This window comes from Haliotis asinina, chromosome 4 (assembly GCF_037392515.1).
Source record: "Haliotis asinina isolate JCU_RB_2024 chromosome 4, JCU_Hal_asi_v2, whole genome shotgun sequence".
NCBI classification, from domain to species: Eukaryota; Metazoa; Mollusca; class Gastropoda; order Lepetellida; family Haliotidae; genus Haliotis; species Haliotis asinina.
The window spans coordinates 20,168,351-20,312,529 of NC_090283.1; the positions used below are offsets into that span (position 1 = coordinate 20,168,351).

At 39.5% G+C, this 144,179-nt stretch overlaps 3 protein-coding genes across 4 annotated transcripts; 2 read left to right on the plus strand and 1 right to left on the minus strand.

The window, feature by feature from the left end:
- Positions 1 to 8,284: 8,284 nt before the first annotated feature.
- On the plus strand, positions 8,285 to 72,480 carry LOC137282328 (nucleolar protein dao-5-like). Of its 2 annotated transcripts, none has more exons than XM_067814072.1 (3): positions 8,285 to 8,404; positions 66,297 to 66,420; positions 69,270 to 72,480. In XM_067814072.1, exon 3 carries the CDS (start codon positions 69,380 to 69,382, stop codon positions 71,291 to 71,293), a length of 1,914 nt encoding a protein of 637 aa, XP_067670173.1. In that variant the 5' UTR covers positions 8,285 to 8,404; positions 66,297 to 66,420; positions 69,270 to 69,379; the 3' UTR covers positions 71,294 to 72,480. The 2 variants fall into 2 exon arrangements, with proteins under 2 accessions (XP_067670173.1, XP_067670172.1); XM_067814071.1 differs by having other exon boundaries at positions 8,291 to 8,404; positions 66,297 to 66,416.
- A 3,613-nt stretch (positions 72,481 to 76,093) lies between these two features.
- On the plus strand, positions 76,094 to 91,547 carry LOC137280829 (uncharacterized). The gene is made up of 3 exons (XM_067812029.1): positions 76,094 to 76,234; positions 89,719 to 89,796; positions 90,645 to 91,547. Exons 1-3 carry the CDS (start codon positions 76,094 to 76,096, stop codon positions 91,545 to 91,547), a joined length of 1,122 nt encoding a protein of 373 aa, XP_067668130.1.
- Positions 91,548 to 99,266: 7,719 nt separating this feature from the next.
- LOC137280830 (uncharacterized) lies at positions 99,267 to 109,513 on the minus strand. The gene is made up of 4 exons (XM_067812030.1): positions 109,450 to 109,513; positions 100,548 to 100,748; positions 100,079 to 100,321; positions 99,267 to 99,559 (listed from the first exon to the last, which is right to left on the minus strand). The coding sequence occupies exons 1-4, from the start codon at positions 109,511 to 109,513 to the stop codon at positions 99,267 to 99,269; spliced, it is 801 nt and encodes a 266-aa protein (XP_067668131.1).
- Positions 109,514 to 144,179: the final 34,666 nt, after the last annotated feature.

The following is a 144,179-nucleotide window of genomic DNA, read 5'->3' on the forward strand; positions in this document are numbered from 1 at the left end:
GAGTTCCTTCTGCATAACTAATATAATTGTGCTTCATGTTGTTACGGTTAATAAATGGCCGTGACAAAATGTTTAATAAACCCGTTTGAACCAACAAAATATAACACTATCAAGGCTGAAATATTCAATAATATATTGAACAAACAATGAGCAAGTTACAATGTATCCCAATACAGATTTCTAGTGGAATGCAGTTGCGTTACAAGTCTATGGTAGTGGGTCACAAATATAAAATATCAACTCACCAGAATCTTGGCATTTTACAGTGAAATCAGACATCGTAGCTGAAAGTAGTTTCCACGGTGAGCAGTCACTGTGTGTCAGTCTTGAATATGATGTTGTTGACCAACAGACGTTGATAGGCAGAGGCACGCAATCACACTCATTCGGAGTGCACGTTCGTGTGTAGGCTTTATATACAGTATATATATTGATACAGTGTCGTGAGCATTCGAGCAAAGCGTGGTTGTTTCGCCATTTCGTCAGAACGTTCTCGAACATGAAGGAAAAAAAGATTGCCAAGCACAGGTAACTGGAGCGCTACCGAAAAAGCCTGCCACTAAAACCACTTTTGCCATTGAACATATATATGATACTAAAAGTGACCCACAAGCCACACTCAAAACTCTAAACATTGTGACCTAGTGATAACTATAACTTAATCAATGATAATACAAATTACAGAAAACTCGGGTAACAATGTATCACGACCTCTGTTGTCATTCACTCCTGTTGTCGAAAACAGGTTCATCTTTACATATATAGATCATTCAGGTCACCTCTGCATCTTAAGATAAACGTAAAGGGAACTTCAGCAGCTATTTAAGGTCCAGTGCAATCACCAGGTTCTGTTACAGCTGAGCCACGTGCACAATACTAGCTCCAGTGAGAATTCCCCCAACTACCAACAAATGACCTGTTGGACTGAAACGAGCCAAGTGATCCCAGCGGACCTGGTTCCAGCAGTGATCGATCTCTTTTATCGCCCAGTTGGCGGAAGGGGGAGATATAAACCGTTACTTCCTGGGCTCTGTGGGTCGAGATCTACTTTATCACCGTCTCGTCCTCTCTTTAAATCTATGTCTACGAGACCCAGGCCCCTTTCTGACAAGTGTAAAGCAACCTGGTCTTTGGCTTTAAATAGAGCATTTTTAATACTATGTGTTACGGTAAACAGAATAAATTCTTCCTGGTCTATTAGTTCTTAAATACAACAATTTTGTATAATGAATTATTTTTTATTTTACACTGACAATTCAGTGACCACACCAGCACGCACTCTCTCTCGCACGGATGACATACGTCATCGTATCTCATGTTCATAAATCGACATTCATGTTGTCAGTCACTGGATTGTCTGGTCCAGACTCGACTGTTTATAGTATATCTGAAACCGTGAATGAGTAAATGAGTGAGTTAGTTTTACGTTGTGTTCAGCAATACTACAGCTATATGGCGGCGGTCTTAAGTAATCGAGTTCGGACCACACTATCCAGTGATACACAGCATGAGCATTGAACTACCCAACTGGGATACGATGAGTCTACCAAATCAGTGAACCTGACCATGCGATCCCAGTAGGCGCCTCGTACGACAAACATGGGCTACTGAAGATGAGTTCTAAACCGGATCTTCACGAGCATCAATCAATATAAAACCGATACTCGGTGGTGGGATTGGACAATATTTTATACTCGGTGGTGGGATTGGACAATATTTTATACTCGGTGGTGGGATTGGACAATATTTTATACTCGGTGGTGGGATTGGACAATATTTTATACTCGGTGGTGGGATTGGACAATATTTTATACTCGGTGGTGGCATTGGACAATATTTTGTACTCCGTGGTGGCATTGGACAATATTTTATACTCGGTAGTGGAATTGGACAATATTTTATACTCGGTGGTGGGATTGGACAATATTTTATACTCCGTGGCGGGATTGGACAATATCTTATACTCGGTGGTGGGATTGGACAATACTTTATACTCGGTGGTGGGATTGGGCAATATTTTATACTCGGTGGTGGGATTGGACAATATTTTAAAGCAAATCAACAAACCCTTATTGTCCCGGGCCCAGATCCCCATTAACAGGTTTTAGTGCAAATTTACCCCATCCCCTGCATGCATGGTATGAAACTGATTGTTCAGTCGTCTTGATTTTACAAAAGCTCTCGTATCGCTACGACTGTCGTAAGTCAATGTTACAGTATAGAAAGTACGAATGCTACGAGAAAACGTAAGAGATCTTAGGCTTATGAAAGTTTGTGAAACGGGGCCCTGTGGTTTCAAAATTAACGTGGTTCACCGAAGGTTAACTAGGAACTCGTATCTACCCTACATCACTGAGTTGTGAAGAGATAACAATTCTCACTTTGTGAAAAACGTTTACAGAAAATTCCCGCATTACCAAGTGCCATTGATTTTCTGTGTATTTGCAACTTACGCTGTAGAGGGAGATAACTCTCTTCACACTCTTGACCTTATTAACGCCACAAAGGCATGGTGATATTATTTGTTTTCCTGTTTTTCACAAGAGAGTAACATTTTTCAGTGGTCAGATATATCAGAGAATATGTTTGCTGCTGAAAATTCTTGAAATGCGTGAAAACTATGTTACTTGACAGATTGTGTTTGCTATTAATACCGATAATTTATGCCACGTATAATTCACTATAAACTGCAAATGGAAACCATTTTGGCATTGTAACTTTGAATACCCGAAACTCGAAACCTGTATGAAACTATTAGTATGCAAATATCAGATTAGTTGCAAACAGTGAACACTGCTGTCGGGTCCTTAAAACGGTGCAGATCCTCTCTTCAAGCCGCCCAGGATTACAGTTATGGATTAAATTTGAAAAACAAATCCCTTCAATTTCAGAAAAAAAATGTTTTCCAGAAATGACTTTTCCCCAAAGTCATTTACACCGTTTACGTACAGAATCAGATATGATTTCAAATAACAAAGAATGTATAGATACTCAAGACGAACAAGTCTTTCTTTTTGGCACAATACCCCTCTTCCCAAACATGTACAGTACACCGACAAACAAAAGTACAAAAACTGTACAGATCAAATAAGTTCCAGATGAATTGCAGTTCCGTATGATGTCCATTTCATGAGAGCGAGATTGCCGTGTTCGAATCCATTGAAATACCGGGCCATAAGGACATTCCTGTTCAGGTACTGTACATTAACTCCGAGTTCACAATATCTAGTTTTATTCCCTTAATCCCGAGAGAACACATGAAAACTGAGTTAGAATTTATTTTCGGCTATCTCGCTTGTCGTGAGAGGCAAAAAACGGGGTCGGGTGATCAGGTTCGCTTATTTGGTTAACATATGTCATCGTATCCAAAGTGTGTTGATCGATGCTCACTCTTTTCATCACTGGATTGTCCATTTCAGAATCGATTAATTACAAACTGAGCTGGGATATCTTCAAATATTTTCTAACAATGTTTTCCGAGGCTCAGACCACCGACCTTCGCTTTCCGAACTGATGTATCCCCGTTTGAAATTCGGGAAAACGACCTACGATGTGCAAGGAATTTTATGTTATGTGTTTAATTATTCTTAATAATGTCAATAACTAATGTCATGGACATAGAATGACCCCATCTTCAGATATTTGCGACACATTGCTGAATTGCTGGCACATCAATCAACAAGGAAACGACAGGTTTAACCGACCTAAATGTTTCTGCAGCAATTATGCTTCCAAATAAGGTTGTCTGAAAACAATTCCCCTTATCGCCTTAAACGCAGCGCAATGTTCGTGAACCGCCGTTATGTCTGCATTCAAGAGTACACGCCACATTGTCATAAAATCATTGAATCCTATAAACCACGACCATTGGAAGTGTGAGCTATGACGGGTTATAAATCACACCGCCTCATATCATATGCATGACAAATTTCGTCTGCGCCGAAAGGTCACGCAACCTAATTACCTATCGCTTATTGCAGTTGTAATAGTTTAAATACGGCCGAGTGAATAGTTCACATTACTGCGCATGCGTCAATAGAGCTCGGCATGAGCTGAAAGCATTGTGCGTTTAAGAGTGTTCCGTAGCTACTGAAACGGCATTCATTCCGTGCCATAAACTGTGAACTAATTTGTATCTATTAAAAGGTGTTTCAAAATGTCGAGTGTATTGTAGAAACAGTCCATAGCTATAATTACGGGAGATGATCTGTCAGTGGGTGCCATAAGAATGTATAGTGCTGCAGTTTTATGTTGTTTTAGAATCGTTTTTATTACAGTTAGAACGACTGATGTTTGTACATTGCCGAAGGGATTTGTTTAATTCAATAATTTAATTCAATATAATTATTCACTCATGACTGGAGCAGTCAGAGGTTCGACAGATGGAAACCTTCTTGACTACTCCAAACATAAGTGTTTTGTTTGTTTGCTTGTTTGTTTAAAGCATAACTCAGCAACTTTTGATTTCTGTGACATCAGTCAGTAGATAATCGAGTCAAGACCAGACAATCACTTTATTGTCATGGGGATCTGGTGATCAGGCACACAGCCGGGGTTGATGCATGCTATCGCTATCCAGTTTCATAGACCGGTGCTGAAGGTGTCAGCCACCCTGGCTGCATTCTCTAAATGAATCACACACACACGCGCACGCACGCACGCACACACACGCATACACACACACACACACATATACACACACGGTATGATTGTGGGGATCAACAGCTGACCGTACGTCACAAACTAAAGTTAAATCATCTCTCATGACACAAATAAATAACTAGGCACACCAAAGAATACGTCCTTTTACATAAGATATAATTATCACTATCATTTGCATCAAAATCTGTGATAACCTAATGGTATTACAGCCGTTTACAACAAGATGTTATGCTCTAATATATTTCATGATTAATGCATGCCATGTTCTTGTCCCTATATGAGGCACACATAGTCAATGTGGCGCTAAATATTCTCACATATCATGTGAGGAGGCGTGATTTTCTGTACTGGAGAGAACTGAACGCCTTTCTGGTTCTCAAAAAATGTGTGTTATATATGTATAACAATGAGCCTCCTCCGTCATCACTCCAACAGGAACTGAAACTGAAACAGGGGGAGGGGAGGGGGAGGGGGAGGGGGCTGTATCTCAGGGTAATGTCAACTTTATAGCGGCGGTCTGTAAATAATCCACTACAACAGAATATCCAGCAAGGCGAGTGTAAGGTAGTCACGCCGAAGACCAGAGTTTGATTCCCGAAGTGTGTACAATGTGTGAAGTCCATTTTTGGACTAAACGGAGTACAACCATACATAAAAACCTAAACAAGCAAAACATAATCAGCACATTTTCTCTAGAAAACGCGCAGACTTGTTTCATAGGCGTCCATTGAAGAATGTTTACACCTACATCCAGGATGGAACTTTAATTCTGATGAAACCACGAAACTGCCCTACTTTCCAATGACGGCCTACTATTTCAGCGTTTGATGGATAAGCTGTAAGCTGACTGGTATGGAAGGTTGTGCTTATAATATGAAATACATGTATTATCAATTATACGTCGCATTGTGATGTTTATTACTGTTTACATCGTAAATCAATGTCAGTTTGCTTCACTGAGTTCAATTTCTCTTATATCTAATAGGCAAATAATATTACTTTATTTTCAATACATAAATAAATATGTTTGAATCCTGTGGTATTTGGCAATTGAATCACGGCACTGTACTAAGGCTCACTTCCTCTTTTTTAGAACTAATTCAAACTCAGAGCGCTACTTTCTTATAACTGGGATCAGGATAACATAAAACAAAATTCGTATCTTGTGAATATCTGTGTCATATATTTGTTTGTTTTCTAACAAAACATCAACAGTATTCCCGAGTTGCTTTGACTGTCTGTACATAATCGAGTCTAGACGAGACAATCCAGTGGTTAACATCGTGAGCATCTATCTACGTAATTAGGATACAAAGACAATTGTCAACCAGATCAACTATTCTGATACTCGCCTCTTACAACAAGCATGTAAAAACCAGGGGTGGTGGGGTAGCCTCGTGATTAAAGTTTTCGCTCGTCACGTTGACGGCAGAGCAGAGCCACCTTTAGTCTGTGAAGACGACCCTCTGCCAGTCGCGTCTCTGCCAAGTATGTTCAGTCTGTGCACACCGAAGTCTTTAACTGTTCTGATAGCCTTAATCCTGTTTGACGACTAAAACTGATATACTCTGCAGCAGAGACAATGAAATACATGGAAGTTAAAAAGGAAAATGGTTGCAGCTAAGGACCGGTCCATACGTGTTCTTCGCTTAAGTGACTGATTCACCACGGCAAACTCTACAGCTACAACAGTACCAGGGTTGCACATGATCTCAGTCTGGACCGGAATGGTCTATGCGCCACAGGTACTCACCGGGAACGACCAGTTCTAAGGGTCGTTCTGACTGCGATGTCCGTGGTAGCAAGGATACAATGTATCCCCACAAGCCAAAAGAGTCATGTTTAGTTCAGTGGCGATCGGCCGTTTACTTCTCTGTACAGACGGCATCACTTTACAAACACCTTCGAGAACAGATGACCTTCGATCTGAAGCCTGAACCTTTTGGCTATGCCATGACGAACCTCGGTCAGTGGCAATGGCAGGTGTTAGATATGATCAGAACAATTTCGTATGATCTGTTGATTGTTCAGATAATGCATGTCGTATACATTTGCATTGAAATAGTTTATAGTTTTAACATTTCTACCAATATATTTTTAGTGTGGCTGATTTGGGGCAGAGTGTGTCAATTGAGAAAACACTGTACAGTTGAGATTTTTTCTCTTCATGACAAAACAATGGAGTTATTTATGTAAATGGGTTACTTTTCAGATATAGTTGTTTATGTCCTGGTTTCTTGTTGAGTAACTCCGCCTTCAGCAATAGCCCAGCAATATGGCAGCGGTGTGTCAATGATCGGCGTCACGAGCCTCGGTCTGCGCAACTGGGATACTATAACGTGTCATCCAAGTCAGCCAGCCTGACCACCCCTCACCATACAGTTATGACAAGAGTAGGTTGCTACATACCAGCCATAACCCGGACCTTCACGAGTATGAATGACATGTAGTGAAGAAACTAGAAAACAATGATGTTTTGGAGCAAGATAGTAGAAAAATCAGAACGGGAGCAATAATGGTTCAGCGTCCTTAAAAATACAACAGCTGGCATCACTTTGGATATGCCCACTGCATCAAGTTGTCATACATCGAAGCGGCATAAAATCGAACACACTCACGCGTTGAGACAGAATTCATCCATGTCTTTTGCAGAACAGAAATCATCCTTCTTCTTTGACGTATTAAAATGAACATATTTATCAACACTATTCGGGTGCGGGTTCGGATGGACTCAACCAAAGACGTACTAGAGTTTGTTCTTTTCTAAGAAAGTGAAATCCCAAATATGACACATGTTGTATTCAGGTGCACCTGGTGGCGAACCACTGATGGTTCTTCATATGTGGACTGGTGAAGCAGGTTTGCTGTGAGCTCAAAGTGGGTAAGTTAGCAAACGCTTATCACTTTTCATCTCTCACTTGTACGAAGTGTTCCATAAATAACTCATCATCATTACACGTGTCTGTATTTATGAATAAATAAATGCATATACAGACATACACGTATGCACGCATGCATGCACGCGCATACAGACTGACAGGTATAATCTTTTTCTTTCTATGTGTGCGCATACCTCAGCCAAACTGACATAAATGTTTTTGGTCTGAAAAAAGAAGACTTATACCAGAAGAACTTATAATATCTAAGTGTATAGTGTTACGGTTGATAATTTGCCGTCATGATACCTTCCTGTCGCCTATGCATGGATATATTCAAACAGATGATGGTTGCGGAAAGAAAGATTCAGCTCGACGTTTAGCAGCTAGATACAAATATCCTTCCCAGTGTTGATCGTCCCTTGGAGACCCTCGGATAATAAAACTTCCCGAATGTTTAAACTAGCCAGTGACATATATGCCATGTTAAAACCCCGCAGTCCTTCATCGTAGCATCTCCGGTTGCCGAGCAGCTGCATCGACAGGGAGTTCAATGACGTTGCCAGCGAGTGGCCAGAACCTCGCTGGCGCTTCCATCGGGAGAGATACATCACTGCGTGTATCTCTGGCGAATTTTCATTGAGCTCCTTGCTTCGTCTTCGTCAGGCTTTACATGTAGGTATGATGCTTAAGTTTTAGCTTGACTCACATGTCGACCAATCAACTGGTAGCATGATGTCACGTGGTGTAACAAGAGGAATGTAGTGCTTGGTTCGCTGCTGACAGCTCATTACTGAATTCTCTACGATGGAATAGACTGGATTATATGTACTTTTACCAAGACGTGGAGCCAGTTACGTTGAGATGTGAGTATGCTGTTTTCCTTTCTCTGTTTACCGAAGATTTCAGCTTGTTTGATTAATATTTAGGAATATTAGATAACGGGATCACCAACATCACCAACGCAAAACATGGCTTCCTCTCGTCTCTGCTCTCTATTGCATACATGCTTATATGGTTTCTTTCGCTTCAAGACAAATTAATTAATCTTTAAAAATGTAATCATACAAAGGACGATGCTTATTGCATGTAAATTTCAATAACAAATAGAAACGTACGTACATTTCTCTATAAACATGTGACACAGGTAGTGTTGAAATCGTGTCGAATCCAGGTGAGGTAAAAATATATACATCTCATCTCAGTTGCAAACTCTGATATATCACTTTGACATAACGCCTATGGTAAGTAACGAGTGTATTTCGTACATAAGCAGCAATTATCGCCCTGCAGTGAGCTCAGCTGGTGTTCCGGATAGCTGTGTAAATGAAAAATATTGACTTTGTTGTACGGCTGTGGAGTCAAGTGCATATAGTATACCTAATCCATTCGACAAACGGAAAGTGCGCGAGTACTCTGCATGAACTGACTGGCATTTAAGTTAAATCTGCAAACAACCCCATTTCTTGCTGATGCGCTTCTAAGATGACAGAGGTCAACTTTATTACAAAGAGAATGCCTACAGGGAATTCTGAAAACAATCTTTATGTTTATAGATAGCATCAACAAAGGTTAATGGTCCCTTGTGAAACTCTGAACTAGTTTGTATAGGAGGTCACCTAGTAAATCAATGAGTAAATCAATCAATTTACTTTATGATTTCCAAGATTTAGTGGTTGTTTGTTTTTAATCGTTCCTGTCGTGCGGTGCAGAGGATATGTCAATAATGCTGTGCACGGCCTCCTCTGAATGACCCACCGAGGACATTTATATATTATTTGTGGACATTATTTATGGACTTTATTTACGGACATTATTTATGGACAATAGTTAGGGACCTTATTCATGGACAATAAATACGGACATTTTTATGAACAATAGTTACGGACATTATTTCTGGACAATATTTACGGACATTTTTATGGACAATATTTACAGAAATTGTGTATGGACATTATTTATGGACAATATTTACGAACAATACATATGATTTTGCTTCGACTGATCGTAAAACATATTAGTAATGTCCTTATCAATTCAGGCATAGTGTTAATTGCAAGCTAATACAAACTAATTATGTTTGCTGTTTGTAAATTATCACACAGCTCGTAGGGATTAAGCGGCAGTCTATTGACTGTGTTGTCATGTAGTTCACAGACTGTACTGAAATATATACTTAGTCTAGTACAAGCTGCCAGGGAGAAATGCACTTCAGATGTGCATTATGTTTGTGAATCCGTACATGTATGCAGAGACCATATATCGGTATATGGTCTCCGATGTATGTGCATATATAGCTTATATATCTCACATGGATCATGTATAATCCTGCTGTATGACTCACTATGATTAACTGTGGAAAGCATGTAACCATGTAAATGATTATGTTACCTTCGTATTCGCCGAGCTACAATTTCTGTGATCAATAAGACGCATGTAGAAATGCGCTTCACAAATGTTCTCTCCATCACAGGAGAGGTACGTATACAAATGGTTCGGAAACATCCAAGACACGGTCCTCTGCTGTACCAGTTAGACATCACAAATATGACAGACACGCTGGGCAAGTGCCACAACTGGGACAGATACACTGGCTAAGTTCGCTACCTCGAGACCGCGAATATAACAGACACGCCGGCCAAGTGCATCACAAGTATCACAGACACACTTGGAAAGTGCATCACACACACACACACACACACACACACACACACACACACACACACACACACACACACACACACACACACACACACACACACACACACACACACACACACACACACACACACACGTTCAGGTATGAATGCACCCTTACGGCGCTCTAATGCACCACCCACAAACAAGACTCCATTCATACGCTACACTGCTCTAATACACCTCACACAAACAAGGCTCTACTCATTAGCCATACTGCTCTAATACACCACACACAAACAAGGCTCTATTCATAAGCGATGCTGCTGTAATACACTACAAACAAACAAGGCTCTATTCATAAGCCACACTGCTGTAATACACCACACACATGACTCTATTCATAAGCCACACTGCTCTAATTTACCAAGCAGACTGCTTTGCAATGAAACACGCTGCTGTAACTCAACACCATATGTACGCTATATACGTGATACACACCATAACACATAATTAGAACACATCTTCTACCTCTTCTCCAATACATCTACGTTGGTAAAAGTACTCAACTCCACAGCGTTAAGAAACACGTCTCAGTTACATCTAAACCACTCCCAAAACGCACCCAAGTCCAACTGCAAACAACAACCTACCACATAATACTACTCATACCACTGAAATACACCCAGTACTGACATCAGTACACTACACAGTACCAGTACACATTTCTGACTAATCTAGCCCTGCCATGCTCACTATCTTAATACGGCCCTAACGGAGAGAAGCTGGTAAGATGTGGCTTAATATGACAAGAGCGTAGGTCGACTCACATCACTCTTGTTTTGGGTATATTTGGCCAAACTAAAAGCATCCAAGCCACGGGCGCTCAGTATATTCAATTCCATAATGAACAACGGTTATGAGTAACGCGTTAACGGTATATGAGCCTCAACGAGCCTTGTTATGTATGTACAACAATATGCACTTAGCTCAGCGTTGCTGCAGACTGACGGTGCTGGTTTAGGCGTCCCCGGGGAAGATCTTCAGTCAGGGAAGCAAAGAACCCACAACAAACGCATCGACTTTAAATTATATTTTTTTCTTCCTTTTCAATTTGCGATATTGAAGCCGAAGGCAGCAAAATGAAACTTTTGAGATAATCTGGGTTCTGAGAAAGGCGGACAGTGGATCAACACTGGAATATTTCAACTCGCTGATTGATCTCGCCAGAACGAAAGTCTTCGCTCCTGATTCGGTTTCCGTCTTTTTTTTTTCATTATAGGTGGGACAATTGAAACGAGATAATCGTCGTGTTGACAATTACGGGTACGTGTGTCCATGTATGTTTCTAGTAGTCAGGGGGTTGGATTTGTTGCCCAATGATATCCCATACTGCGAATTGACGTGGATAAACAAACTGACACAATATCCGATGAGTCCGATTCAGTAAGACTTCGACTGCCCAGTCCTGCTTTATCACATACTTGCAGAGTCTCAGTTCTGGGTAAAACAACAGGCATCGTGGACTCCAAACATGTGTACCCCTAATCGTCCACTACCAAACATACACCGTCCAGCCATTTATAAAACACCTGGTATACTTGTCACATATACTTCAACACTCATTATACTGGACACACCATGCATCGCACTATCTACACACAACAGACCACACTGAACACCTCCCTATCAAAGAACAACCACACACCGCGCTCCGTATGTGAAACGCCATGTTCTACAACTACTGAACAATTCACACTATTCTCCACATATCATATACCACACATCACATTACACACGCAACGCACCCCGAACCACACACCACACAGCTCGCGTCACATGTCAGTTTATAAACATATCACACGCCGAGTTCCTAACTCCAGACACAATACGTTATAGACGACACGATCAACGCTCCACACACAGAGCATATAACAAACTGCACACACCACACATATCACACAAGACATTTCAGACACTACGCACCACGCAGCAGACTCATAGCATATCACATACAACAGAGCACACGCAACACACACCACTTATCACAACACATTACACACAACACACACCACTTATCACAACACATTACACACAACATACACCAGCCCAGTCACACCAAAGAGCACACCATCCGCACCAAGTACCAGATACCACACTTTACAGCATCATCGACCAACGACTCTGTATTTTCATGTACGTGAACCTCCTCATTGTTCCTTACAATAACACAATGTTAACATATTCATTATTCATCTACCTCGATACACCCTCAATCTGTCATACACAACCTTCCAAGCATATCTAATATTTTGTGTACAACAGCCGGCGTACAGTTCTCGTTTCTACTCCTGTAGCTCACAATTATGTGAATAAACGCACTCAAAAATATTTGGAACACGTGTACCGGTGATATCGATGCATCAGTAAAATCTTGCATCACACATACATAATAGGTTCAAATTTACGAAAACTTGTGTTCATGAAACCCAACTATGCCCTGGTTTTCAAGCTCTGGAGGATCAATCATAACGTGATTAAACAGTGTCGTCTTGTAACACTACCTACATATTTCATCAAGTTACACCTGATAACTCAGGTGACAAAACGCGTCAGTCAATATGAAATTGATTAAAGTCCTTTTCGTCCGACGTGGTCCGCCTATCACAGCTGGTGTTTACTGAATAGATAATATACCACAACGTTCTTGTATTAATTACTTAATTATTTTTATAGCTAGAAACACGTTGTAAATGCTACGCATCCAGTCTTATAAGATGACAAAGTTTACATAATTATGTGGGTTACCACTGAAAACAATAACACTGTCCAACAACAAAAACCAACTCATAAACACAAAACAGACATTATATAGTGTGAAACTGCAATTAAATTTTATCACTAGTACGTATTAGGTGGTAGATTCATGGATCACAATCTGGGCATATTCAGAACAACCACGAAACCCCCTGGAAGCATTATGAGAAAAAGGAGGGGTGGGGTAGTCTTGTCCTTAAAGCGCTTACTCTTCACTCGTCACACCAAAGACCCGGGTTCGATTAGGCACATGAGTACAATATGTGTGAACATTACTAAAATGACATGAAGTTAGATTCACTCCCTCGAATGAAATTTTGATAACAGTATTTCCGTAAGTAATTAAGAGTGAAAGTACCGTGCAACTCCAGCAAGTCAGATATAACTGACGTTTGCACTTTTGTAAGAGATGAAATGGTCTTTGTTCGGGATGGGATTTTGTAACCTACACAGTAAAATCTCCATTAGTAAATGACCTATATCATCATAGGTTAGCAACTTAACCAAAACTATTGTCAGATGTACCATAGAGTATATTTGACGCGCTCCAATCGGACATTAAAATTCCCACCTTAGCAAGTGTCATGGCATGACTCCAAAATGCCTGTGCCAACCTAATGAGCTCCTTGCACAGGAATGAAGATACAATCATGTGCACCCACGATAACATTTTGTGTTGTGCTAATTATATTTAAGTACATCTGCCTGTCTACACTATATGTTATTCATTAGGAACATTTGCATCAATCAATCCCGCGATTCGGCACAGCAAACTATTTTATTTATTGATTTTAGATAAAGGCATGCTTGGAATCAAAATATCAAGTTCCTTGAATGCCGTTTTCCAGAATAACAAATTCCTCCCCAAAATAATGCAAACGAGTCAACGCTTTCTGTATCTGGGTTTGTCCTTAATAGTTTTCCGAAGGTTGTGACCGCAACAACGCCCGACATGAATAGTGTTTAATGGCGTGTGGTAGTCATCTTCGGAGATTCACATGGCATAATGAAGAAAGTCCAGCGTTGGACCGAGAAAGGGAAACCCATAAGTTACCCCGCTGTCTATAATGAGAACCATTTTCTCGTAACAGGGACTTAATCTTGTTACCTTCGCCTATTGCTCATGTACTATGCTTACCATTGAGCATAAATGCACATCCATCAAGTACTAAGTTACACCTTTAACTGAGCCGAAGTATGATGAAGTGTACTATCAGACTAGATTGCCACTAAATCGTCATCCTGGCGCTTGGTAAGTGCTTCAGATTCTAGTGGATTATGATTGTGTCTTTGCAATATTCAGGCAGTAATGCTAGTAGAGACGGCTCTATATTTGGTACAAGGAGATTTCTGCTCGGGTTCGATTTCAAGATTTACTGACGTTCATTTGTCTTTATTAGAAGATACATGAAATCTGGGTCGCCAGTGGTATTAACCTGCCCAATTCTTTAGTGACTGCACAGACTACATGTACACAGTCTGAGTCTCACTCAGCTGCTAAGTGAAATACAACCGTCTTGGAAACCCTTTAGATGAAAAAATATACGCGACGTAACTAACGGATATTGATGTCCATGCATGCATTGGCGACTGTGTACTGGAGCAGCAGGGCTTTCGTTTACCCAATAAAATACTAGCATTCTGTCCTGATGCGATTTTTTGTCTCTTTCTTTTGGAAACATTCTTATCTGGGTGCAATTGTTTGTATTTATTTTTTTCTCTACTTTTTTTGTATCTTGAACTACGATTAGCATGATCAACCTGTATGTATCGGAAAATCGTGAGAAAAGCATCATCTTTCATTAACTGACGAAAGTGACGACGTACAACTGCTGATATCACTGCTTCTGATATCACTGCTTCTGATATCCTGTTTCTGATATCACTGCTGGTGATATCCTGCAGATGATGTCACTGATGATGATATCCTGCTGATGATATCAAACACGGGTTTGTCTAGACCATTACACAAGGTCGTCATCAACGAACTGATGTGATTAGTACAACAGAGTTACGGAATAAACAATCAAATTCAAATTACATTCCCGCTGTGTAATTGCATTTGAATTAGGGACTAGAAAACTGTTGCAAAAGTTATACTTCAGATAATTTGCAGAGTGATTTCTTAATAGTCGCGACATTGAGATGACAATGGTAGGTCTCGGTTATAAATAGTACATTACTGGAATGGAACTTGTCCCATACGGTATTTTTCTAATGATCTCTCAATGAATCCCCTGTTGACTGACCGAGCAGGCACCGCGCGCTATAATGGCGCTTCGGAGTTGCGTGGAAACTCTTATGACATCATGTACTGACGAGGTATTCACACTTCTTATCAACGGTTCCTACTAGATGTTTTGCCTGATGTTCAGGACAATTCAGAATGTAACATTTTCTGATGATTTTTTCCCAAAGACGACTATTGAATGTTGCCATTGGTAACGCGATGCCTATCTGGATGCTTCGGGCGTTCCCAGTTTCATCTCAGTGTCCCCTGAGACATATAAAACATTAGGAAATCGTCGATTCGGTTGATTGTTCAGATACGCAAGTCATGACGTTGGTATTGTTATTGTAATGCCCCGAAAATATGTCTCTGTACACAACAGACAATCATCTCTTTATGAATGAGATACTACATAGGGAAATATGACAGATCAGGAATTCAACATACAAGGACTCGAAACCATAACTTGCTGAGGTTTTCCGGGAAACATGATCATGAAATGTTCTCCCTTTTCGCGCTGGTGACAAAAAATGTCCGCTGAGTTTCTAAACGAAATCATTCCTTTTTCGTCTAAGTGAACGACTGTCTTGTCTTTGATTGTGTTCGTGAATGGTACCTGCATCATTCACTTATTATCTTGCAAACTCGTGAAGTTTTAGCTAAATTATCTACAGATAAATCAACTTACAAATTCAAATTTTAAAGCATCCTTAAAAGAGAGTTTGAATGATCGTCCAAATACAGAAGTTGCTCATCCATAAAGTTTTTAGTAATATTTAGGTTTCGTGTGACTGAGTGACTATGATATAAGGCAAGTGGGATTAACTGGATATGGGAACGAGCAATATGTATTTTTCAGCAAGTGTGAGAACGTGGTTTAACATATTTGAATTTTCATTAAAACCAGTGTGCTTTATAAAACACACAGCCTGGTAGAATAGAACCAAACAGTAATGACATCAACTGGGGTTCTCTTTTCGTTTCAAACGAAAGATTGTAGAAACCGCGGCGGCGCCCTGTTTTCAGCCCAAGCTGAGGTCCCCAAGGCTTATACTTGTTTCAGTTAAAGTAATTTTCATTATCGTGAACACTTTGTGCATAGCTGTCCCAGATAATATAGGGTCACCTGGGCAATATTCCCTCAGGTGCACGACAGGATCATCAGAAATTGGCTTCATACACAACTGGTAGAAACGAACCCTGAGTTTTGGGGTGAGCAGCGGCTGTCCCTCCACCTCCTGGTCCACCGTTATCATGCTGAATTATGTAAGCCAATTTCCGTCTACCGATGCGAGCGTTGTACCTTGAAATGTTGAACCGTGTTAGCTTATGTCTGCCAACTACTGCTGGCGTTTTGCCCTGAACTGCTGAGCTGGGTTAATACATCTCTACCAACTATAGCGGGCGTTGTCATTGTTGAACCTGTTTGCCTTTGCCCGGTTTCTATTGCCAGCTTCGTTCCAGCGTTGTTGTCGAATCATGTTATCCTATGTCTACCAACTTCTGCGAGCTTTGAGCTCAGCATTGTTGAGCAATGTTAACTCGTGTTAACTATATCTGATATACTCTGCTTTGCTGGACCATGTTAACCTATGCGAGCTTTGTGTTGTTCATTGTTGGACAAAGTTAGGCTATGTCTGTTAACTATTGTAAGCATTTGTCCATGTATTGCTGAACCATGTTGGCTTATGTCTATCAACTACTGCGAGCACGGTATCTATGCCCAGCAGGGCTGAACCATGTTAGCCTATGTCCACCTACTATTTCCAGTAACGTTGAAGCATTCAAAGCACCCTCTTCCAACATCTGATAGATGTTATGTTTCCATGTCAAAGAACAGAATTAATCCAGACACATCTAGCAAAGAACCCACTTATTATCAGCTCCAGAAACACAACTCCTCTTGGATATATATCATCACAGTAGATGTATTACCAATTATCTCGAAGCTAGATCACTTACACATACTTAAGGCTCGACAGATGCAGGACGGTCTGAACTTGAAAAATATGATTTGTAGGGCTCACACCATAATGTCCTGTAAATAAAACATTTCTTACGCGCCTTTCAATTGAACAAGAGGAAGAGTGGTTGCTAGGAGTATAGTTTACATTTATGTAAGTAATTGTGAAAATATTTGAATTTGTATTCTTTTGTGCTTTTTTTCTGTTTTGTTTTCTAAATGGAATTGTGATTTGATAATTTGTTCCTCCCATTTGACACATATCAAAATATCTGCATTCACACAAAAGTCCTGATATTTCTTTAGTGATGTTAATTCATCTGAATGCTTATTAGCCTCATGGGCGTGTTCTTTCTTTCCACCAGCATGAAACTGGAAAATTACGAAAAGTTGAAAGAAGTGTTTGGCGCAACATGATGTGATTACGAGTGCCCAGGTGTTTAAAAAGCTTGCCATATTAACCAAATATTCCCGTCTAAAATAACAAACCACCGCGAATAAGTGAACAGCTTCAAAGGCTTTTATAGCCGTGTTCCTCTCTACAATCCATACACATTAACACCACAATAAAACTCAGTAAAACCATGAAAGGTTTCAAACGTGTTATAATGACCCGCTAATGCATCACGCAGTGTTTCCCCAACCAGAGCTAACCAGGTTTCCAATTTCAAGTGTAAATACCCTGTATATTCAGCCATACTACCAGACTCAGGTGCAGATCCAACGCTTGCTCCCAAACATTAATCGATCCACGTGTTATCAAGACCACGGTGTATTCGTACAGTAAATCATCCTCTCGCAGTTAGCTATTCAGACAGAGCAGCGGAGTCTCGGGAGATGTAAAGAGAACCCTGTATAACCTTTCATTGAGCATACTGAGTTTACATTGTTAATGTTTTAATGTGACAATATGTGATTGAACAAACTGCCATCCGTGTTCCGTCAGCATCAGATTCTCCGCTGAGTAAGAAATAGAAAGAAAAACTTCATATTTTTTGTTCTTTTTCCCATTTTTGTTATTTTTTCTTTTTCTTTTCTTTTTTCTTTGAGGGGTAGGGGGGAGAGTCTTTTGGTTTCTGTTGTATTATTTTATGTGTTTTGAACTTTAACTCTACTAGTGATAATGCACTTATGCAAATCCGTCTTGTAAGTGCTAACACGCGTCATAGTATCCCCATTGCAATGACTAATGATCATGATGTTGATCATTATATAATCTGACTCGATTAAATACAGACGGCAGCCATAGAGCTGAGTATGGCGTAGGACAACAGACCAAATGTAAGCAACAATGGACCAGCCACTCAAGACTTAGTAATAAATTGTCAGCAATAACTCATTGGGGAACGAGCAGGTTGAATGAACCATGTTACACAGCCTGTCCACCAAACACTTAAGTGACTGACATCATGGTCATTGATGACGCCGGACTGCAAACATCCGACTCTGGACCAAACACTTCAGTAACTGACATCATGGTCATTGATGACGCCGGACTGCAAACATCCGACTCTGGACCAAACACTTCAGTGACTGACATCATGGTCATTGATGACGCCGGACTATAAACATCCGACTCTGGACCAAACACTTCAGTAACTGACATCATGGTCATTGATGACGCCGGACTATAAACATCAAACTCCGGACCAAACACTTCAGTGACTGACATCATGGTCATTGATGACGCCGGACTATAAACATCAAACTCCGGACCAAACACTTCAGTGACTGACGTCATGGTCATTGATGACGCCGGACTATAAACATCAAACTCCGGACCAAACACTTCAGTGACTGACATCATGGTCATTGATGACGCCGGACTATAAACATCAAACTCCGGACCAAACACTTCAGTGACTGACATCATGGTCATTGATGACGCCGGACTATAAACATCAAACTCCGGACCAAACACTTCAGTAACTGGCATCATGGTCATTGATGACGCCGGACTGTAAACATCCGACGCCGGACCAAACACTTCAGCAACTGATATCATGGTCATTGATGACGCCGGACTGAAAACATCCGACTCTGGACCAAACAGACCTCAAGAACGCTGAGTGAGTACTAAGTTGAATGAGCTTATTTTGCAGTTACTAGACATTGTTGTTTTCAGCCTTAAGCAGTCCGTTGCTGTAATACCTTCTTTGTTTGCGAATTATGTCGATTGCGGATTCTAATCTGACCGGAAAGAACGTCGTAAAATGTACACCGTATATATCGTAACAGTACCTCCGACATATACTCTTAAAAAAGTAGGGGAACCTGAACTTTCAATTTGGATAGTGTAAACGTTAACAAACGTTTCATGGACAGACATGAACGCACCACCATTTCCCTCTATCATCACCCCACAACGCATGACATGCACGTGCACAACGAGATACGTAGTCCCATACACGTGCATGGGGTCCCATTCTAGATTTTGACGTTTTTTTCAAGAAGGTTGAGAAATCACTTAGAACATAAATTTTGATACTCATCTTGCATCACACATTTGTGTTTGTTTCTAGTCGTTTGTTTTAAAATGAAAATCGTACACAAGCAAATTACATGCCATACACCCATCATCTTTCAAGAGCGACTACATTCCAAATAACTATGGTTGTAAGGAAGTGCAAATGGTGATGCACTCTCAAAACACTCAACAATATCATATCAACATTGATTGACTCCCATAAATCTCCTAACTGTTTAAGTCGTAAGTGAAAAAAGATGAAGATCCCCTACTTTTTTAAGAGTATATATGCGAAGTGGCTTATGCCGCGCTTTCTGGTCGCAGTGAGGATAGATTCCACGTGGTCCTTTTCGTTACGCACACTGATGTACAGAATAATAGGGATTATCGTTCGGAAAGTTAATGAGTGAGTGAGTTAAGTTTTAACCAGCTTTTAGCAATGTCCAACAATATCACGATGGAAACCAAAATGGGATTCACACATTAAACCAACGTGAGGAATGGTACCCTGGGGCCCGTTTCACAAAGCTCTCATGCCGGTCCGACCTCGTAAAGCAGATCGTAGACCACCTCTTACTTTTTAACCCCGTTTCACAAAGACCTCGTTCATTTCCACTGTGTCGTAAACAGCCCCAAATTTAGGACCCCCGATTGACCTGTCGTAAATGCTTTAGGAGGTCGTAAACACTACTAGTACAAAGATGGTACTGCGAGTGATCAAAACACGCTAACTGATATGGCTTGAGAAATTTTGAGACAGGTCGAACGAGCTCGACCATATTAGACCATTTCTTGGAGGTAGGTCGGATGGACAAGAGTAAACAAAAACGTTTCCGATAACACTTTCAGTACTATGTAATATATATATGTATTTTGCGTATGGTCCAGATATGTTTTCATGAAACCAGTATCTACCTTTAGCCTTGTTCAATATCACATCATACGGATATAGGGTATACTGTTTTATTCTTTGAACATTTTTAATTGATTGAATAAAAGTTACGAAAGTAGTTGACACATTTAATATAACGGACCATGGTTAAACCTTTACACAAGACTAGTGTTAGTAGATCAAACGTAGACATAACCGTAGCATGGTTAATGGACAGCGGTTACTTCAAACCTTATACTTGAACTGCTAATTTTAATGGAACTGATTTATACATTTTATCTTGTAATGTTCAGTAGAATTTAGAGAGAGGATAAAATTATTACGATAAGATAATATGTGCTATCAATTAAAAACATGACATTTGCATTGGTATTGAAATTGTGTTTCTATTTTGAAATACTCCGGGAATAACAGGATACGCAGGTGCCTGTTTGGTCTCGCTGTATGCGTTGCTATGCAACAAAGTACCTCTTAAACGATGTACGACACGTATATAGGACCCCGTGGTATGACACGGATGCGACGTCTTTGTGAAACGGTCGTAAAGGAGGTCGGAAGAGGGTCGTAAAGGAGGTCGGAAGAGGGTCGTAAAGGAGGTCGGAAGAGGGTCGTAAAGGAGGTCGGAAGAGGGTCGTAAACAAGGTCATATGGGCTACGACCTCCTGAATTTAGGAGGCTTTTGTGAAACGCAGCCCAGGTCTTCAGCGAGAAGAACGAACGCTTGGGGCACAAAAGGAAAGACACAACAGGTGAAAATAAATATATGGAACAAGCAGACCTACGGTTGGTGCTTTACTATTATTTAATGTTTTGATTTATTTTTTATTTTGTTTGTTTTAAGTATTCATCTTCAATGATTGCTACATCAGCATTGTGTAATATTGCATCTGTGTGGGAGAATCGAACTCGCAACGTCAGCGTGACGACTGAAGACTTGCGATGGTGAACTTGTTCATAAACTACTGTTTAAACAAACTGCAAAAGCGTTCCAATATGTGTTTCAAACAACCGACACTCGGATGTTAATTGCAGTGAGGAGGAGATTATTTTCTGTGAAGGAGTTCTCTTAATGGACTAGCCTTCTGGCTGTTATACGACAACCATGGGGAGACATTTTAGTTAACCAGCTTACCATCTTACTTAAGGACCGTTGCAGTGACTGAGTTAAAATTTTACGTCACATCGGCAACGTTTCTGCCATATGGTGACGAATCGGTTACATTGAATACATCTAGTTCATTACGATGTCAAATCAAAGTGAAGGCCCCCTTTTCACTTTTAATGCGACAGATATATATTTCCTAGCGGTGTACGTCTCATTCTCATTTAAGGAATTATTAATACACTCGGTCTGATAGCTGAAGCAACGTGATATTATAGTCATAACGGTGCTGACTTAAAATACCTCTCTAAAGATAACTTAATTATATTTCCTAACGAGACCAAACTGTACATAACCCGTGTGACAAGATCAGGAACATTCTATTGATTTTATGTCGTTATTGAAAATGTTGAAAATGTATTGAAATTAATTTCTCCTTCACAACTTTCGTTTTAATATTCTGCAATTTTGTGCGCAAGATAAAAGCCAAGTTTTCAACCTTCCTAAAAGAGACAATGCAAATCAGAAACCTGTTTATCTGGGGTTTTTAAAAGTCAAATAGTCATTTTTGCAGACATTGATCTTTTGGGTTTGATTTTGTTTCTTGTACAAAACTTAATTTTGAACAACATTTTTGTCGATATTCAGAAAGTAACACCATCAGGTGACTGAGAGTCCACGATATTGAGTGAGAATCAAGTGACATAGCGGAAGCGTCTAATAGAAACAGCTTTACTCTCCTCTTCTTGTTCAATGGGACGCTATTTGCTCACAACTGATTAGATTGGTGGGTTTTTGTTTCGCTATTTGTCCGACTATTTATAGGATGTAATGAGCTGTCAAATCTCTGAAAGAACCTAATCTACCGATCCCTGGGAATAATCATAGAAAAAATGTCCGGGCGCCTTAACGTCAGAATGACGTCAACCTACACACTCTGGAAATACAGCGAGTGAAGTATCATTTTTGCCTCAGGATTACCATATAGATTCACCATAGTCTAATTCTTGCATTGGCGTCTCAGATACTACGGTGTGGGGTAAACAAGAGAGTGCACTATTCGTTCGGTCGAGTCTAAACATGTTACACTTGACAAATATGTGTTGGAACGTGGAAACACAATATACTCTATCACAGAATACATTCCTTCACGGCCTATGCAGTGTTAATAAACAGTATATCGCATTGTTAGTACAATATACTATATAAACCTCATAAAGTGTCAGTAGAGTCCTTACATCGTATTAACTTCAAGCAGCGTTAATACAGTATAATACATTGCATTATTCTCATACAGTGTTAGTACAATATAGTACATCTTACTAACCTCATGCAGCGTTAGTACAGTATGATACATCGCATTTATCTCATATGGTGTTTAAACCGTGTAATACTCCCTATTAACCTCATACAGTGCTAGCACAATTTAATAATTCTTATTAAACTCATATAGTGTTAGTACAACATAATACATCCTATTAGCCTCAGACATTGTCAGTGAAGTAAATACATCCTACTGACCCGTGGAGGTCCCGGTGTAGAATAGGCCTTCAGCAACCCATGGCTGAATCTCACTATGTGGAGAAAACATGAATGCAATATTCGTTCCATCGAGTCTAAATATGTTACACTTGACACGAATGTGTTGGTGCTGTTTTGGACACACAATATCTTCTGTCATAGAATACATGTCTTCACAGTATGTGCAATGTTCATACACCGAACATTGCATTGTTAGTACAATATATCTTATAATCCTAATACAGTGTCAGTAGATTATTTACATCCTATTACCCTCATGCAGAATTAACATATGTATGCTTCAATAACAGATCAACCTCACACAGTGTTAGTACAGTATATACATCCAATTAACCTCATGCAGTGTTCGTACGGTACAGCAGTGACCGTCTGCAATGTTGGTACATACATAATATGTCCCATTGAACTCTTGCAGTGCTAACACCATATATTCCGAAACGGCTGATGTAGTGCCAGTGCAATATATTTCCCATTATGTTCCATGCAGTGAACACAGTTAATTAACATCACTTTTGCATTTGTGGTTTACCTATACAGCTGATCACGAAACCCTTTCATGCTTCAGCTATATCAGCAACGCCCATGAAAATTAATAAAATTCATATGAGTCCTGATGCATTGATCATTTGCAGTGCTCACAAACGTCCCTACAGTATAGAAGCTGACGGTTCTTCACTGATATTGACGTGAAATAAGACCAGCTGCTGAAGTGATATCTGTCAAATAATATTTGTGGTTCATCGATCTCTCATTCTCTGTTTAATTTTTGCTTAGTCTATTTCCGTTTGGTGACATCTCATCCCGCTATGGCTTATTCCTTGTCGTCAGAAACATGGTTTTTGAAAACTTAACTGTGTCAAACCAGTCTTGAACTCGGAAATCGTAATGTAAGTAAAACACATTACTGAAACGATGCCACGTTTTATATTCTATAATTCATTTCCCCGATTTCTATAACAGATATGTCTCGTACCAAGTTATGCCTCGTTATACAATGCCTGCTTTCTGATCATGATGATCACCTCTGTGAAATATAAACAGAATCTGTGTCTTCACATATGATATCCAGTACTTGAATATGTGTTAAACATGTAAACTCGGCATCTTATACGCGTTATAACGGAATTTATTGTTGCAAGTGGTAACGGCAGCGAATGTTATTTGTAAAGTCTTCACATTCAATAGCAGTTTAAACGTAACATCCGCTTGCGCAGGAAAACCACATTCAATCGGAACAATGTCCTTTTCCCCAGGTTAAATCATTTTATGCGTTTCCAAAAGTAGCATATACGTTCAAGTTACATGTTTGTGAAAAGGTTAAACTATTATCTAGTATAGTCCGCCAGTTTGACGCTATACAGTTCTTGCCATTTTGTCAAAGTCACAGTTAAGGTGTCATTAGAGCCGTATGTAAATGTTGTTATCTGATTTGATATTTAAACACATTTACTGGTTATAAAAAATACAATACATAAACAGAGAAATTGTAAGTCTTAGTAAAATATCGACAAAGTTTTTATTGCATTGGAACGTTATATTTTGTAGAACGAGACTTTGTATAGGGGTTTGTGCATGTGGAGATTTGTTAATATTCATATCTGGACATTATGATAATAATAATGTGTCCATTTATATCATGTCAGAATACGCACCAGGTATGCTTATAGCGCTAACAATAGTAAGGCATTATTGAAGTCCATCCAAGTAGAATATTTTTAGGAGAAACGTTGCTTGACGTTTTCTACGAAGGAAGATAGCTTAAGTTCATCATAGAGGAAATTCCATTTGGCAGATGCCATGTTCTGGTAGGACTTGTAGCCAAATGATTTAAAGTTCCACTTTAGAACACAGAAAAGATTAGCCGAGGATGAACTGAGTGTTCTTGGTGGCATGGAGGGAGAGAGAAGTTTCACAAGATACACAGTTACAATACCATGAATGGACTGATAAGTAAATGTAAGGATCTTATAGTCAATGCCAGCTTCAACAGGCAACCGGTGAAGAGACATCAGGACGGGAATGATGTGGTAATGATTTGTTTGGAGAGAAACTATGCGTGCAGCAGTGTTCTGGATTCGTTGCAGCTTTTGGATGGACTCGTGTGATGCTGCAACCAATACGATGTTGCAACAGTCAAGTCGTGAGAGAATCAGTGTTCTCACCAAGGCAGCAGTAGCATCATGTGTCAAGAGATGTCTAATCTGTCCTATGTTACTGAGATGGAAGTAACATTTTGTGCATAGATCCAAACTGTGATTCTTCATGGAGAGGTCAGATTGGAGTAGAACACCAATATTTCTGATGTATGGAGGAGGCTGAATCATGATGTTTCCAACGTTCAGCTCATCATGCTATGATTTTGCTAACATGCTACTTGTGCCAACAAGCATGACCTCTGTCTTGTGTTCATTTAGCTTTGGTTCGTTGTTGAGCAACAACAAACCACCAATTTGGTCAATGGCATCTTCCATTCTGGTTAATTCAGAAAATTTTAATGTAGTCACAGACCCTGGTAATACCATTAAACAGTTACTTTAGTTTGTTGTTGAGCAACAACGAACCAGTTTGGACAATCGCATCTTCAGTTCTAGTTAAGTCAGAAATGTAGTCACAGCCCCTGGTAATACCATCAAACAGTTACTTTAGTTTGTTGTTGAGCAACAACGAACCAGTTTGGTCAATGGCATCTTCAATTCTAGCTAAGTCAGAAATGTAGTCACAGCCCCTGGTAATACCATCAAACAGTTACTTTAGTTTGTTGTTGAGCAACAACGAACCAGTTTGGTCAATGGCATCTTCAGTTCTAGTTAAGTCAGAAATGTAGTCACAGCCCCTGGTAATACCATCAAACAGTTACTTTAGTTTGTTGTTGAGCAACAATGAACCAGTTTGGACAATCGCATCTTCAATTCTAGTTACGCCAGAAATGTAGTCACAGCCCCTGGTAATACCATCAAACAGTTACTTTAGTTTGTTGTTGAGCAACAACGAACCAGTTTGGTCAATGGCATCTTCAGTTCTAGTTAAGTCAGAAATGTAGTCACAGCCCCTGGTAATACCATCAAACAGTTACTTTAGTTTGTTGTTGAGCAACAACGAACCAGTTTGGTCAATCGCATCTTCAATTCTAATTAAGCCAGAAATGTAGTCACAGCCCCTGGTAATACCATCAAACAGTTACTTTAGTTTGTTGTTGAGCAACAACGAACCAGTTTGGACAATCGCATCTTCAATTCTAGTTAAGTCAGAAATGTAGTCACAGCCCCTGGTAATACCATCAAACAGTTACTTTAGTTTGTTGTTGAGCAACAACGAACCAGTTTGGACAATCGCATCTTCAATTCTAGTTAAGTCAGAAATGTAGTCACAGACCCTGGTAATACCATCAAACAGTTACTTTAGTTTGTTGTTGAGCAACAACGAACCAGTTTGGACAATGGCATCTTCAGTTCTAGTTAAGTCAGAAATGTAGTCACAGCCCCTGGTAATACCATCAAACAGTTACTTTAGTTTGTTGTTGAGCAACAACGAACCAGTTTGGTCAATCGCATCTTCAATTCTACTTAAGTCAGAAATGTAGTCACAGCCCCTGGTAATACCATCAAACAGTTACTTTAGTTTGTTGTTGAGCAACAACGAACCAGTTTGGACAATGGCATCTTCAGTTCTAGTTAAGTCAGAAATGTAGTCACAGCCCCTGGTAATACCATCAAACAGTTACTTTAGTTTGTTGTTGAGCAACAACGAACCAGTTTGGTCAATCGCATCTTCAATTTTAGTTAAGTCAGAAATGTAGTCACAGCCCCTGGTAATACCATCAAACAGTTACTTTAGTTTGTTGTTGAGCAACAACGAACCAGTTTGGTCAATCGCATCTTCAATTCTAATTAAGCCAGAAATGTAGTCACAGCCCCTGGTAATACCATCAAACAGTTACTTTAGTTTGTTGTTGAGCAACAACGAACCAGTTTGGACAATCGCATCTTCAATTCTAGTTAAGTCAGAAATGTAGTCACAGCCCCTGGTAATACCATCAAACAGTTACTTTAGTTTGTTGTTGAGCAACAACGAACCAGTTTGGACAATCGCATCTTCAATTCTAGTTAAGTCAGAAATGTAGTCACAGACCCTGGTAATACCATCAAACAGTTACTTTAGTTTGTTGTTGAGCAACAACGAACCAGTTTGGACAATGGCATCTTCAGTTCTAGTTAAGTCAGAAATGTAGTCACAGCCCCTGGTAATACCATCAAACAGTTACTTTAGTTTGTTGTTGAGCAACAACGAACCAGTTTGGTCAATCGCATCTTCAATTCTACTTAAGTCAGAAATGTAGTCACAGCCCCTGGTAATACCATCAAACAGTTACTTTAGTTTGTTGTTGAGCAACAACGAACCAGTTTGGACAATGGCATCTTCAGTTCTAGTTAAGTCAGAAATGTAGTCACAGCCCCTGGTAATACCATCAAACAGTTACTTTAGTTTGTTGTTGAGCAACAACGAACCAGTTTGGTCAATCGCATCTTCAATTTTAGTTAAGTCAGAAATGTAATCACAGCCCCTGGTAATACCATCAAACAGTTACTTTAGTTTGTTGTTGAGCAACAACGAACCAGTTTGGACAATCGCATCTTCAATTCTAGCTAAGTCAGAAATGTAGTCACAGCCCCTGGTAATACCATCAAACAGTTACTTTAGTTTGTTGTTGAGCAACAACGAACCAGTTTGGTCAATGGCATCTTCAATTCTAGTTAAGTCAGAAATGTAGTCACAGCCCCTGGTAATACCATCAAACAGTTACTTTGGTTTGTTGTTGAGCAACAACGAACCAGTTTGGACAATCGCATCTTCAATTCTAGTTAAGTCAGAAATGTAGTCACAGCCCCTGGTAATACCATCAAACAGTTACTTTAGTTTTTTGTTGAGCAACAACGAACCAGTTTGGTCAATGTCATCTTCAGTTCTAGTTAAGTCAGAAATGTAGTCACAGCCCCTGGTAATACCATCAAACAGTTACTTTAGTTTGTTGTTGAGCAACAACGAACCAGTTTGGTCAATGGCATCTTCAGTTCTAGCTAAGTCAGAAATGTAGTCACAGCCCCTGGTAAAACCATCAAACAGTTACTTTAGTTTGTTGTTGAGCAACAACGAACCAGTTTGGACAATCGCATCTTCAGTTCTAGTTAAGTCAGAAATGTAGTCACAGCCCCTGGTAATACCATCAAACAGTTACTTTAGTTTGTTGTTGAGCAACAACGAACCAGTTTGGTCAATGGCATCTTCAGTTCTAGCTAAGTCAGAAATGGAGTCACAGCCCCTGGTAATACCATCAAACAGTTACTTTAGTTTGTTGTTGAGCAACACCGAACCGGTTTGGACAATCGCATCTTCAATTCTAGTTAAGTCAGAAATGTAGTCACAGCCCCTGGTAATACCATCAAACAGTTACTTTAGTTTGTTGTTAAGCAACAACGAACCAGTTTGGTCAATGGCATCTTCAATTCTAGTTAAGTCAGAAATGTAGTCACAGCCCCTGGTAATACCATCAAACAGTTACTTTAGTTTGTTGTTGAGCAACAACGAACCAGTTTGGACAATGGCATCTTCAGTTCTAGTTAAGTCAGAAATGTAGTCACAGCCCCTGGTAATACCATCAAACAGTTACTTTAGTTTGTTGTTGAGCAACAACGAACCAGTTTGGACAATCGCATCTTCAATTCTAGCTAAGTCAGAAATGTAGTCACAGCCCCTGGTAATACCATCAAACAGTTACTTTAGTTTGTTGTTGAGCAACAACGAACCAGTTTGGTCAATGGCATCTTCAGTTCTAGCTAAGTCAGAAATGTAGTCACAGCCCCTGGTAATACCATCAAACAGTTACTTTAGTTTTTTGTTGAGCAACAACGAACCAGTTTGGACAATCGCATCTTCAATTCTAGTTAAGTCAGAAATGTAGTCACAGCCCCTGGTAATACCATCAAACAGTTACTTTAGTTTGTTGTTGAGCAACAACGAACCAGTTTGGTCAATGGCATCTTCAGTTCTAGCTAAGTCAGAAATGTAGTCACAGCCCCTGGTAATACCATCAAACAGTTACTTTAGTTTGTTGTTGAGCAACAACGAACCAGTTTGGACAATGGCATCTTCAGTTCTAGTTAAGTCAGAAATGTAGTCACAGCCCCTGGTAATACCATCAAACAGTTACTTTAGTTTGTTGTTGAGCAACAACGAACCAGTTTGGACAATCGCATCTTCAATTCTAGCTAAGTCAGAAATGTAGTCACAGCCCCTGGTAATACCATCAAACAGTTACTTTAGTTTGTTGTTGAGCAACAACGAACCAGTTTGGTCAATGGCATCTTCAGTTCTAGCTAAGTCAGAAATGTAGTCACAGCCCCTGGTAATACCATCAAACAGTTACTTTAGTTTGTTGTTGAGCAACAACGAACCAGTTCGGACAATCGCATCTTCAATTCTAGTTAAGTCAGAAATGTAGTCACAGCCCCTGGTAATACCATCAAACAGTTACTTTAGTTTGTTGTTGAGCAACAACGAACCAGTTTGGTCAATGGCATCTTCAGTTCTAGCTAAGTCAGAAATGTAGTCACAGCCCCTGGTAATACCATCAAACAGTTACTTTAGTTTGTTGTTGAGCAACAACGAACCAGTTTGGACAATCGCATCTTCAATTCTAGTTAAGTCAGAAATGTAGTCACAGCCCCTGGTAATACCATCAAACAGTTACTTTAGTTTGTTGTTGAGCAACAACGAACCAGTTTGGTCAATGGCATCTTCAGTTCTAGTTAAGTCAGAAATGTAGTCACAGCCCCTGGTAATACCATCAAACAGTTACTTTAGTTTGTTGTTGAGCAACAACGAACCAGTTTGGACAATCGCATCTTCAATTCTAGTTAAGTCAGAAATGTAGTCACAGCCCCTGGTAATACCATCAAACAGTTACTTTAGTTTGTTGTTGAGCAACAACGAACCAGTTTGGTCAATGGCATCTTCAGTTCTAGCTAAGTCAGAAATGTAGTCACAGCCCCTGGTAATATCATCAAATAGCTGAGTATCGTCGTCAAGACGGTGATGGTTAGCAGCTTTGTCACCCAGTTCATTCAATGACATCACGGTCTACGCACTTAGGACACGATGACATGGCATGGTCACGTTTGATGCATCGCTAGCAAGAGGAACACTTAAGCATCCTTAACGTCGGCTGGGTTTAAGGACTAATTCGTCGCTTCAAATCCCAAATAGAGATTCTAGATTCGTCTGCGCCAAGCCCATCAGGTCCATAGGTTTCATAAAAGTAGCGTAGATAACACAAAAACGTAGTTTCGAAATTCCGTAAATTAATATCCAAGGCAGCGTTACAGCATGCAAAACACGCATCTGTTTTGTGCTACGGGAATCCATGATGAATCAGTTTGAACATGACACCGCCATCCTGTTGTGAATAGCATCCACAGAACCAAAACCATTCCTCAAGAGAAAACCAATTTAGTAAGTTGTCTCCAATGTCCTGACCTCAGGAAACTGACGCAAAATCATCTGATAAGGAAACTATTAATATTTTCACAATTCATTTTTATAATGTAATAGTTGATAAGAACTGTCAGAATTTAATCAAAAGCCCGTTCTACTGAATACCATTACCATCTTTCTCTTCAACAGTCTGCCCCTTCACGTCCAATTTCCTTTGAAGCTAATATTGCGATGTTAGCGGTTTGTGGTACAATGTGCACAAAACAAAACAGAACAACGTTTGACCGAACATGTTGGACGGGATCAGAAATTTATCATTTGTCGCCCACCAAAATAGGTCCATTTTCTAACATTCGTTAGAGAGATTGTCAACACTCTCTTGCAGTTCCATGTAAATTTGTCTCAACTGCAGATCACCGGAGCCTGTTCAAGATCCACATCAGATGTCTCAGGTCCGGATGGAGTCTTCCTTCCAGGACAACAGAATTAGGCAAAAATAATGAAACGTCCATACGCTGGTGGGCTGCTTGTAAGTTGTTCGGAAAGCTGGCAAAGGCATATTGGTTCCTTTACACTCAAAGGCGGTATCTGTGTTAATATGAAGAATATTGCATGATATTTGTGAGATGATGTTATCCCAATTGGCCACGGCAACAGCACGAGATGTCTGCTCAAGCAAACTCATGCAAAACAAGTCAGCTACTATCATTTTCTTAGTTGTTATCTGCGAATGTTGTCATGGAACCGTCGGTGTTAATTGTTCTGTCACTAAAGGATCCATTAAAAAGAATCCGTATTTTTGTAAATAATCTTGCTATATCTTTAACGTTTTTGATAAACACTTGTTACTCCTGATCCTACGGATCAGTTATCATTGTGCTGCTAATGACAGATGAACCGAATATCCGAGGCTTCCAGCTAGTTCATCCTGGTAAATGAAGTAATTCAAATGGTTGTGAGCTATACTGTTTTCCAACCAGATTCCGTGGTCAAACTGGTCAGTCATCGTATCCCAGCTGGGTCTTGATGTCCATCACTGAACTCAATCACTGTCCGGACTTGATAGTTCACAAACTATACTATACATCATATACAGAATTCCTGTGTGCAGTTTAAGAAACCTATATTACCGATCAGTAGATCGATATTAAAGGCGTGCATCACTGGAATGTCTGGTCAGGTCTTGATTATTTACAGTCCACCTTTTCAGTTCTATAACTGAAATATTACTAAGAACGTAAGACTGTCCCAGTGCATCAATCTCCTCAATGATTTCAGCTGCCAGAGATATTTAGTAACTCGGGACCAATCCGCACTCACAATATTTACTATTATGGGTATAATACCTGTGTATAGTTCATTAAAAAAACGCCTTCCTATCGAGTATAGTTGTATTTCAATACAATAGATATTAAAGAACTTTAAACGGTACATTGGCTCCATGCATCGTCTCGTCAGTGAACGAAGCCACAAGAGATGGTTAGTTACCTTCTACGACAAGTTTGGATTACTGAGGACCAGTTCCCGTAAGTCATATCTACTGTTACGTGCATTTTACATGTACATTATGAACGTGTATATACTTCATGAGAGAAAAAAAACAGAGCTGCATTTCAATGCAACAACTATCAAACAGCCTTAATTATACTAGAAATTGATATGTTTATGTCACATCATTGTGTGGAACTTGAAGAGACTTTCGTATATAGCTTGATGTGTCGGGTTTAACACAGCAATAGAAGTCTGAGTTTAGAATAGGCAGGGACCACGTTTTTACTTCAATACAACCGGAAGTTCGACACAACGATCTTTGTAATTAGAAATACTGGCACCCAGGATATCCGAGGTTTGAGCTGCCTGTATAGTGTAATTTGTTTATGATGTTTTTCCCTGTTACGACAACACTGGGACCACATTTTGTTTAAGCAACTTGCCATCTTTCTTTATGGACTGATGCACTGTATATTTGATTTCAAAATCTAAACAAATGGAGGTAGAAATGTACTTATGTATGTAACACAGAAATATATCAAATCGATGTGAGTGTTATTCTGATATAATGAAACAGCAATACATTTAGACTGACAGCCGAAGCATCGTGATATTATAGCCATGACGGTGCTGCCTGAAAATAGCTCTCTAAAGATAACTTAATTATATTTTCACACAAGAGCAATCTGTACATCACCATAGAGACAGGCACAGTAACATTCTATTGATTTTATGCCGTTTTTGAAAATGGTTAAAATTTATTGAAATTTTTATTTCACAGCTTTAGTTTTAATATCTCGGTCCAGATAAAACCAAGTTTTCAATTTACTTGAAAACAGAACTTGAAAATCAGAGGCCGGAAGCGACATTGATTTCCCGATTTTCAGCCTACTCATTTTTGCAGATATTGATCTTTAGCTTTATTTTGAGGAATAAACATAAAACACAATTTTGAACAACATTTCTGTCGATATTCAGAAAGAAACACCATCATGTGTCAAACAAAAACATGACTGAGATTACACGACCTTGAGTGGGAATCACGTGACGGACCGGAAGGGTGTAATATGAACAGCATTACTCCCCTCTCCTTGGTCAGTGGGACGCTATTTGCTCACAACTGATTAGATTGGTGGATTTTTGTTTCGCTATTTGTCCGACTGGTTGTAGGATGTAATGAGCTGTCAGCTCTCTGAAAGAACCTAATCTACCAATGCTTGGGAATAATCGAGTATAAAAAATGGCCTGGCCCCTTAACGTCAGAATGACGTCAACCTACTCACTCTGAGAATATCGCAGGTGAAATCTCATTTTTGTCTCAGAATTACCATATTGTTTTACCATTCATAGCGGAAAAAACCCTATAGTCTTAATCTTGCATCGGCGTCTCAAATACTACGATGTGGAGTAAACATGAGTGCACTATTCGTTCGGTCGAGTCTAAACATGTTACACTTGACATAAATGTGTTGGTACGTTACTGGCAACAAAATATACCCTATCACAGAATACATGCCGTCACAACCCATGTAGTGTTCATACACAGTACATCGCATTGTTAGGACAATATACGATATAAACCTCATAAAGTGCCAGTAGAGGACTTACATCGTATTAACTTCATGCAGCGTTAACACAGTATAATACATTGCATTATCCTCATGCAGCGTTAGTACAATATAGTACGTCCTATAACCTCATGCAGCGTTAGTACATTATGATACATCGCATTCATTTCATAGCGTGTTAGTTCATTATAGTACATCCTATAAACCTCATGCAGCGTTAGTTCAATATAGTACATCCTATTAACCTCATGCAGCGTTAGTTCATTATAGTACATCCTATTAACCTCGTGCAGCGCTAGTACAGTATGATACATCGCATTTATTTCATAGCGTGTTAGTTCAATATAGTACATCCTATTAACCTCGTGCAGCGTTAGTACATTATGATACATCGCATTTATTTCATAGCGTGTTAGTTCATTATAGTACATCCTATTAACCTCATGCAGCGTGAGTACAATATAGTACATCCTATTAACCTCATGCAGCGTTAGTACATTATGATACATCGCATTCATTTCATAGCGTGTTAGTTCATTATAGTACATCCTGTTAACCTCGTGCAGCGTTAGTTCAATATAGTACATCCTAGTAACCTCATGCAGCGTTAGTTCATTATAGTACATCCTATTAACCTCGTGCAGCGTTAGTACAGTATGATACATCCCATTCATTTCATAGCGTGTTAGTTCATTATAGTACATCCTATTAACCTCATGCAGCGTTAGTACAATATAGTACATCCTATTAACCTCATGCAGCGTTAGTACAATATAGTAGATCCTATTAACCTCATGCAGCGTTAGTACAGTATGATACATCGCATTCATTTCATAGCGTGTTAGGTCACTATAGTACATCCTATTAACCTCGTGCAGCGTTAGTTCAATATAGTACATCCTATTAACCTCATGCAGCGTTAGTTCATTATAGTACATCCTATTAACCTCGTGCAGCGCTAGTACAGTATGATACATCGCATTTATTTCATAGCGTGTTAGTTCAATATAGTACATCCTATTAACCTCGTGCAGCGTTAGTACAGTGTGATACATCGCATTCATTTCATAGCATGTTAGTTCATTATAGTACATCCTATTAACCTCATGCAGCGTTAGTGCAATATAGTACATCCTATTAACCTCATGCAGCGTTAGTACAATATAGTACATCCTATTAACCTCATGCAGCGTTAGTACATTATGATACATCGCATTCATTTCATAGCGTGTTAGTTCATTATAGTACATCCTATAACCTCATGCAGCGTTAGTACAATATAGTACATCCTATTAACCTCATGCAGCGTTAGTACAGTATGATACATCGCATTCATTTCATAGCGTGTTAGTTCATTATAGTACATCCTATTAACCTCGTGCAGCGTTAGTACAGTATGATACATCGCATTTATTTCATAGCGTGTTAGTTCAATATAGTACATCCTATTAACCTCATGCAGCGTTAGTACAGTATGATGTATCGCATTTATTTCATAGCGTGTTAGTTCAATATAGTAGATCCTATTAACCTCATGCAGCGTTAGTACATTATGATACATCGCATTCATTTCATAGCGTGTTAGTTCATTATAGTACATCCTATTAACCTCGTGCAGCGTTAGTACAGTATGATGCATCACATTTATCTCATATGGTGTTTAAACCGTGTAATACACCCTATTAACCTCATACAGTGTTAGTACAATGTAATACATCCTTTTAACCGCAAGCAGTGTTAGTACAATATAATACATCCTGATAACCTCATGCATTGTTGCTACAGTATTATACAGTGTATTAATATCACACAGTGTTAGTACATTATATACATGCTATTAACCTCTTGTGACGTCAGTAAAGTATAAACATCCTATTAACTTCATGCAGTGTTAGTACAGCATAGGCATCCCATTAAAGCGACACAGGGTTAGCACAGTTTATATCTCAGTAACCGTCTGCAATGTTAGTACGTAATGTGCCCCATTGAACTCTTGCAGTGCTGACACCATATATTCCAAAACGCTTTACGTAGTGTCAGTGCAATATATTTCCAATTATATTCCATACAGTGAACCCAGCTGATTAACATCTGTGTTGTATTTGCGGTTTACGGTTGACTACGAAACACTTTCATGCTTCAGTTATTTCAGCATATGAGTCCTCTTGAAGTATTGATCAAGTGCAATGCTCACAAATGTCCCTACAATATGGAAGCTAAAGGTTTTTCACTTATATTGACGTGAAGTAAAACCAGCTGCTGAATTCAAATCGGTCAAATAATGTTTGCAATTCATCGCCCTCTCATTCTATGTTTAATTTTTGCTCCGTCTATTTCCGTTTGGAGACATTTCATCCCGCACTGTCTTGTTCCTTGTCGTCAGGAAGACGGGTTTTTTTCGGGAAAACTTATCAGTATCAAAACCAGTCTCGAACTCAGAAATCGCCATGTAAGAAAACACATAACTGAAACGATACCACGTTTTTATTCTATAATTCATTTTAATTCCTATTCAAAAATATGTCTCGTATCATGTTATGCCTCATTATACCACCACTGTTCTATGACGACTGTTTTCTGACCATGATGATTACCTCTGTGCATTATAAATGGAATGTCTGTCTTTGGGCAGTTTGATAATTCCCTATGACATCCAATACTTTGATATGTGTCAAGTATGCAAACACGGCTTCTGATATGCGTTATAACGGAAATTTGTTGTTGCTAATGGTAACGCCAGCGAAGGAGATTTGTAAAGTCTATTCAGTAAATAGTTTTTCAAACATAACATCCACTTGCGCAGGGAAACCACATCCAGTCGGTATAATTTCCTTGTTTCCTGGATTAAATCGTTTCGTGTGTTTTCAGAATATATCTTATATGTTCATGTGGCAGGTTTGTAAAAAGATTAAACAATAATCTGTTAAAGTCCTCCGATTGGATCTGACGCAATACAATCTTGGACATTTTCTAAAAGTCAATGTTAAGGTGTCATTAGGACCGTATGGAAATGTCATTTTCAGGTGTGACATTTGAACACACTAAATGGTTATAAAAAGTACAATACAACAACAGAGAAAAAGCATGTCTTAGTAAAATAACCACAATGTCTTTATTGAATTGTATGAATGAGTACGTAGGACTTATTGTTAAAGAATGAGACCATGCGTGAATGAACATGTGACAGTTGAATCGGGCCTTTTCCATCCAGACTTAAATACGTAGGTACTCTTGTGACACCACTGACTAGCAGACCACATGGACATCCTCCAACTGTTTTAAATGACCAGTTCGTGGCATCTAGTCCCACACTAAGTTTATCGGTTCGTAAGCGCCATGCTCATCTTCAATGACGTGGCGTTGATAGTAGAACAGCGTAGTTTCGAAATGTAGCTCAACTTGAAGCTCTAACAAACTTCATTGCGGCCTTACAACGTGTTAACACACTACATCTGTATTGTGCTACGGGAATCCATGATGAATCAGTTTGAACATGACACCGCCATCCTGTTGTGAATAGCATCGACAAAACCAAAACCATTCCTCAAGAGAAAACCAATTTAGTAAGTTGTCTCCAATGTCCTGACCTCAGGAAATTGACGCAAAATAAACTGATAAGGAAACTATTAATATTTTCATAATTCATTTTCATAATGTAATGATTGATAAAAACTGTCAGAATTTAATCAAAAGCCCGTTCTACAGAATAACATTACCAACTTACTCTTAAACAGTCTGCCCCTTCCTGTCCAATTTCCTTTGAAGCTAATATTGCGATGTTATTCGGTTTGATGCCTTGAGGTACAATGTGCAAAAAAACCAGAACAACGTTTGACAGAACATGTTGGACGGGATCAGAAATTTATCATTTGTCGCCTGCCAAAATAGGCCAATTTTCTAACGTTCGTTAGAGAGATTGACAAGAATCTCTTGCAGTTCCATGTAAATTTGTCTCATCTGCAAATCGCTGGATCTTGTTCGGGATCCAGATTAGATGTCTCGGGTTCAGTTAGATTCTTGCTTCCAGGACAACAGAATTAGGCATGATAATGAAAATTCCATAAGCTGGTGGGCTGCTTGTATCGATGGGAGTTGTTCGTGAAGTTGGCAAGGGCAAATTGGTTCCTTTACACTCAAAGACCACAGTAGCCTTCTACTTAGCACGTCTCCTTTGATGTTGTCAGTACATTATGCAGGGTGCTCTTATAATGGCATGTGTTGGTGTGGTGTTGTCTGTGTTAATATGAAGAATATTGCATGATGTTTGTGAGGTGGCATTACTCCAGATGATCGCGGCAACAGCACGAGATGTCTACTCAGACAAAATCATGTAAAGCAGGTACTACCGCGATGTTCTACGCCGTTATCTACGAATATTGTCACGAAACAGTCCATGTTAATCCTTCACTGTCCCTGGAAGAATCGGTATAATGCTAAATACGTTTGCATTTCCTAGTTGACGGATATTCAAGGAACCAGTCACAGCACTGTCTAGTCCAGACTTGATAATTTATCCTCCACTGTTCTATAACTGGAATCTGTTTTTGACAACATGCATCTAACAAGTCAGCGAGCTTAGTCTCGGGATCCTTCCCAAAACATGCCTTAGAGGTACATTTCCTAAAGTGTGGATAGGTTGCTGTAGATCTTTCCGATGTGTTTGAATATTTACTGTTAGGTGTTTCATGTTTAACTCTTCATGTATTCAACACACACGCAACACATCAACCACCTGGATTTTCCTCCTATCAAGTGTATCGGCATTTCATTGGAACCAAGGCGTACACACCCCATACTATAGCAGATACTACAGAGTGATTGTACAATGACCACGCTTTATTTCGGGACAACCGTAGGTTCGACACAACGGTTTTGAATAATTATAAATACTGTCTCCCGAGATATAGTCCGGTGTTTGAGCTGTCTGTATAGTTGCGGCCATCTACGGGAAACACTTGCGTTATATCGATCTGTCTCAGACACAGACTGCCTCAAGTCAGTGTGATATATGTTGAATGGAATTAACTGTGTATATTAGGAAGCTTGTGATACGGCTTAACATGCCAGATACAAGATGGAGCGCTGCAATGATTGTGAGTTGTGCCGTCTGGATTACAGCTATTGTTGTAATGTATCATATAGGATGACTTGTTACAACTGTTTGGTTGCTGTAACAATTGTAATTTAGCAGATAAGATGAAGTGGTACCAGAATTTCCCTAATTCAGCGCTGAGCTGTGATACGTTATGCAGGGTCAGTCCCGAAACTAGTGATGATGGTTTCGAGTGAATGAGTGAGTTTAGTTTTACGCCGCACTCAGCAATTTGACGGCGGTCTGTAAATAATCGAGTCTGGGCCAGAGAATCTACTGATGAACATGTTTATTTAAAACATACACTTGTGATTAATTGAACACAAACCTCCTCCATTTCAGGGCGATAGTTAAATCAGATCTTCGTTAGCTCGTTGTGTGCATGCTGAAAGGATCGATGAGAACAAACAGTGACTTGATATATTTTTAATGAGTGAATGAGTGAGTGAGTGTAGGTATACGCCACACTCAGTAGTCTTCTAGGTTTTGGATGGCGGTCTGTAAATAGGCGAGTCTGGACCAGATAATCCAGTAATTAACAGCTTGAGCATCAATCTGCACAACTGGGAACCGATGCCATGTGTCAACCAAGTCATTGAGCCTGATCACCCGATCCCGTTAATCGCAAGGATACATCATGGGTTCGAACCTCGGACCGACACAATCTTTCATTATTAGCCTACAAGCACCAGGTCCCTAATCGCATGGTTTTGTGATAGTAAACATCTAGCAACAGGGCTCTAGCCTATAGATAGTAAACATCTAGCAACAGGGCTCTAGTCTATAGATAGTAAACATCTAGCAAAAGGGCTCTAGTCTATAGATAGTAAACATCTAGCAACAGGGCTCTAGCCTATAGATAGTAAACATCTAGAAACAGGGCTCTAGCCTATAGATAGTAAACATCTAGCAACGGGGCTCTAGCCTATAGATAGTAAACATCTAGCAATAGGGCTCTAGCCTATAGATAGTAAACATCTAGCAATAGGGCCTAAGTCGAGTTGGCTCTTACTTTGTATAAAGCAGTCTCGCCTTGACATAACTGGAGTACACAGCGGTATTAAAACTAAACTCACACACACACACACGATCCCATGTACGTTGAATAATGGGCAATACTAACAATCATGGCTGCTCTAAAAAAATTAGAAGTTTTTACCAATATATATGCGAAACATTATTTACTGCTTCTGGATAAGTGCATGTGCGTGTGCGTGTGCATGTGCGTTTTGCACCCCTTTAGCAATTCCAGCATTATCATGGCGGGTGACACCTGTATTGGACTTCACAGATTGAACCAATGTGTGAATCGAACTTGGTCTTCAGCGTAACGAGTGAACGCTTCAATCATTAGGCTACCTCTCCGCTCCTACAGCTTTCTGAAGCTGACGGAGAAACTAATTCTTTATTGGAGTGTCAGTACTCACAGCGTGGTCACACTTCAACGCGACACAGCCTACAATTTGACACAGAAATGATTAGAGGTGAAGTTGAGACTGGCATCCGGTTAAAACCGGGTCCATTCTGCAGCTTTAATTAGTCATTAAGGAAGCAATACGAGACGGCTATGTGTTACACTGAAATCGATTCCAACTTTCTGTCAGTGTGAAATTGATAGGTTAGGTATCCACCTACACGACATTGACACCACGACACGTGGAATGGCAGAATCGTTAACCCTTCACCAGCTGACTGTGGGATTCTTTGAAATATCATCTTATCGCCACATCCATGTGTTGAAGAGGCTGAAGTTTCAAAATCAATGGAAAGGTTTTGTGAAAGAGTCAGTAAAACCCTATTACAATTGATTACCACAGCGAAAAACTTTGAACGTAGGAATCGTTTGTAAGATGTAGCTTTCAAAATCGTTGCAATTTCTTCTGCGCTCCCCAGACAGTTGGCCATGTGGATGCAAGGTTAACACTCTCCATATGCGTTCAATGACAGTTAGATTCGTACGAGCCCTCATTTGAAGTTGCCGACGAGCTGCATTTCTTATCATTTAGCATGCCTAAATTCTTCAAATTTCAAGTCCCTTATTTTCTGGAATCTGTTCCTCCTGCACATCGGCATAACAAACAGTTCTATTCTCTAGGAAACATGTCGCCTGCATGTTATATGTCCGACTGAAGATAAAAATGTCACACCAGCAACCTACACAGATAAGATGGACATGATGATGTACTCGAAATGTGTTCATTACCCTTGGTAAGAAATCGGCACAACAAAGAACAAGCATGAGGAGTGTGTCGTACTTTATTTTTTGACTTATTTGGACTTTGAAGGGAGATGGATTCAATAAACACAAAAAAGACAAAAAAAAAAGAAAAAGAAAAAAAAAGAAAAGAAAAACGACATGAGGGATCCATGCAGAGCCGTTGAGTGAGCCCGCATCACCGTGGGCACTGAATTGACTGATAGCCAAATGTTCATCAAACTTAATCAGGGTGATATATATTTTTTCAGACACTCTCATATAGTTCTGAGTAGTTTGTTTACAACATAGGTGTACCGCAGTTGTGCAGTATGAGGAGAATGAAGTGCTTAGCACTATCTGAAGTTTATGACGGTATGTGTCCATACTTAAACTTCCATGTGAAAATAATTATTTTGATGTGAGATCTCGCGTCATCATATCATTTATCCAGACTTGTTATCGGGCAGTGTGACTGCAAGAATAATCATCTAATAATCACTATAGGGCACTCTTCTGCTGGAGCGGAGAGGTAGGCCGGTGGTTACAGCTTTCGCTAGGCACGCAGTAAACCCGGGTTCGATTCCTCACGTGGGTGCAATGAATGTAACGCATTTCTGCGTTCCCCCACGTGACATTGCAGGAATATTGCTAAAAGCGGCATAAAACACTACCCACTCACCGAATAATTGAGTTAATGTTGCTTGATGCCGCACGTGTGTCAGATGAGACACCGAACCCACATCATCCCCTCTTAGCTCGACTGCTGAATGGGGAAGCTCACACGAAAATACATCAGAGCTATCGCGGATAACTGCAATGATGTAATCATGATTGTGCATATGGTGCTCTCGGCAATTTTTAGTGAGTGTGTGTTTGGTTTTACGTCGCTTTTAGCAATATTCTGGCAATATCACGGCGAGTGACGCCAGATATGGAATTCACACATATGGGGAATCGAACAAACGAGCAAACGCCCCGGCAATATTTTCGACTCCCAGCAAGGTGATAACGTTAATTGACGATGGACAGTATTGCAAGACCATGACTTACGCAGATACTCAAATGAACATAGATTAATAAGAAGGCAGCAAAGGCAACGACGACGACGATGACGATGATGATGATGATGACGATGATGATGATGATGATGATGATGATGATGATGATGATGATGATGATGATTGTCACCTGCCTGAAGATATCACTGGCGACAACGATATCCGTGTTTGTCCTCACTCGCCATTGCAAACTTCATCATGAAAGAGACAAACTGGGTTTTTATATGCCGTGCTAAACGTTCTATCTTTTCCCCAGCACGGAACATTTGCACCCATCGAATACCGAATTCCGCCGCATTTCACATTGCCTATCACACCATAGCGAACTCATTTCCTCGTTGGAGGATAAGGCTCTCTGAGACAACTGTCAATCCAATGTATTTTCGTCTTTGATACCACACAATGATAACATCACAACCTATCTCCAGTCATACATGATATAATGCTATGTTTTTCTATTCACACACCATCGGTTTTGGTAATTTGATAAATTTCACCACTCAAACCCAATCGCACTTTCTGTAAAGAAAGGTTACAACAGCCATTAGATTCTTACAACACGAGCGGAATGAGTTAACCCAACCGCAGTAAGACAGTTGAGCCATGAAAAGGTCATACACAGATTCAGGGAACGATGCTACCACAAAAGGGCCCTTACTATGTGTAAACTTTTTTCATGCCACATCCTTGGTATTTTTCCACTATGTTGCTGAAAGGTTAGAAATCCCTTTTTCATGCAGATAATTTCATTTTTTGGTCATAACTTGAAAATAATAGAAAATATTGGATTTTCCAGGATTTTATGTTTTGCGGTAAAGACGTTCCTAAAAGCTTTAAATGCTTGTTTCCATAGAAACCTGGGTTTTTTCGTGTGATAGAGTGGATTTAGACATCAGGTTATTGCAGACATGGGTCATGTGGCTGTGCTGTGTCATTACTTCCTGATTGTTTCTGTTGGATATTATGTCGAAAAGTGCATTTGCGAATTAAATAAACTTATACGTACACGTGTTCATGACTTGACAGCGCGGATGGTCCACTAGACCGACAAAAGTCAGAAAAATAGAGACTTACTGCAGGAATTCACTGTATTACTTCTTATCTACTGGTTGAGTTGGTGTTCACTACATTATTGAGGTATTCCAGTTGTAGTCTGCTCAATAGGGGAGAAAATCCCGTTGGTATGCTGGTGCCATACGATGCAAACTTACGAACACGGGGATAATATTGGCAGACATGAAACTGGATTCGAATGAACACTTGCAGGTCTCTGAGGCGACCAAGGGACACATATTTCCACATGTAATTCTATCGCCCTAGGCGACTGGGCTACGAGTTTCCCCTTTTAATAATCAGGCCTTCACTGAAACACTGCGTCGGCATTTGGTTTACAGGCATGTGTCGAATTTCGCGAGCCCCCCTCTTGGTCATCGCCAATGACAAGATAAACGTACGTTGTTTCTTGTGGGGTTTCACCTCTTTCCGCATACTGACGAAATGATGATGAGCATTTCTAACGAAAGATTGTCCGTGGATGTAAGTATGGTGCTCGTGTGTATATATGTTGTCTCGGACACCACGATCATAATATTATCGAAAAATGATTATGCAAACATGTGTTGTTAATGCAGCCTGTCTACTCACAGCCAAACGGGTAATGTGTGCTTCACGGTAAAACCTGAGCATATCATTCAAGGGAAACCCCATTCACATGAGAAAAAAAATTCAACTTTAAAATGATATTTACAGACATTAAAATTGAAAAGGATAAACCCAAAAAAGACTTATAGAGAGAAAATGTTTAGCACATATTTTCAAAAAATATTTTACAGCAAACATGATCCTTCATCAATTCAGAACTGGTGAAGTGTTTACATGCAAGAGAGTGTAAATTCCTCATTGTAAGATGCAAAACAGTAATGAAGAGGGTGTGTCTTTCGAAAGTGCTCGGACTCAAAGAATTTCCGAAATAAATGTGATGTTGTAAAAACTGTGAAAAGCTGTCTACATACATGTCCCGGATTGACCATAAAAATCATTTGATGAATATGAAAAAAATTTGACACGAAATTGGATTTACATATTTTGACACGTCGACAAAATAAACCTTCTGCGTACAACTGTACCGATTCATTCTGCTTACTTGTAAAGAAATACATATTGGCAGTAATTCATTTGAAATTCACTCAACGATATTAATTATTAATTATTCCTTGGTATGCCGAGCCAATGATGAAACTTGACTTCAGCACAGTTACTGGGGAAAAAAAGAAAATAAAATACAAAAAATCAGTGAAAGAAACAAGGAAATCCCAAGCAATCCAAAGAAAGTTTCAAAACCTTAATATGATCAAGTCCTATCGATCAACCACGCCAGCACGATTTAACCCAAATACGTTGTATCACAGAAAAGATCGAACACCATTAGACGCGAATCAACGGGATTGAAAGAAATCAAACAAGACCTTGATGAACCGATGCAGCCTAAGCCTTGCCTTGTGATCCAGGTCTTGCAGATTTCAACTGAAAAGAAACAGTTCTCACGGTTATCAAAAACAGGGGGCAGGCTAGTCAATCACCAAAGTCACAGCAATTAGCCGTACAGACTTACCTCCCTTAGCCACGATTGAACTCTGGGAATGTGGTTGCGAAACCCGGTTTGCCTCGAATGTTTCCATACCTGTAGGCTTTGCTGGATGCGATAAACGCCCATGATGTCCCTCACTTGTGTAATACGTTGGTATTACTAAAATTATATTTGTCAAAACTTTATGGATGATTAACCTTGTTATTGTTTCCTTTGGTTATTATATATTATTATATTTGGTTATAACGTCTTATGCCGTTTCCAAGTGATGGGTCAGGAAGGGGTGCAAAACGTCACTATTATATAAACAAAGAAGTTGATCATCCATAAAGTTTTGACATCGCTGTGTCGTCTAGAAAGCCATTCAAAAACATTCAATTGTTCTGTGTATTCCAGGTTAAAAAGTCCGATTTACATACTCAAACAAGTCTGGTAGAAAGAAAACCCACTGAGGAACGTTACAATGACATTCATCTTGTGTATGCAGCATCATTTCACGTTATCACCACATGCAAACACAATGCATGGGAAGCACGTGCAAAACGTGGGAGCCTCCTACACGTGCATGGGATGTCAGTATGAATCTTGACATTTTTCACCCATTTCGATAAATCACTGTAGACCATTCTTTTCCGATAATTTTGTTGCATCTGTGCATGGTCAGGGTTTACAGGGTCAAATCACACACTTTTGACTGAAAATTGTAACCTGAAATTTCCGCGTCATACTCCAGTCACCTAACAAGGGGGATAACTGAACGAACAGCTCTTTTGAATGAAATCCACGTGGTGATGCATTCTCGAAACATCCATTAATATTGTATCAACATTGATTCAGTCTCATACATCTCCCAATTTCGACAATCGTACATTGAAAGTACAGTTCCACTTCTTGTTTTGAAGAGTATATCATATCAGTGCGTGCGTCCGGAAGCAGAATAAAAAGTACAGATTCCCAGCCACATGTCATCACTGAAATTCCACAGCGTCGAGACATTACTTTGAGATAACAAAACATGATTTAACTGTTCGAATCGGAGTGAAACTAAACTCACTAACAGTTTCACAGACAGGTGAAAGAGCTCTATACCCACGAAGGGGGAAAATGTGTAAAGCCAAGCAACCCCCCTCCCCCTGTTTCACCAACAATGATACTGTTGTAGTGTTGGCATACATGTCAGTGACGAGCAATCCTCCCAAAGAACGCAGAACTACAGTTTGCAGGATATAATTGAATTTCAAAGCGTCGTTAAATTCTTACCTAAACAACACACTACAAAGCTAAAGCATAAACAAAACTAGCCGTCGATGTTCGAACATGTTAAACCGTCCCCAAAAGGAAAGTAACACTGACGAAATTATGCAGTAGTTAACTTAGAACATCCCCATTCCTTTTGGGATTTATTAGTTATCTGACAAATTGGATTTTAAGGACTATACCTCGGGTTGTCATGGAAACGAGGAACAGGAGACACTTCATATTGCTTTCTCCAATGGAACAACTTTGGTTGGATGTGGACAAGCCTTGAGGAATCCATTGGGCAGAATATAGAGTGGCTATGATACTACTCAATGACATTCAGTGTCGAGCTTGAGAAATTTCCTCAGGTCGGAGAGACGTTAATAAAACTTCTCTGAATAAGTTCCGTTCATTGCCCCGTGCCCTGGAGGTCAGTTTTATGGTCATTTGAAGTCAGTGTGACACAGTTATCACGTTAACGTGAGACTTAAATCCTGTCGATGAATTACGAGTTACAGGATGGTCCGAATGAGGGAAGTCCCGATCCATTTGTCAAATATTCCCTCCTGATGTCCAGGGCGAGCTTACGTTTAAGAAATCTTGAATTAAATGCTAGGGAACAACCTTCATCATTTATCAAACATCCCCTCCGGTGAAGTTTCCTATAAAGATGTCCGAAATACCACCATATTTTACAAACTTTACTCTTGAGTAATTTCACTTCAATTCAGAGTGATTATGTGGTTTTCCTTACCACGATGATGGCCAGCATTCAGTTCAGCATTATATGACTAAATATAGACATAAATAAGATGAGTATATATCAGCATTCAAAGGCAGATTATAACCAGTCTCGATTTTCTCTTACACAGGTCAAGGGAAGCAAAATTAAATGTTGTGATGAAAATGATAAAAGGAAATACTCAGAATCAGTGATGATACGAGTTGGCGACAGGTTCTTCCAGTTGTGTCAAATTTGATCTTCAGCAAACTATGCTTGCCAAAAGAGGCAGCTAACAGGGTTGTTTTATCAGGCTTTCTGACTTCTGGACACACATTATTGTATCGGAAATACGTAGATCGATGCTCATGAAGGTGATCACCGGATTATCCGATCCAGAATTACAGAAGGTCGCCACAAAGCTGCAATAATGCAAACAAAATAAATAAAATTAAAAAATACAAAAAATATAATAAAAGAAATAAAAGCAGAACATTGCCAGTTGGGGTGACTTGAAAAGGATATGTCGTTACTTCTGAAGCAGGCTGAAGTTAAGACAGGAATAATTTCAAATGTGCTTTTCAAGTGTGGTGACGTAACGTGATTTGCAAACACAATCGACGGACATGAAATCGCGAATGAGACGGGAAAAAATGCTCCTTAGGGTTTAGTCGAAGATATCGACCAAGGTAGACGCCATTTTGAGGTATGTTTGTCTGAAGGTTTAAAAGATCAGAAGATTATGTTTACAGAGACGAGAATAGTTAGCCTGGACAAGAATACACAGTGCCGACCGAGGTGTAAAGCTGCAAGGCTCGGGATAATGATACGAACGCACTGGGAGAAATTATCCACCTTTGTCTGTTTCCGGCTATGATGTCAGCTCCTATTTAAGTTACATGTTGGACTTCTGAAGTTCCTCTTCAACGCAGCTCCTCGTCTACACAATCATCTATCCCGCATCGGATAGTTAAGTTGTTCCTCTTAAGAAAGAACATGTGTTCCGTCTCAAAACAGACCATGCCTTCAATAGATATTGTGTGCCTAGTCAAGGCAAACAATATTTTCCTCATCAGTACATTGCTTCTCAACACAGATCACGTGTTCCTCGTCAGCACTGTTCATGTGCTCCCTGAGAACGTAGAACATGTATTCCTTGTCACATCACAGATCATATGTTCTTTGTCAACATGGATCACGTATTCCATGGATCACGTATTCCTTGTCAACACTGATAGGAAGTTCCTTGTCAACACAGATTATGTCTTACTCGTCAACAGAGATCATATATTACTTATCAACGAAAATCGTGTGCTCCTTTTCAATACAGGTTATATATTTCTGATCAGTGCTGTTCATATATGAATTTAGTTATCAAAACATAGCGTTTATTCCTTGGCAACATGTATGTATTCATCTTTATGGACGATGTACTCCTCTTCAACAGATATATTCAATGTCAACATCACATTATTCACTGTTCATATATGAATTTAGTTATCAAAACATAGCGTTTATTCCTTGGCAACATATATGTATTCATCTTTATGGACGATGTACTCCTCTTCAACAGATATATTCAATGTCAACATCACATTATTCACTGTTCATATATGAATTTAGTTATCAAAACATAGCGTTTATTCCTTGGCAACATGTATGTATTCATCTTTATGGACGATGTACTCCTCTTCAACAGATATATTCAATGTCAACATCACATTATTCACTGTTCATATATGAATTTAGTTATCAAAACATAGCGTTTATTCCTTGGCAACATGTATGTATTCATCTTTATGGACGATGTACTCCTCTTCAACAGATATATTCAATGTCAACATCACATTATTCACTGTTCATATATGAATTTAGTTATCAAAACATAGCGTTTATTCCTTGGCAACATATATGTATTCATCTTTATAGACGATGTACTCCTCTTCAACAGATATATTCAATGTCAACATCACATTATTCACTGTTCATATATGAATTTAGTTATCAAAACATAGCGTTTATTCCTTGGCAACATGTATGTGTTCATCTTTATGGACGATGTACTCCTCTTCAACAGATATATTCAATGTCAACATCACATTATTCACTGTTCATATATGAATTTAGTTATCAAAACATAGCGTTTATTCCTTGGCAACATGTATGTGTTCATCTTTATAGACGATGTACTCCTCTTCAACAGATATATTCAATGTCAACATCACATTATTCACTGTTCATATATGAATTTAGTTATCAAAACATAGCGTTTATTCCTTGGCAACATATATGTATTCATCTTTATGGACGATGTACTCCTCTTCAACAGATATATTCAATGTCAACATCACATTATTCACTGTTCATATATGAATTTAGTTATCAAAACATAGCGTTTATTCCTTGGCAACATATATGTATTCATCTTTATGGACGATGTACTCCTCTTCAACAGATATATTCAATGTCAACATCACATTATTCACTGTTCATATATGAATTTAGTTATCAAAACATAGCGTTTATTCCTTGGCAACATATATGTATTCATCTTTATGGACGATGTACTCCTCTTCAACAGATATATTCAATGTCAACATCACATTATTCACTGTTCATATATGAATTTAGTTATCAAAACATAGCGTTTATTCCTTGGCAACATGTATGTATTCATCTTTATGGACGATGTACTCCTCTTCAACAGATATATTCAATGTCAACATCACATTATTCACTGTTCATATATGAATTTAGTTATCAAAACATAGCGTTTATTCCTTGGCAACATGTATGTATTCATCTTTATGGACGATGTACTCCTCTTCAACAGATATATTCAATGTCAACATCACATTATTCACTGTTTGCTAAGGTCATATAGTTCTTGTTGTCAACATAGATCATATAGTCTTTGCCTACACAAGTCAGATCAGATATTCCTTTTCTCCACAGGTCATGTATTCATTGTCAAAGTAGATTATGCATTTCTTCTCAACACAGTTTATTTATTTCTCATCAGTACCATAGTTTATTCCTTAATATATTGCCTTCAGCATAGATAATGTATTCCCTACACTACAAATGATATATTCCTGTGAAATAGGAACTGACATCATAGTCGGAAACAGACAATATTGCTGAGAGCGGCGTAAAACTAAACTCACTCACTCACTCACTCACTCACTCAAAAGGTGAGTATCCGTAGCTCTACGAGCGTCTTAAGCCCATTCACAACACAATGGCAATGACAAAGGTAAAGAATTCTTTGGGCTACGAACGTTTCGAGAATAAGGGCTCAGACCATCACAGATCATTTGTTTCAGTCGACATGTCACGATCATTTTCGTTCCCCCTATTGCGCACTTACTGTCTTCACAAATGGATCATGTTGGTAGACGGGGTTGCTGATGCTCTGCATACCTCGAAATCTCTCATTACCTAACTCAATCAATATTTGTCCTAATGAACACAAACAACAAGTAGGTGGTGAAGACATTATGAGTATCAAGTGTTTTCAAACAGGTAAAGTCGTCAGGTTATACTGGGTTTTTTTCCACATCAAGTTGACATATATATTTCCATATTATGCTTATCACTTCTAAATGCCATTAAGTGTTTGACACATGTAATTTCGGTTTCTGTAGGCAGATTCTGAAATCACTCAAAATTCTGAAACTTGCTCTTTACGCGGTAATAAGTCTAGTAATACATGAAGGGTTAAGCTTCATATGGTACTGTTCTCTTGACATACTCTTCAGACCTCTTCAAACAGCTACAGCACTTAAGTGAAGTCAATCTGCGGCCATTGTTCCCGGACAAGTAACTTCATCAAAAGGTCATTCTGATCACATATCATCTCTCGTCTCACGTCATAGGCTTACTGTGACTGGTAATATAATTGACGAGGACTCTAGCAATTTACGGAGGCGGATTATATCGTATTATTGGATTTTGGTCCTGATTAGAGTTCAGAACAAACATAATGGACACCAAATGACCACTGGGGTCAGTTATTAGCAGCCATGTCGACCCTCTGACGTATATGCGAGGCTATAATGGGACGTATAGGGTGATTGTTGGAGGGTATAGTTATATTTTATACTGGTCACGAGCCTAAAAGAAGTCTAGGGTATCCATGGTCTGCACCACCATAACACGCAGCTCTCTTCTGAGCAAAGGCTTGTCTTGTTCCTAAATGTATTTACTCGAGGGTAATATCCTTTCAAAACGCAAACAATTGCCATTCTTGTTTCTCTTCACCACCACAAAGTTCAGCAAGAGTCTGAATGCAGATGTTAACCTGTTTGAGAGAAGATAAAAAAGAAAACCCGGCATAATAATTTGTGTCATCGTGTATCAGTCATAATCAAGTCATTGCATTCACGAATTTCACGGTGTGTTTGCCCGACCTATTCAGGCCACGGTCCCATTCTAGGAAGAACAAGAAGTAAAGAAGTTCTGAAGGAATAAACTGATAATTGCGACATATTCTACCACTACTACTGGCCGTAGATCCGTCCCTTTAAAGGGAAGTGAAAAGCACTTTAATTTATTTGATTGGGGAGTTCCGTTAAGAAACGCCATACGTTAATCCCCATCCCGGAACACAGAGACAGTGGGGTGAGAGAGTCAGGATGTGCTGCAGGCAATAAGCGTCGACGGTCAGATGACTCCCCGACGAGACCTCGAGATGGAGCCATTGTTCTCATTTCCCATAGAGCTTTATACGTTTGAGGCAATATTGACGTTTCTAGTGTGAAATGATTGAGACGTTTTAAGTTTGTTTTGATTGGGAAATACGATAAGTACATGTTCCACTTCTGTTTTGATGGAATATCCTTTGAAAAAACATATGACAGTCGTACAAATAAGTAAAATAATTTTGGTTTTGCATAGAACTGTGGCCCCGTCACGTCGTGTTATTGTTAGGCGTTACTTAAATAAAGCTTTTGGATGACTTCGTACAAGAAGTGTTGTAAATCAATAGAATGTTCTCCCTTGGGTAGAGTTCCATTACATTATTATTGGAACTGAATTTGTAGCAGTCCCGTGACAATAGTGATTTCACAGGATACATGTTCGTGTATATTCATGAAAATGGTCCACATGCTCGGGCACCAGGTAAGATGACAGCGCTTAGGGGCAATACGGCCTGGAACCTCGAGGAAGGGAAAACCTTTGGGAAACAGTCGTAAATGATACCATTTATCATTTTGACTTTGACTTTTGACTTCCCTGTCATAGACTATAAGCTGAAACGGTACATCAGCAGCAAAATGCTCGTGATAATAAAAGATACAAAATCGTTGCCATCGTTACATGGAACCTCTTCTAATAGCATGCACATAAGGCTGAAATCCCACAAGAAATATATTTGGAGGATGCTTGGGAATCCCCTGTTTAGTACACTATGATAACGATGGGCTTCTTCTTCGCTGCCTTAGATTGGTGATACCAGGTGTTCGTGGAAGGGTACACTTGTACTGACTGTTTGGTTTCTTATTGTTGGCTACTTGTATATTGTCAAAATGCCTCATGAAGCTCCAAAACGTACCTTAATGTTTTTTCTGGGTTTTTCAAGCTTGCATTTGTAAGACTGGAAAATTCAACACATATACTTTAATAATTTCCTTGACCTTAAAATTTCAAATGGACCTTTATTTTATGTCAAAGGATTGCATGAAAATTAATGTAAATATGAACAGAAAAATATGTTTTCGTTCATACATGAACCATTCAATCAGCTTATTATGTGTGAAATACGTCAGGGACACACATCCAGGATTGTATACTGAATCGAGAACACTCGAGAGACCAGGTTAGCTTTAATGTTAAATCCCCTTTTATATGTCTTGAATCGCAATTTTTTAAATGCAGAATCCATGTTGTAAGACGGAAACATATCCGCAACATTAATTTCCAAGCACAACTCCACCAAATCTCTTTTAAACCCGCTGACAGATCTTCTGCTAACGACATTACACACTCTAAACACGTTAAATACTGTACGACATGGTGGTATTCGCTTGTCTTTGAGGCAAGGAACGCAGCGTTAAGATATTAAGGTTTGGCTGGATCTCTATGGAGATTAATGTTTGAGAAGGATGCCAATATCAGTCTTGTTCAGCGACTGCGCCTTGCCGCGATGCCGAGTGTAATCCGCGGTCCATCACTCACAGCAACGCTGTAGCCACGAATTATCGACAAATGCATCGTTCGGGACCAAAAGTATATTTGCAGCCAAAAACCCAGCCCTCAAACGGCGCGTCAAATTAGTCTTTTGGGAGATGGCAGCCAAATCGATAGCCATGACGGACTTTCTTTAAGTAGACCAAAGGAGAAAGTTTCGGAGGTGACCTTTGAATATTTTTTTATGGCCCAATTTGATTAATTCACAACTTTCAGAAATTTAATAGGCTTGTAATTGGATTGCGATATCGTAACGTTGTTAAGTTTAGATGAAACGGTCTCGCGAGACTTAATCACTTGTGCCATACGTTCTATGGATGGTGGATGGCATGGGGATTCTTCAAAAGAAATGTTACTTGGTAATTCCAGGATATAGCCTTCACTGACACTAGATATCACCATCGGGTCTTAAATACGTCAGTAGAACAAAAGATCGAAAGGCCAACTTAAGGCAGATGTTAGCGTATCTGTACGTAGAATATTGAGTGAGTGAGATTAGTTTTACGCCACACTCAGCAGTATTCCAGCTAAATAGCGGCGGCATGTAAATAATCGTGTCTGAACCAGACACTCATGTGACCAACAACATGAGCATCGATATTGGGAACCGATGGCATGTGTCAACCAAATCAGCGAGCCTGACCACCTGATCCCGTTAGTCGCCTCTCCCGACATGCATTGTCGCCTTTTATGGCAAGCATGGGTTGCTGGAGGCCTATTCTACCCCGGGACCTTCACGGGTACGTAGAATATTAATAAACGCAGATGATCAACTGAACGGCAAATATGCTGCAACGCATGACAACACTGAATGTTCATGGCATCACCAGATTAATTTAAACATTGCCAGTTAAATAAAACCATATCAACATTTCATATTCTTTGACTATCAGGGAACAGTGTTATTGATTTTTACATTTTTCACCGGTGGCAGTGAGTGGGGCTCTAGATAATGGCATCTCCATGCCAAATGTTGATACATTAGCCACGCGTCGCGGCCCCACATAGCCACGGGGTTGCAGTCTGTCGAAAATAACCATCTTCTTGCCAAAGGTGAGGAACTGTCGATTGGAGTGAATATTTCGTAATGACCGGGCCATTCAAATGTGTTATTGATACCCTCCATTAATATGTTGACGAGTCTGACAGTAGCGCCGCGAGAAATATTGTTGGTGATCACCCACTGCCTAAGGAGACATGTGAGCGTTATAACGTGACATCACTTTGTTGTTGTTGGCAGAGAAACCGGAAGTGTGACATTACCTTAGGGAATATTGTGTTTGGTTAAAAAGGAATGCTTAACCATATCTCAAGGAATATTTCAAGCACACGCGTTATTTGTGTAACGCCGCACTCGTCAACCTTCATGCTGCATATATGTGGACTTCCTGCTGTCGACCCAACCACAACTAGTGACGGATATCATGAGCAACAAGGAACGATGTCCTTGTTCGATGACATGCATCAGTACTGTTAGTTTGTTTGTTGTTTAACTCCGCACACCGCACTAGGAAACAGTGCCATGTGTCAGTGAAGTTACAGTGAGATGTGTCAATCAAGTCACCGAGCCTAACCACGTCTTAGTCGCCTCTTACGACAAGCATGGGTTGCTTAAGACCAATTCTAACCTAGATCTTCACTGTTCGACATGCATCGAGTTAAGAAGCCTGACCATTGATGCTAGCATCCACTTGCGGCGATGCTAACATCTAATTCCTAAGGGACTTACACACTTCCCACCCATTTCCAAATGTGATGTGTTTAATGCACTAAGTACATTAATAGCTTATGTATTTAAGTTTTCCATTTTGTGTGCGTGTGTATATCAGCGGTTTGAACGCAAGATCAATGGCGTCCACACAAATGGAAGACAACAGATTGTGTCGTAAGTTGCCGTTTGAACTAGCTAGACATAGTAGTTGTCACAGCAGACAGCAAATTGTCTAGGAATTACCTCATTCACTCCACAGACGAAGGTAGAGTCACATGTTCTCTTCCATTTGATCTTACAATACCATTTTAATTCCCGAGATGCCACAAATGAGGCCAAGACATGTAACACTCCTTAAACGTAACATACTTTGTCTTGACGGCTATTCCATGACGTTTCTATACTATTGATTGAGATTATTATTTCGAAGCAAAAGTAACCATCACATTTCTCGGAGAAAACCTTTGACAATTTTTAAAGCTATGTATGGAAAACATGAAACCATTCTCAGAGGAGAAACTGAAAAAATGATATATTTTAGAAGCAGCAGAATTATGTGTGGATGAATCTGGTACCTTTTGCTATAAATCGATGACTTTAATTTCCTCACTTGGCAGAATCTCGCGTGTTCGCGATACAATTCCTGGTATTGGTTCCTTTGTTAATGGAAATATGCTTACAAATTGTGAACAATTATACATGTAATTCTGTTCAGTTCTGTAAGACCTGTGCTCGCCGTCGCAACTGAATACTGCCAGGCCGTCAGGCGTTTCCTTTTTCTAGGAATAATAAACTCGTCCCTGTTAATACCTTATGAATAAATGTAGACGAATATAGAAAAATCACATAGAGACGACTAACGGGATCAGTGGCGGCGCTTCTTAACGTGGTTGATGCATGTCGTCATAAGCAAATATCGCTCTTCATTGCACCAGTCATTGGACTGTCTACTGATGGCTTGGTAGTATACATATTTCTGTCAGGTAGGTGGTATGTTTGGAGCGTTGAAAGCAAACAGCGTTCTTCATTGCATCAGTCATTGGACTGTCTACTGATGGCTTGGTAGTATACATATTTCTGTCAGGTAGGTGGTATGTTTGGAGCATTAAAAGCAAACAGCGTTCTCTGTTTGTTACAATGCTGCAGAATAGGGAATGATGAAATTGAGAGAAGGAGCTTCTTGATCATGCGACCATTGAATATGCAGTCCCATTCAAACGGTACTCATTTATGCTCAGGTTACTGAAGAAGAGGACATATACTCATTAAAGTTGTTCAGGATTTTCTTCCAGTTTTCGTCTATGAGGAGAGAACGTTTTTGAAAGGTGTCTGAATGCTTTTTTATCAGTTCTTATAGTCGAAGCTGCACAATCGCAGGATTTCTCATTAGCCAGCGTTCAGAATAGGGAAACAAGGGCATATTGTTTAAGCATAAATAAATACCCCATGAAATAGGATCTGCCACCATAATTAGAATAATATATTTATAGTTTCTTTTAGTGTAGAGATTGCGTTTCTCGCGCCTGTATTCTCGATGATTTTAGCAGATATGTTGCAGTCTGACATCCGATTGAGAAGTGATTAATAGCTACTTTAATATCGCGAAAAATGTTACGCCCATCCACGTTGGCATCTTAACAGTTTGTAATGTTATAAAGTGGTAGAGCACCTAATATTATTTTACGTATGTATATAAATAATCATAACTGTTTCACTTATTAAGTGGTGAATCTCGATCTGCAGGTGTCTGTTGATAACTGATGATAAAACGATTGCCAGGGGATTCATTTGGTGCACTTTTAAACGTCAGATGTCCCAGTCACTGAAAAACGTATATGAGTTAAAGGGCATGATCGTTAACCATTAGGAATAGTCCTGATAAAAGCATGCCAGCTCAACCTTTAAGAACTTACTCCGCCATCATATTGCCAGCTAGACCGATAAGCCAACCACTTCACATGTAGCCGCAATCCCGTAGGGTGGACACTATACGTTCCAAACACACATCCACATAGACCAATAAATGTTCTCTCTCCCATGGGTACCCGAAGCAATTGACAGTTCAATTGGTGAAGGACGCAGGGAAAGAAATCGCCAAGAAACTGAAGGTACGACGACGAGCTTCAGCAAAACCGTCGGCTTTAAGGCTGGACAAGTACGTTCTAAACACACACTCCACAAAGACCAATAAATGTTCTCTCTCACATGGGTCATCGAGGCAGTTGGCAATACAATTGGTAAAAGGTACAGCTATAGGAATCGCAATGAAGAATCAAGAAAAACAGTACCTTAAGCACTTAGTTCCAATATTCTAGAGCGTCTAAGATCCAGAGTCATATGTGTCTCATTTGTTGGATTGGATGTGTGCAGGAGGAGATACGGGAGCTGAAGTGTTCTGCTGAAGACATAATTTCCTTTGGGACACTGCCTGAAAAACATATCTTTATTCATGTCAAGAGAACATAATATTATCAACCCTATTCTCCGGAAATATGTAGAAAGATTATGTTTTTTGTTAGCCTGTCTGTCACACGAAAGTAAGTGGATATGTTTATCCTACCCTATTCCTGTGAGAGGAATACCACCTCTTCGAGTCCCTGCCACTTCCAATGTATGAGGACGGTGGAGGAACCTTCGGTCAACACGCTGAGGACCAGGATTCGATTCCCCACATGCATCCATTGTGTGGAGCCCACTGCATGCCCTGTTGGGAGACCCATGAAGGTCCGGGGTAGAAAAGGCCGTCAGCAACAAAAGGCTTGCCACAAAAGGCGACTATGCTTGTCGTAAGAGGAGACTAACGAGACCAGGTGGTCAGGCTCACTGACATGATTGGCACGTGTCATCGATTCCTAATTGCGCAGATCGATGCACATGCTCTTGATCACTGGATTGTCTGGGCCAGACTCGATCATGTACAGACCGCCGCCATTTAGCGGGATTATTGCTGAGTGCGGAGCAAAATTAACCTCACTCCCCGTAGGGGTGATGTTAGAATTATACTCAAAGCGTCGTACAAACATACTCACTCACTAATCTGTGGAAAGGGCGTCCTGCGGGGTATTGCGAACGACAAGCAAAGCCATTTTCTACAGCAGATATTAGTCCAAACTGTAGAATTAAGAAAACCTAAATATCAGTTATAAATACTGAACCATCAGCAAATCCTCAACAATCTTGTTAGTGTTTGCTTTAATGTTCAGGCTACGCTGCTCGATAATGAGACGGAGCAGCTGCTAAACAAGCTGCATAAACCATTACCCGCTGGGACTGTTCCATTCCTGGGTAAACACAATGTAATTATGGTGTTCTAATCCTGACATGAACCAGCGGTGATTATCACAGCGACCTGGCACACTGAACACAGGATGCTGAAAGGAACGACTTAACTCTGCTCATGCACGCCGTAATTAAAATAACCCACATAAAGGAACTCTAGCCAGTAGATGTATGAACATTTTATCTCTAAACACCATCATGGTTAAACTGGAAATTGGCCAAATTCCGTCGACCTCTGTAGCCAGCAATGCCAACATATTTTATGATCAGTTTCAGCTGAGATTTTATCTCATGTCTCAGTATGCAGGGCCAGTGTAGTTCGTCTGTTGAGCGACATTTTATGAAGAATACAGGCAGTGATACTTGTGAAGCCACTTTCATATCTGAAGCCAAACGGAAGCGATGGTTGTTTTTCCTTTCCAAACGTTGGTAGATTCTACTGCCAGCCCAAAACTAGGAAAGGTATGAAGTTGTGGATGCGGCGGAACAAGAAAAGCACTTAAAAGATGCTACTTGGATGAAATGCCGATACCCAGGACTAACATGGCGAGGATGCTAATATTGGCATTTTTCCCGAATGTCGGAGAACACTCGTCCTCTTCTCAATCTGGCGAACTTAACAGGGAAGAGGAAACAGAGAGAATTGACATTTCAATTTGTTGGCCGGCGGACTTCTGAGATGTGAGGCTGTGTCCCTTCAAATCCCATCAGACCTAGGATGAAAGAACTCGCAGTCGGACTGGAATCACGTTGGAACCTCGTGAGCCTTATGTCAGGAACTATAGTCCATTATGAGGAACCCAGGCATCGCCATTTCTTCATATACACGCAATTATATTAAGTAAAACCTTGAAATTCGCATGGAAAAAAATAAAAGCAGAGAAAAAGTTATACATATGTATATACCAATTTCTTTCAAACAGATGATAATGAGATGCCCACAGACACTCGCTAACAGATCGTTCAGGTGTTCTGCTTTCATGTGCTGTGCAGAACCACATAGAACGCAATGAGCAATATTAGATTACAGATTTACATCTTCTTATTGTTCATATATACGCTTTATCTGAAAAAACAAAACTTTGAAAATAGTAACTTTTGCATATCATGGGATATACATACTACAACCTCTATTGCTCTGTTGGGACAACGATTTTCTGTAGAATACTTCCAAAAGGAAAAAACAGCATCTGTGCAAGTTTCACAGCCAAATGCATTCTATATTTTGGTGTTATTCCTGGCTTTGAAACTATCAAGGAAAGTATTGCTATGGTATTGGAGGTGTTTGTGAACCATGGTATGGTCTGCCGTAAATGCTGGCATCTGATAGACGTCGGTGTCCAGTGGCCGATAGTTTCCACGTTTCACAGACTGCACCTGAATATAGAAAAAAAAGCCTAAAGCACCAGTGTGGTCGATCGACCTTTTGATGGCGTCAGGACAGCAACCAAGTGATATCCAGGATCGACTGATCCGAAACTAGGCTGCATGAACTCGAGCACTGCTGTCGAATCTGACTGCTGCAAGCGTTCATCAACTTACTGATGTACGATACGAAAAGAAATAGGCGTCAGCTGTAACATTGAACACAGAAGCTCTGGTCATCGTCCGTGGTCACATGTCATGACTTGAGATGACCTCCGATTCATTTTGTTCTTGTTTGATTGGCGAGGTCGTGTCCGGCGACGCTGAAATGAACTTCCAAGCCAATGTCATCCTGACCTCATCTCTGAACTAACGCGTCGCCTGTCGATGGGTTATGGTGAGAATTTAGCATCACTATGGCGATCCAATTAAGATCTATGTTGTGATAAATCTTCAGCAACCCATGGTTATCGCATGAGGCGACCAACAAGATCGGATGGTCACTTGGTACACTTCGTTCCCCATGAGATCGATGCTCATAATGTTGGTCACTGGACTGTCTGATTCAGACTCGATAATTTCCAGACCTCTACCATATAGGTGGACTATTGCTAGGTGTTAACAAGACAACCAATTATCGATAACAACAGCGTTAGCGTTCATGAATAACTGCGCCTCTCGAACCAAACATCGAGACGTTTCTTATACCCTTGCTCACCAATGTGGCCACACCTGTCTCAACAGTCAGGGCGTGAGTGTGGTTTTATGGGATTTTTGGCAACATTCCAGCATTATCGTGGTCAAATGGATTCACGCATTATATTAACATGTGGTGAATTAAACCAGAGTCTTTTGGAGGAGGAACGAACATTTTAACCTCTAATCTACCCCACAGCCCATTTCAGAACATACCTGGTTTCTTTCAACTCGTTTGGTCTTGTGGGCCCATAGTGATTAACCTTTATCATTTCAATTTTCTTCAGGATAAGAGTGATAGATTCTGTTCTGTCACCTGTCAGTAACCTCAAGTGAAACTCGTCAGAATTGCGACCATAAGTGATAAAAGGCAATGTCAGCGGTTATAGGCGTATCCTTCATTTCATCCCCTACCTTCCATGAATATCTATTGACTTATACCAGATAGCAGTCGGTACCCACTAAGTCATGGAACGTGTTACGTCCATTGTTCAGTACTTGGTTTTGCAGACTTCATCTATGTTTACCTTTGTTGAGATAGTTACGGGCCGAACAGAGAGGAGGCCATTTTCCAAACACTCTTGTCTGTTGTGCAGTTCCTTTGCCCTACGTTTAATTGTGACGTGTTATTGGACAGAAACCTCATCCGCAGCATGAAGTCGTTCATCAATATACTTTGTTGAACTTCTCTTTACTCCAGTTCATGATACGTGGAATACCCGAGAGTGTGAAGCACGCCAAATTGGGAAGGATGCTTCAACTAATAAAGACACATTCCAAACTATCCAAAGCTTTCTGAATAATATTCAAGTATTCCGTTATGTGATCACACTTTGAAAACATCCAATTTCGCATGTACCGCCATTTTGACTCTCAGAACCACGAGACTAAGCGTACAAGAACCAAATTGATTTAACGGTGTAGAAGAGGATACATTAAATGCAAATTTGTCTTCTTTGATCTTATTGAACATGTTTAAACTGCTGTGTAAAACATCACCAGATCAATTAATTCGACAAACAGTTTTAATTAGCACATACACAAGAACCTTTCTTGTAGATATCGCTTGAGTTAACTCTTGACAAAATTTAATCTAAAGGCCAACGTCAGTGTTTCCGTTGTGATATCAATAACGTAATTTATCTGATTTAATCTCACATCCTGGTGCCAGGAAGATAAGACGTCATCTTGTGAAATAACTGAGTCCGGAAACAGCGGTTGATTGTATTAGCAGGATTTTTTTTTATTCTCAGGGTACGCTATGTAGAATCTAACAGGTGATACCTCACCGACTAAGATGGAGTGAGTTAAAATGTGACGTCACGTTGTGACCTGAATGGACTACCTCGAACGTATGCACCGTCTTGCATTTTCCACGTGTAGATCCGTGTCAGAACTGATCCTCAGTAACCCACCCGTGTCTAAAGAGGCGACTAACCTGATCGGATAATCTGAGTCGCTGACGTGGTTGACACGTGTCTTTTTATCCAGACTGAATATCGATGCTTATTATGTCATTTAAACTCACTCATTCACTTTTTGATGTCTTTAGACGACTTAGACACTGAATGATAAATACATTTCACTGTTTTTCAGTATTAATGAAAGGCGAACTTACTTTTCTTCATCCACGCCTTCGCAAGGCTACGTCTTTAAGTCTGTTACAGATAATACACGAATACGGCCATGTATAAGCTTGCTTATATGAAACATGAATGATGTATATAAGTACATCCCATCCACTGTATAAGGTTTATGTCAAAGTTGTGTTTCAAAGTTATTCGATTCTTGTTAACGCCAGCCTGAGTGCCATTCCATGACGTCGGCTGTTAATAATTACGCATCAGGCAGTCCAGTCAATGACACCATGGACAACAATTTATGCAGATGGGTTACAATGACATGTGACAACCCGATCGCATTAGCCGCCTTTTACGAGAAAATACAATGGTAACCAAAACCCTGGTCCCTGGCCTTCAGAACTCTTTAGTCGCTGCTTTCAATGTAAGCTCGAATCCATATTCAGTTATTTTTTAAAAGAATCGTTATATCATAAAATTTACGTTAATCGCCCTTCACCAAAAAACTTAAGACAACTGTCTATACAACATAGTTGCCCTCGTCCGTCCACCTGTCAAGAATATACCCTAAACGATTTACAAAATGTAATCAACATGGGAGGAAAGGTCCTGTGAAGGAATTATGGAGAAACCCTGTCTAGTCAAGTGAATATCATATAGTTCGAGCTGGTTTTAAAAGAGCAATGTATTAAGTCAAATTGCGGCCACGTGTTATCGGGAAGGGAGGTAATCAAATTATCGTTAAAGCGAGGCCATGTTATGAGAGAGGCGTTTAATCAATATTACTTCGGCAATGACTGGAATTACGGCTTTACTTGGACAGTGTTACTGCAGCATGTATTATTACAGAGCGCTCTCTAATATGCGCGAATATGCGAGGTGGGGTCGTTGGTCATAATGCTGGCGTTTTTCCCATGCATCACATCATATCACAATAATGAGTGAGGAAAGCATTGTTTCCTAAGCCCCTACCCGGTCTATGGCTGACATACATGATAAGATTATGAAAGGCAAGACGTATATCCACTGACTCATAAGAATAGCGGCATGGTTTTTAATGCTCTGAATCTTGAATTGTAACAAATTACCAGCAGCACGGGAAAAAAACCCCGCAAAACCGAAAAACGATTCGCCAGTGACTCTTGAGGATCTGTGTTAGAACTGATCTTCAGTAACCCAAGCTTGTGGTAAAAGGCGACTAATGTGAGCACGTGGTCACATCCGCTGACTTCGCTGACACACGTCATCATACCCCAATTGCTTAGACCGCCTCTATTATTTACAGACCGCCCATGTACCTGGAATATTGCTTGACGTGGCCTTAAATGACAAACAAACAACACTATGGTTTGTTATGTTTGATTTTCGATTGTAACCAGCCATCATCAACTCAGAAAACGAACACAAAACTGAAAAATGATTCACCAGTAGCAGGTACAACACGTTCAAGTAACCTTATGCTGTTGATTCTGCCACCGGCTTGTATTTTTAATGAAACTAAAACAATTCCACGATGAATTAGTGGACATTTTTTGTCTGGTCGCGCGTCCAAATGTCCTGTTTTGTATTCAGGTTGTTGGAAAGCCATCAGTAGAAGGAAATATTGCAGACTCTCCACTATCATTTGGAGCGCTAATTGATTGGAAGCATATATTTTACACAAGGCGGCGCTGGGTTAAACAAGATTATGCTATTGATTTTGGTGTTAAAACCAACCAGAATGGCCTCATCTACCAGCGTTTGATAGAAACCTTGCCTAGTATTGCGAAAATGGTTTAAAATGTCTAGAGGGTGTTTCTGAAGAGTTCCTATCGATCAAATGATGGCAGATTCCTTGTAACTAGAACTTTCCACTTTTTAGCCGTTTAAATTTGCAAAGAATTAAAGATTTCTGATGGTCTGAGTTCCTAATGTGCGTTCGGCCCAAAGGTCTTAGGTTCAAAGACAGTTTTCTTAAACATTCTGATGGCATGTTTAGAATTCACTATGTTCTTAGTGCGATGGAAATCTAATTTACGGAGGAAGAACTCCCACTGAGTATTGAATAAACTTCAAACAGAAGGCCCCTTTCGCTTCTCATTAGATGGTGGATTTCTAGTAAACACCATTTTATCAGCAATAAAAAGCACAGTTAACTTTGCCAGATTAAATGCAGGTATTGCAAATCGTTCGGGCTGATCAAGCAGGTCAGGTTTTTAAATTTCTTAACTGAAATCTGTAAAGTTACCATGGGCAACAAAGAGTGTTCAAGTCGCAAAACAAATATCACTGGTGCCACAGAAACAGAAACTCCAAGACACGATAGAGCCAAGAAAGTTCATCTCGATAATGAATGGATTTATAGGAATGCATTTCTGTCGAATTTCATTATCTGGAATGTGTGGGTACCGGTAGTTGGCATTTGAACACATTTATTTACATTACCCGCTGCCAGTATTAAGAATCCATCTTGATGCCCTGCAATGGAATGTTGATCTACAACTGGATTTGGGCTTATGGGCTAACTGGTTATTTCGTTCCAATGACACCATTACAACAATATTGTCGTGATCACCTTTGAGGGACATTTGACAACGCCATAACTTTGTCGTCATTTTGACAATTCACACAAGACTTTGCCCGAGATCCCAGATGCAGAGAAGGCAAAAGGCGGCCGTTCGTCGAATGGACACAGTATGCTTGAACGTACACTCACAAATACAAATACGGATGGAGTGCCGCACAGTCGGCAGGTGTCAAGTTAGTGACAGAAACAATCTACGTTTCTTCATTGCAAGAAAAATATACTTCCCTAAACTTTCAGTGATACGTGCATTTGCTGACGTTAAAAGTATATAATGCTTATATTCTGATGGATGTTTCCAATGATATCTTGGTAGCAATGATTGCCTTAATTCGTCATCAAATGGAACGAAATGTAATTCTGTTTCTACAGCTGGAACATAGGCGTTCCTCTTTCTCCTAGTGTCCGTCTCATTTCTATCATTTAAAAAGGTCCAAATAATGTGACTACTATAACTGACATTGCCATGACTACTAGTAATAAATTATCTTGCATTGTGAATCCTTTATGACAGGACTTGATGTTGATATACATGTAAAAATAGATATGCTTGACGACGATTGTGTGCTGTCGCTGTTTCTCTGCGCAGATCTATACGACTTTACTGACCCAAGTGACCACGATACATCAGATTACATGATGCTAACATTTAGTCACTTCGTTTGAAATCTATATAAAAATCGTAATGTGTAAATCAAATATACACAATCGCATTACTGTTTACTCGTTGGGCAATCATTCATTAAAGAGTAGTACAGCATGTAACATGTTTTCATGTTGTGTTACAGTGTAAAAATGCATTATTACATATTATTGATGTGAATGAGGTATTTGCTGTTGTATGATGTCAGGACAAAGCTCTAGGGGAAACAGATTCATTCATTCAGTCAGTCAGTCAGTCAGTCATCAGATTGGGTGTCTGATTCGACAATTGCACACGTTGTTTTCTAAATTCGTGCCTCCTAAGATTCAAAAGGAGACTCTTTGAAATGATGGTGCAGCATTGAGATCGACAGTTTGAATCCGAGGTAGCTGCAGAGCACTGGAGAGACAATTCCAAATCCATGGCAATTTGTCCTATCTCCCCAGCTCAGCTAGTCACTGCATAACCACATTTGCACTTCGTCTCCATACCAGCACTGATCCGTGAGTAATTCCTTGAGGTTCATTGGGGTATTATAATCTCACAAAAGTTTGTCTTTCGCTTTTCATATCTCAATAAACTGAACAAATAATGAAATTGAATAACTTACCAAATATGATATCTGCAGTGGTTTCATAAAAAGGTGCATTTATTTACATTAAATCAGATTGAAATTACGAGACTGATGTGCACTAGGGACAAGGGAGTACATTATGGGTCGTGATGTGTATATTATCATGTTCTGGTTTTCATATACTTGTATATTGTCTTGGTGCTATATTGTGTCCAACAAGTGCAGTAAAGTACAGCTTAGTGCACATAAACCCAACTGAAAGGGATACTTTGCCACATGACATATTTGAAGCAGCATGGACCAAAGAAACAGTATGTCTGACATTTTCTTAGATGCATGTATGGTAGAAACGTTGTCTACTGTTTTGGGTCACACACAAATATACAAGCTCATACCATTTCTTTAAAACCGTAGTTCGATATACTTATATATAATGAATGTGGTCGGAACCAATAGCGACAGTTCGTTATATATCGTGGTTCGTTATACAGCTATCGCCATTAACGCCTTTTAGTGGAAATGATCAACGTAGAAATTTGAGGTATAGATTTTGAAGATGGTAGCGCTACAGCATTAGTTGGCTGTATCATATCATATCTTCAAATTTTACCTGTTTAACAACATGGCAGACCTCTCCTGGGCATCAGCGATAATGGGTATGAGATGAATAAGATGGCCTATGGAGTGTCAAGTCACACATGCTATCGCTAATTGGTTTCCCTAGTGAATTAATTTGTTTTGAGGTACCATAAAGGACCACACTGTTTTCTGTTGTCACGGTAATGAGATTTATCGTATGGGAAGATAATTTCTCTCGGGAACGTACCACTGTAAAATTTGAAAACTGTCAATAATTTGAAAATAGAATGAATCTCTAAATGTGTCAGTTGTAATATTGTAATACAACCGAATCCTTGTAACTTAATAACAAATTAATTAGTTTTCCAAATGTTTTTTTTTTTTTTTGTTCGGGCGACAAAACACGAATTTGACAATATTGACTCTCGAGAGGTGTTTGCCAGCTAAGAGAGGTTCATATTTGAATGTTTTTCGTTTTGTTTCAGATGCCTGTCCACTGGTAGCAGAGATGGACGCTTTATAAGAAGGTTGTCCCTGGCTTCAGTACACTCACCGACTCAACTTGCTTCAAAGTGCATTGACAACGCTCACATATTATACTGGTTGTAAGTGAGTGATTGAGTTTATCTTTACACTGTCTTTCAAAATATTCCAGCAATATCAGGGGAGTGGGACACCGGAAACGGACTCACACGTTGTACCTTACAAGATTACCATACCGTCCCTACTTCTCTTATATTCCTCTGTCAGTGCACCATGCCGTTGTGTTAGCATCTATGTAAACTTAACGGTGGATCTTGGGTTACCAAGGGTGTAACATGTCAGTCAACTGTGATGTGTCGAAATGACGGTTATGATGAAGTAGAAGTTTGGTTTCTGTGTATTCCATGTGCAACCACATTATGCAGCTGAGGCGAACCTGGTATCACTCGAAGTATATACATATATCCATCAGACTTCAACGGAACTTATTTTGACAGTTTAGTTCTCATAGGCCTTTGACTGGCATTTAGAGAATTTTGTATGGATATCAACGTCTCTATTATGAGGTACACAACGTTTCGCAGTATATCTTTACTCTGTCATCGAGTGAGTGGTATAAGGCAGAGAGCATATATACACGTGTAAGAACAACAAAAGTGAGACAACAAATATGCAGGCTAATCAATGCAGGTTAACCGACATTGATGTTGGCAGTTTTTCAGAAAATGCTGTGGCTGTAACCTTGCCAGAGGCTCCTCCAGACATACCTGCACAAGATAATGGAATAGTCCAATAAAAACACAAGGAATAAGCCCGAAGCTGTACTATTTACATTGAACGACGGCAGAAAAGACTTTAATTTGAATTTTGATTGCTCCAATATAAAAAGAGTTTTCATAAACATTTTGGTTTAACCTTCTCGTCCAACAGGGGTTGGCGGCCTTATATCGAAAACATTATCAACAAGACATCTAAACTGAGTGTAGTATTTCAGAATTTAAAGTTACTACCAAATAGGCCAGCACCAGTTTTTACTTTAGGCTTTACCCCTACCCGTAACAGGCAACGTGAGTTTAGAAACTCCAATACATTACGCCAGCTATGCATGTACAATAATGAGGACCTCAACGTCCAAATTCCATCAGTAGTTACAATGTGGAATAATATTCCCCGAGCTGTTAGAAACTGCGACTCTCTTACATCATTAACATTTCATATCAACGTTAAAGAAAATGTGCACCCAAATAGTATTCACATGGAATAAGGAATATGACAACGAATGGTATGAATTTACAGCTTATTTAATATTTACACGATGTTTCTGGGCAACTTCTTGCCCTTGGTGAATGAAGAAGGAAAAGCGGTAGCCTTGAAACGTCCTGTTGTAACTATTAAAGAAGTTGTAAATCCATAGCATTCGCTGTCATATTACCTACCAACTTCTAAATGCCAATCACGCATCAGGAACAAGTAAGTTAACTGCTTTGCACACACGATTAACAAATATGATGGGTACACTTAATTATGATTTATTTGGAATAAATATAAAATATTGTCGCATCATGTCTCATGGATGTGAGAATGCTTTAAATTGCTTTATTGAATGTCCATTGTATACTATTCGAAGACATAAACTGTTTAAATCTTTAAAGGGTGTTGACAAAACTAGAACACTGATTACTATTCATCTTACCTTACATGTCAATGCAGGGCTTTCAATTACTGAAAATCCGACTTTTTCAAATATATACATTTCTATAGCGCTGAAACAAAACGTTTTCTCAGTCACCTTCTGTTGTACATATCCTATTATAAAAGAGTGGACTTTCTTAAGCTGGATAACTTAAGCATTTTCTTGAATTAATAAAATATGTTTCAATCAATGAACATAATCAAACCACTCAGCAACAAACCTGTTCTTATGTCCGACAATAATTGATAGTACAAACAATTTTTAGAAGAGAAGAAAAAATACCATTTGATCATACCAAAGTTCTATTTACACCTACAAAACGTCTTAGTAACGAACAACTTTCTGGCTCGCCCAACTTTACTCACTAACCAGTGAGCTGTCCTACCATACCCGTCCGTGTTACACTGATTAACCTAGTAGTCCCGTGTCTGCCGATTGACTGTCTGTCCAACGGGTTATAACCTGTGAGGCCGGTGGGGTAGCTTAGCAGTTAAAGCTGTTCGTTCGGCTTACCAAAGCCCAGGGTTCGATTCTCTACCTTGGCACAATGTACGATGCAGTAATATTGCTGGAATACTTCTAAAGGCGACGTAAAATTGAACTTAATCACGCATCGATTCTGTTTGTTGGAACCAGACGATATCAGTCAAACTAATAGCTACGGTATTTGCTGTTAGAAGCGTCTGATTCCAGATATGTCCTTATAAAATGTATCTGCATCTTGAATTTCATCAATGAGAAAAGCCTCATTTTCGCTTCTATCTTCCCCTAAACCAATACCTTCTGTGCAACTGAAATACAAATGAAAGCCGCCTCGAGTCAATTATCGATTTTGTTTCTTGTATTCTATGGCAAATTGGTTTCGTGATTTGACTTATTTCCAAAATAAATGGTTACTCGTCACATGCAAGAAACGATAATGCATGTGACATGTCACTGCTGACGTACTGATTCAGGGTAATTTCAGCAAATCCGAGGTTAACAGGCCGTCGTCATGCTTTAATTTAAACTAAAATAATTCCACTTTAGCGTTGGCTTGGGGCCCCAAAAGATATCATTAATATATCCACATAAAAGTAGGGACCGAAATGACAGAGACATCAATTTCTGTCGAAATTTGCAGATGGTTCTAAATTGCCCTGAAGCAAGAATCCAATGTGAAATACATTTTTCTTCTTGTGTGATTAAGGTAAATCCATAATAAGTAATAAATGTACCTGCTCAAATAGATTCCGGATCACCGTAAGTCATATACTTGAACATATTTACGTTATCATTTCAGAGACCTGTCCACGAGAAAGCTTTGGATATCCTGTTTCCCGAAGACATCGCCATCCAACGGCGATTGATCTATGCAAAGGGAGGAAACCCAGATATTATAAGATAGCCTAGATGAGAATAGCCATGATTTGCTCGTGTGGTAAGCGGTCTTTAGAAACGCCTCCAATACTGGATGTGGAGAGAATACTACAAGATTATGCTTGGAAAGATTTTAAAGAAAAAAGTGGACCAGTTGAAAAGATATTCTTGCGCAGACGAGACTTTGATGTTGATGTTCCTATGAACTACTTCCACTTTGAAGATTCTGATACGATTCTGAAAACAAAAGATTCCAAAGCAAAACCGAAAGCAGCTGCCGGTCAGTCTATTCCAGAAACATCTGTCCTGCAGACACAGTTCAGAAACAACACAAATAAAAGTCAGACATACAAGTTCAGAATAGAAAGGACAAGGAAAGCCACGATCAGTGTCACGTTTCAGAGAGGTTTTTCAATTGGTGGGAAGGCCCAGTTCAAACTGGGACTCCCGAAGATGATGTGTCAAGGAGGCGAAGTTGACATGAGGTTGCAAATATCCAAAACAACTGGGGAAACCTTTGACGAAACACTGACATTTGAGGCCAATAGTGATATCAATGTGGAGGAAAACTGCAACTACACCGCTAATGTGGCCTTCACTGAGAAGGAAATATCAGCTGAGTTCATGGTGCAGACGTTGATGAGGATGCCGACTGGAACAGCGCCTGTGTACATCAGAAGAAAACGAGACCACGAACTTTATGCAACAGTTTTTATAAACGACCTCAAAGACGTTTTCGCCGATTATAAAGCTTCCGCAGAAATCATTGACGAGTCTGCTAAGGACGCGAAGGTTGCTCGGTATGCAATCAAGTTCACTACAACTGGAATTGTTGAGGGAATGCGACTCTCTGGTCAGAAAATATATCTTGACTCAAAGAAGTTAGACAAGGGAGATACATCTGGCATGGAGGTGCCAGTTGCGAGTCAAAGTGCAGGGGCAATGATTGCTGGAGTTGGTGCCGCTCATCATTCTGGACTATTTCGAGCTAATTTCCCATCGGATAGTGATGATGCTAAGGAAGACTCTACAGATGGCGCCTCCATGTCTACCTACAGAAGCATCAACAATGGACAGTCGGAGACACGGATTTTAAAGGCACCTCAGATCCCTACCATTATAACCACAGCTCCAAGCTCCCAGGAAACATCTCCTCCATCTGATGCTGGCACTAACACAAGTATGGAGACACAATCGCTTCCTGAGGACAAAAACGAAGACGTCTTTGACAAGACGACACCATCTTCTTCTGCAACACCTTCTCCAAAACCAAGTCCCGGAAAACTACCCTCTAAGGACACGCATAAGGAAACGGGCAAAGTGCCACTAAAAGAAACAAAGTCTTCGTCAAGAGGATCTAAGGATGAAACTAAAGTCCCCGCCCATGAGGTGAAGTCGCCAACGCAGGCACCAAAACCAAAGGTAGTGAAGGAAGACAGCTTTGGCAAGCACAAAATGGTGAAAGAGGACAGCCTTACCAAAGCTGATGCCACCAAACTTAAAGCAGAACCTCAAAGAGTTAAGCAAGAGTCACAAAAAGTAAAAGAGGCCCCGAAGGTAAAACCAGATCCCACAAAGGTCCAGAATATTAAAATCCTTACAAAACAGACTTCCAACCCTAAAGAGTCCCCAGATGCACCAGAGAAGCAAAGGGATGAGAAGTCAAAGGAAGAGAAGTCAAAGGATGATAAGCCAAAAGAAGACAAGACAAAAGATGACAAGTCAAAGGATGAAAAACCAAAGGAAGAGAAGGTAGTGCTTCGTCGCAGCTTCAAACATGAGACTTTGGAGAGAATGGAAAGGGTGTCATCGCTTTCTGAAAAGCCCAGAATTCTGCCCAAATCAGGGAGTTTACCCAGAGCGAGTGTTCATTCGATTGAACCGCAGAGTTCAGAGGAAGATAGCACAAGCAGTTTAAGCAAACTCTCTAAGTGCACTAGTGTCTGATGAGTAGGCAGTAAAATGACAACCTCATACATTTCACAGTGGTCACATGTACGTAGCTTATGACAGTATCTCTGAATAAGGAAGCAGTCGGAATTATAAATACGTCTGCTGGTGTGTGATATATCTAAATACCACTTTTTAACAGATTTGTTCAATTTTGCCGAGATTTGTGGATACTATATTGATTTCATAGTAAGATGTTCAGGAAGCCTAACCTACTTATGAGGACTACTTATCAGGAAAACTCCGATTTCTCATTCTTCCAGCATTGTGGATTCAAACGTCAACCATTGTATCATGACGTCTTACAGCCATAATGACGTAGGAGAAAGTGTTGCGGCACTTTTTGACAATAGTAGCATCTTGCAGTGAAGTTAAACGTTATGGCATATAACGTTTCAGCTATAAATAGGCATCGAGTGATCCATAATTCTATAAATCTGAAAAATGCTGTATCTTTACCAACTCCTAACAGTGATGCCAGTAATGCCACTGATGTTAGCGGAATTGAATTGTGTGAAGTGTTTTTGTATTTATTATATTTGATTCATAGTGCGTTGACATATGTGACTGCTTCTAGCGTGTAAGCGTTCCACAGTTTTGAGGGTTTTTTTTTCTTTTTTTATGTTTTTTTTGTTTTTTTGTTTTCTTGTTTTCTTTTCATTTGCTATCTTTCACTGAGGACTGATACACGAATATGGACGACAGGGCAAGATGAAAATCATTTTATGCCCAATACATCAAGCCTTTAATTGTTGCCTGGTCTTGTAAGTTGGCGCTTGGAGACGGGGATACTTTCATTTTCAAGTTGTTTGGTGGACTTTACCTGAGCCCAAAACACGTTGGTGAACTCAGCTGTATAAGATATATTTTTGCGCATAAGAACACGGACACTAATTGTGATAAAGCACAAGTGATATTCTTATTCTTGGGACATTGTACATAGAGCATTTCGAAGGTTTTATACTTAGTATGTTATCTGCGAGAAACAGCTGACGTGATGCATTGATTTACACAGGAAGTGTGTGAATCGTACAATATTAATAGTCATGAAAGTAATTTGTTTCTTTGACATGTTTACTTGCATTTGCTATGAAAAGATGTATCGAACTGACATACTAGATACGTGTGTGTTGATTAGATTAAAGCTTTCATACGAAAAGTGAATAAAAACGTAAAAAAAGCAACGATTCATGTATTGTTGTATCCCTTTAACCTGATTCGGAATTCTTTAATCTGGATGCCATTCAATCCGTGAATATGTACATTTGCAGACATGGCATAGAGCCGTCAACACACAGAACATCAAGTAACAAAATACAGTGAAACCAGCATCAGCACTTGTCTAATCCGACACGCTGCCAAAACCCGGTATACAAATTGGGTCATGCCGTTTTACAACGATATTATTGTCATTAAAACATTGTTTATTCCGGCACCAGTCTATTTCGTATTCCGACAGGACTCTCTGGTCCATTCAAACAATTCTAACTGTAATTAACATTGTCTAAACCGGCATGGGGTCCGTAGTCCAAGACACGAATAACAGTGTAACCTTCAGTGTAATCAGCAAGCATTGACTGCACTCAAACGCTCAAAGTCAGCATGCGTATGAGCAAGCCAATCGGTAAAATTACCGTTGTTATGCCTTATAAACGTTGGTGGATTGTATCCCTTTAAGGTGATTCGATATTCTTAAATCTAGATTCCATTCCAAAAGATTACCTTTGTTATGCTTTATAAACGTTGGTGGATTGTATCCCTTTAAGGTGATTCGGGATTCTTTAATCTGGATTCCATTCCAAAAGATTACCGTTGTTATGCTTTATAAACGTTGGTGTATTGAACTAACTGTTTTCAAGTGAGTGACATTGTCATCAATGTCAGAAAATAATTACATTGTAATTATTTTAATTTGAAGAAATATTATCTGATTGTTGGCGATTACCCTCGAGTTATGCACATTACTGCGTATGTTCAGAGAGAGGCGGTGTCCACTAACCTATCAAAGCATTGTGTCGAACCTTGTCCTGTCAGGAAATGTTTCAATTATCTGTCGTGGCACGATGTCATGAAGAACACGAGCTGTGTGCCTTTTAGATGAAACCGTGATGTCAAAAATTTCGAATGGTGTACTAAGCTCATTACCATTAGAGGCAATCTGTTCGATCAAATAACGATAGGATTGGAGATTTTAAGCCTGGCAGACAAACGAAATTATATATTAACACAGTATGGTACTTATTATTGCCGCTTTTAATTCTACAGTAATTGCGGCAAACAGACTCCTCGGTATCAAGTAACATGGCAATAACAAGGCGTCGTCGAAAATAGCATCTCAGTCACATCAATAAGCCTTCAGTCGATTGACATAAATTCCTTTTAAAATAACAATGACTTTTGTACTCTTGGGATTATTTTAAACCGCATTGAGCAGATCTGTAACATATGTGAAGCACTTACAGGGTAAATTCGACACTACGTGGGGCAATAGCAGCTATGACGATTTCGGAATCGAATGTTGTATTGTGATAGGGTTAACTTGATATTGCGAGATTCTTGACAGAATATGAATATGACAGTTGAGAAATTCATGTTTACTTTCATCAGTAATTAGTGAAAGTTATTTTCGGGGAAACCTTTCAGCCTTCAGTGATATTCTTCTTTGACTTTGGAAACCGTTTTGACATTCAGTGGTATTCACCTTCAAAGCTTTTCGTTCATGCTGTGACTGTCGGATGTACTGGAAAACTTCACCCAGTTCGAGTCCTGACAGGGGTGCTTTGTGGAACCCATTTCTGGTGTCCTGGTCATGACGAGGGGTAACGCCAGACTCATTCTTTCACTGACATGAAACGCACATATCATTTCATTTGTTATGCTATGGCATTGTATAGATTGGGCTGTAATCTTTTGAATCACTGCTTTATCGATATGAAAGGTGTTTCGAAAATATTGCACGAGTGCTTCATTCACATTTTTACATTTCTTATTATTTCGTGTCTTTTAATTATGAGAAACAAATATAAATGAATACAGCTTCATGCCATACAACTGAAAGCAAAGCTGTATTACACAAACGGACTGCTAACCTACTGCTACTGGTGCTGCCACTACTACTACCACTACCACCACCACCACCACTACCACTACCACTACCACTACCACTACCACTGCCACCACTACCACTACCACTACCACTGCCACCACTACCACTGCTACCACTACCACTGCCACCACTACCACTACCACTGCCACCACTACCACTGCCACCACTACCACTACCACTACCACCACCACTACCACTACCACTACCACTGCCACTACCACTACCACTACCACTACCACTACCACTACCACCACTACCACTAACACTGCCACCACTACCACTACCACTACCACTACCACTATCACTACCACTACCACTACCACTACCACTACCCCCTACCACTACCACTACCACTACCACTACCACTACCACTTCCACTACCACTACCACTACCACTACCACTACCACCACACCACCACTACCACTACCACTACCACTACCACTACCACTACCACTATCACTACTACTGCTGCTGCTACTACTACTGCTACTGCTACTGCTACTACTGCCACTATTACTACTGCCACCACTACTTCGACTACTACCTCTACTGTTGCTATTACTGCTACTACTGTTACTATTAGTACTACCGTAGCTACTATTACTACTACTACTACTACCACTACCAGTTCTACTAATAGTTCTACTAGACAGTTGTTCCTGAAATATAAACCACATGAAGGTCTGAGTTATATTTTGTTTCTTGAGCAACCCGTGTTTTTCGTAACAGGCGACTACAGGAATCGTTGTTAAGAACTTTGCCTGGCCATATAATGACATGGAGCAAACATTATATGCAGTGGACAGGTTTGTGATGAACCACAGAATGTAAATGGTTATCGTACAGGGTAAGTACAGTTGTAGTAAAGGATGATATTGGTATGTTCTCAAACAGAATATCTGTCCCGCGAAAGACATTAGATGGAGATATACAACTAAACGTAGACAACAAGGAAGGGAATCATAAATGCTTGCCCCAAATACTTAATATGCCATCATCAAGATACCCGCGAAGTTCCTACATGATACTCAAAACTGAATAGAGATTATTGCCCAGATTTAGTTTTATAACTTTTACGTTTCATTGTCATTCATTCACATCACCCACTGACCCCGCCAATTTCAACAGAAATTATTTCAAGATCTAAGCTGCTGGACTTTCAGAGAAGAATCAGAAAAGGCATGATCGTAAGTCTGTGTAAATTGTAGGGGTTGTTTACGACACAAGGCAAAACTAGCTCTGTTCTGGTGAAGACAATCACTGACTTTTAAAAAACATGAGCTTACGGTTGAAGAGGATTGTAACATTACAACAGGCTATTCGAGATAACGCTGTAGGTCTATAAGGTAGATAACGGCTATAATATGCCAATGCTTTATACAATACTCATGCTTAAAACTAACTTATGTGAATGTTAGTCGCGAAATTGTATATGTTCATGTTCACTGCACAAAAGCAATTAGTTAAACAAACTAAGGGAAAGGTTCCCGTAGTTTGTAACTAAAGTCTACTCTCCCATAGTCATGTGCACGCTCTAGCTCATAGTACGTCGAGCTGTCTCTGATCACAAATAACAATACATTTTCATTTAAAATTTAAGAGACAGTGTCACACCATCTTCAAAACTAGTTGAAGATCACGCGGAGAAGTTCCATCTTGGCCTACAGTGGCATGTTCATTGGCAGGCTCAATGGTGGCTGGAGCGGCAGAGACTGAGAACGTGGGCGACGATGTCGTGGATGTGACTGTAGCTGCTGCTGTGGCAGATCGTCGTTTCCTCTGTATCATCTTATCAACCCGGGCCTCCATCTCCGATGATGTTCTGTGCGTTGTGAAAACGTTAACATTATTCACAACAGCATATTATCCTGATCTAGTATTAAGGACCTTCTGGTAACATTATTCACAGCAGCATATTATCCTGATCTAGTATTAAGGACCTTCTGGTAACATTATTCACAGCAGCATATTATCCTGATCTAGTATTAAGGACCTTCTGGTAACATTATTCACAGCAGCATATTATCCTGATCTAGTATTAAGGACCTTCTGGTAAATGTAACATAGACTAAGTCTGCTATGTGAAATTTAGGGGACAGGTCAAACAACATAATCTTAGCCAGACGAATAGCAGTTTACAAATTAATATCCACATGGAAAGAAAGTGAGTGTTGGAATGTTGCACTGTGCACCTTTCCAGCTATATGGCTACTGTCTGTAAATATTCGAATCTGTACCAGGAGAGCCAGTGATCAATAGCATGAACATATACCTTTGCGAGAGGGATAAGACGACAACCACATGAGCGAACCTGACCACCCGGATTGTCGTTCTGTTGAACGCATAGGTTCTAATGAAAGTATAGGTTATGCGTGGCGTGGCGTGGCGTGGCGTGGCGTGGCGTGGCGTGGCGTGGCGTGGCGTGGCGTGGCGTGGCGTGGCGTGGCGTGGTGTGGCGTGGTGTCAACGACGAGAAGCAGTATGTTCATTTCCCCATTAAAAGTGGGGTGGACGAATGGGCAGTAGGCAGTAGGCAGTGGGCAGTTGGCAGTAGGCAGTAGGCAGTAGGCAGTAGGCAGTGGGCAGTAGGCAGTAGTTTTCACAGGGTTGAATGCGATATTCGAGGCTTGGGGGTCCGATCGTCAAAACCCTGGCCATTTTGTCATGATAATTTGTACTAATTTCCTATCTTGTTTTACTACCTGTACCGAAGACTATACTCAGGAATGAGACCGTCAGGTGGCAATATCAACAGGCTTTTCTTAGTGAATTCATGTATGATTGTGTGGCCGTATCCGTCGTTCAGATATCCGGGTGACGGTACAAAAACAGTGTATGTTTTTGTGGGTACCAGACCCAGGCAGCAATGCGTTCAACACTATACTGACTGAGTGAAGGCTTGAGAGGCTGTGCCAGTGCGTGTATCATTGACAACACTATAAAGACACCGTAACACGCACAGCCAGTCAGCCTTCCACAGCAGTTGATTAATCAATTGGTCCAGACCACCACCATATTTATAACGTTACGGTGTGCGGAAGGTGCAATGGAAATTATTCCTTTGCCACGCCTCATTCTCGGCCTAAGACCTGAAGCAGAATCCAACTTGGTCCCGGAAACGGCACTTTTTCCGATATTTGCCTGGCGCTTCGATCAGCCACTTTAACCACATGATTGAGTTTCAAGATGCCAGCTTGCGACCAGCGTAGATTTCCAGGGTGTCACCGTGGCCTTGAGGCTCAATAGCGCATTGAAGTTGAGTGGCAGTAGCTATAAAGCGTTTCGCTTGTTGGACAGCAGTCGTGACACATTTCAAAGTGCCGGTGTGAAAGAACTACTGGCGTGGTACCCGTTACTAGGGGTATTGCTGTTTTCTTCCAAACACATACGTGCCGGGTAGATGTTTGATCTATTCCCTACATCGAAGGGAAGCTGCCTTAACGATTACTTGACAGTGCCATCCCAGTGGAGGTGCTGACATACTGTTGAGTGTGAGTGAACAACAACAACAACAACAACAACAACAACTACTACTGCTACTACTACTACTACTACTACTGCTACTACTACTGCTACTGCTACTGCTACTGCTACTACTACTGCTACTACTACTACTACTGGGGGTAGGTAAGTTAGGTGGTAAAGGTTGAGATTCAGTTACGATGAGGTTTTGGGGTTAGGATTAAGCTCGGGTTCAGGTTTAGGTTTAGGTTTAGGGTGAGGTAAGCATATCACGTTGGTCTGTCTGCGCCTGTATTTATTTTTTGTGTTATCTATATCGTATCCAAATTCAAATTCCACCCGTCTCCAAAACAGGTTGTTCATTTGTTCTTGAACACGAAGAGTCTGTGTTAAAAAATAGGAACACTGAAGTGGGTGTAAGCGAACGGGGCCCTGTTTGACGTTGATATACTATATAACTTTGGTCTGAGCAACGGTTTTGCAGGCACCCTACTTCATCCTCAAATCCACACCTGTCCCTACCAGCAAAGAGAGAGGTGCCCTCGTGTGTTCAGAAAAAGAACACATTTAAATCAAAACATTCAATCCGTCTGCATAACGCTCGCACTATATACAACGCACACGCTCGTCCCTTACTAACCATAGTGGATAACATCGTTATCAGCAAGTTCCGCTTTTCGGTTTCAATGCGCGTGTGAGCCCTGATATCAAGTACTGTCGTGTTTACCACCAATTCCATCGTGTGACTGCGCTTTCCTGTATCATCTTAGAATCCGGAAATTCCACAGCCCGATGTCGTGGTCAAAATTTGTGGTCTAAGCACCAAATCGGCATCCCCGACTGGAACCATTGACATAGGTGCCACAGGATATTGACTTCTGTAGCGGTTTCGGTTTTCTTGAAGGCAAATATTTGGTCTGCAGTGGAATACTCTGGGCGAAACCCCGCTTGAAATTCAGCAATTAGTCCATTAATATCTAACCAAATTCTTACACGTTTTTCTATGATTGATGTAAAAACCTTCCACAGCAGTTCAAGAGAGATATGCCTCTGTAGTTGTTTGGGTTATTTCTTGGCCCTGATTTAAATAGCTGGAATACTGGTATGATAATCCCGTTATCTGGAAATAAGCCACTATCCAAGACTTTATTGAACAATAAGAGTAGAAAAGGTAACAAATATGAAGTACTCAGCTTTAAAAGTCCAGGTGGTATACCATCATCACCAGGGGCTTTCCCTGGTTTTAAATCCCGAATACTGTTGTGTAACTCCTTTTCTGTGATTACACCATTCAGTATGTCATTTGGAAGATCTATTGGGTAATTATCACAGGATTCACAAAGTTCACAAGTGTGGTTATCAGCAAAACTATACACTGCATCATCGAACCAGTTATTTTTGGTATTTGTTTGGATTCAGTAGATCAGAAAAGTAGGAGAACCATGCGTCTGGTGTGATGTTACTCGTTCCTTTATCTGATAACAATCGACGTTTCACTGTTCTCCAGAAGAGTCTACAATCACTTCGAGAGGCGGCATTTGAGATCTCGCCTGCAAGCATTTTATCGTACTGGGCTTTCCTCAACTTGCAGTAACGTTTAAAGTTTGCTTTAGCTTGCAAATAATTTGTTACGTTATTTTTGCAATGAAACTTTCTAAGTTTAGTGAGATATTTATATTTCTCTGATTTCAGAAAGTTGCTCTCATTGTCAAACCATGGTTGTTGGTTACTACTTTTTTCGTTAAATGTGTTTGCATTATAGCCCACATTGGGGCAGAGTAGTTGGAAAATATATGTGTTAATTTGGAAACAGCGACAATAACATCAATAAGGATGAAACAAATTTCCCCATGCATGTATCTATTATATCTAAAGCGAGGTACTCGTACCATTGGTATGTCATTATGGGCGTTTTTACATCGCTGTGTAGGGAAAATATTAGTAAAGGTACATACAAGTGGCAGGTGATCTGATTCTGCTGACTTGTGAGGACTGACATATCCTCCATATTAGGAAATAAGCAAGTACTGATGACAAAATAGTCTACTATACTGGTTCCAGTGCTAGAAATAAATGTCCAGTTAGCAGGGGTATCGCTGGTGGTACGTCCATTGACGATATGCATGTTCATTGTTTTACAAAGAGTGAGCATCTCAAGACCATGCGTATTCACAACTGTGTCACGGGAAAGTCTCGGTTTTACGTAGGGGTCTTCAGTATACAAGTCATTGTCTACAGGTATGTAATTAGCATTATCGTCAAAAATGAAATCATCGTCAGCTGCTGTTCTCGCATTAAAGTCTCCACATATAATGAAAGTTGAATTCACACCAAATTCTGTTTTCAGTTGGTGAAGCTTGTTCTCCAGCAAGTTGATCCCACTGTCGTCTAGACCATGATACTTCGTCGCCCCAACCGAGTGTACGTATATACATATATAGAAGACGGGATAAGGGAAATCAACATTAACTAATTGAAAGATACAGTTGTCCCATGTATCTTTAATTTTGGAAAAATACATCTTTATCCGATCTCTAACACATACAGCGACACCTCCGGAGTATCTGCCACGGTTGTCGCTTACAAAGCAGAAATAATTATGCAATATAGTGTTAAGTAGAGCTTGTGTATCATTACACATAGTTTCTGTAAAACCTATTACGTCAAACAGGTTAATAAGGGATACACAATCTTGAAAGATTAAAGCTGATCGCAACCCATTTGCGTTCCAAGTACAGAAGGAAACAGTTTCATCAGGTGAGTCAAGGGACGGGTCACTACAAGTACGAGTATCACTGGGGCCATGGCCATGCTCCTATGCAGTATCCGGTCCCCCTGGACTGGACGTCACTGACTTCACGCTGTAGGAGTTATCGCCCGTCGGATTGTCGGCCTTGTCCTTACGTTGTGTAGATGAGGGTCTCTGAATCCAGTTACGGGTGCCAGAAACTTGAGAAACTGGCCAGATTTATATGAACAATCAAATACAATCGATTTGGAAGCTGGATTGTCTACACGAGAAGTATCTTCACAAGTTTGTTCACAATCAGTACACACATTCCACACAATCATTGAGTTAATTTCAGGATACGGGCTACTCGGGTACATTTACAAGTTATTGTATATGGTGTGCGCAATTCAGGATACATTTGATGGGAATGAAAAAGATAAAAGAACCCACTTTCACGCACCAGTTATCGTCACAGACAGATAAACAGGCAGTTTTGGTACAGTTTTATCAAAAGAATCTAAAAAACATTGATTTTTCTTTTGTAGCTGCAGAGTAGTATCTGCTATCATTGGCTCGTCATCGGCGAATAGAAGTGCATGTATTTTTAGAATTTGAATTGATATGAAAGTGGCATAACCACATTTACTTACAGCAAATGATTGATAAACATAGTAAATGATTTTGGACACATTTTGGATTTTTGGATTTTTGTAAACATCCTTGAAATATTTTGATAGACCTGTTCAAGTTTTCACAAAAGCTGATAATTTACAATACTTGTCATACAGTATCAGCTTCTTCAGGATTTCAGTTTATACCCATAGATTTCAGACATCATGATGAACGCCGTCAAAGGCCTTTCGCAAATCGATGAATAAACAATAAAAAATATCCATTCTTGTTAGATATATACTTTTGAATTATTTTTTTAAGTGATGTACGTGTATTATATAGCTACAAAGAGGTAGTTAAATGGATCTGATACTTGTCTAAAGCTCAAAACACAATTCACGACAAAGCTATGTCATTTGGAGCAACAGTAAATATTGTCGCCCGTGAGCGAAACACTTTGGCCAATAGGCGAGATATTTTAGTAGCGTCTTATTCAGGTATTCTGGAATATCATCCGGGTAGTCGCAGGTTAAACGATGACAAAGTAACAACCAGTCATGGGGAATGTATGTAGTTCCATATTCGTCTCCTTTTAAGGAAACTTTCCTTCTTTCTTGTTTCCGTCCCAATATCTAAACCTGGACGTGACCGTATTGATCCTCCAAGTTATCGACCAATTTCATGCACACGCTGTTGAACGTATGACCAATAATCGATCATTTTCAATCGTAGGAACCACCATTCTACGTACTGATATACAATGTGGTTTCCCTAACAAAATTTTGATCAGATTGATTCTGCCATCAGTAATAAACACTATGCAGCGTCTAATACTGTCAATTTAAATCACAAGGTTAAAAAGATTTAAGCCAAAACCAATTGTATTTAGTTTTACAGAAAAAAACACACACAAAGACCCAGAATTAATAATGGTTGACAGGAAGCCAATTTCCTGGGTGTTATTTTTTATCACTTCTTGACACATAAGATATTTAAAGTATAAATGATCGAAGACACTGGAAATACCAACTCCAAATGCGGAGACGATCAAAAGTCAATCCCTAGCTTTATATATTATACCCTTATCCGCTCCAAACTCGACTACGGCTTCATGAAAAGAAAATAAAACTATGTGAAAGTAACTGATATATCAAAGGCACTATACCACACCACACTTAAATAGTACTGTCAGGGAAGATACGATACAAATTATTCCAAACAAAATTACTAATTTAGATCGCGATATTAAACTGACAAATCCGTATCAATTAATGCAACGTTTGAATTATACCGACCCTCGCGTCCTCTACCGGAAAAACATTATTTCAAGCGAAGCCGTTGTGATAATGCTTGAAATTTGCTAAACGTGTTGTAAAACTTCCTGCACTGACTCATTCCCTTCAAACAAACGTCATGGAGTTATGTTCATTGGATCGTTCTTTAAGAATACTCCAGCACAACTTGTGTTTCAAACCGGTTCGGCAAACACCGACAACACCGCATGCGACTGTTTCCGATGTACGTAGCAACTGTGTATATTGTATATATGTCAAGTGTTCTCTGTTTGGAATCTGTTCGCATCGAAGTTTCAATTTGGTCTAAGGACGTCTTTTATTGGACGGAAAGGAAGCTGAAGAGAGTACTGTCCCAACATATATTATATAGGGCAGAGTATTGTCGGAAATATTTGTCATCGTGCCTTTAAGGATATTAGATTCTATTCTTCACCCGAGACACAGATTTTATGTGGAGGCTGATAAACCTTCCCCAGAACTACGCTGTCTTGAATTATATTTTCCTGATATTTCTAAATTACGGTCGATGAAATATAATCCAAACACTAGCAAAATTTAAGTACTCCTTAACAAACCCATTTATGGACCATCAACAAATGCTTACTAGTATACTTACACGTCTATGTTCATGGATTGATTTAAATCCACTGTTGTTGGATCATGAACAATATTTTCAAGATGACAGCTCCTTTTTTCCAACAGAGGATAATATAAGGATAACGCTATTTCTCAGGGGACTATCATTTCCAGCAACCTGAGGTTTTTCATTAACTGCCCGACGAAGGAGGTTTTAGTTTCAAGGTAGGTTGATGATAATACATTGGGTTTATATTCATAAAATATTTTATTAGAAATTGAAAACTCATGAGAACACATTAATCGTCTTCGTTTACAGGCCCCATGGCAGTTATACCACAAATTATAAATGACAAGTTGCAATATTGAATTTGAACGTCATGCTCAACATCATAATGAAATATATCCATGAGCATGGATCGTGCAATAACCCATGTTTTAAAGATGAGTACGAAAACATATGGTAACTGTGACATACTGTACTCGTATTTCAACACAAGAAGAACTGAAACTGAAACATGGTAACTAATTACTGCAATCTGAGAAGAACAAACAAAAATGTCGACATCAACAATGCAGGACAGTAAGATCACCGTGACTACCCCACTAATCTGATTGATGTACAGTTTTTAAATAATGGTTGTTCTGGTTGTATGAACCACCACAGGTACCAGATATCGCCAAACCTTCACCATTACCAGACAAGCAGCCATCCCTCGAATTTATAACATTTGCCTGTCTCTTTCTCATGTAGCCAAAGAAGCATCGAAGAACAACACTCCCCGTTACAGTACTTCCTCATAGACATGATACTGATGTTTTATACGAATTTATATCCATTCACCGTGGCCATTGGTGTGTGCCAGAAGCTGAACGACACTTTAGTCCATGCCCGGTCACGTGGTTTCTCGTTGGCCGCAAGATTCACCTTAAGAGGACTAATAGCCATGTGGTCAGTGTACAAGTTAGCACCAGTGTTGTGACAGGACATCACTGCATTATGCTTGCCATCATGCAAGTCAATAGCTTGCCATCAAGCATTTTCTGAATATCTGGGTTTTGCCTTGTGTAAATAGTTATATTTTAGCATCGCCGTCTTTTAAATCATTTCAAGAGCGCACTTACTGCAATTTTGAAATTCGTAGTTGCACGAAAGGAACGACAGTTTAGTTAATGCCTGGCCACATGGTTTCTCGTTGGCCGTAAGATTCACCTTAAGACGACTAATAGCCATGTGGTCCTACTGCAATTTTGAACTTTGCAGTTGCACTTTGTGCTAGGCCATCTGACCATGTGAGTTTATAATCTGTACGAAAAGAACAGTTTGGGACCTTTACAAATGAAGGTTTGTCGATAGATCAAAGCCGAGGAATTCTATTTGAGTTTCACGTATGGTGTATTCTAACTTTGATTGATTAATAAAGGGCATGATAAAGAGCGTTGAACATCAAAGAGTGACGTGGAACTCATCACAGTGTAAAGAAGGCGTCAGTCCCGTGGGGAAATTTCGCACTGGTTTAAAACATGACCTTATGGCACATATAGAAAAGAGCCAACTGTTACCTGTTAAATTATTGACGGAGCTGTTGTAATCTATGCCAGTCATCATGAATGCGACATTCATACCCCATGCTGTAAAACATGACCATGAATAAATAATGCTACAAACTGTAGCTGCAGATGTTGCACGTTTTAAGTAGCAGGGAATCCCACCAAAACATACACCTTTTATAAAACATACCAGACAAGACATATACAGAGGTAGTCACTTCTTCCACACCTTTAACTCTTTACAGCGAGGTAAGTAAATTCCCTAATGGACGACATTTCACCAGGCTTGTTTGTTTCATGAGTGTGTTTGAGGCGGAGGACGATTCGGGTTAGACGGTCAGGAACGGACAGACTCGCTGATTTGGTTGACATATGTAATCCTATCCCAGCCGCATAGATCAATGCTCATATTGTCGATCACTTGATTTGACTGCTTCAGCATCAACATGAGAAACATATATAACCCAAAGTACTACTTCACATGTCAGTAGGGGAAACAAGGAAACCCAATAGTACTGCTTCACATATCAGTAGGGGAAACAAGGAAACCCAATAGTACTGCTTCACATATCAGTAGGGGAAACAAGTAAACCCAATAGTACTGCTTCACACGTCAATTTGTGAAACGGGTATGCCCAATGGCACTGAATCACATGCCGATATAAGAAACAAGCACACCCAATGGCACTGCTTGACATGTTAATATGGGAAACAAGTACACCTAATGGTACTGCTTCACACGCCAGCTCTAGATACAGTGGCAGAAAAGTGGCAGATATGATCCCTAATGGACGACAACATGGGAAACAAGTACACCCAATGGTACTGCTTCACATGGCCATATGACAAATAAATACAAACAATGGTACTGATTCACATGGGAAACAACCAATAATACTGCCTTACATGTTAATATGAGAACCATATATACCCAGTGGTACCGCTTCAAATATCAATATGAGAAACATATATACCCCATGGTACTGCTCCTAATGTCAATATGGGAAACAACTATTGTAATTTTCTAATCTTCTTTCTTTTCATCACCGTATATTTCTTGGATACCCTTAGACACCGCAAAAGGGTTTAACTTTAAAGGTTTATTATCTATGGTCTCGATGACAATAAAACGTGGCCAGCAGTCAATGCGTTTAGACGGTCTGAGGTCATCAACAGGGTCACTTTCAAGAGGAGGTTTGCTCTTTTTAGTCGGGGTTTCATAAGTCATGGTGAGTTATTTAGGTTTCATCATCCGAGCTCCCCACCCACCACGGAGTATCACAAGGACAATGCTAAAGCAAGCGGGCCTCCAGCTTGCAACACCAAAGGTACCCGGATGATATACTCCAGCAGAACAAATATAATTAATCCACCAGATTGGCCCATGGGCCACCGCCTTCTGGACATAAGACTCCAGGCAAAGTTCAGAACTTCTAAAATACATTCCAAAACCAGAAAAATCGATGAATAATTCAGCCAAGACCGAAATTAAAAGTCCAAATAAAATTTGTGTAACGACATATATATGTAATCCATGCACAGGGCGTGACATGACCAGCCGATTCAACCACCCGTCTAAGTGAAGTAAGGGCTGAAGTGGTGTGTTAGGCAAACAGAACATGGTTAAAGGTCCAGTTGCACCCAACCACCAGGATCCCTTCCTCCACCGACACGGGACGCAACCCACGGTAAACAGGTTGCCCAATTCGTCCGCTCCTTGCGACCAGCAATTTGGTGCTATGGACCTTGCTGACCCGGGTCCACACGGCGGTTGGCGAGCACTCACAGCGAGGAGGTGGCTCCCCACGAGTGGCTAAGAAACGTGTATACCACATTGCTTCACATGTCAGCATGAGAAATCACGGTTCACTTAAAAAATCAAAACATACTTCTTTGCTACATACATTGTTTGTTATACTTTATCTTTACATATTCGTTCCTTTGTATTTCTTGTTCCCAGCAACATCACCTCAGCAGCCCAAATAGCAAACACTGACAACACTCGTCATGACCCATATTCCCTGCATTTCTGCTGATGATGACACTCGTCATGCCAATGTTTACATCACTTCTGCTGATGATAACACTCGTCATGCCAATGTTTACAGCACTTCTGCTGATGATGACACTTGTCGTATTGCCCATATTCCCTGCCCCTCTGCAGATGGCGACTTATAATGGTCATAATCTGAAGTATTCTTATCCATACCAGTGTTTTAAAACGCAGTAATGTGATTTTGATTTTTGTTATACGTACCAGTTATCGCTAGTGACTGATAGGGTGGTGTAAATCCAAAGTAGGGTCCATTCAGGCAGCAGTCTGTAAGTCCCTAGAGAACCTCGTATGGTGATCTACCTTCAGTGACTGGTGTTTCTGTTGCACATTGCTATATTTTTCTCTGTAGTGATACCTTTGTATGATTACATGCTAGTTTTAAATGTTTGTCTGTGGTAGTATATTAGCTATTTGCTGTCTTTCGTTAACAGGTTGATCAGCTAAGTTTACTTTAATATGGATCTCTCATAGTCACTATATGGCTGAATTACAGCCGATGTGACTTTGAATATACTCACTCACTCACTCACTCACTCTCTCAATCACTCACACCCATGTGAAGATCCGAATGAGAAAGTACGAGTAATTCATGCTTATTAATTTCAGGATCGGGTTATCTGGTTGGTTTCATTGGTGAATGCTTGTATTCGTATCCAAATTACACAGACTGTTGTGTGATTACCCTTGAGTCAATGCATCTCCAATTGAAAAGCTTCTAGGCAACGCTTCAACCACTAGTTTCCCTGAAACCTTGGCCCTGGAGATACGTATTCTACAGGTCAAGTATCTACTTATTATTTGTATTTTTCACAATTCTACAGCCATGGCCAATGGAAAATACATTGCGGTGTTTCTAACTCTGATTTCGTTCAGCGGATTCATTACCTTCTGTAAGTATTCACTAAGTGTGATAACAACACCTTACTATGATATTACCAATATTTCAAATGTCTTTAATCAATAACTCAATTTAGTCAAACTGACGGTTATTCCAGTTCACATCTTTCGTGGGGATTGGGAAAGGTATCACATTTATTCATAATATAATTATCCTATTTCTTTATTCAGGCATGCCAGCTCCTGAGAGAGTATCGTAAGTCCATGCCAGTTAAAGAGCATTGCATCAACCACCGTTGTCGAATATTTGTTAACCTATGAAGATCCGGGTTACAACGGGTCTTCACCAACCCGTGTCTGTCGTAAGAGGCGGTTGAGGTGATCTGGTGGTCAGATTCAATGACTTGGTTGAGGCAAGTTAATCCATGGTCATGCCACTTGTGACCGGGTGTAAAAAACTTGGAGTCAACCTTGGTTTGCTTTTGCAGGTGTTTGTGAAGGTCTTTTCCCAAAAGCTGGTGTGGTGTTGTTACAATGGATCAAGCAATAAAAGTCAATGCATTTGATTGGTGTACAATAGTGTGGAATGGCCCACAAACGTCGTGAAAACAACAAAGAAACAATTGATATCCATGACATTTTGTCGTACATTAGAATACCGACTTCTAAATGCCTCTCAAGAACCTTTATATGGATCGTTTTGGTACTTTTATTTTCCAAGAAATAAACACAAATCTCTTTCTTCAGCATCATATTTCAAGTGGACAATCAGGCTGGAGGTGCTGCAAACACCAAAGGTACATCTTTAGTTTCATAATACTCTAAATTGTCAAACACCATTGAAAAGCCTTTTAGTATGAGATTTCTTGTGGCTTGAGAGTGCAGATATAAAATAATGACCACTTTAAGTGGCAATGCATTTTATTCATTTCACAAAACAACGCACATTACTTTATGGATATTAGTGTGTGCTTGAGTTAGTTTTACGCAGCACTCAGCAGTATTTCACCTTTATGGCTCCGGTTTGTGAAATAATCGAATCTGAAAGTGACAATCCACTGATCAACAGCATAAGCGTCGATTTACGTACTTGGGAGACAATCACACGTGTCAACCAAGGGGGCATGGTGGGAGAGCTGGCTAAGGCACCAGGCTAGTGATCCAGCGAGGTTGAGGTGTCGGGATCGAGCCCTCCTGTGACCGGATGTAAAAGCCTTGGAGTCAGCTTTGTGTGCAGACTCTTTCGGTGTTGTCACAACCTCTAGTGTACAGTACACAACCCTGTGCACTTAAAAGAACCCACGAATCCGTTGGTATATGACCAGGTGGTGGCCACATGAACACGTGCATACTCCTAGTTGCGGGTACAGCAGTAAACTTGGACAAAGACTATATGTTCCAGTCCACTGTCAATTGGGTACCTCGTTAGGATGAGAGAGCCATAATAAACTCGGTGCGCCTAGTGGCAGCAAGAGTTGTATACTCCACAGGGAGTTGAGATTGAAATACGATGTGTTTTTGAGATTGACATCCAGTGATCGAGGGAAAAATACAAGCGCCCTGAGCATGCACTAGTACTTGGATATGTGCGCTATATAAATATCCAATCTATCTATCTAAGCGAAATAAACCAGTTCAGTGAAGATTGGTTCTACCCTGGACCTTCATGGGTCTTCATGGATAAGGATTCCCTGCTTCTTGTCTGATGCTGAAGATCAACTAGGACCCGGAGCTTTCATGGCATTGTGATTGTACTTAATGGCCACTTATAGTAAATCTAGCTGGCTGTGTTGACGAACCATTACTCCAAGGTTTCTCATATTGTTATTGTTGAAGTTGGGGAACATTCAGGAAGTACAAGCTTTCACAAACTTTCCAAAGACATACATCATATGGACGCACCATCATTTCTCTATATCACCATCCGTGAACACAACTCATGGGTTGCACATGTACAAAAGTACAACACAGTGGACCGTTGTACACAGTAGCGTGGGGTTTTATTTTCAATTTAAACGCTTTTCAAGGAAGTCGATAATCATTGTATATACGTACACCATTAACTTTGACAACCAACTTGCATCATCACACAGTTGTCAGTATTTGTTTCTACCCGGGTGTTTGTTTGTTTGTTTGTTTGTGTTCGTTGCATGTCTGGCAAAGGATAATTGTTCATGTTTTATTTTATGTTTCAGTCTTGGCAAGGTGCCGACTCAGGGGTGAAGTGGCATTCCATACAAGTGACATATAACATAGACAAGCGTACAAATAAAGTGAGTGAGTGAGTGACAAATGAAATACGTGATGCATGTGATTAAAAACCAACTGCACCGCAACTACACTGTTCCTAAGCTCCTCTCAACTTTCTGCCTACTCTATACGCATTTACCTTGAGGACGCCCAGCGATGTTGCGCGTTTTCAATACGTGCGCAAAATTTAGCAATGATGAATATGATTTGGAGATTTTACGTGCGCTTTTCGGTATAAATATATAGTATGCACATACCCATACAACAGTTTAAAGCGGGCAGCAGTTTATGAAAGTCATATTTTCAATATATTGTGCATTTTGCTCTCAGTTTATGGGACTAAATGTAACATAAATAAGACCATCTAGTAAATTACATCATTAGACACGAATGGAGTCTATTAAGTCAATCTTCCTTCACATACCGCTTAGGCTATCATTTTTATTAGTTCCTTAGCTTGTGAAGCGGGGATGCACAGTGCCCCATGAAAAATAGAGTATGGAAGCCGAATCGTTTGTCGGGTACTTTTTAAGTACAAGTTATACTTTGATACCCACAAAATCAAGGAAAATACACGATGAAATATGGAGTATAATATCGAACATTTGGAATTACGGAAACTGTTCTGGAACTTGCACTTGGCCACATTCACACGAACTATATTTGTTCAGTAAGACCTCTTATGGATTAATGTTCTTTAATCTTTTTCACAAAACGTTTTGGGTTCATTCCAGATCCCCGCATCAGGTGAGGACTATTTTCTTCCGTTCACCTGATGAAAGGATCTGGGAAGACCCCGAAAGTAAGTATTCCTGGTTTAAGTACTGAGGATGTTTTCTCCCTGAATTATAAGAATTATCATTTTTTGCAGATTCTTTCTCAAAGCATTGACGATCCTTCTTTGGTCAAACCAGAAATCACAGTGGTTACAGCCTATTTCAACATCGGCTCCTTCGCCAAAGGAAGTGGGGCTAACATGTTTACGCCAAACAAATATATACACTGGATGAATGTTTTTGGCAACATTAAAAACAACCTTGTCGCATTTACCGATTCGCAGGATGTGTACGACCTCTTCATAAACCTGAAACGCATGTTTCCCAGCAATATGACGAAAGTGTTCCTGATAGACAGATACAACCTTTGGTCCTTCTCTTTGGCCGAAGAAATCCGGAGTATCTACAAGCAGCCCAACTATCCAAGGCATCAACCGAACACAGTCAACGAGAACTACTCATGTGCAATGCATGCTAAGTTTGAATTGGTCAATAAAGTTTTAGCGGAGGAGCTGTTTCCAACAAAATATTTCTGCTGGCTAGATACTGGACTCTTCCGGAGTATCGCTGATGACAAGAAAACCTTCAAGCTCCAGATTCCCAAAGAATGGGATCAACGGAAAGTGGCCTACAGTGCAGTATCCCCCTTCAACAAACAGGAGACAATCGCAAAGGTTATTAAAAACAATATGGTATGGGTTGGAGGCGCCATGTATTTAGGAACACCTGAAGTGCTTCACAACTACACACAAGACTACATGAATACAGTCAAGATGCTGATAAAGCAACGCTTGATGAATACGGATCAGCAAGTTATATATTCCATGTACCTGCCATCCTCACTGGTTAAACCCCGAGTCCAGATACAAACATTCTCCCGGCAGCATAATCCTTTTGACTATTGGTTCTATCTTGGATACCTGTGCAGGGAGACATGGTTAAAAACCCAAACTCCTGTGAATAAAACAGTCTACAAAAGTTGCAGCCTTTTGCCATAGCTCTCTCAGTTGGTCCCCTAAACACTTATTAATTACAGAAATCTATAGTTTAGACGTAATTTGGGGTTTTTATTGTTTTTTGTTGTTTTTATTGTTTTTTTGTTTTTGTCGTTTTTGTCTTTGTTTTATTTTATTATCTTATTTTTTTATTTATTTTTTTGCATGAGTTTCGTAGGCAGGTTTTTATCCTTCAAATCCTTTTCCCGAGTTTCCATGCAACGTTACTCGGTTACCGATTTTGATAATTTTAAATTTATTCACAGGGGAATTTGTCTGGCTTTATTTCAGTAAGAATCGCGGCTATATATTCCACAATTTCCAGAATTCGACCATAAACGAGAGTGGGGTGTTTGTGCGTGTTACATCCCTTTCTTTCTTTATATGTATACGCTGTGATGTAGAGGAAGGACAATAGTGTTGTAGTCTGAGTCAGCTGAAGGAGTTCATTATCACAGGAATGTTACCACTCTCCGGGAATTTCATTATATTGGAGTGAATCGTACAAAGGGAGATAATCACGTCTATGTTGTAAACACGTATCCACCGGTGAGTGAAGAGTTGGCTACCTAGTACAACTCAAAGCATCCACACTTTGTTCACATCATTCACCAAACGTAAAAGAGAAAACTACTTCCACTTCCACTACTTGTCCCTGATACGAGGGAAATGCGACGAAAACAGAAGTTCATGTGCTGATTAAGATGGAGAGCCACTTCACTGCTCAACACCTGGAACCTGCCGATTACCTGATTGAGAGTACTAAGTGCTATTCACGCCTGATATCCCTAGCAGGTCTCGGGGATTACAGGATTCAGGATTTTTTATTTTCATAAATCCTACAAAATGATATGGAAAACATACATGCTTTCGATGAATACAATGTGCATCAATGGCTGTTATGCATGTGAATATAATATAGATGTACAACTAAAACAGGGATAATACAATTTGCGTTAAATAAGACAATTTTTGAAGAAAGGATAATAGTCAGATTTCATCAGGAAAACAAATCTATCAATATTGGGATTATTGCAAAACTACCTAGGGAGAATACGTTTTCTTACATCATCTAGAGCTCTGCATGATAGGAAAATATGAAATTCGTCACATATAACGTTGTGGTTACAGACTGTACATGGTTTATTTTCTGTGTCAATATTTCACCATCTGCCGGTTTCAGTCGGTAATCTGTGATTACATGTTCTTAATTTTGTTAACCAAACACGTTTCAATGGGAGGCTGGTTAAATAAGGTTCTAGATGGGGGGTATTCTTTATAAGGAGTAATGCTTACTTTTTGATGAGTTTTGAAGGTCGGCATTCCATGACTGCTTAAACTGATCTATAAGTGTGTATTTAACAGAGTGTTTCAGCCAGACCGCGGAAGGGAAACTTTGGGACCGTCATATGTATGATAATCCAACATTTTGAAGTATATTTTTACAATATTTAAAAGATCACGTTGAATGTCCACACAAGTGGACACATTAGCCATTACATTATATACTGTATGAGATAACTTATGTGATTATGTAATGACTTTACACCGGTAGTTTATAATTCTGGTGGCCGGTGGGGTAGCGTAGTGGTTAAGGCGTTCGCTCGTCACGCCGAAGACCCGGGTTCGATTCCCCACATGGGCACAATGTGTGAAGCCGATTTTCTGGTGTCCGCCGCCGTGATATTGCTGGAATATTGCTAAAAGCGGCGTAAAACTTAACTCGCTCACTCACTATAATTCTAGTTTTAATCATTACTTCCCCATAAACCATAAAATTTGGAGTAGATTGTCGTATTTTAAGTATATATTTACATACTTTCAAGTGCGGTCTTTTTGTAGAATAGTTGCATTTTCATACTCGCAATCCTCTCACCCATATAATAAAATTGGGGAAATGCATTGAGTTTCAGCTGACAGTTGGGATTTCAAGATGCCTGGGATGGTGGGGTAGCCTAGTGATCAAAGTGTTCGTTCTCTACATAGCTTTTGGAAAAGATTACAATTTTGGTTTTATCTAAGTTAACCTTAAATTTCCACAATATACAATATGTTGTGAAATTGTCTAAGCTTAATTGTAATTCTTCAGCACTTTCAGATAGCAAGACAGTGTCATCTGCATACAATAGTGCAAATAATTTTATATGCAAGCCAAGCTGTTCTTTAATGAAACAATTTACAATACTAAGTCCCGTTACATAAAAAGGGACTGTTCACATAAAAACGTTTCAAGATCGTTAAGGTAAAGAACAAATAAGAACAGAGATAATTTTTCACCCTGTCTAACGCCAGTATGACAGTGACAGAGTGGCGAAGAAGAATTACCTTGTTTTGCACACGATTTAATTTGTTGATACATAGTACGAATTATCTTAAAACATTTGCTGCTTATATTACTTTTGATCATTTTAGTTCATAAGCCCTGTCTCCAAACAGTGTCAGAGGCCTGGCTAATGTCTATGAAAGCACAATAGAGTTCTTTATTAAGACCCTTGTATATATACAAGTAAACACCATCTGCAAGTAGAATATGCTTCACGGAAACCGGCTTGTGCTGTACTTATAAGTTCAATGGAATGTGAAAGTTTTGTAACCTCTCCGATAGTATGGAAGTAAAATCTCTGCCCAAGCAGCTTACACTTGTTATATGTAATTATTAGGATTGTACGAGCACCCTTTATTCTTACAGAGTGGTCTGATGTAACCGACTGACCAAGATTCAGGTACATATACATAGTTAAACACACCGTTAAACAATCTAACATATACAAGCATGAGAACATCAAGCGTTGGTTTTATATATTCATTGTGTATACCGTCAATACCTCAAGTCATGTTGTTGAGCGCTTTCACTGCACAAGTTATATCCATTCCAGTAATTGGATTATGTAACATATCACATTCAGTCATGTCGATGTTTACCCCATCGCTTTCGTCAGTCTCATTCATACTTTTATATTGGTAAAAAGTGCTTCATTAACTGAATAGTGACATTATTATCACGCTTTTTGTGAAAGATTTTAAAATATTCCAAAACGTTTTGGGATTAGATTTTTGTGTCGATCGTAATTTTTCTGCAGTTTGCCTTTTGGAGGTTTGATGTGCCTGTTTTAGGATTCTATTATAGTATTTGCAGGCCGTGATAAACATTTTGAAGTGTGTATCGGATTTATTTTTGCTAAAGATGCGCTTAGTTTTATGGTACTGGTTTGGTAGGATTCCAAAACTGGCAGTCTCCGGGTGACGCAATTGGGGATGTGTTATAATCCACTGTCAAAAATGGGACTTACGGAAATCGCAGTGCCTGCATTAGGACAACTACCATCATTGATTAATTACGACTAATTGTTTTAAACATAGAAAAAGTTTGGGTACAAGTTATACAACTTAGAACACCTTCTTCGTAGTATTTACATAACATTGGTAACACTGAGTAAATTCGCTATTACGGTAGATCTCTGTTGAGTATATAGCTGACAGTCAAATAGGTAATGATACGAATTTTCACAAACATACCCACAAGAACATTTGGGGTTATCTATTATACCAGCACGGAAAAGATCGTAATTCAGTTGACTACACGTGTAACGTAGTTTTGTAAGGGTGATATTAGTGATTTTCGGTCCAAAGTCAAAATATTGGGAGCCTGTGTGTTACAACAATACGATACAACTAATTGGTCTGTGTGAAAATGAAAGTGGGTTAATTAATCCTGTGTGAACATGAAAGTGGGTTAATTAATCCTGTGTGAACATGAAATAGGGTTAATTAATCATGTGCGCAGGTGAAACTGGGTTTATTAATCCATTTGCTGCTTAACTGACACCATTTATCAATTACCCCCCGCACCTAATGATTAAGAACACAGTTTTTTTGTTTGTTTGTTTTATTTTGGATTGGATAGGGTGTATTTCTACTTCAACTAGAAGCTTGTCACAAGCTTTCCAAACGCCCCCATTTTTAGGAAAACGACCGCACCCTTTACAACCTTGCCGGGAGTATGTGACCTGTGAGAGAGACTTTTCATCGTATATGTCAGCGTGTGGTGCAGTACTTGCAGGTTCTTTTAAGGTTTTAACTCTGTGCACAACCCTCCAAGTGAATCAATGCTTATTCTGTTATCGCTGTGATATGTGATATGCCCTTTGACCTCAACTCTAAATATCATAAATTTTGTTATGCTTTTATATGTATAATAAATTCATATGACTTGCAATCCATGTTTCTTTTACTTGCATGTATCTCTAGTGGTAAGGTGCTATAGATCGATTAAGTTAATCCGTACTCAAATCCAATTAGTAATTTAGTAGTAGTTAGTACCTATCAGTTAAGAGCTGTGAACAACATACTGCCAGAAAAAGGGATTCACGGAAATCGCACCACCAGAAATGGGACAACTCACTGGCCTACTTAAGAGAAATGATAATCTCACTGCCAGATATGGGACAACTCACTGGCCTACTTAAGAGAAATGATAATCTCACTGCCAGATATGGGACAACTCACTGGACTACTTAAGAGAAATGATAATCTCACTGCCAAATATGGGACTCCCATAAATGGGACTAAATCGCACATGCGCGCGCGTCTCTCGGCCTCAATGAGTTATGTGCATTTTATATACTCACTGATTATTTTACCCATTGATTCAGCAAACTGAAAATGCACAATATTTCACACGTGAATGAAACGTTTGTTTACCGAAATCATCATCTGTTCGTGTGCACACAAAATGTGACGTCACCTTGTTTCGCAGATAACGTAGTCGGTTATAATATATACAAATGTCGAGTCATACACACACACACACACGCACGCACGCACGCAGGCACGCACGTGCGCGGTATGTGAGAAAGTAAATCATTTACTCGAAATTTTTAAAAATAGAAATTGGTATTGGTGGCATCAAATGTTCTTGGGCAGTTTATCTCAATGCTGGACAATTAGATTTAGCGTGTTTACATGTAATGCAGAGATTTGAAACATTTTTGTCAGCGACGCCTGGCACTGTGTGGCCTCATACGAGACTTCATTTACGACATAGCATGATATATATGGCGGCGGTCTGTACATTATCGAGTCTGGACCAGACAATCCAATGATCAACAACATGAGCATCGATCTGCGCAATTGGGAACCGATGAGATGTGTCAAGCAAGTCAGCGAGTCTGACCACCCGATCCCGTTAGTCGCCTCTTACGACACGCATAGTCGCCTTTTATGGCAAGCATGGGTTGCTGAAGGCCTATTCTACCACGGAACTTCACACGGCCAACAAAATGTTACACAGAGGACAGTTGAAGATTTCATATCGATTATACATCATTATACATATCACTTCTCGTCATATGGATCACTCTTGTTACAAACGCCATTACATATTACATGTGTACATCAGTATTTTTTATCAATCTGAAGGTCGCCAATTCAATTTGGTGTCCGCACACCTTCCAACCTTCCTCCCAACACACCTGTTAAGCAAATATTGTCAAATCTTTCTTTAGTTATCGCGCTAAAATTTTTATGTCGTCATATATTTTTGCTGTGACCTTGCACATTATCTCAAAGTCACTACGTAGGGGATAATGAAACTGTAATGGCCCTCCTATGCTTTCCGTACCTTACAATGACCCACTGTGTCCTTCATCAACCGCTCCGCAATTCTTCTGGAGGATGCGTGTTTTATTTACTCTTGTTTTCACATCGTTAAAAACTGTGATGGAAACAATTGGCAGATCTAGCTACTTATATCTGAAATCGACAAAATATGGCCAACTTGGCTAAGATAGGATCGTCACTGTTTTATAGATTTCCCAAAGCATTTTGTGAGCAGGATTTACAATGGAATCTGCCTTGAGTGAGTGAGTGAGTTTGGTTTTACGCCGTTTTTAGCAATATTCCAGCAATATCACGGCGGGGGACACCAGAAAATGGGCCTCACACATTGTACCCATGTGGGGATTCGAACCCGGGTCTTCGGCGTGACGAGCGAACGCTTTAACCACTAGGCTACCCCACCGCCCCGGAATCTGCCTTGAGACTTCACACCACTTAACCGGTAATAATAATTTGCAGACACAGTTTGTCCGTAGCAACTTCATTTTGGTGTTATTTCTTAAATGCAAACAAGAAATGGATGTCAACTTCTTCATTGTGAATAACACAGCGTTTCGGAGTGTAACCTTGCTCCTTCATCCTCTCACCAGAGATACTGCACTTCTGAACTTCTTGTGCTTTTCACATCTAAATGCCTTCCAAAGATTTTATATTACAGATGTTTCGGTATGAAGCTTGCTTCACAACATGATAAGTGAATGCCCATCCTTTAGTCACTGTTCTGACCCGTGGAGATCAGGCATAGAATAGGTCTTCATCAACCCATGCTTGTCACAAAAGGCAACAATGCTTGTCGGAGGAGGTGACTAACGGGATGGGATCGGGTGGTCAGGCCAGCTGACTTGGTTGGCACATGTCATTGGCTCCCAATTGCTCAGGTCGATGCTCATGCTGTTGATCACTATACTATCTGGTCTAGACTCGACTATTTATAGACCCCCGACACATAGCTGGAATATTGCTGAGCGCGGTGTAAAGGTAAACTCACCCATTCACTACAGTACGACGCTGTCTATTGCAGATCCGATGTTAAGATATAGTTAATCGACTTTTCATATGAAATGAAAACATCATGGACACGCTAAACATGATTTACACATTGCTACGATTTCGTCAACAGCAACAAAACTCCTTTCCCCGATCACACAATTAGGACTCAAACAATGAACAGAATGGTGCAATGTCAACACAGTTTCACCTGTACTTAAACTACAGCGGGTTTCACTTAGTGCTCTGTGTCCATATATCAAGAGAAGTGACGTCAAAGCAACTAGAATAAAGCAACTAGAATATCACAATTTGAACTAAAACTAGCAAGGAAAGTTAAACCTATCATCACCATTTAGACAAACAACAGAAGGTAGCTCGCCATACTAGCGACCATGGGGACTTACAGTACCTTTGATAAGTACTCCAGTTGGATTTACACCATCCCTTCAGCTGCTGGCAGTTGTTGGAAAAGTTAGCCAAAATTTAAACAACAAGAATACTATGTTTAAAAAAGACTGGTAAGTTTACATAGACTTGAAAGTTTTTGGACTTACGTACCCTCTCAGGAATTTCAACAATAATTTCCTCGAAATTCAACAATAAAATCAATTTCCTTTAAAAACAATAATTAAATGAGCACTGACTGTTAAAAAGATCCTTAACTGTTTTCACAGTAAAATACTTATCCCGTATGATGGCTGCTGGCTGCTTATGTCATACTGCTGCACGCAATCTTTTAAGACTTCATCTAAACCTAATCATGGGTTATTGGTTTATCGGTCACCACCCATAACACCTACCAGTTCTTCATTATTATTTCTACACGTCGATTGAAAGTCACTCGTGGCCATCCGGTACGGAGACGATCAGCACCAACCTCGGTTTTACTGATGACGTTGAGCAAGTCCTGTAAATGTGGTATGAAGAGAGCCTATTTGTGTAGCCTCAGCGGTTGCAGAGCTACCTCGGTGAAACTTTCTAATGGCCAACACCCTCTGCGTAGTACTACAGTTAGTGATAACAACACAAACTTGATATACTCTTAAAACATGTAGGGGAACCTGGAATTTGAAGTCTGGTAGAAAGAAAACCCATTGAGGAACGTTACAATGGCATTCATTTTGTGTATGCAGCATTATTGCACGATATCACCACACTCAAACACAATACTACATGGGAGGCTCCTACACGTGCATGGGGCGTCATGATGAATCTTGACTTTTTCCAAGCCGGTCGATAAATCACTGTTGACCATTTGTCCGATAAATTTTCTTGCAATAAATTACACATCAAGTCGATGCATGAATGATGCTGGTTACAAACGATGCCACAGTCGCCGACTGTCACTGCTGAGGTGGCCAGGAACGGCTCGGACACCTTCACGTTCGGCGACGAGGTGTAATGTGAACCTATGGACGATACATTATTTTTATAGTATGGACGGGATTTCATCACCCATACTCAAGGATTGCTCAGGCATCTTATTACTCTTAGGCGAGGCGGTTTGTAGTATGCCACAAAAGATGCTTTTAATCCATTTGTGAATGGATGTTCTTCAACGTGCCAGTCAGCTGACTGACGGTCCTGGTCATAGGGACACAGTGACACGACACAACAAGATCATCTTTCTAGACAGAGCTAACATGGGTCCATACAGCCCTAGAAACATAGTAAGTTCTAGTAATTAAACGTTAAACTCCAATGTTATAGCACGTAAATAATCAAGATCGGGTGGCACGATAGCCATGTACCATTTGATTATAACATCAAAGTCGCCGTCACTGACGAACAGATCCATTCAATGGTCTCTTAGGATCAGAGGTGTTTGTGTCATCCTTGCACAAAGCTAAGACATATCAGCTCTTACTAAGGTCGTATATATATATAAGATGTTATGATTCAGAGGTTTCAGTCAATGGTTTACTCACAACATGGCTTCACGGTCCTTTTCCCTTGCACGTCAACATGTCCGATTGTAAGGAATACGTCACGTGTGGATCGCCTTGAGACTCGGATAAAGCGGACGGGGAAGGTGGCGTTGCAAGTGAAGGTGAACTTCTCCCCAGCAGAAACGACGCTTGGCACATTTCCACACAACACCACCTGGACATCAGAGCAGAGACTGACGTCTTTGTCCATCACCTCCACGGTTGCATTTGTCAAATTGGAATCTGAAAACATAGAGTTCAGGGTAGGTGTTACACATAATCTATGTTTCTTAGGTGGTACAAACTGGTTTCTTTAAATGGTATTGCGTTGTGTCATTTTAACAAACTATCTTAAGTGTTTTCAAATAAAAAAGTGACTATTCTCCGAAATGTATCATTACAACTACAATACAGATGGTGAATAGGATATGGACTGACACTGACTATATATATATATATATGTATGTACTTGCTGCGCTTTGGTTTCTTGCTGTGACGGTGATGTAGCTGATAGTGAAGTAACCCCTTAGGTCCACCTCCCACCATGACGGGTTGCCGTTGAATGTCATTGCTCCGTCTCTTAAATACGATATATTGAGAGCATGGCCAGCATAATTACTTTCCCAGGTACTGCTTTGTTTTGCCTCTTTCCCATTTGAAATATTTTCACCTGCAAGGGAAATGTGAAGAGACCAGGAGAAAGGTGGAGGCTCACACAGACACAATACACAGACACAGTCATACACACAGACACAATACACAAACACAGTCATACACACAGACATTCGCAGACACATTGACATACACATTCACATTGCTTCTTAAATCATTGTTCGAGTTGGAGTAAAAGAACTCATTCATTCCTGTAGCTACGTTAATATCAAATCCTGTCTTAGTAGAAGGAAATCATTTGTGGATACAAAGAGTACCACACACACTCGTATCACCAGCCACTAATAACAAGACAACACGCGTGTCTGATAAGGGTGATGTGGCAGGATGGTGGGGCAGCTAGGCAGTTAAAACTTTCTAAAGTTAAAAAAGACTCGTGTTGGATTGCCCACATGTAAACATGTGCTGAACCCATCTCTAAATTCCCCCACTCTGATATGGCGGAGTATTGATAAATCGGACTAAAACTAAGTTATTGCATTTCAGATGTTTCATACCGTCGACTACGACATATTCCTCAGGATGGACGTGTCCTGGTTTGAGTTATACAACCAGGACAGCATCCCGGGCAGATGTCACAAAACAATTTTGCCCCTAACACCTATCATGAGCATTTGTGTGTTCCTACATAATATTTTGTATCACTATTTTTTATTTGAAAGGTACAGGTACTACATGACTATAGACACAATCAAGTGAATAATTTGAGATATATGTACATATAATATATTATTGTATACAATATATTTCCACATTAAGAACACTGAATGGGTAACATGCATAGTGTGATTTTTTCACTGTTAAGACATTTTCATATGACAGCAAGGGATGGAAGAGTAGTTTTACAGTTATGACATGAAGGCCAAAAGGTCCCCAAACTCGTGTATTGTGTATTACGTATGCTGCACATGCATTAACTGGTATATGATATTTAGATGTCGCTTTAGTCCGTGTATGGTAGGGATAGATTTTAAACGTCTCTTTGCAAAGATGAATTGTTTTGCAGACATTATAATTAGGTTTAAGAGCCCAATTCTCCTTTCTTTACATCCCCAAAATAAATATGAATTATAATACCAATGCATATTGGTTTGAACCTTAAATATAAAGTAATAACTGAGAAAAAAGAAAGTGTTATTAAGAAATGATTTGTATGAGTATGATCGCATCATCATGGGAAATCACCTAGCCCCGACGTCCGCCAAATCAGGAATGTGGATTCTTACGCTAAGACATTTGTTTTGACCTGTTCTGTTGAGCTGTGATCATATGTTTTGTGTAAGTCTCCTTCAGAATGTTTTCGTGGTAGTACAGCATCTGTAACTTCCATCACACAAGACACCCATTCTACATTCATGGGTAGAATGTGTGGAATCGAACCTCGGTCTTCAACGTGACGAACACACATTTCAACCAATAGGCTACTCCACTGCCCCTAGTTGTAAAACAGAAAGCCGGACAAAGGCATCGATATTCTCATCAACCCCGTTAACACTTGTCTTGTAAACGTCAGCTATATATGTTTTGGTGAAGAAATATTAAACGGTTTTCATATATTGATCCAGAACTTAACACAACCAAAGACATGGATGAATCTGATGTCGCCCATGCCGGGCAATTTTATCAATAGATAATAATAAATAATAAATAGATAATGTGTCATGATACTGATAGACATACTTTAATTTATTATCAAAGCAAAAAGACATGAGTTTTAAAATAGGTAAAGATTTCTCACTGATTTCATAAGATTTCTTTAATGACGTATTGTTCCAATTAAGGGATCAATACCTATCTCTTTGCAAAAGTTATTCTAAAAGGTATCCACATGACTTCCAGTTTCATTTGATTTTCCACTATAAAATGTATATGTGGATCTAACGTTTTGATCAACCTAATAATCATTCAAATCCATCCATCCATTCAAATCCATCCATCCATTCAAATCCATCCATCCATTCAAATCCATCCATCCATTCAAATCCATTTCATATCCATGGGATCATACGGAATATTGCGACCAAAGTCCTCACCAGCTTCACTAACCTTCAAATACCTTAACTCACACATCTTTTACAAATGTTGACATAACAAATAATGTCAAATAGAATTGATTCTACAAAAGCAAGATTTAGGGATGTCAACTACATTATTGTGAATAACTCTTCCTTTCCTTAACGCAAACCAAGTTTAAATGCCCTTCAACGTTGAACATTGACGTAATATAATATCATAATTGATTATGTAACAACGTCTCAGTAATTATAAACGTTTAACAAATTTATGCTACATCCGTCATGATATACTCACCCCGTGTGTCGTGCAGGTTGGAGATGCCAAGATATAGCACTACAATGGCGAGCACATTGCCAGACGTCTTGTTGACAGGAGCCATCGTGAAAATGAATGTTCAAGCAGAGAGACGTGCCGTCAGAACATGCAAAACATCAAACACGATGCGGTTGACTAAACTGAGCCCATGACAACAAAGTCGGAATAAGATCTCTCTGAAAATGTTTGCAGCAGCATGTGCATTATTTATCATACTACAATAGAAATCTGCTATTTTCTTTTTGACATCACGTCAAGTACTCAAGAAGCAGTGAGTCAACTGAAACGCCGATCGGTTCTCTGTGACATAACAAGCATGTTATACCTATAGAGCATTTTTAGAAACGTTAACCTTTCATGCGAGCCAAAAGCTGTTGTTGTAACCACTTATATGTATACGAAGCAGACACCACTTGGGTTTTGGGAGATTTTTGCTGTTGTTAACGCGTAAATAATTGACACCAGAACACTATACCGTACAATGTTTCAGAGAGAAAACCAAACCTGGAAAATATTGCATGTAAGGTTAACATGCTCCACTGCATACTTTCTAGGATCTGAACATGTGAATACTGAAAATCAACATCATAATTATGATTCAACAGTGAGCTCTGTGTATCCGTCATAACTGACATGCAATGTTAGAGTTTAGGATGTTCATGAGAATGTGAGCACACCAAGCTAAATGGTACACGCCAATCATGGCCAAAGCAGAAATATAAGTACAAATGTTGGCTGATTGGACCAAGCTAAATGGTACCCGCCAATCATGGCCAAAGCAGAAATATAAGTACAAATGTTGGCTGATTGGACCAAGCTGAATGGTACACGCCAATCATGGCCAAAGCAGAAATATAAGTACAAATGTTGGCTGATTAGAGCAACTGAAGGCAACATATGAATGTTTTGGCATATTCGTTTGGTGTTGGAGTTATTGCTCTGTCCAACATCGGTACATATTCCACAGCCATGTTCATGCATTCTGAGGAATCCCACACAGTTAGATTCATGATTGGTTCGAAGTTTTCAGACAGCTGTGTCGTTATCGGGACAATGTTGCCTTTTGGTGAATGTTTTCTGCTTGGGTTTAAACCTGTTGTTTCTTTTGTTTCTACAAATTAGATTTAACTGTACGGTAGTTTAATTACATCTGGTCCATCAAATTGGCCAAGATCTTAGGGCTCACACAACGTTTGATTTGCCAAGGCTAAGCACTAGCCTCGCTTCAGTTCATGTCAAACTCTTGAGTCGGGATCAGATTACCCTTCTTTATTTGTTCAGATAACTCTTAGAAGCTAGGATACAGTTCCATTAGATATGGTGAAGCCTTCTAAAATCGCTTGCAAAAACTGAATCTAAGTCACCAGAAAAGCTTGACACACTGTCCCCAGCAGGAGTGCAAGTGGAGGAAGGGTAGCCTTCTATAAAAACAACGTCCCATCAAACAAATATACACAAATATTACTACAGTAAAACCAAACCCATGTACTCCAGGAATTATTCAAAAATATTGTTCCTTCTTATCAGTATTTAAATGTAAACTAAAGCTGGTTCTACCTGAGGGGAACTTCATGTCACAGGAGCAGATGTTGATCTTGACTCCGTTGCATCACACCTCTTAAAGACCATACCTCATTGGCAAAGAGGCAAGCCAGAGGCAGACACAGAAGATACCAGTTGAAAACATTATGCTTCAAGCAAGCTATTTATCAGCAACGGTATGCATAACTGGGACTTAAATATGTTCATTTTAATCATTGAAATATTTCCCCAAAGTACATTCAATCCGGGCAGTGTTGTCTGTGATTCCTTATTAAATCTCCAGGCTCATAAAAGGTTTCATTGAATTATCGCCCGATTCTCGATATCGGTCTTACATCTGACCAGTGCTAATTTGATCACTGTTGGTTACCCAGCCACGTTTCTATTGCAGGTAAAACAACACCTGATGCCTTTCACTTCCCTGCGTTAAATATAAATAACATTCATGAAGGACTTCTCAGTTGAGTGAAAAAATGACGAGAAACCCAAACGGGTCTAATAAATTTAATGGAAGTTAAGCAAGTTATAATCCGCCTGCTTGGCTGACATTGCAGACACGATGAAGTCATTCTCTAACGATGCAGCATTGGTCATACATGTTGTGCAAGTAAGTATATGGTGAGGGGAGAGTATCCTTGGTTTTGTAAGTGAGAGTCAGGGGCGGAAGGGAAGCATTTGTTCAAGGCGTTCGCTCGTCACGCCGAAGACCTAGGTTCGATTCTACATTGATACCGAACTGACTGTTTTACGATCCTTCATGATGCAGTGTGTTCTGTACTTATGCATTGATACCGAACTGACTGTTTTACGATCCTTCATGATGCAGTGTGTTCTGTACTTATACATTGATACCGAACTGACTGTTTTACGATCCTTCATGATGCAGTGTGTTCTGTACTTATACATTGATACCGAACTGACTGTTTTACGATCCTTCATGATGCAGTGTGTTCTGTACTTATACATTGATACCGAACTGACTGTTTTACGATCCTTCATGATGCAGTGTGTTCTGTACTTATGCATTGATACCGAACTGACTGTTTTACGATCCTTCATGATGCAGTGTGTTCTGTACTTATACATTGACACCGAACTGACTGTTTTACGATCCTTCGTGATGCAGTGTGTTCTGTACTTATACATTGATACCTACCTGACTGTTTTACGATCCTTCATGATGCAGTGTGTTCTGTACTTATGCATTGATACCGAACTGACTGTTTTACGATCCTTCGTGATGCAGTGTGTTCTGTACTTATGCATTGATACCGAACTGACTGTTTTACAATCCTTCGTGATGCAGTGTGTTCTGTACTTATGCATTGATACCGAACTGACTGTTTTACGATCCTTCGTGATGCAGTGTGTTCTGTACTTATACATTGATACCGAACTGACTGTTTTACGATCCTTCATGATGCAGTGTGTTCTGTACTTATGCATTGATACCGAACTGACTGTTTTACGATCCTTCATGATGCAGTGTGTTCTGTACTTATACATTGATACCTACCTGACTGTTTTACGATCCTTCATGATGCAGTGTGTTCTGTACTTATACATTGATACCTACCTGACTGTTTTACGATCCTTCATGATGCAGTGTGTTCTGTACTTATGCATTGATACCGAACTGACTGTTTTACGATCCTTCGTGATGAAGAGTATCATAATCATAATCAGATTTACAGCTGAGCACTAATGCATTACACTTGGCCATCATACGCCACAGTAGGTACTCTCATATATTTCCCTCATATCAAACTATTACTAAGATGATAGTTAAAAATGTAAAACCTTCAATATTGGACACTACGAAACAGTGAGTGAGTTTAGTTTTACGCCACACTCAACCTTAGTTCAGCTTTATATGGCGGTCTGAAAATTGGCGAGTGTAGACCAGACTATCCGGTGATGCACGAACATCATCTGCGCAGTTGTGTAAAGTAACTGCCAGGACATGGTAACAACACTACCTGACCCACCACTAAATATTCTAAAATAAAAAAATTAAAAACAACAAACTCAAGTATGCGAAAGGCTCAAAGCACCAAGAATCAAAAGGAGCAAATCAATGCCAAGATGCAAATTATGAACTGAAACATCAACGCCTTCCTATGTCATAGGAGTTGTGCAATGAAGAGGAAACTTCATACACATTTAACTGTTGGTTGTTTGTGCATGGTACTGAAGTGCCAGTTCCATTCAACCTATCATTATACTGTGTATGGATGGCTGTCAAGATGGTTTCTGTTGGAGTCTGTTAGTTTAGTTTTGTGGGGCTTTTAGCGATATCCCAGCAATATTACGTCGGGAGACACCAGAAATGGGCTTTACACATATTCCAGTGTGTGGAATCGAACCCGGTCGGAGTTGGGATATCACTGCATGTGCCAGTAAGTCAGCGAGCGTGTCTACCGATGCTGTTGGTCACCTCTACGACACGAGACAACCTACTGATCGAGAAGAGAGGCGCGTGTCATAGACGAACAGCCAGATACACTCTTCAAAAAGGGAAACCCAAAATGAAATTTAGATATCTCACAATTTCATCTACGATCTTTGCAAGTACTGTACACGAAAATGTGACGTTTCATAGCTGCCGATCGAAATCAGGCAATTGGACAATTGCAAGCTGGCGAATCAAACAAAGACTGAGGTGGCAAGGATCTTCAACGTTCATCCCAGCACAGTAACTCGATTGTAGAATCGATTTCGCCAAACAAATTCGACGAATGAGCGTCCAATATCAGGAAGACCTAGAGTCACCACACCTGCCCAAGATTGGTACATCCGGGTAACCCACCTACGTGACCGTCATCGTATCGCCCGGGACACAGCTCAAGAACAGTTTGGAGTCCGATCAGACAATCAGGAACCGTCTCCGAGAAGTAGGAATACGTGCCAAACGTCTAAACGTTGCCCCCTTCTTGACACGACTCCATCGACGTCGACGAGTGAGATGGTGCCATGGAACCTGGCAAAGTTTGGTTTTGGTTTGGTTTCGCGATGAATCCTGTTATCTCCTCAGGCGACGTAATGGTAGAGACCATGTCTACATACGACGTCACATACATTTTGCTCCTAAATGCATCAGACAGATGGACAGATTCGGTGGGGGTACTGTTATGGTGTGTGTGTGTGTGTGTGTGTGTGTGTGTGTGTGTGTGTGTGTGTGTGTGTGTATGGAAGGGGGTGGGGGGTGGGGGGTGGGTGGGCACGAGCGATCTCATACACCCGCAGATCGCAACTTGTGCTTGTCCAAGGCAATCTGACGTACAGTTGATACATCGACCAGATTCTCCGTCCGCACGTCCTTCACCTTGTTGACCATCATCGGCCGCTCTCCCAACTGGGCAACGCCAGACCGCACACAGCATGTGCCACCGTGGAGTACCTGGCCAATAACAACATCAATACCCTCCCCTGGTCCTCCAGATCCCCGGATCTCAACCCAATCGAACACCGTTGGGATCAGATCGATAGACGGGTACTTTGAAGTCGTAATCCACAAGAGAATCTTCGACAGTTATTCCACTTGCTGCAGGCGGAATGGAGAAGGATTCCACACCAAAACATCCAATGACTGATTCAATCTGTACCCTGGAGGTGTCAGGCATACGAGGTACTGGCTTCAACACCACCTGGTGGACAGCAGTAATGACCATTTTTGACCTTCTGGTACAAGCAAGAAAGCACCTTCATTGTGTACAGCTATACGTTCCTGCTGGTTAATAATTCAGTTATGACATTTCGGATATACCCCAGAGAATACATCCCAAAGAATGGACAGTTATCTTCCCTGCACATGAGGAGAAAAGTATCAATGACAATGCTAATCAGTTGCTTTTTTCTCCCAAAGCAATCTTAACCAAGGTTAACCTTAACTCCCATTCTTTAACATTGTACGAAAGTTAACTTAGACTTAGGCCTATGACGTCATTATAGTTTGCTTAAAGATAGTTCGTAAGGTTCTAAGGTGTAGCGTAAATAGATGCACTGAAGATATTAAAAGTTGGTTCTCAGAAATAAAAATAACTAAGAGTGTCACCATACTGTTGAGTGCCGTGAAAAATGTCACACATCGTGACATTCAGACAGTCAGTCATTTTAAGTCGCATCGGCAATATCGTGACTAAAGCTAGTCCTAAAGTCATAATAAATACATTTCATTCATGAAACCCTGTCAACGAAGGGCAGAAAAATTACTAGATTATCACAGACTTGTTGTAACTAAAGCACACCAAATTAAAATCATATGCTAACAATTTACCATAAGAGATAAAATTTAGTAAAACTTAGCTATACAAGGGATACAGACAGAAAGTTCAAACAGCACTAACAAACATGAGTTGCATAGACAAAGCCTCCAAAATGAATATGACAAACATGAAACATTCGGTCAGCCAATATCTTGTGTACTTTTTCGAGTGTCCAAGACACGGGTGGCTCTTGTTCCCATGCTCCTCATCAAGCCGATAAAGGAAGTGTGTGTAATCGCAATCCATCCCTGTATCAGAGATCTGCAGAATCCTGGGTCACGTGTAATTCTACCAAGTTTTAAGTAGATGATCTGAATTACACTTGGCAAATTTTCAAATTCTCATTTCAGTTTTCAAAGTCCCCAAAATGAAAAAGACAAACCTGAAGCACCCCATCATTCATTATCTTGTGTACCGCACACCTTCCTCACATGCCCTTTTCAAGCTAATGAAGAAAACATGCGTAAACGCATTCCATTCCTCTACTAGAGCTCTGCGGAGTCCTGGGTGACCGAGTTCACCCCAGACACCCCAGCAAATTTTAATAATTTACACTTCCACAATAGATATATTGTGAGTAAATAGAAAGACAATGTAATAGATATACTAAAATGTGCACAGCCATGTAACACAAAGAATGTGTGCTTACCATGAGGGTCAAACACAGCCATAAACACAATGAAACAGTCGAAAAACAGGTTCTTATTCCATCCACGAAAAACACAAGCAATACAGTCATTCTATCATCCAGAAGAGATACATACATTCTTGTGTTTCAACGTTATCAATAATATTCTAACTATTATATGAATGACAATAATAAACCTAACCACTATCTGCACAGAAACAAAGTTCCTTTGAATGAAGTTGTATTTGAATATCTAGTCAGAAGGATTAATCATTTATACCACTTCAACCGAAGGACAGAGTCATTAACAATTCATAGTTTTGAATGAACACTTCAAACATGAAAAAGTATTAGTAAGTAAAGATGTACAAAGTGTCCGTGATGCCAGTTTCAGCAATGATGTCACCGTGTTCATTTTGAAATGGAATAGAGAGTATCAGCTGGTAAAATATGGTCTTTGGATAGGGAAGCAATACACGCAAAGACACGAACTTGTGGATAGCAACTCCTTTACTTCGTTAACAACATTTTGGAGTATAATCTTTCATCAGGTATATGCAATAAAATAAAAACATATATAAATATATCCAGCAATACAATGAACGTGGAAACAGATAGCTATATAATGAGTCGAGGAAACAGCTACATACTGACACAAATTTGGTAAAAAATAGCTGTATATAAATAACCTACGAAACAGATAGCTTTATAATGAAAAGGCGAGGAAACAGCCATATAATGACCCAAAATTGGTAACAAATAGCTGTATGTAACAAAAACCCATAAAAAGAGATAGCTATATAATGAAAAGGCTTGGAAACAGCTATATAATGACACAAGATTTGTAACAAATGGCTGTATGTATATAACCTATAGCAGATTGCCATAGAATGAAATAACAAGTAGCTGCATAGTGAAAAACTCTACCAAACACATAGATATATACAGTGAGTGAGTGTGTTAAAATTTAAAGTTACATCGGTAATATTTCAGCCATATTGCGACTAAAAGAGTTAACATATTAACAATGTATAATATAGTATAAACTATAAATTAGGTATGTCGACAAGGGTTTGTAAAACATCTAGAATATCAAAGTGTGAGGCATTACAACTACCCACTACCATTTATATCAAAATGTGAGGCATTACAACTACCCACTACCATTTATATCCTGGCGAGATGCCTCATACAGCAAGCATGGCTTGCTGATGATCAAATCTAACCTGGTTCAAAGATCAAATCAATCTGCGTAATACAAATTATCAACTGAGACACATTAACGCGGGCTGGGCAGTGATTGCTTGTATTACTTTGCCATACTGTCTGCATAGCATCGCTTCTACATAAGACAGATATCTCCTACGGTAGAAAATCTACAGTGGAACATATTGTCATTCCCTGTATTTCATTTTAGACCCCTGTAGTAAACTACTTAACCGAAGAATTTACCTATGAAATGACACCGGTTGATTCTGTTTACCTTCTTGGGGAAGTGAAGAAATTGAAATGTGAGCGCCTGAATTACATGTACTTTTATTCCGACGGTCCCATGTATTTCACACGGTGCTTGCACTATCATTCTTACATAAACAAATTTGTAATCTAGGTATACATAATTATGCACAAAGAAAAATAAACAATATAACGATAAATGTTTAAGAATTATATGTTATACCTATCTGCCAGTCAGGTTATACCTCTTGAAGAACGCTATTGAATAAGAAACCATTTCGACCAAGACATTTCTCTGAAGATAAGTAAATGTACTGAGTACTAGACGGATACAACTGATCAAAATACATCTTAAGAGCTACAGTTCAAACGTTGTTTGACTAAGGTTTCAATAGTCTAGGCCTAGGTAAAGATATCACAAAATCTATCGTAAAGTTTGTGGTGCACAGTTACTGGATATTTCCAAATTTACGCATCAGTGACATTCATTCCCTCTTTTCTTGTACGATATGTTCCCGTGCTCTTATATATTTACAACTGGCTGGCGTGGGCATGTGTTTATGACAAATGTCAATTATAGGATAGGACAGGATACGAATGTGTTTTCATTATACAGGTATATACATTCTTGTGGAAAATACAAAATATATGGAAAAGGTAAGGGTGCTTATATCGACTGAGCTGTATTGATGTCTATGTGGTTGGATACAGTTCAAATGTATGTATAATGATTAATCATGGTTTCGAGTGTGAAAAGCCATTGAAAATGTTTCAGTATGTATTAGTTCTTATTACCCAAACAAAAGTATCAATATAAGAAGTTTAATCTTTCAGTTTCCCAATGTTAATGACAACTACAACATAGGTTCAAAATAATTCCACTTGACCACTCCAGTCGTGTGACTGGTCAAAAAGTAACTTGTATCAGTGGGAAGCATCTGGAATTCAAGATGTAATGTAATTATCTCTGTTCCTTTTATCTTATCAAGCAGCACGGGAAGTTGCATTAGGTAAAATTATTCAGTCTTAACGAGTTAAATAGTGTACATGGACACCAAACAAAAGTCATGATGTTGACCCAATCTACATCGGTTAGGGGGACATTGTAGTGACTCTTGCATTAGATGGTTGAGCCAAATGACAAAGCCTAAAGTGACCATTGCAGCGGGAGTCATGTCAGGTGGATGAGTCAAATAACCTAGATTACGTGGAAATTGCAGCAGTGCTCCCTAGATGATTGTGCCAAATGACAAAGGGTACGACCACCATTCCAACGGAATCTCCGTTAGCTGGTTGAGCCAATTTATATAGGTTTAACAATATTCAAACTTTGTCAAGATAAACCAAAGAATCCGTGTTAAATGATACCCAATAAAATCCGTCGTGTTGATGCAGGTTACATTGGTCACTGGGACATTTCGGCGATTCTCCAGTCTTTTGACTGAGCCAAATAGCATAGGTTACGGGCATCATTCCAACGGGAACCCCAGTAGGTGACCTAGACAGTTAACAAATATTAAAGGGAGATTCAAGCGGTACTACCATTAGATATCCGAGCCAAATTTTATAACCATCAATTGCCCTCCACTGATTTTGCCTCACCTGACCTTGAAAACTAATGATACAACTGAGACCGCGTCAGGCTATTTCGTATTTAGACCTAAGCATAAAGATTCAATGTGACCATAATAACTACACGACTTTCCAACAATCTTAGGTACAATCGAGAGAGCTTTTTTCAAGATTTTAAAGAGAGTCATTGATCAGAAGTTGTTTGATGAAAGTGACAACATTCAAGGTCTCAGTGAAGTTTTCTGCTAGACATTTCAAAATTTGATGCACCAATGACAAAATATGTATATCCGATACAATTCCGTGTTTTGTCTTAAACAATATTTTCCCGAATTAGTTCAGGTGAACAAATGACTATACTTAACACATGTTTATGACGGGTGTCCCCGGTGGGGCAGGATCATCACTATTTCATAGTGATTCATAAATTTATGCCCTGTTATGGTAACAGCCACTGGATTGTCTGCTTCAGACCCTATGTGTTTACCAAGGCCATCATAGAGCTCTAACACTGCTAACAATCTTCCATCCATGAGTTGTGTTGAGCTGGGCTTTACGTCACATCGTCATTATTCCATGTAGTGTCGAGATCAAGTTTGCATTTATTAGATCAAAAAGAGGTTTTGTTTCAAAAACAGATTTTCGTTTCACTACCATTTTAAAAACAGAAAATGTCACAGCATCAAATACAAAAGCAAGTAATTCGTTATTCTCTTTACAAAACTACCATTTATGATAGGCCTTGATGGTGGATAGAATCTAAGTCTTCTAGGTTGCTTTTAAGAGTTAAGAGCGAATCAATGATCTGCACAGGTAAAGGATAGAAATCTGATTCCCACCCTACGCTGTATTGGAAACGACTTTTATTAAGTCGAGGGTCGTCAAACACTTTGTTTTCAAATATTTGATGTGAGGCAAGGATGTCAAGTGACGATCAAAAACGATTCTCAGGAATTTATCGTCTTCTGCAACCTTGATAGGCGTACAATCTAAAGATTGGTCTGGATTCTTGTGTGGTTTGTGTTTACAGCAAAAGTGAATGCAATTTGCTTTTGATTTTGAAAACTTAAAACCGTTTTCATTGGGCCATCTTTGGAGTTTGTTAAGGCACATTTGTAGCTGCCTGTCTATTGCGTATTCTTACCACGGCATAAAATATTAAAATCATCTACGAAATGGGACCCATGAACTCAACAAATTAAATGTTCCGTGAGGCTGTAAATTTTGATGCTGAAAAGGATGACAGACAGGATGGTGCCTTGAAGGACGCATCTAGTCATGGTGGAAATAGACAATGTGTAACCCACCCGCACTTTTCTGTTGTTTAAAATCTGGGATATGAACTAAGGAAATCTGCCCACCAGTTCAAATTCATGTAAATCTTTTAAGACAACATGTTTCCACATTGTATCATATGATTTCTCTAAGTCGAAGATGGTAGACACAGCACGTTGTTTGTTGGCAATGGACTTTTTTATAAACATGATTCAAGACGTACTAGATGGTCAGATGTACTTCGGTTCCTTCAGAGACCACGTTGGAGGACACTAAAAAGGTTATTGGTCTCCAAGTACCAAGTTAATAGAATGTTGATTCCATGCATTCAATGGTTTGATAACACAGCTAGTTAGCGATACAGGACGGTAGTTTGAGGGATCAGTGTGATCCCAGCCAGGCTTTGGTATAACGATGATAATGGCATTGTGCCACGAGAGAGAAAAGTTTCCGTTTGTCCAAATGTCATCAAATATATTCTGTAGAGGTTCCAAATTTGTATCAGGGAGGTGTTTCAAAAGCCGATAATAAATATCATCAACTCCTGTCGCAGGTACTTGAGCCTGCCCCAGGGCAACACACAATTCGTGAAGAGGAAAGCTTCATTGTAATCCTGGCAATTATCATGACGAGGAGTGGTTTGCTAAAGCTTCTGCAAGTTTGTTTACAATTTCAGTTGGATTTGTTAAAAGAGAGTCACCATCTTTGAGATGGCGAATACCAGATTTGGATCTTTCCCTTGTTGTTTGTATCAGTACTCCCCAATAATTGTTCTGACCGTTAATGTCGGCCATAATTATGCATGTCTTTGGGGGTTGATTATGCAAGTTTTGATCGTGCAGGTATGATAGGCGGACAGTTGAGGATAGAGTAAGACAGAGCGAACATAGTGTAAACTCTGTGTGTTCAGAGTCACACAGCTTATAGGTTGGTATTTGGTGGAACAGGACTCTGGAGGATGCCCTGTCTCACCAGGACAGAAGTGGTAGATGTTTAGGATTACATTAAAATTAACTGCTGTTGGTGAATGATGGTGTTAATACATCAGTATCGACAGTCGGTCAACTGTAAAATGTGAACAGGTAACCCCCAAAAATTGTAAATAGAAAAAAAATAACCATTAAAGAGCATTTCCTTCGGCTAGACTATTTGCATCAGTGGTTTGCTCTCCAAGCATGCTGATACTCAGATGATCGGGCATGATGACCCATGAAGTCTGGATCATGCTATTTCTGATAGCATGAACAGAAATCCATGGAGAGAAGGGCACCAGCAGTCACCCCGTCAGTGTTGATATATTGTACCTGTACGAGCAGCCATGCCATCATGCAGTTCATGAAACCCGTTATGTAGTACCTACGCCTTGCAGTTTGTGTCATATAGAAGATTTAGTCGGGTATAGTATTTTTCATGCATTGATCGTGTTGACATAATATAACATTCGAGTATGTATGGCTGCTGATACCATGTTCAACATTGTGCAACGTTATCCAGAACAAAGCTGCCATAGTGCCTTCCTACCCGTGCGATATGAATATTCTTCTACCCCTCCATCAATACAATGTAGAAAGAATGTTGCTACACCCTCACAAGCATATCAACAAGCTCCTGCTTGCTGGACATCAGTTAATTCCAATGTTTGCCTCTAGTAAATGGTTCAGGCGAACGACTGGCCACTTTTCAGTAATTTGTATGCATTACTCTATTTGTGTGCATTAGATAAAAGGGGCTGTCTGGTAGCCTAGTGGTTAAGGTGTTCGCTCGTCACGCCGAAGACCCGTGGTCGATTCCCCACATGAGTACAATGTGTGAAGCTCAATTTCTGGTGTCCCCCGCCGTGATATTGCTGGAATATTGCTAAAAGCGGCGTAAAACGTAACTCACTCACTCATTTGATAAAAGCCCGTTATGGATGAATGGTTTGGTGTAGTTCTGACACAGCAATGTTCATGCTTTATGCGGCGTTCTGTAAATGATCCAGACAATCCGGTGATCAACAGCATGAACATCAATGTACGTAATTGGGATACGATGACATGTGTCAACCATGAGAGAGAGAGCATGACCAGTCGACAGACAGACAGATACACGCACGCATGCACAGAGAACAAATACATACATACCTTATAAATTCCAATCATGTTGATATAATAAAGCATGTGTGGTTGTTTTGCCAGTGACGCAATGTCCGACGTTGTCCAACATGTTGCAACGTCAGTCGGAGTCAAGCGACCATTCTGCCTTACCGCCCGAGAGATACGAGCTTTATTCACCACCTCCGTTACCAGTACGTAGAAAGAATTTCAACAGCGTTTTGTAATGGTTTAACCTTGAAATGAGAGGAGTCATTGTCGAATAGCTAACAAGTCTTTAACTGTATGCCTACGGACTGTTCATACGTTGTGACTAAGTGTGCTTGTGTATGTACGTGCGTGTGCGTGTGCGTGTGCGTGTGCGTGTGTCGGCGCGTGCGTTCATGTGTCTGGGAAAGGGGGTGTAGGAGTCGGGGATGGGAGTCAGTCAGTCAGTCAGTCAGTCAGTCAGTTACTCTCATGCACGCGGTCCTCCCTCCAAAACATTCCCATGCATGCAAACAAAGAAACAAAGAAACAAAACAAATAAATAACAGCCTCTAATCACATCCTCTTATAATAATGTTAATCATCTCCCAATGCAATATCGGGCACACAATATATTGATTGTTGATTCTGTAGCTATGATACTATGTTTCTCAGGTCCAACACTGTACAACAATACCAGCCAGTCAGCCTTCCAAGCCTATATCATATGAGTTTTATTCCCCTACCATTTATTTCTACAATATATGAAAGGAGGTGTTTCAGTGTTGCATTCATGGCTGCGGAAATTGTCTGTATAAATCGTGGGTGGTACCAAGGCCATACTCGCATGCTACTGTATGAGGCGACATACATTTCGTGACTTCACCTGGGCCAAATGTAGCGATGCTGTGAAAAACAAGCAATATGAACCACCCGGTGGCTTTACCCCCCCTCACTGCATGTCTTGACCATGTACACCACCATTACTTGACAACATCCTTCACTTGATCGGTGTAGGGTGGAGTGAGTGAGTGAGTGAGTGAGTGAGTGAGATTGGAAGGGGGATTGAGGGAAAACAATTATTTCGTGCGCTTGGTCATCACAGCTCATTGACGCGTGTTTGCAGAAAGTGCGGTTGTGTTTTGAGTAAGAATGGTATTTTCCGTTTATCAATCGAGTTGATATAATAAAGCATAGATACCTATGTGCTCGTTGTGGCTATGATATCATATCCGACGTTATCCAACATTCTGCTACATAATACCGAGCCAAGATATCATGCGGTGCGGATATCCTGTGTTACACTGTACAACATTCTTCAGAGGCAAACGGTCCGTCCGTCCGTCCGTCCGTCAGTCTTCAAAACCTATATGATATGAGTTGCAAGTGCGTTGGATGTAGGGTGTGGGGTGTGGGATGTGGAGTGTGTGGGTGAAGGGGGGGGGGGGGGGGGTTAGGGGGTTTGCCTGGTAGCATAGCATAGCATAGCATAGCATAGCAAAGCATAGCATAGCATAGCGTCTGCTCTTCGCTGTTTGCCATGAACTAATCTCGCTCTTTCGCTCCCCTAAACTACATTTGCTGGTATTTCGGCTTCATGTTTCCAAAATATTTATGGCAATGAAGTGGACCTCTCTTCTCAGTATTACGGACAAATTAGCTGAATGAAAGTAAAATAAAAGTCTGTTTGCAGAAAACCGTATCGATGAATCTTACTTAAAACAAACAATCCTCAACAATCCTCATAATTTTACCTGGCCAAAGGAAAATTTAAGTCACAGAATCTTACTCAACTTAGAATAAATGGTTTTAACAAACGATCAGATAGATTCAATTTGTAAATAAGTTTTAACTTATGAAAGATGTCCCGAAAAACTATACCTTCTTTAATCACGTGTGCGCATGCGTACTTAAATATAATGAAATGAACTACACCACATACGGAATTGCCCACACACTAGGGTTTATTTTAAGGTTAACAGTGCACGCTTCTGTTTGCTAATATTGTCACCAATTTTCAATTTTGGAACCATTTTTCTTCAATGGCGAATTTCTCTTGTGTCAGTCCGATTGTAAGTGTTATGGGTGGTCATCCAGAGACCGAGTGCTTAGACAAGACACACACACACACCATTATCTCTCCCCGAGATGAAAACAGTCTCTCGGCTGAAGGTCTGCCGCCAGAACTGTTGTGTTCGCGGCGTGACGTCATATCTGGCTATGATGACGTCATGACACTGTCCCCGGTCTCGGCACCCAGCTGCTGCTCACACAAGGAAAGTGTCTTGTTTTCAAACATCGGCTGGGAACAGCTGGATGTCTGCCAGACCTGCTACCTTGGCGTCGTGACGTCATACCTGGCGATACGGACGTCATAACTGTGTCCCGACCTTGGGCTGTGTACTTGCACACACTTTTTCAGTAACTCGTTTACAAATCGAGTGACTTCTTTACAAACTTCAGCGGCGAACGACTTTTGACTGAAACAGTTTTGTAACCCTTTGACATTCCCAAATTAATCTTCAAAGTATTGTTCTAAAAAAAAGTGTAATTGTTGATATATTCAGGACATTATTTCAGTGATAAAATCATTCATGTTATATTTTGGCTAAAAAGTGCTGAATTCTAACACAGAAACCGAGATCTTTTACACACTGAGTTGAAATTAGGTTAGATATATACTAATCAGCAACCAGTGTCGTCTTTTTCCGACGTCACAAAATGCACAAAACATGCCGTGAAGTCAACTAAAATGTAGCATTATTTTCAGTTATTTCATTACATTTGAAAATGTGGCTGTTACTCCGTTAATAATGATGCAAAATTAATCAAAATACATGTACACAAACAGGAGAATTATGGGATTCTTAGAAATAAATTATGCATTGGATAGGGACATCCAATTCGCTATTACCTGTTTTTTGATGGAGTCCACTGAATTCTTTTCTTACAAATTGTGAAACTACAAAAAGGTATTCTCTCACATTGGGTAACTTTGTACTGGAATAGTTTCGTTCACTGTGAACAAAACATAACGAAAATATACTGTCCGTATCCACAGCAAATTCTCTCCACGTGATCTGAGTTATGCCCCCTTATCTTTATACGTGCATGACGTCGTAGAAGAAAATCGGTTTTTGACATTTATTGCGGGTCATTTTTGATTTTGTGAGTATGACATTATGCATTAGCCCATACATCCATTTCATATACACTTATGTCATTAAAATATCAAGCTGTATTTTCTTCGCTCACACTTTCCGTAAAGATGCCAAATTATATAATTCATAGCAGAGTGCTTTTATTGGTGCACGATGAAAAACGGACAACACACAAAAGTTTTGGACAACCTTTAGCAGCGTCTATTTCTCAACCCCCTGAGGTAGCCGCAGTTATATTTATACCAACGGATAGGACATTAAATATTCTACATTTCTGTGCAATTTTGTGGCCGTACGCAGATCCAGGACCACGTGAGCGCAAATCTTGCACAACGTTCACTTTCCAAACCTTACAAAGATGTGCGCCTGAAGAAAAACTCGGCATCCAGGGAGTTAATTGAATTGCGCATACATAAAACATTATTTATCAGGTCACGTGACCATCGCTAGGTCGCTCGATGACTGTGTGAAAAGTAAGCTCATTGGCATTTCAAAATTTTGATAACTGCATTCTTTGAACAACAATTCAATGAATTCATTGTATCAGTGTTTCAAAGTGATGAGAGTGCGACGTAAAACTCAACTCACTCACTCAAAGTGATGGTTTGCCTGCGTATTTACTTATCCGAGTCAGACGGTTAACGCAAAAGAAGTCAGTCAGTCAGTCAGTCAGTCAGTCAGTCAGTCAGTCAGTCAGTCAGTCAGTCAGTCAGTCAGTCAGTCAGTTAGTCAGTCAGTCAGTCAGTGTAAGTTATAGTATTCCGTTCTAGACCAGCAGACATTCCATGAGACCTTTTGTATATGATGACAGTTACCGTGATATATCTTTAAAGTTTGTTTTGCAGGTAGTAACGCAGAACACAAACACCCTAACATGACAATATATACTTCAAGAAACACACTAACACTTTAACCATATTACAACCCTTCAGTCTTGCAGATTTCAGGATAAATGTATAAATGACAAATATGCTGTGACCATATCAGATCTTCGGTCTGTCGGTGGCTAGTGGGCAAGTCGACAGTGGTCAAGATATTCGTGTGTCTGGCGGCCAGTTCGCGGTCTGTTCCATGAAGTTATGCTGCATAGTTATTTTCACCAAGAAGAAACGGTATTTACGGCAAAATCCAATTTTATATGTGAGAGTATATCTTTAGCAAATCTAACACATATCTTTGCAAGAAATAAATAAATAATCCAGATGTTCGAAATAAAATACAGGTTTTCTGTAGCCTACAGTTTCAACAACATGTAACAGCCAGATGACATAAATTTGTAATTTGATTTTATTTATTTTGAGCGTACGATGCCGATGAGAGAGAAAATATTGCCAGCACTCGGGTAAGACTTCTAAATTCTTCAACAGCCGCTTTCGTGTGTTTATTTTAAAGATGAAAATAATAACATACATTCTGAACTGTGTACAATATTTTGTTCTTTGTAGAGGACTGTGTGACTCTGTGTTTGGTTTGTAAGACCACATACAGCAATATGACAGCCATATAACGTACGTTGGTCTGTGACATTTCGGACATGTTGACCAACTGGTGTTTATAATAGAAATAACGTGACTCAGTCAGGTCAACGAGCCTGACCACATGATCCCGCCCGTTGTGGTCTTTTAGAACTGAAAAACAATTGAAAGCCGCATCTTCACTGTAGCTTACAGGTTCCAAATTCTACCCGCTAGGGTGCTGTCACTTGCCACTTTTGGACCATCACCTGGACAGGCTGTGTTATTTGTGTTGTCTGAGAGGAGACCTTTTGAGAGGAGACCGATTTTTCCAAATCGAACTGTTGTAGTACACTGTCTCCAGGATAAACCTACAAAGTGTACTACGTACAGTTCCCTTATATGCCGCAATGGACAGCATGTGCACTCGTAACCAGAAGAAACGAATCAGAACAACAGGGGTTAAACACTATGGACCCTATGGCAGTTTAGGGTACCCTATGCAGTACTGTTCTGTGTTATGACTCTGGCTAGGATAATATCCGGGGTATATGTCTTGGGTAGGTGTGCCCTCAGCGACACCTGCAGCCCAAACAATCATTCAGGAGCATTTCAGTGGAGATGTGAACACAACTGAATTGATAGTGTTGAGTGCATTAGGTATTTGAAAGTATATTTTCACACACATTGCCGTTTTCCGTTCTGCAGACCATAACGGGCATCGATCAGTACCTTACAGCTGGGTACAGGTATCTACAGTGGTGAGTTTAGAGTACAGAGGCTATGCCGTCAGCACTTCCAGCTGTGACGTCACGTCGCCAGCGATGACGTCAGGCCCCACGACCAGCCTCGCACCCTGTCATCTGTGGATAGATAGAAGGAAAGAAAGATAGAAAGACGTTTATCCTTTGAGTACTGGATCTCCTTTCACAAAGCACTAAGGTCATCGTTGGTCACTAAGGTTACGTTAGTGCGATGCTAAAGAACGGGAGTTAACCTTAGTAAAGATTGCTTCATGAAAGGAAGGTACCTGATGTTAGAAACGGATTTGGGATTTGGGATTCGGGATTTGGGATTCGGGATTCGGGATTCGGGGTTCGAATTTAAAAATTTAAATGTATGTATGTATGTATGTATGTATGTATGTATGTATGTATGTATGTATGTATGTATGTATGTATGTATGTATGTATGTATACACACACACACACATACATACATGCATGCATGCATACATACATACATACGTACATGCATGCAGACAGACAGAGAGACATAGAGTGATACTTACAAACATACATACAGAGATACATACAAACAGACATACATACATGCATACATACATGCATACATGCATACATACACACATCTGAAAATAATTCCGAATCTGAAAACAAAAATCAAATTCGGGATTTAAATCCCGAATATGAAAACAAACCTCGAATCCCGAATCCATTTCTAACTTTATGTTCCCATGCAAGGAGCCCCTGTACAGCGTACCATGCCGTGGAATTTTTCACTGACTCTCTCTCCCTCCCACGCACGCATGCTCACTATATATTAGTATATTACAGACTTTATATCAGTATATTGTAGAACAAAGCCCTATTTGCACACCGGAAGCGTACACTACCTTCAGTCTAGCCTAGTGAAGACTACAGTGGCACAGTTCTTTCCATCAGACAAGAAATGCATCTCATGAACATGAATCGTCAACATAGTCCGCTCTAAACAACACCATCAGTATTATTCATATTTACTCACAATCCTTAATTAATTAGCGTAAGAAACTGGTACAACAGCTTCAAAACTATGGCTACTGTTTTTCCACCAGGAACATTTGCATGAACGTTTGAGTCGTTCCACCGTGACGTCATGTACTTGTCCACGGCAGTTTATCTCACGACTAAGACGAGGGTGCTTTCCTTCCTATATGCACTGATGGTCTTTCTACCTATCTTGCATATCATGTATAACATATTCTATTGATAAAATACTGGAATTATGGTTACGAAAGATTCTCAAAGTGCCAGAAAAGGCCAATGTTTGTTAGCATTTTAAGAGATCGGTCACGACTGACCATCATTAATTAATAACTGGGCTCAAACACTCAAAATATATAGCTATATAGGTATACATGTAGTAATGAAAAATACTCCTATACCCTGATATTAACAAGATCATGGCTATTGTTGTGTTGTGAAAATGAATCATTTCGTACCTGAATCAGGCTGAGGGCCGCGTCGTCTTAGTTTTCGTGAACGGCTGTTCTTCCGATATTTGTAGGCGGCTTCAATTCGTTAGCACAGCCCCTAACAACCTGGATGTTTTCAGAATAGGAACTATGAGACACAATACACCTGTTGCCCAGGAACTGTGTAGGATTTCCGTTAAAGTAGCACAGAAATACTCTATTTGGAGTTCGACGAAGGCCGCCTAATTATGGAGGCTCAAACACCATAATTAACACATGCCTAAAGAAGCTATCCTTCCAAAATGTGAATCTGATACATATATATGCCCACACGATACCGAGTTTTCAGTGATACTACTGTTGCGCAGGAACTGTGTAGGATTTGAGTTAAAGTAGCACAGACATACTCTATGTAAATGTCATGTATAACATATCTCAACTTATCGCACACTGTACAGCACTATGTTACATTACTCGGGTCAAACAGCCGTACTGACTCTTCGGCCATGATATATAGATATAGATACAGATATTGATATAGATATAGATAGTATATTCATACATCGCACATATCCACGCACTAGTGCATGCTCAGGGCGCTTGTATTTTTCCCTCGATCACTGGATGTCAGTCTCAACAGCACATCGTATTTCAATCTCAACTCCCTGGGGAGTATACAACTCTTGCTGCCACTAGGCGCACCGAATTTATTGTGGTTTTCTCATCCTAACGAGGTACCCAATTGACAGCTGGGTGGACTGGGACACATAGTCACAGTACTTTGTCCAAGTTTACTGCACGTTGCTGTACCCGCAACTAGGAGTATGCACGTGTTCATGTGGCCACCACCTGGTCATATACCAACGGATTCGTGGGTTCTTTTAAGTGCACAGGGTTGTGTACTGTAGGCTAGGGGTTGTGACAACACTGAAAGAGTCTGCACACAAAGTTGACTCCAAGGTTTTTACACCCGGTCACAGGTGGGCTCGAGAGAAAAGAAACATTATGTTTATCGCATACAGTTAAATGCTGATACTGAAGCGCTGGAATTAACTCGTTAACTTTTCCGAGTCCAAAGAAAAACATAATAGGTGGCAATCCCCAAGACACTGTACGTCATTAGATCCACGGTCAGCCAGCCTGCCATGGGATATGAGTGTTTTTTCCCTCTCTACCATTCATACAATGTAGAAAGATAATATTTGAATGTTGCACTTAGCACTGTTTGCTGTTTTATGCCACACTCGACACCTTGCCACGCTTAAAAAATAGGCTACCCCACCGCCCCAGGTTATGCGATGCCCTGTGGTCAGTGAGTAACCTTTCATCTACACCAAGGAGTAACAATTTCACAATCCCCTACGGTTAAATCTAGCTTTTGACAAACTAGTAGTTAATGAGTGTTCACTCATTAAGGGCTCTATCTTCTGTACGGTTTGCATGTCTCTATGGCACTCTGTGTTAGTGACCTAGAATCTATATCACAGGGTGATAATATAGGAAATACAATCTAGCTTCGACAAACAAATGGTTGATAGAATAAGCGAGTGGGTTATACAAATATTAAGAATTTGACTTCTGTAAGGTATATATGTCATCTGTCATCCACTGTTCTCAATAATAGGCCTTCTACGTCCCGGAAAGTACCATAATATCGGTAATTAAATCTGGCTTCAACAAACCAGTGGTTGAGTTAATAAGTAGGTGAGTGAGGAGTACACTCATTAATTATTCTAACTGCATGATAAAAGTCCCTACTGAAGCTGTTAAAAGGTAAAGTGTTGTTGATGAAATGCTCAAACATTTCTCATGTTTTTTCTACTAATGGCGTAGTTCTCAAATCGTGGAAAGATGGTATATAACTGACGAAATGCCAAAGCCTGTGAGCTGTGAAGTAAAGTTTCCACATGAATTAATTCTTGCCGCCGTAAATATTTCCTGTAATAAGTAACTAGGCAACTACATTCTTTTTAATTACAATAGTTCCCACTACACACATACACGCTTTAAAGACATATCCACATATCAGAGGTTAGATTATAGCCACGTACTTTTTGTAGCACTGTTTGAACCTTTAGAACAAATTTGTAAACACCCTGTAAATTGACTCTCACCACTGTGTCTTGACCTTGTATATACATAAAATAGTAATAAAATCATATTCAGTAACATCTGTCAACATCAGTGAGTAACAATATCACCATCTTCTGCAATTAAATCTTGTTTTGACAAACCTGTGGTTGACAATGTGAGTGAGATGTCCAGCTATGAAGGGCTTTCTCTTCAGTAAGGTTGATGTTCATCCATGATGCATGATGTCAGTACATGATACCTCTATCGAAGTGTAAGAATTTAGGGAATGCAATCTAGTTTCCCCAAGCCAGTGGCTGACAGGGTGAGTTAATAAGTGACTTGTTCACTTATAAGAGATTCCATTTATAGTGATGTTTATAGTTTATCAATGATGTCCTGTTGGCAGTATGTGGGTTTGTATCTCCCTCAAACTACACTAACATCGGTAATTAAATCTGGGTTTGAGAAATCAGTGGTTGATAGTGTGATTCACTGAGTATTTCCTTTAATATGAGGTTTGCCTTAGATTTATGCCTAGGCGGTGCTATGTAGGTAACAGACTGTGAGTCTAATACAATCGAACACCAGAATGTAGACACAGTTCAAAGACTTCTGGTGTAAGTGCCAATGTATTCACCATGTAAATAATTGTGCACTAAGACGTCTTTTACCTATGAATTAACTGTCATTAGTGTGCATATTTGTGCACAGATTTTTATCCAGCTTTTCTATTCTATCCTTGAGATTGTAAACCTGAGTAGAACCCATTTCTGCATCTTCCCTCAACAGCAGTTAGTATAACTTCAGTAAAAAAATTATGACTTTCCGAAACATGTAAATACGTTTTAAGCTTGACTGTTTAATGATCACGACACCCCCTCTCAATGCTAATACAGTTTGTGAGGAAATTGCCCACATAGTAGAGAAGCTTAATTTTTGTTGAGAGAAGCGTTAGTAAAATGTATTCAAAACACTCTTTATTGTCTCCATGCAGCCTCGGGAATGAGCAGAAACACAAGAAGGCAGTTCACACTGTGATCGAAATTCGCTAAACTAAAGGTTGCTAGTGTAGCTGTGGTAAACCTGGTTAATAGAAATACAGAAGTACAAATCAGTGGTTGATATTGTGGCTGAGCTTGTATAATCTAGTGACTGATATTGTAACAAACCTTCCACATATCAGTCGTTAATAGAGTGATCTTCTACAAACTAGTGGTTGATATTGTGAGATTCGTTAAACCATTGGTTGATAGTGTTGCTGATAGTGTTGCTTCAATGTTATGTTCATAGGCAACAGATGCCCCAACATCAAAGACCCAAAAGTATTATCGTTCTGAAAACATGGACATATTCTATTTTTCTATATGTTCCATTTAATCATATTTTTCATCTTATATCTTGTCTGAGGAAATGACATGTGTATTTGTACTGGCTGAGAAGTCATCCGCAGTGTGAGTAACACTGAAACAAATTGTTGTACAGTCATTGTTAGATAGTAAACTTGTAGTAATGGGAGTGGGGAATAAACCCCGTAGTACACTGGCTAGAAAGGCTAATAGCCGTATTGCTGCCAATGGCGTCACATTGTATCACGGCTACTGGATAGTCTCTCCCTTTCTCTCTCCCGCTCTCTCTCCCTCTCTCTCTCTCCCTCTCTCGCTCCCCTTCTCTCCCCCTCTCTCTCTCCCTCTCTAATGTCTTGTATAAGGCGAAACAAAGACAAGGCGTTAAAAGTAAATTATGTCCCCGCTAAAGCAGTTTAAAATAATTTTGTTATTGTTTCTCTTTATGTTCTGCTTATGATCAAGTCCCCTTGTCATGATGTAAGGGCCGACTTTTCTGCGATTTTTGAAGTAAGATATCATTTTGGCATAAATTTGTACTTGCTGCCGTATTTACACGTTCTGAAAAAAAAACTTCCAGTGTTTAATTTCTTTTGAAATGCATTGTTCAATCATTGTAAATGGACTCCAGTGTTTCCATTTCTTTTCAATTACATCATTTCTCCAAGTAGCACACACATTCACGAACGCATAAAAGCCTTCCATATTCATAAAAGACAGTGCACTACAAAGAACAGTGTACGACAACTGATTGTTAACATATTAAAACAAATTGTCACACACAGCATTGAAGATAGACAGACAGGCAAGCGGACAGACAGACAGACAGGCAGACAGGCAAGCAGGCAGGCAGACAGACAGACAGACAGACAGACAGACAGACAGAGCTGATCGTGTCTTTAAAGATGCCACTTGTTGGATAACTCGCTACACTACCTTCAGTAATATCAAAATACTATACTGAATCCAGAGGAGCTATAGACATATTCATTGATCCAGATGTCAAGTGCGGTTATATGAGTTTCAGCGCAGTCACGAATAAATGGAGGCACCAGTGACTACAAGTGAATCCCATATTTAGCCAAATGTCACCAAAACGTATCTCCAGCCAGTATACAGAAATCCCATGGATTTAAATTGTAACCCAGTAGTTTTTTACAGTTGTATTAACCACTGGAACAAATGTGTAAATGCTTGTCATTGCTGAGACGACATATAGCCGAAGTTACGAGGTGACATTCACGGCTCTGAACACTGTGTCGGAGTGACCTTTTACCTCATAAAGACTTTGTTTCATCTTTGACACGCTGTCGGCAGGAAGTGTCGGCAGGAAGTGGCCGTGTATCTACATCAAATAGGAACAATATCAGCAATTAAATCTAGCTTTCATAAACCAGTGGTTGATAGAGTGAGTTGATAAGGGTTCTAACTTCACTAAGGGCATATGTTTTATCCTTGACACCCTGTCGTCAAATTTATGACACAAGATGCATTCCTGCATTACAAGTGCAAGTGCTTAGACATCCACAACAGGGTGTCTGTCTGTCTGTGTGGAGTTCAAACACGAAATGGCCGAAATGTCGACAAAATGGCCGAAATGTTTCTTTACAGATGGTTTGGAGACTGCGGACACGTTGATATAGTGCATACGAACTTTACAAACATGCGCTGGTATCATCCAACCACATGTGGCGCAAATATCATATGTATCCATGCATTACAGCAAACACTGCCCCTCAGTCCTACCCCTTCAATCTTCACTTTAAAGTTTAATAAATACATTTCGAATTGTCTTAATGACTTATTCCGTAACACTAAAGTGGTAGAGCTCTCAAAATTTCCCAATGCAAGCACCATTACACATTCAAGTTAATGCAAGATACCCACTGGATTTAAGTCTAGATACAGTCATTTTTTTTTTGCCAATTGTTTTTAAGTTACAAGCTGTGCTACCGAACCACACAAATTGCTCTGATTGAAGCCAGGCGGAGTTATGGCCCTTCCTTTGTGCTTCCCCCATACACTTCTCGATGTGTTCTTTTGGGAACCTGTTGAAAACTCGGTTTCTGTCACCTATTTAAGATACTTTCATTTCAAATTTCAAACCTGTGGTTGATAGTGTGAGTGAGTGATATATTCTGGTAATGTATATCTTCAGTGTGAATTATGTCCTGTATGCAATGCGGGTGAGTGAGTGAGGATATGGTTATTTCTTGCCCACTGTGTATATCTGGAATAAATGTTTGACAATTTGCATTAACAATCGACATTTATTAAGATAAAAAAGGCTGAATGAGGTTTCACTCCGCTTATATTCCAGCAATGTCACGGTGGGAGACACCATAAATAGACTTTAGACATTATACCTATGTGTGGAATAGAGACTGGGTTCTCGAACGCCTCTACTGTATGGTAGAAGTCCCTGCTGAAACTGTTAAACAATGAAACGTTGTTGATGAAATATTGTTGTTCTACTAATGGCGTGGTCCACAAATCATGGAAAGGTGGTATAATTGAATCAGTGCCAAAAACTCAGAGTTATGAAGTTAGGTATCATTAGGACATAGAGGATTATGAGTCGTCGTGTTTGTTTACTGTAATTTGTATCTAGGTGATTCATTTCTTTTAAATTACAGTAGCTATCACTACATACATATATTCTTCAAAGAAATATCTACATAGCAGTGCAAACGGATCAAAGTGTTGTTCCATGTTCAAGCGTAAGTATATTAATCCACTGCAAATAACAATGACAACCCACCAACAGACGGACTGACAGGTAGATACATTTGAACAGCCATCAATAAAGTCTGTCTGGCCAGCATGTGAAGGTTGTTCGGAACAATCTGCGCAAAGCAGTTCATTGGTCTGCGAATCGTAGATTAGACATGGATGTGTGTAACGTGTTGAATGATTGAAGCTGTCGCCCATGTAGACCGTCTTCTCTTTCTTCTGTCTGTTCGTAATCACTATTACTTGTTCCGAAGTTACCTTCAATAAACATGGCATATATTGTCAAACTCTGTGCACTGCTTTATGCAAGCCTGATGTGTTATAGCAGTGTGAGGAGCCAGAACATATTCATTGACACAGATGGAAAGTGCATATAAACGAGTTTCACTGCAGTGACAGAAACACTGAATGGAGACGACTGTTGCCGATTGTGCCGAATTTTCCCCATGCAACAGATTTAATTGTTACCAATTACTCTCGGTACCACTGTTTGGACCATTAGAACAAATGTGTAAACAGTATTTAACCGATTAGAATACTTATGGAGGAATTTACAGGGTTGCGCTCTCGGCTCTGGACACTGTGCCTGGATTAACTGACATTGTTTGTACATAGACTAGTTATAACACCACGGAGAACTGTTATATAATCCATACAGCCAGTGGCTGATAGAGAAAGTAAGGGAGGACGTGGGTCCCCTTAATAATCTGTCCTCAGTAAGTGATCTTTTATCAACATCAAGGAATGACAATATCGTGATCCTCCGCAATCAAGCCTTGCTTTGACAAATCAGTGGTTGATATTGTGAGCGAGTGAAGAAATTGTCCGTTTTAAAAGGGATTTGTCTTCAGTTACAAACATCTCGTACATGCGTGGCCTTTTGTTTTCACCAAGGAGCAACAGTATCATGATCCTCTGCAATCAAATCTTACTTCGACAAACCAGTGGTTGATAGTGTGAGTGAGATGTTCAGTTATGAAGGGTTTTACTTTCAGTAAGATTGATGTTCACCCATGATGCATGATGTCAGTAAATGGTACTTTTATCAAAGTGTAATAATTTCGCCAAACCCAGTGGTTGATAGAGTGGGTGAGTGAGTGCCGTCTTCACTTCTTAGCGATTCTAAATTTAGTGAGGCTTATATTTTATCCTTGATGCCCTGTTGGAAGTATGTGGTCTTGTATCTCCCTCAAATGGTCTAACATCGGTAATTAAATCTGTGTTTGAGAAACCAGTGGTTGATAGTGTGAGCCAGTGAGTAGTTCCATTAATAGGTGGTCTGTCTTAGATTTATTCCTTATATGCGATGCTTATGTAGATGATAGGCTGCGAGTCTAGTGTCATCGAACACAAGAATGTAGACTCAGAAGAATGTTGACTTCTGGTACAAGTGCTAGATGCATTCACCATGTGAAAAATTGTCCACTTAAACCTCTTGTAAATTAACAGTCATTAGTGTGCATGTTTGTGTATTCCTTTTTCTCCAGCTTTTCTATCATTGAGAATATATACTTGAGTAGAACCCCTTTCAGCCTCTTCCCTCAGAATATACAATAACAGTTAGTACTATAATTGCAGAGAACCATTACAACATGCAAATACCGATGTAAATACCATAGAGACGCTTCATTTTTGTTGAGTGAGGCGTTAGTAAAATATATTCAAAATACTCTTCATTGTCCACATGCAGACTCAGGAATGAGAGGAAACACTACAAGTCAGTTCACACTGTGAAATTCGCCAAACCAGTGGTTGATAGAGTGACTGGCTTTCTACATAAAGACCTTATACAAATCAGTTTTTTGATAGCAAGACTCAGCTTCTGTAAGCCAGTTGTTGATAGAATGACTCATCTTCTTTAAACCAATGGCTGACAGAATGACTGATCTTCACCACACCAGTGGTTGATAGAATGCCTGAGTTTCTACAAACAAGCAGTTGATAAATTGAGTTTTGTTACAAACCATAATGTGTTCATAGGGAACAGACGCCCCAACCACAAAGCTCCATAGTATTAATAGTATTTAGAGGAAATCTGCAGTTTATATTATAAACTGGTACTAACTGACAAGTGAGAATGAGAGCATAACATTGGAACAACATGTTTTACGGTGATTGTTATATTGTAAAACATGTATTAACGTTTGAGGTGAATAAATCTCGTAGCGCACTGGCTTGGAAGGCTGAATGGCGGTATTGCTACCAATGACGTCACACACTGTTGCACATTATTACATTGTTTCGTGGCAAGTGGATACACTTTCTCTCCCTTTCTCTCCCTGTATCTCTTTCTCTCTCTCTCTCTCTCTCTCTCTCTCTCTCTCTCTCTCTCTCTCTCTCTCTCCATATCAGTGGTGGTTGAGTGAGTTACTGACCTTCGTTAAACTAGTGGTTAATAGAATGAATGAAGTTCAAACTAGCTAACAAATATCTTTAAAAGTAGAAAACTATTTTGGGCAGTACAATGTAGAAATGGGCTATATAGATCGTCATGAGCTGAAGACGTCTACAAACTCTATATTTCTGTATGCAGATTTTTGTTGTTGCCAGCAGATTCAAAAACAGAATCCACATTGTCAGATGCTTGTTTCAAGCATAGCCTAGGTAGTCGTTAACTTACTTCAAAGAAATGTGCAACTCATGATTCCAGAGATGCAGAGCACGTCTACCTACAGAGCTGTGATAAGCAGGAATAGGGAGGAGCCCATGAAATTGTAAAGGGCAACATCCTTTGGATCCTGTTTAGCATTTGCATATTCAAAACATATAACCAAAACATCAAATATTTGAAAATCATCAGCAGTTTCTGCTGACAACTACCTCACACAAGCTGGTTTATGGACGCGGTTGCAGTTCCTGGAGTTTATCATATTTGACTAACGAAACCTTGACGTATCGGTACAGGATACCAATATATGTCTGATGATCCACAATGACAAGCATAGTCACCCTTTATGGCAAGTCTGGGTTGCTGAAGGCCTGTTTTACCCCGGGACCTTCACGGGTCGAAAACTGGAACAATTTACTACATGAACGTTTGACAATGAAATCAACCAACCAACAAGTCTAAGATGTCTGCATGACTTAAAGAAACGCTGACCATAATCAGTGACCAACTCAGTGAGTGTTTTGCGGAATTTATGTCCTAAAAGTTAAAACCTTGTTGAAAGCACTAACATTAACACACTGTCAAAGTTCATTATATTTACAAGGAAGGGGTGCAAAAAGAGGGATATCTAGAGGACAGGATAAATATATTCTGACATAAAAATATTCAATAATATTATTTCATCCAAGTGATGTTACCCTACGCTGACCTTGACCTTGCCCATCTGGAAAAATCTGACTGCTGTGGTCCTTATATTTTGTATAAACACATTGATTAAGATAACACAGATCATTAATCACGTCATTTGATAGTAAGGATGGTTGAAAGGACATCGCATAAGTCTGTATTAGTGGTTTTTGTCCTAAACAATAACCTTGTAAAAGACATGTGAGAAATGTGTGTTTCGTTTTGAGGTGAAAGATATTATATCTATATGAGCATACACAGTCACCCAGACAGCGCACGCACAAGCCCAACTGCCGACATACTCTGTAACAGAATCTTCAGTCCAGTCTTCAATAGAGTGAGTGAGTGGGTGGTTGTTTTCCCACCTTATGCCTACCGGTGGAATTGAGTTGAGAGGTAAAAGCATGAAAATATTTGTTTGCAGGAGTTCGTGGGCCGTTCAGGTAAATCCCTTGAGGTGGAACAACAAGCTGGCACTTTTACTACTTTCACGACTTTGACAGGTGACAAACTTTAGACTGGAAATATTCAACTCACACATCATGTTCCAGTTTACGTGGAGAACATGGCTTTATACACGTAATTAATCCTTGAGACCCTCACATTTCACAGGAACTAATACGTATTGTACCCACTTACCAGCAGTTACAGGCTCTGTGAGAAAACATATCGCACCACTGAAATTACAGTTTGTTTACACGAGTTTGTATGGAAAGTCCTTGTTTATACATTGGTAACGTAAACAGTAGCTTAGTTTGATATCTATGAAGGTCGATGTTGGAATATTGATGTTTAGCAACCCATGTTATACGGTGGCAAGGCTCGTTGACTTTGTTCCCAGTTGCACAGGTCGATGTTCATGCTGTCGATCACTGCTCGTTGTCTGGTCCAGACTCAGCTATACCAACCGCTTGAATATTGCTGAGTGTGACGTAAAACAAACCTGATTCACTCACCAGAGTTTCAAATGTGAAATGAATTGCTAGACTTGATATCACCTCACTGTGGCCTCCTCCCCGGTTTTCAAGTATGGCGATGGTCACGTTACTTGGTAGCTCGAACGTTCAACGTAATACAACTCTTTTTCAGAATCTGACTCCATTTAAAAAATCACCCTCAGTCTATATTATTATTTGAAGATTAGGAGAAAAATTAGTTCTTCAACGCCAAATTGTACAACACATACTGACACGCTGGACGGAAAACAGCGTCTAACATTTACAAGTTTTCTGGCAGATGTCTTTCAAAATATGGTTACAATAGCTTATGCTAAATCATCGCTGCGCCGGAGTTTGGGGTCATCTGAATTAGTCTGGCGCAGAAATGATGCCGTGCCCAAGACTTTATAGTTAGCTTGGTCTCTCGTAGCGTTCCAAATGTCGCTATTTGTCATTAATCCAACAATCTTATTTATTTACAATTTATCACTGTTTTAAACCTCATCACTTTCTGAAGTACTCAAACATTTTCTGAGGTTGAAAATTAGTTTTTGTTAAATAAAAAAAAAAGCTTTTGTAGGATTTTAAAAGTTTCATAACTGTTAAGCATGTAATTTAAAGATTATTGAGACTTTCCAGAAATGCCAGGTGAGGGCACGTCTAATTTAATTTGGTCATGTTTGAAAACAACATTCTGTACACGTGCCAAGTCACACAAATATGATGTGCAGATCTCACAACTTCTGAACACATTGAAATATTATAGAATAATTTGTGTTTTAAATCTTTGGAATTTTAATCTCACTCTTTCATCAATAATTTCATGAACAAGAACATTTCCTGAACGAGTAAACAGCTACTTTTTCAACCGTTTAATTATTGTTAAATGAAAATCTTCGCAATTAATCATTGTATTGTATGGAGGCTTATGTAACTGAAGAGGTAAAAAGAGATCGATCAGTTTTCTTCATATTTCAGTGTCCGTTTAACTGCATGTTTCACACTACATGTGCAGGCTTATACATGCCCCAGGATTACTTATTGTATGATATAAAGTCATCTGCTGCAGAAAGTATGGGTCAGTCAGTCGCTGATGTTACGTTGCCTTTAGCAGTGTTCCAGCAGTGGGTCACCAGAGATGGGAACAATATCAGCAATTAAATCAAGCTTCCACACACAAGTGGTTCATGTAGAGACCGAGTTAGTGAATGGGTGAGGAGGGACTTGTCCACTTGACCCAACTTCAATAAAACTGTGTTTTCTTTTCGACACCTTGTAGGCTGGAAGTGGCCGTGTGTCTACACCCAATAGGAACAATATCAGCAATTACATCTACCTTCCACAAACCAGTGGTTGATAGCGTGAGTGAGTTGTCCACTTGATGCAGTATGTTTAGTCTTTGATGCCCTGTCGTCAGATATGAAGATGACGAAATGGCCGAAAATGTCTCTTTACAGATTATCTGGAGACTTCCCTCAGGTAGCTAACTCACGAGGACTTTCCCAGTGCAAATACAGTTGCACAGTCAAGTAAATTCAGTCAAATGCAACCATTTATTGCTGATTGTTTTCATATGTCAGAATAACAAAACGTGTAACCGTCCTACATAAATGACTCTCCGTGAAGCCAAGCCGAGTTATGCCCCTTGCATTGAGCTTCCGCATACACCTCGCTGTCTGCTTTTGGGAACTTAGTGAAAACTCGCATGGCCTGGTTAACATACTCCATTTCGAATACCAAGCCAGTGGTTGATACTGTGAGAGAGTTAGTTATTTGTTCGTTTAATAAGGAGTCGGTCGTTAATATGATTTATGTCTTTTTCGCGATGAGGGTGAGTGAGTATGGTTTTACGCCGCGTTTAGCAGTATCACGGCTGGAGACTCCGGAAATGGAGACATTGTGCCCATGTGGTGAATCGAACCCGGGTCTTCGGCCTAACAAGCGAACACTTTAACCACCAGGCTACCCCTACAGCTCCAGATGACAAAGATCGTTAATCAGGAAATTTGATTATCAGTACGGTTGAAAATTCATGTATTAGCGGCGTTCTTACTGAATATACTTCCTTACAGCAGCGTTGTTCATATGTGTATGTCACGTGTGTATTAGAACAGAAACTGATGCTCACATCAACACACATGTGCAAGCAGCTGAAGTGCACGATTATGGATGTGTATTTTAAACCTTGTACAAAACTTACAGTACATTACAGTACAGTGTGTAAGCAGGTATCTGACCTTCTTATAAGATGACCCGCGCGTACATGTGGAATATACATCATAATATTACGAATACGAGTTTCAGTATCGAAGAAAATATGTAAATTTCAATATGTTCCGTTCGTGCAAGAGAACGATAACCATGTAAAAGACATAGGTGTCAATAAGGTGTGCTTCGTTTTGAGTTGAAAGAAATTATATCTATATGAACAAACACAGTCACCTGGACAACAGACGATCAACTAAGTCACAAACCTAATTGTCGACATACCTTTGTGGGAGTCCCAACATCACACACACGCCTGCAGTTGGACGATGCATGCTGTTCAAACAAAAGGGCACGTTTTCATTCTTCAGTGGGGTCCCACGGCGAGAGTAAGGACTGCCTAGTGTTTAAACAACTAGCTATGCTGCCAGTGAGTGAGTGAGTGAGTGAGTGAGTGAGTGAGTGAGTGAGTGAGCGAGCAAGTGAGTGAGTGAGTGACTGCTGCTCCTTTCTGTAACAGAAAGGTGCACAAATAATCCAAGGCCGAGTGAGTGAGTGTCATTGTCAACCTGGCCAGCCATGCTATTCGGAGTGCTCCGTAACAGAAGCTTCGGTCCAGTCTTAAATAGAGTGAGTTTTTTCCCTCGTTATATCGCATGTGAACAACCCAGTGATCGAAAGTGTGAGTGACTGTTTCTGCCAGAGTCAGTAATGATAAAGGCGATGCTCTGAAACAGAACCTTGTTCAAACAATCCAGTGTTTGATATCATGAGTTTTTTTCACCTAATCACTAAGATTGTGTGTACTGTAAGAGTTTATGGATCAAACCAGTTATTAGCAGCAATCTTTCTTCTCTCATGTAGACAGCCTCCGTAGTGTGGTGGTTAGAGCGTCCGCCTGGTGAGTGAAAAGTCGCGGTTTTCATCCACGGCCGCGTCCTACCACAACACCTTAAAATATGGCACACGTTGTTCCCTGCCTGGTGAGCAGTACTTTTTCCACAGTATCAAAGTAAATATTTCACAGAAACATTCAAAATGTGATCTAGATGCAATCAGCATGTACAAAACTGTCCACTAAAAGCTCTTTTAAATGTAAAGTCATTTTTATCCAGATTTTCTATTCTATCCTTGAAGAGTGCATACTTGAGTAGAACCCATTTCTGCCTCTTCCCTCAGAATATACAATAGCAATGGGCGATCTTTTTGAATTTATCTTAAATTCACTAATCCGTTAGGTGCGTTGATCCGAAAGGTCATGCGGACAGCCCATGTCGTATGTGCGATGTGAACCATAAGTGTTACTATGACACTTAGAGGCAGTTAACCAGTATAGTTCTCACGGTAACGTTCCCACCGGTGTATGGACAGATATCTTTTCCCTTTAACGTCGATATATGAAGTGTTTTGTCCTGAAATATTTATTCCATGATTCTGTGATACACCTGGGATAGGCATGACTGCTTACATTAACTTCAACAAGCCAGTGCCTGACAGTACTGTGCTTGTCATTGAGTTTGATTGAATTTAGAGGGGCGACTGTCTATATTGCTACACTATGCAAATAAAGTCCAATTTCATTAGAATTTCAATAAGAGCCAAGCAAATACCCTGACAGTGACTTCTGCAAGAAGAAAACCCAAACTATAGCATTTCAAGACAGAAGGGGTCAACTTCCAAGGCAGGGTACCGTGCATGTCATAGATATTCACATCAGAATTCCTTGAATTTAGATGGTTTACTGTCTATGTTGCTACACTACGCAAAAAAACTATGAACTTAGTGGAATTTTAATAAAAACCAGCAAATATACTGAGAGTGAATTTTCAACCGTCGAAGACCAAAATCGTAGCATTTCAAGACAGAGTGGGTCAACTTGAGAGGATGGGCACAGTGTTTGTCATGGATTTTCATACCTGAATTCATTCAGTTTGGATACTTTACTGTCTATATTGCTACACTATGCAAAAACATTATGAATTTATTTTAATTTAAATGAAAGGAAGCAAAGATACTGAGAGTGACTTTTCAACCGTCGAAGACCAAAATCGTAGCATTTCAAGACAGAATGGGTCAACTTCCGAGGCCGGGCACTGTGCTTGTCATAGATATTCATATCAGAATTCACTGAATTTAGATGGTTTACTGTCTATATTGCTACACCATGCAAATAAATTATGAATTTATTTTAATTTGAATGAAAGGAAGCAAATATACTGAGAGTGACTTTTCAACCGTCGAAGACCAAAATCGTAGCATTTCAAGACAGAATGGGTCAACTTGAGAGGCTCGGCACTGTGCTTGTCATAGATATTCATATCAGAATTCACTGAATTTAGATGCTTTACTGTCTCTATTGCTACACTATGCAAAAAAAATATGACTTTATTGGAATTTGAATGAAAGGAAGCAAATATACTGAAAGTAACTTTTCAACCGTCGAAGACCAAAATCGTAGCATTTCAAGACAGAATGGGTTAACTTCCGAGGACGGACACTGTGCTTGTCATACATTTTCATACCAGATTTGATCTATATTAGATGTGTTAATCTCTATATTGTTACACTATCCAACTAAATTATAAATTTATTGGAATTTGAATGAAAGGAAGTAAAAATACTGAAAGTGACTCTTCAACCGTCGAAGGCCAAAATCGAAGCATTTCAAGACAGAATAGGTCCACTAGCGAGGCTGGGCACTGTGCTTGTCATAGATATTCATAGCAGAATTCATTGAATTTAGATGGATTACTGTCTATATTGCTTCACCATGCAAGTAAATTATGAATGTATTGGAATTTGAACGAAAGGAAGGAAATATACTGAAAGTGACTTTTCAACCGTCGAAAACCAAAATCGTAGCATTTTTAGACAGATTAGGTCAATTAGCTAGGCTGGGCACTGCGCTTGTCATAATATTCATAGCAGAATTCATTGAATTTAGATAGTTTACTCTCTATATTGCTACACTATGCAAATACATTATGAATATATTCGAATTTGAATGAAAGGAAGCAAATATACTGTGAGTGACTTTTCGGTCATCGAAGACCAAAATCGTAGCATTTTTACACAGGAATGGGTCAACGTGAGAGGCTGGGCACTGTGCTTGTCATAGATATTCATAACAGAATTCATTGAATTTAGATAGTTTACTGTCTATATTGCTACACTATGCAAAAAAATATGAATTTATTCGAATTTGAATGAAAGGAAGCAAAAATACTGAGAGTGACTTTTCAACTGTCGAAGACCAAAATCGTAGCATTTCAAGACAGAATAGGTCAACTAGCGAGGCTGGGCACTGTGCTTGTCATAGATATTTATAGCAGAATTCATTGAATTTAGATGGATTACTGTCTATGTTGCTTCACCATGCAAGTAAATTATGAATGTCTTGGAATTTGAAAGAAAGGAAGCAAAAAAACTACCAAAGACTTTTCGGCCATCGAAGACCAAATCGTCGCATTTCAAGACAGAATGGGTAAACTTGAGAGCATGGGCACTGTGCTTATCGCACATATTCATACCAAACTTCGTTGAATTTAGATGGTTTTCTGTCTATATTGCTACACTATGCAAGTAAATCATGAATTTATTTTAATTTGAATGAAAGGAAGCAAATATACTGAGAGTGACATAGGTCAAGTAGCGAGGCTGGGCACTGTGCTTGTCATAGAAATTCATTACCGAATTCATTGAATTTAGATAGTTGACTGTCTATATTGCTATACTATGCGAAAATATTATGAAATTATTTTAATTTGAATGAAAAGAAGCAAATATACTGAGAGTGATTCTTCAACCGTCGAAGACCAAACTCGTAGCATTTCAAGACAGAATAGGTCAACTTCCGAGGCTGGGCACTGTGCTTGTCATAGATATTCATAACAGAATTCATTGAATTTAGATAGCTTACTGTCTATATTGCTACACTATGCAAAAACATTATGAATTCATTCGAATTTGAATGAAAGGAAGCAAATATACTGAGTGTGACTTTTCAACCGTCGAAGACCAAAATCGTAGCATTTCAAGACAGAATAGATCACCTAGCGAGGCAGGGCACTGTGCTTCTCATAGACTTTCATCCCAGATTTCATATATCTTAGATGTGTTTATGTCTATATTGTTACATTATCCAACTAAATTATAAATTTATTCGAATTTGAATGAAAGGAAGCAAAAATACTGACAGTGATTCTTCAACAGTCGAAGACCAAAATCGTAGCATTTCAAGACAGAAAAGGTCAACTAGCGAGGATGGGCACTGTGCTTGTCATACATTTTCATACCAGATTTCATCTATATTAGATGTGTTAATGTCTATATTGTTACACTATCCAACTAAATTACAAATGTATTGGAATTTGAATGAAAGGAAGCAAAAATACTGAGAGTGACTCTTCAACCGTCGAAGACCAAAATCGTCGCATTTCAAGACAGAATAGGTCAACTAGCGAGGCTGGGCACTGTGCGATATTCATCGATATTCATAACAGAATTCATTGAATTTAAATGGTTTACTGTCTATATTCCTACACTATGCACAAAAATTATGAATTTATTCGAATTTGAATGAAAGGAAGCAAATAAACTAACAGAGACTTTTCGGTCATCGAAGACCAAATCGTCGCATTTCAAGACAGAATGGGTCAACTTGAGAGGATGGGCACTGTGCTTCTCATAGATTTTTATACCAGATTTGATTTGTATTAGATGTGTTAATGTCTATATTGTTACACTATCCAACTAAATTATAAATTTATTGGAATTTGAAAGAAAGGAAGAAAAAATACTGAGAGTGACTCTTCAACCGTGGAAGACCAAAATCGTAGCATTTCAAGACAGAATGGGTCAACTTAAGAGGCTGGGCACTGTGCTTGTCATAGATTTTCATACCAGATTTGATCTATATTAGATGTGTTAATGTCTATATTGCTACACTATCCAACTAAATTATAAATTTATTGGAATTTAAATGAAAGGAAGCAAAAATACTGAGAGTGACTCTTCAACCATCGAAGACCAAAATCGTAGCATTTCAAGACAGAATGGGTCAACTTGAGAGGCTGGGCACTGTGCTTGTCATAGATATTCATAACAGAATTCATTGAATTTAGATGGTTTACTGTCTATATTGCTACACTATGCTAAAAAATTATGAAATTTATTCGAATTTGAATGAAAGGAAGCAAATATACTGAGAGTGACTTCTCAACCGTCGAAAATCAAGATTGTAGCATTTCAAGACAGAATAGGTCAAATAGCGAGGCTGGGCACTGTGCTTGTCATAGATATTCATAACAGAATTCATTGAATTTAAATGGTTTACTGTCTATATTCCTACACTATGCACAAAAATTATGAATTTATTCGAATTTGAATGAAAGGAAGCAAATAAACTAACAGAGACTTTTCGGTCATCGAAGACCAAATCGTCGCATTTCAAGACAGAATGGGTCAACTTGAGAGGATGGGCACTGTGCTTCTCATAGATTTTTATACCAGATTTGATTTGTATTAGATGTGTTAATGTCTATATTGTTACACTATCTAACTAAATTATAAATTTGTTGGAATTTGAATGAAAGGAAGCAAAAATACTGAGAGTGACTCTTCAACCGTGGAAGACCAAAATCGTAGCATTTCAAGACAGAATAGGTCAACTGGAGAGGCTGGGCACTGTGCTTGTCATAGATATTCATAACAGAATTCATTGAATTTAGATAGTTTACTGTCTATATTGCTACACTATGCAAAAAAATTATGAATTTATTCGAATTTGAATGAAAGGAAGCAAATATACTGAGAGTGACTTCTCAACCGTCGAACACCAAAATTGTAGCATTTTAGGACAGAATAGGTCAACTAGCGAGGCTGGGCACTGTGCTTGTCATAGATATTCATAACAGAATTCATTGAATTTAAATGGTTTACTGTCTATATTCCTACACTATGCACAAAAATTATGAATTTATTCGAATTTGAATGAAAGGAAGCAAATAAACTAACAGAGACGTTTCGGTCATCGAAGACCAAATCGTCGCATTTCAAGACAGAATGGGTCAACTTGAGAGGATGGGCACTGTGCTTCTCATAGATTTTTATACCAGATTTGATTTCTATTAGATGTGTTAATGTCTATATTGTTACACTATCCAACTAAATTATAAATTTATTGGAATTTGAATGAAAGGAAGCAAAAATACTGAGAGTGACTCTTCAACCGTCGAAGACCAAAATCGTAGCATTTCAAGACAGAATAGGTCAAATAGCGAGGCTGGGCACTGTGCTTGTCATAGATATTCATAACAGAATTCATTGAATTTAGATAGTTTACTGTCTATATTCCTACACTATGCACAAAAATTATGAATTTATTCGAATTTGAATGAAAGGAAGCAAATAAACTAACATAGACTTTTCGGCCATCGAAGACCAAATCGTAGCATTTCAAGACAGAATGGGTCAAATTGAGAGGATGGGCACTGTGCTTGTCATAGATTTTCATACCAGATTTGATCTATTTTAGATGTGTTAATGTCTATATTGTTACACTTTCCAACTAAATTATAAATTTATTGGAATTTGAATGAAAGGAAGCAAAAATACTGAGAGTGACTCTTCAACCATCGAAGACCAAAATCGTAGCATTTCAAGACAGAATGGGTCAACTTGAGAGGCTGGGCACTGTGCTTGTCATAGATTTTTATACCAGTTTTGATCTATATTAGATGTGTTAATGTCTATATTGTTACACTATCCAACTAAATTATGAATTTATTGGAATTTGAATGAAAGGAAGCAAAAATACTGAGAGTGACTCTTCAACCGTCGAAGACCAAAATCGTAGCATTTCAAGACAGAATAGGTCAACTGGAGAGGCTGGGCACTGTGCTTGTCATAGATATTCATAACAGAATTCATTGAATTTAGATAGTTTACTGTCTATATTGCTACACTATGCTAAAAAATTATGAATTTATTCGAATTTGAATGAAAGGAAGCAAATATACTGAGAGTGACTTCTCAACCGTCGAAAACCAAAATTGTAGCATTTCAAGACAGAATAGGTCAAATAGCGAGGCTGGGCACTGTGCTTGTCATAGATATTCATAACAGAATTCATTGAATTTAAATGGTTTACTGTCTATATTCCTACACTATGCACAAAAATTATGAATTTATTCGAATTTGAATGAAAGGAAGCAAATAAACTAACAGAGACTTTTCGGTCATCGAAGACCAAATCGTCGCATTTCAAGACAGAATGGGTCAACTTGAGAGGATGGGCACTGTGCTTCTCATAGATTTTTATACCAGATTTGATTTGTATTAGATGTGTTGATGTCTATATTGTTACACTATCCAACTAAATTATAAATTTATTGGAATTTGAATGAAAGGAAGCAAAAATACTGAGAGTGACTCTTCAACCGTCGAAGACCAAAATTGTAGCATTTCAAGACAGAATAGGTCAAGTAGCGAGGCTGGGCACTGTGCTTGTCATAGATTTTCATACCAGATTTGATTTGTATTAGATGTGTTGATGTCTATATTGTTACACTATCCAACTAAATTATAAATTTATTGGAATTTGAATGAAAGGAAGCAAAAATACTGAGAGTGACTCTTCAACCGTCGAAGACCAAAATCGTAGCATTTCAAGACAGAATGGGTCAACTAGCGAGGCTGGGCACTGTGCTTGTCATAGATATTCACAACAGAATTCATTGAATTTAGATAGTTTACTGTCTATATTGCTACACTATGCAAAAAAATTATGAATTTATTCGAATTTGAATGAAAGGAAGCAAAACTACTGATTGTGACTTTTCAACAGTCGAAGACTAAAATCGTAGCATTTCAAGACAGAATAGGTCAAGTAGCGAGGCTGGGCACTGTGCTTGTCATAGATATTCATAACCGAATTCATTGAATTTAGATAGTTGACTGTCTATATTGCTATACTATGCGAAAATATTATGAAATTATTTTAATTTGAATGAAAAGAAGCAAATATACTGAGAGTGATTCTTCAACCGTCGAAGACCAAACTCGTAGCATTTCAAGACAGAATAGGTCAACTTCCGAGGCTGGGCACTGTGCTTGTCATAGATATTCATAACAGATTTCATTGAATTTAGATAGCTTACTGTCTATATTGATACACTATGCAAAAACATTATGAATTCATTCGAATTTGAATGAAAGGAAGCAAATATACTGAGTGTGACTTTTCAACCGTCGAAGACCAAAATCGTAGCATTTCAAGACAGAATAGATCAACTAGCGAGGCTGGGCACTGTGCTTCTCATAGACTTTCATCCCAGATTTCATATATCTTAGATGTGTTTATGTCTATATTGTTACATTATCCAACTAAATTATAAATTTATTCGAATTTGAATGAAAGGAAGCAAAAATACTGAGAGTGATTCTTCAACAGTCGAAGACCAAAATCGTAGCATTTCAAGACAGAAAAGGTCAACTAGCGAGGATGGGCACTGTGCTTGTCATACATTTTCATACCAGATTTCATCTACATTAGATGTGTTAATGTCTATATTGTTACACTATCCAACTAAATTATAAATGTATTGGAATTTGAATGAAAGGAAGCAAAAATACTGAGAGTGATTCTTCAACCGTCGAAGACCAAAATCGTAGCATTTCAAGACAGAATAGGTCAAATAGCGAGTCTGGGCACTGTGCTTGTCATAGATATTCATAACAGAATTCATTGAATTTAAATGGTTTACTGTCTATATTCCTACACTATGCACAAAAATTATGAATATATTCGAATTTGAATGAAAGGAAGCAAATAAACTAACAGAGACTTTTCGGTCATCGAAGACCAAATCGTCGCATTTCAAGACAGAATGGGTCAACTTGAGAG

What these genes read in the sequence shown, in the direction of transcription:
- LOC137280830 (XM_067812030.1), bottom strand. Translation starts at nt 109,513, where the DNA reads ATGGCTGTGCACATTTTAGTATATCTATTACATTGTCTTTCTATTTAC. An exon ending in TTACTCACAATATATCTATT is followed by an intron (nt 100,749 to 109,449) that starts GTGGAAGTGTAA and finishes TTTCCCTTGCAG; the next exon opens with GTGAAAATATTTCAAATGGG. An exon ending in AAGGACCGTGAAGCCATGTT is followed by an intron (nt 99,560 to 100,078) that starts GTGAGTAAACCA and finishes TATCGTCCATAG; the next exon opens with GTTCACATTACACCTCGTCG.
- LOC137280829 (XM_067812029.1), top strand. Translation starts at nt 76,094, where the DNA reads ATGGTGGCTGGAGCGGCAGAGACTGAGAACGTGGGCGACGATGTCGTG. An exon ending in CCGATGATGTTCTGTGCGTT is followed by an intron (nt 76,235 to 89,718) that starts GTGAAAACGTTA and finishes TTTATGTTTCAG; the next exon opens with TCTTGGCAAGGTGCCGACTC. An exon ending in TAGACAAGCGTACAAATAAA is followed by an intron (nt 89,797 to 90,644) that starts GTGAGTGAGTGA and finishes CATTTTTTGCAG; the next exon opens with ATTCTTTCTCAAAGCATTGA.
- LOC137282328 (XM_067814072.1), top strand. Translation starts at nt 69,380, where the DNA reads ATGAGAATAGCCATGATTTGCTCGTGTGGTAAGCGGTCTTTAGAAACG.